Genomic DNA, 123,898 nt, shown 5'->3' with positions numbered 1-123,898 from the left:
GAATTAGTATCTCTTTATTAAATTAAAAAGAGTGAACTACAAAAATGGTCCATGGACTATGGATTTATCTCGTCCATAGTCCCTGGACTTTAAAAATATCGCCAGACATCCCTGGACTAAGAGTTTATCTCAAAAAAGGTCATTTTTCACAGTTTTTGGTTGAAAATACCCTTTTGGGGGGTTTTGGGCAATTTGGTCTTTTTACACTTTTAACATTTTAAATATGATATTATTTCAGTTATGTACTAAATCTGATATTATTTCAAAATTATCATTCCTCTTCCCTTTTGTCATCCTTCACTTTGTTTCTTTATTTCAATATTAGATTTAATTTTATAAAATGAAATTTTAAATTTTAATTTTTAAATATCAATAATTTTTTTTAATTAAAACTATTAATTCATGGACACTATAAATATTGATTAAAACTATTAATTTTTGTTATTTAATATAATATTCAGCTGAATTGAAGAAGTACATAAAAATAATATTAATCATGATGGAAAAATAAGAGCTATTCTATTTAGCCTTCGTTCGGTTGTTATAATTGTTTGTGACTGAATATTACGAAGTTGACTAAAAATTTGATCCGACTAAAACTTTTATATAAGAGTATTTTTGTTGAAATTTTCTAGTAAATTTTGATTGTTTTCAAATTAATAAACGAAAATTATATTAGTCTTACATTAGATGCATATTTATTTCATAATAAATCGTGTTATATGATCTATTTATGATTAAAGCTATTAAATATTGATTAAAACTAAGGCGTTGTCATACCTTATTGATTAAATATTAGACACTATCAAATATTGATTATGACTATTAATTTTTGTTATTTAATAATTTTTATAATTAAATTTTTTTATTAATATTTAAAATTTAAATTTAAAATTAATTTTGTAAAATTAAATCTAATACTGAAATAAAGAAACAAACTGAAGGATGACAAAAGGGAGAAGAATGATAATTTTGAAATAATATCAAATTTAAAATGTTAAAATGTTAAAAGTATAAAAAGACCAAATTGCCCAACCCCCTCCCCCTCCCACCCAAAAGAGTATTTTCGACCTAAAACAGTGAAAAAGACCATTTTCGAGATAAATCCTTGGTACATGGATGTCTAGCGATATTTTTAAAGTCTAGGGACTATGAGCGAAATAAACCCATAGTCCAAGAACCATTTTTGTAGTTCACTCAATTAAAAATAGAAATTGATAGATAGGTCAGTAGGCATGCACACGGTTCGAAAACCGCCGGTTCCGGTTCGGAATCGGCGGTTCACGGTTCAAGATTTCCTTGAACCTGAACCGGCCCGCCAAGGTCCCCGGCGGTGCCGGTTCCGGTTCAAAAAACCGGCGGTTCCGGGGTTCGGCGGTTCGTAATTTTTTTTTGTATTTTTTTATTTATTTATCTATAATATGTGTGTAAATAAAATTCAAAAAATCACGATGAAAATTACAATTTTATTGAGATTACAAGTTACAACAATTATAAATCACAAAAAACTTGAAGTCTTGAAGTCTTAAACAAAAAATTTAAATAAAACGAAGCTAATTACAAAAAAGACTTGAAGTTTTGAACAATAAATTTATAAGTATATATACTCTTAGTCGACGAAGGATATGTTTCTACATAGCTAAATTGAGGACACATTTAGCAATTCAACCTTAAATGTTGAGTTTAGTCTAACAATCAACAATTATAGTAGAATTGTCAAAAGTTTCTCGGATTTAGCCTTATAGAGAAATCTATTTCACCGACTAGAGTATATACAAATATAATTATTTAATTGTATTTGCATATTTTTAAAGTAGAAACAAATGAAAAAAAAAAGAAATAAAGGAAAAAAGACTTGAGCTCAACTTAAATTTAAAATTTAAGTTGAGGTGCCTACATATCCCCAATGCTCATTTGCATTAGGGAATCAAAGCCCACGTAGTTCTCTTACCTTACTTACCTATTTGGCTTGGCTGGCGGTTGACGGTTGGCCTACGATTCATCCCCGGTGAATTCTTCTTGTGATTCCTCCTAACGATCATCCCAATCATTTTCTTGTTTTCTTACGTTAGCTTTGGCCCAATCATCAACTAACATCACGGCTTCCATATTTTTCGCGGAGAGCTTACTTCTTGATTCATCCAACACACGTGATCCAACACAGTGGAAGCCGGAACCGAAAAAATCTCCTTGGCCATTGACGCAAGTATGGGAAAATCTTTCTCGTGTGTTCCCCACCAATCAAGGACGTCGATTTGGGCTGGAGGAGTAGGACCTTCATCACCAAAGGAAAAGAGTGAATCGAAATATAAATCTAACTCACTTACCATACCTAAGGACGACCTTCCGTCGGTGCTGTAACTGTATAGGTCGGCTAATTGAGATTGCACATCGGGGTCATCATAATCGGTTTGAAATGCGAAGCCAAAGTTATGTTATTGAGGAGGGGTAGGTCTTCTGATTTGGTGGGTATTGTTATACTTGGTTTCATATTCGGTGTAGAGAGCACGCAAGTTAAACTCGAAGGTTTGTTGAATAATTGACCGGTCCAGGAGGTTTATTTGAAATGTTTCGGTTAGGTTTACTCCCCATTGGTCATTGGTATCCGCTTGCAATGGTTGAAGTGGAACAAGATCAATAGAACTTAAATTGTTATAATAAAAATCTAAAATGCTGGAGGTACCGTCTAATTTCCCTTTTGGATCCAAGACCTTTGCAATCAGCAACATCGTTGGATTCTCACTGAAATACTTAAGCCATTTTTCAATCATATAATATAAAACACACATCAATTTAGGAGAAGAGGAAGCATTTTTCATCGCAGTTTTAAAACCAAGTAATATATACATGCAATGCTCTAAAACACGAACAACAGTGCAATAATAAACACCTGATAATTCAACAGTCACATTTTTGAAATATTTGAACAATTTAAATAAAGCCACGCTATGATCCCAACAACTATGCGACAGATATAAATCAGAAACGGGATAGGTTCTAAAAAAATCACACAAAGAATCTTTATGCGTCAAAGTAGAATTCAAACAATCATATGTCGAATTCCATCTATGAGACACATCCATGGTAAAATTTGTATATCTTACCTTGTTTTGATGACAATACTTCTTCCTAGCTTTGCCAATAGGCGGCTTTTGATAGATTAATCTAACTGCAGTTCTAATAGGACTAACATGCTTTTGCCATAATTTAAGCGCATCTTGTATACATAAATTCAAAATATGATATATGCATCTTTGATGAAAGTACTTACCACCAATAACCGGAGCACAAGCTGCAATCAAGTCATTAATACTTGCAGTGTTAGTTGTTGCATTATCAAAACCAACAGAAAATATCTTATTGCATAATTGAAATTCATTCAAAACTTGAATAATTAAAGAAACAATTTCGGGTGCAGTGTGTGGTGTCTCAAATTCTCTAAAACCAATCAAACGCTTGTTCAAAGTCCAACTATTGTCCACAAAGTGAACCGTAATGCTCATGTATGAATATCTATTAAAACAATCAGTCCATACATCTGAGCAAATGTTCACTTTGTGTCCCAAGTTGAGTAAATAACGTGATAATTCAACTTTTTTCTCCAAACATTGTCGAACGGTAGATCGTTGAACGGTCATTCGACCTACTCTTTTGACAGCTACGTTCAAGCCACTTTGCATAGTAACCTCAATTTTTTGTCATCATAAACATTAAAAGGAAAATGCTTCATTGCAGCACATCTAGTCATAACGTCAGCAAAATTTTTAGGATCATATTTAAAAAGAGGCATACTTGACGAACCTGAGCCACCGAGTTGAAAGTTTAGTTGGGTTTGGGTAGAGGCAGTGCCACATTCTACCGGATGCTTTTTCACCAAATGACGATGGAGGGTGTCATATCCCCCACCACTCGCAAATTTGTAGACTTTATCACAATAGTTACAATATGCATGAAACACCGATGTCTCTTCTTGAGAGAGCGGATCATTAGGACTTGGAATTACCACTAGGATCTTCTTGTAGTGTTTAACAAAAATACCAGATTTCAATGCTTTTTTAGTGGGTGGAGGGGGAGGGGGAGGCATGTCCTCATTTCTGCCGATGTTAGACGAAATACGAGAATGAGATCTATCATCATTGTTGTCCGAGTCCGACGATATAGACACGTCGTACTCGTTATCTTGTTGTTGGGAACTACCACCGCCCCTCCCCCACCTTGATACATTTCTGCGAGTAGCATGGTCATCCTATGATTTTCTTCTATCTATAAATATTATATAAGTTGAAGTTTTAATTAGGAACACAAAAAAAATTTAAAAACTCAATCTTATGAAATTATGAATTGTAAAAATAATTTTATTTTTTAGAACTTACTTGCATGCGTTCAGCCGCCACTCGGGAAACCTTTTCCATAACTTCTCGATGACTAGGTCGATTTGATCTTTGGGGACGAATACTTTGATCTTGGGCTATTCCTTTGGCCCGATCACCACGAGAAGAAGACATAATGCAAAATGAAAGTAGTACGGAATATGGAGTATTGAATAAATGGTCAATTACGAACACAACAACAAATATAGTAGTAAACAACTTGAGCAATTAGAGAGAATGAGGATAGAGAATAGAGAAATTGTGATTGAGAATGAAATCCTTGTTAGCACAAGAATGATGTGAGTAAAAATGATGGAGGAAGTGCGGTATTTATAGGAGTAAAATTGGAAGAAATAAAAAAAATATAAAAAATAAAAAATTTCAAATTTCGGTCGGTTTACCGCCAGAAACAGCAGTTTCGGACTGAACGTCCACGGCTTCTGACAGAAACCGGCGGTTTCTGACCGGTTTTCAGGCCTATACACTGCCACCTATACGCTGCCACCTGAAAAAGGTGCCGAACCGTCGTAAACCGCTGGTTTTCTGCACACCTAGCCTGAAAACCTACGCTCTAGCCAGAATCCTACCGTTGGAACCGCTGAACCGGCGATTTTAAACCGCCGGTTCCGATTCACATTTTTTTTAACCTGAACCGGCCCGCTTGAACCTCCGAATCGCCATCCGGTTCGAACCGCCAGCGCCGGTTCTGGTATGTGAACTGCCGGTTAACCGACGGTCCCGTTCGGTTTGTGCATGTCTAGATAGGTGGTGAGACGGATGAGACATTTTATTCGTACAAAGGAATTGGGCCGCTTAAATCCATGTATAGACAGACATCTCCAAACAAACCCCTATCTATCCTATTCTGCATTCTCACAATGGCGTCTTCTTCCTCTCTATATTCTCTCTCTTCCGTTCTGAATCAACATCACTGCATCAACCTCCCTAAACAATGCTCAATTCTTACCCTCAGACTCTTCTCTCTCAACACATCTCGTTCTCTGTCTATCTCCAACACTCCAATCTTCGCCCGCCGCCGTGCCTCTGCCCGGAGCTCCGCCTCCGCTCTATCTCACACCATTTCCAGAAGCTTCTTGCTGTCTCCGGTTTCCGGTGGCAGTAGGTTTTCTGAGATTCCAACTCTTCATCAATTCATGCCCAAAGCCACTGCGACGGTCACCGATTCTGCTGTTTCCCATCTCCAGCTCCTGTAAGTAAAATGCGATTGATATTTTGATATGGTGAATGCTAGTGATGTTCTGAATTGAGGAGAAAATATATTCTAGGTAAAAAGCCGCTGCTATTTTACCAGTGAAGTTCAGCTTGAAATTAGGTCAATTTGAAACGATTTTATCAGTGAAGTCCAGTAAGTTAAATGCGATTGAAATTTTGATATGGTAAATGCTAATGATGTTGTGAAATGAGGAGAAAATATATTCTAGGTAAATTGCACTGCTATTTTATCAGTGAAGTTCAGCTGTCAATCTGAATCGATGAACATAAATAACATGTGTAAAATGAAATAAAAATTATGAAAGAGGAAGAGACAATGTCGAGCATGGCAAAGTTAGGAACAAAAATGGAACTGAGTGTATGATCTATAGGGAGAGATAACCAGAAGGTTCAATAATTATGAGTGTAACCTCGCTACTCATTAGTTTTTTTTTCTATTTGCCTTTTGATTAACTCTGTAAGATATCTTAGGAGCTGTTCTGTTTTTTGTTGCATTATACAATTCAGGAACTTTTGTGCTTAATTTAATTGTCTTAATTTATCCAGCTCAAACACTGAGTCTGATGTTCTTCCGAAAGGACGTATATACCATGAAACTTATGGATGCCAAATGAATGTCAATGATATGGAGATTGTGCTGTCTATCATGAAGAATGCTGGATATAGTGAAGTTGCTGAAGTTCCTGAGAGTGCAGAGATTATATTCATAAATACGTGTGCGATAAGAGACAATGCAGAACAGAAGGTGTGGCAAAGACTTAATTATTTTTGGTTTCTTAAGAGGCAGTGGAAAAGTAATGTTGCCACAGGAAGATCACAGTCCCTGCATCCTCCAAAAGTTGTTGTCTTGGGATGTATGGCTGAGAGGCTCAAGGATAAAATATTGGATTCAGATAAGATGGTTGATGTTGTATGCGGGCCGGATGCTTATCGGGACTTGCCACGGCTGTTAGAAGAAGTGGACTCAGGCCAGAAAGGGATCAACACACTTCTCTCGCTTGAAGAAACTTATGCTGATATCAATCCAGTGCGTATCTCAAAGAATTCAATAAGTGCATTTGTCTCTGTTATGAGGGGTTGCAATAATATGTGCTCATTTTGCATTGTTCCCTTCACTAGGGGCCGAGAGAGATCACGCCCTGTGGAATCCATTGTTAGGGAGGTGGCTGAACTTTGGAAGGAAGGAGTCAAAGAAGTAACTCTTCTTGGGCAAAATGTGAACAGTTACAATGATACGTCTGGTGTTGAAGAAGTTGAATCCGGTGGGAACTGGAAGTACAGTGATGGTTTTTCTAGCAGGTGCAAAGTGAAGAATATGGGTTTACGCTTTGCTGATCTGCTCGACACACTTGCAACTGAATTTCCAGATATGAGATTCAGATACACTTCCCCTCACCCTAAAGATTTTCCTGATGAACTATTGTATGTCATGCGAGACAGATACAATGTCTGCAAAAGCATCCATTTGCCTGCACAATCTGGAAGCAGTACAGTACTGGAAAGCATGCGCAGGGGGTATACCCGCGAAGCATACTTGGATCTTGTTAAACACATACGCACTATAATTCCTGATATTGGGATAAGCAGCGACTTCATATGTGGTAAGTCTTTTTACCATTTAGTTCGTTTTCCTCAATTCTTAGGCTGTATTGGTGAAATTGAAAGAGATTACGAGGATACTTTAAGTCTCTACTATGTGGATTTGTTCTTGTGTAGGAATGCAATATTTTGTCGACTTGTATTAGACATTTAAACCACTTCTTTATTAACTCTTCTCGATCACACTCCTAGGATTTTGTGGGGAAACTGAGGAGGATCACGAGGATACTTTATGCCTCGTGACTGCTGTTGGCTACGACATGGCATACATGTTTGCTTACAGCATGAGGGAGAAAACACACGCCCACAGAAACTATGCTGACGATGTTCCTGATGATGTAAAGCAGAGGAGATTAACAGAGCTTATCGCAGCTTTCCGGGAGAGCACAGGTCAGTGTTTCGATGCCCAAGTTGGCTCGGTCCAACTCGTGTTAGTTGAAGGGCCCAACAAGAGAGCCCCTGACACAGAGCTCACCGGGAAGAGTGATAGAGGCCACAGGGTATCATTTGCCATTCTTCCAGTTCCAGATAGAAGTGATAATGGTGTTAAAAGGAACCCAAAAGTTGGTGACTTCGTGGAAGTTCACATACTAAAATCTACAAGGGCATCACTTCACGGACAAGCACAAGCCATCACAACGTTGAGCTCGTTTCATGCTGATACGCGTGGAGAACCTCTTGCTTGTCTCAATGGAGCCTAGGATCGCTGTCAATGAGCCTTTCTCGCACCGGTATTCCTTAATTGACGCTTTTGCCTATCATTTACTGTACGTTTCTCAATGATGAGGTTGCATCTTAAGCCACTCATGTTATAATTATGTAGATATATAGTCAGATAGATACTACATTAGGCATTTTAAATGAGTACTTGCAGTAATACTACAAAGTTTGAAACTTAGGATCTCTGTGATACTCTGTGATCAATGGTGGCAGCTAAACTTGTTTTCATTCTGGAATTTAATCAAGATTTGTTTGGAGAAATATGTATTATATAGTTGATAAACTATTTGGTTTGCACAAAAATTGGTGTTTTTCCAACAAAATTGCAAATATCATATTGAAATGTGAGTTTGGATTTGGATCTAAATTCAAATTATTAGTCCATTTGATAATGCTTTGAGCACTATGGGATATCATCTCAGTTTTGGGCTTTTCTTTTAATTACTAGGTGATCCAAAATTCTAACCCAATTTGGTCTCAACTCTCAAGGGACACGTGACAACACAAAAGCCTTAATTCCCAATTTCTCATATTATTATGAGTTTCATAAAAAATGGTAAATTCAATTTCTTTTTTGTTTTTTGTGAAGTGAATCATACTGGGATATGTAGGGTATAAAATTGCTTTAATTTTGTTATTTCGCTAATGTTTATTTATTCTAAAATTTGAGGCACTACCGATAACAGCATCGACTTTACTTTACCTTTAATTCTATAGTAGTAGTATATTAATAGTATTATCGTAAACTTAGGCTAAGCACCACTAACTATAATAATCGCTCCACTTACTATAATCATCACACATTCATCACTTTCTGCAGCAAATGGTGACTGTAATGATTTTCTTTTAATTTTTAATGTATTATACTAGCTCGCAATGTCGACTAAAAATATACTCCACTTTGTAACACAAATTTTAGTAAGAGCATCCACAATAGCGCCTAGCGCACCGCCTAGCCGAGCGCCGGCGCTAGGCGGTGCACTAGGCGATCTATTGCAGCCGCCTAGCAGATTTCGCGAAAAAAAACTGCCTAGCGCTCGGCGGTTCCGCGGCGCTAGGCGGTGCGCTAGGCACTATTGCAGCGTCCGGATCGCCTAGCGCACCGCCTAGCGCGAATTTTTAATTTTTTTTTCCGAAACACTATATATACGCGACTTGCCTGTCATTTTCATTCGCACCACTTGTATTAACGAGTACTCTCTCTATCTAAATTTCTGTACAAGATCAATAACGGTAAATGGATCTCAACAACGAGCCTACTTCAGGGAGTAGTGGATCTCAAACTCCCCCGATCCCCGTGGGAGGTGGATGGAGTCAGATGCACCCATACTACAACATGTACCCGTGGCAGCAGATGATGCCCGGGATACCAGCGGGGGAGAGTCCGCCGGGGGCGTTTCCGGCGACGTCGGGGTGGGCACCCAGTGTCCAGATGCCGGGGTGGGCACCATGCAGATGATGCACGGGGGGTACCGGCGACGCAGGGGACGCCCGCGACACAGGGGACGCCGGGGGACGTCTATCGCCCCAGTTTTGATTTTTCGACCGGTTCGAGCTAACTTGGGTAGCCCCGTCCACGACCCAAGTAGTTCCCAATGCCGGCCGCAAGAAAGGAAACAGGCGACGACCAACCGCCGTCGCGCCGCGACCCTAGCCGCACCGCGAGATCCCGCTCCCGCTCCCGCTCCCTTTGTGCCGCTTCCACCCCCCACCAACTCGTTGTGGGCCATTTTGGCATAAGCCAATATGGCCGATATGTCTCGGATGACTCCTGAGCAACTTGATTCACATTTCGCAATGATACGAGTTCTCCGACAAACATTGGGGATACCGCCATCGGGTTAGTCTTCTTTAAATTTCTACGGATGTATTTTTTAGGTTTTAATTATGTAGTAATTTTTTATTTGCAGGATTTTAATTATGTAATTTTTATTTTTTAGGATTTTAAGTATGAAATTTTATTTTTTAGGGTTTAATTATGTAATATTTAATAGTAGTTTGGGTATTTTTAATGTATTTTAATATTGTGGAAATGTTTTTAGTAATTGAAGTATTTAAATTGAAAAATAGAATGATGGGACCCCTGAGCATGCTCTTGCGGAAGAGCATGGATGTGAGTGTTGTGCTATTGCGGAAGAGCAAGGAGTAAAAAATGAATAAATTTGGGTCCGGGCCCACATCCATGCTCTTGAGCATGGATGTGGATGCTCTAACTAAACTATTTGGATTTACTGATTTAAGATTGACGACCTTAATGTGTAATCTAATTTGTGTCAGAGCAATATTTATGTAACTCGTTCTAGTTAAGCATGAACTGTGCTAGAACATCGTAATTGTGGTTTGTGTAAATCATAACTGTGAAAACATATCCCTGAAATTCCATTTGTATCTATATATTTTTCTCAAATATTCAATCTGCAACTGTTTATTGCTTTCTTTAATTATTTTTATTTACTGTTTTCTTTAGTGATCAAAACAACCATCGTGTCTCCAAATAGTAATTGAAGAATAATGTTAGATAGTAAATCTGTGATAGCATTTTTTGAGTTCGAAAACTCTATACTTAAATTATTATTAGTGAAGAATGTGAAATCACAGAGAAAATAATCTAAAATTAGAAAGTGCATACTAGTATTTCTTTAGTCTAATATGATGGTTTCATGAAAATAAAATACTCCGTATAATATTATGTATTAGAGCATCTGCAACTGACATCGAGAGGCCCGCATTGCCTGCTGCAGCTCAACAAGCGGTGATAGTGTCACGACCACATCTCCCTAGTCAAAGAAAGTGTAGCTTTCCGCGACTAAAACATACTGAAACTGTCTCAACTCGTCATAAGATACTTAGATCAAAGGAAAACATTGTCTGAAATGTGTTGAGGGTACAAATCATACTGAATCAGAGTAGTTATGGAACAATTGTCTTTGCTAAAAACAAGTTCTAAAATTTTGCGCAACGGAAGAGTACCAAGACAGATGTAGTATGTATGAAGACATACTACACCAGCTATCCTTCTGCTTATTTAGTCTTCTGTCCCAACACCTCCTCGGCTTCGACAACAATCAACCTGCACATTAAGGAAAACAAAATGCAGGGCTGAGTACTTGATGCACTCAGTGGGCTCATGCCGAAGATATTTTCTTTTAGTTGTCAGCCAAGCTGAGTGAACGCGGGGTTTTACTGAAAATCTATCCCGGTCACTAAAATCTGTTATTTCTTTCTGAAAATAGACTGCAGTCATTTAAACTTCTGATGATATGCCATATCAGCTGCGTGAATCGGGAATGTGGCCACATTCCACGACCACTGGGCCGGCCAACCTAGCGCTAGCTCACGACCCACGGACCGGCCAACCTAGCGCTAGCTCACGGTCCCTATGTGTACACTAGTCCGAGTAGGATTTACTGACCTACTGGGACCCGAATTCGATTTAACAGATAGGCAACCACAAAACAAAACATGGCATGACAACTCATTCAAATAATCATGTTTTCACATAAAACACGCTTTAAAAGAAAGAAGAGAAAGGCCCACCTCAATTGCTTAAACTCCTGCAAAACGGTGCTTTCCTGTCCTGAGATTACGCGTCGAGCGACGACGTTCCTTTACAAAATTTAATATACTTAAATTAGGCTTTAAGAAACTATTTATCTTGCATGAATGCATGCCTAAGCGTGTGCTTATTATTATAATTCCTGCCTTCTAAAATTAGAAGTCTTAAACCTTTAATTAAATCGGCGATTTAATTTATTCTGAGTCTGGCCAATCTGTCCGGGTATAATTATCTCCCGGATCATCTTAAGTATTTTAAAAAAATACTTTCTGTGACCATTACAGTCCGCTTAATTATTTATTGGCTTTTATTTCACTCACGGCTTATAAGTTCCTTTCTTCCGTGGCTTAGGAAATAAATTCTTGGGCCCAGAATATTTAATTTTCGGCCCAGCTTAATTAATTGTCCCATTTCTTTTCTCCTTCACATTAAATCTAGCCCAACTCAAAAATAATTTTAGGCTCAAGTTTCTAGAATTGGGGAGGCCCAATTTTTTTACTCCCTAATACCGTCATCTCTCTCTCTTCCCCCATTTCTTTCTCAAAAGGCTATGCCCAAATCGCAAGCCCTAGCCTCCTCTCCGCCGGCTATCACCGTTCACCGGCGTCTCTCCCTCCGCCGGTTTTCCTCACTCGGTGGAGTCCGATGGGGAGAAGGCACCGCTCTTCCATCGCTGTTGTTGAACAGCCGCTCGCCTAGAAACAGTGACGCGGCTGTCACGGAGCAATCGGCGTAGCCGACGCCGGGTCAGCCTCCTCCAGCCACCGCCGTTGCTGTCTCCAGCTCTCTCTCTCGGGATCCGCACCGACGTTGCTCCAAGCCGCTCGGCGTTGTGTGGCGTTCGGGGCAGAGCAGCTGCTCGTCGCCGCCTCACCTCGGCAGTTCAGCGCCGTCGCGGCGTCTCGCCGCTATTCTGGCTCCCACGAGGGGTCCCGCAGCAGCCTCTGGCCGTCAACAGTAGCCCGGTCCTTTGTCTAGGAGCTAAGTTCTCGTCCCTTCTTCCTTCGTAGCTCTAAAATTCTCAAGCTTTAAGTTCTTTGGGCCAAAGCTTATTTGTGAGAGCTTTGATGTCTTAACTTGTGTACAAGGCCTACTGTTCCGATCTTTGATTTCTACTTTGTCTCTACTGTTGGGTTCTAAAGCATGCTCCTATGTTCTTGAGCTTCTGTGCTCTTAAGTTCTCATGCTTTAGCTATTTGTGTGCTATATGATGCAACTGAGTTGTTGGGAGGTTACCTGCTGTGTGTTGATTTTGGCTGCTATCTGTAACTCGGCTCTTGGTCTCCCTCAATCCTCTTGCTGCCTCGGTCCCTCTCTCTCTTGGCTCACTGGAATGTGACTGCTTGTGATGATGGTGAGAGAGGAAGAGGTTGAGGGGCTATTTATAACCCATGTCTAACTGAAAGCCTGGGGAAAGGCTTGTGTACTCGTCTGAAACTGATGATTGGGCAGTGGTTGTTCCCTTTGCAGAAATGCAGGCTCGTACTCATGCATTTATTTGCATCTCAGCCTCATTTGTTGCCATATTGCAGGCCCTCTCAGTCCTTAATTGTTGCTATGTACTTACTACAGTCTGTGTGTCCTTTTTGCAGGTAGAGCTGGAGAGAGGGTGGTTAGAAATGGGATGCAAATGCTGCGATTCTCTTTGCAATTTGCTGTACCCGGTGCGCAGGCAGATGGCAGCCTGCCATCTTTCTCCTTTCAGCAAGTTTGGTCTCCAAACCTTAAAGTAGGTTTGCCTCTTAACCTTGCTTGTTTTGCCTATCAATCTTCTCATTATCTTACCCTTTTTCTTGTTCCTGTGGTGGGTGACTGGCAGGTATGAGGGCTGATCTATATTGGTTGGCAGTGTCTATAGCTAGCTGCCGAGGCGGTGTTCCTCCATGACTCGCCTCTTCGGCTTTCTGGGATCTGGGCCGAGAAGGCCTAGTGTTGAAGACCGACGTAGTTGCTAGGAATTCAACCATGTAATAATGTAGTTCGACTTAAACGCATTTCCCAGCTTGTATGAAAATTCGACAGAGATTGGTGAAAATTTCTTTCCAACATTTGAAATGCTTAGTTTGAGATTCAGGAAGTTGTATTTATAATTTTGATTCAAGAATAACAATCCTTATTCATTCTCAAATAAAATTTCTCGCATTTTATTTCATAACTCCCGAGAGTCTCAGTCTCGGCTATTACATTCTACCCCCCTTAACAAAAAATTTCGTCCCGAAATTTTGTCTCGGTTAGGCAAAAAGCTGTGGGTACTTCTCTTTCATCTGATCCTCGAGCTCCCACGTCGCCTCCTCGCGTCCGTGGTGCTCCCATAGGACTTTCATTGTTACGATATTTTTATTTCTCAACTCTTTAACTTTTCTGTCCAGAATTGCTTCTGGCTTTTCTTCGTAGCTCAAATCTGGTTCTAACACCATTCCTTCTTGGTGCACTATGTGTTTGGGGTCAAACACGTACTTTCTCAACTGTGATACATGAAACACATTGTGAACATTCCCGAAGCTTGGCGGGAGCGCTAATCTGTACGCCACAGGGCCAACTGTTTCTAGGATTTCGTAAGGTCCGATAAAACGCGGTTTCAGCTTGCCCTTGACGCCAAATCTGGTTATCCCTCTCGATGGGGACACTTTCAGAAAAACCTTGTCCCCTGCTTTGAACTGTAGATCTGTTCTGCGGGTATCTGCATAGGACTTCTGTCTATCTTGAGCTTCTTTGATTCCCCCTCGGATTTGTCGGACAATTTCTATCATCTCCTCTACCGAGTCTGGTCCGAGAATCCTTCTCTCACCAACTTTATCCCAGTAAAGTGGTGATCTACACTTTCTCCCATATAGTGCCTCATATGGGGCCATATCAATAGTTGCCTGGTGACTGTTGTTGTAGGCGAACTCTATAAGTGGAAGTACTGACTCCCAGCTTACTCCACGGTCGAGCACTACGGCTCTTAACATATCTTCTAATGTCTGAATCGTCCTTTCGGACTGTCCGTCTGTCTGTGGATGGAATGCTGTGCTGAATTTCAGCTGAGTGCCTAACTCTCGCTGTAGGCTTATCCAAAATCTAGAAGTAAATTTTGAATCTCGATCTGAGGTGATCGTTACTGGTACACCATGCAGGCGCACAATCTTTTGCACATAAATCTGTGCCAACTTGTCTGATCCGTACGTGATACGAATTGGTATGAAGTGAGCACTTTTGGTGAGGCGATCTATAATCACCCAGATGGCCGTGTTTCCTCGCTGTGATTTTGGCAATCCTGTCACAAAATCCATTGCTATATGCTCCCATTTCCATTCTGGAATCTCGAGAGGCTGTAACTTTCCATAGGGTCGTTGATAAAACGCCTTCACTTGCTGGCAAGCCAGGCATCTTTCTACAAACGATGCTATGCTTTTCTTCATGCCATGCCACCAAAATTGCTTCTTCAAGTCCTGATACATCTTTGTACTCCCAGGATGGGCAGTGTAGGGTGTCTCATGAGCTTCACTCATGACCTCGTTCCTAAGTGCCTCCTCTTTGGGTACGCATAGTCTCCCTTTGAAAGTGAGAGCATTATCCGCCTCTTCGCGGTAACAATCCCCTTTTCCGGTCCTCACTCTGAGACGAACCTTTTCTAGGGCTTCATCGTATCTCTGGGCGTCAATGATTCTAGCTCTTAAATCTGGTTCTAAGACCAAGGTGGATATTCTGCTGTCCACTGTCTCCGGGGCTCTCACTATCTCCAGTCGCATCTTGGCGAATTCCCGGATAAGCTCTTCCTCTAGGGTGAGGAAAGTAGCCACTTGAGGCGCAGTCTTTCTGCTCAAGGCATCTGCTACCACATTGGCTTTGCCTGGGTGGTAATTTATACCACAGTCGTAGTCTTTGACTAGTTCCAGCCATCTGCGCTGTCTCATATTCAGGTCCTTCTGCTCGAAGAAGTATTTGAGACTCTTATGATCTGTGAAGATCTCACATCGAACTCCATAGAGGTGATGTCCCCAAATCTTCAAAGCGTGTACCACTTCTGCTAGTTCCAGGTCGTGCGTCGGGTAGTTCAACTCGTGCGGCCTCAACTGGCGTGACGCATATGCTATCACCTTGCCTTTCTGCATCAGCACGCACCCGAGTCCGACCTTCGATGCATTTGTATACACCACATAGTTGACTCCCGCTTCTGGCACAGCTAGAACTGGCGCTGTGGTCAACTTTTCCTTTAGCAACTGGAAGCTGCTTCACATTCTGGGGTCCAATTGACTTTAACTCCTTTCTTGAGCTGTTGAGTCATCGGCCTCGCTATTTTAGAAAACCCCTCAATGAACCTTCGGTAGCATCATGCCAGTCCTAGGAAACTCCGAATTTCATTAGGCGTCGCTGGTGACTGCCAACGTTGCATGGCTTCAACTTTAGCAGGGTCTACTCGGATCCCTTCTGCTGTCACTAAGTGTCCAAGAAAGTTCACTTTGTTAAGCCAGAACTCACACTTGCTAAACTTAGCATAGAACTTCTCGGCTCTTAACGTCTCTAACGTAGTTCTCAAGCGCTCCTCGTGTTTCTTCTTGTTCTTTGAGTACATGAGCACGTCGTCTTTAAAAGCTAGGACGACCTTGTCCAAATATGGGCGGAACACGCGGTTCATTAGGTTCATGAACACGGCTGGGGCGTTTGTAAGCCCAAAAAGGCATTACAGTAAACTCGTAATGGTCATATCTGGTGCGAAGTGCAGTCTTAGGTATACCGTCTTGTCGAACTCCCAGCTAGTGATAACCCGATCTCAAGCCCATCTTCGAGAATACGCTGGCTCCTCGCAGCTGGTCGAAGAGGTCGTTGATTCTCGGTAGAGGTACTTGTTCTTGAGGGTTAACTTATTTAGCTCTCGATAGTCGATACACATTCGCAAAGTCCCATCCTTCTTCTTCATGAAGAGTACTGATGCGCCCAAAAACGATACACTGGGTCTGATGAAACCCAGGTCTACTTATTCTTGTAACTGGATCTTAAGTTCTTCTTATTTCTTGAGCGCCATTCTATATGGTGACTGAGATAATATGACTGATTCAAGTCATTCCTTTAGTAATTCATTTCGTCTGGGTGATGAAGCTATTTCTAATCTTAGATTTCATCGCCAGGTATTGAGTTCTCTAACGCTTGCATCGATCGTAAAGGTAGTCATTGAGCTGCCATAATGATCTCGTAACCTCTCGCTCAGTTGAGGTAGTCTACTTTTACCGCTTTCAAGGTGCTTTTGTGCTTACTGCGACTCTTTCGTCATGATTTAGTACAGACTTGTTCTACTCGCGTCAATCCTTGAATATTGGTTTAGTGCATGTGGAGGTGTTGGCTTCTTTCTCCCAACGCTACTGTCTCCATGCCCTTTTTGGTTCGACTGAGCGATTCATGGTGAAATAATCTAGCATGACTTTCCAAAGTGATCTAGATCTCGTGTCCAGATTAACACAAAACTCTATCGACAGCTCCTTTCTGAGCTGCTTAATTGAGACGTGGCATATCGTAGAATAATTCGTCGCATTTTATTGCCAACGTTTGCCCTTGCTCTATATTATAGGGCTCTAAATCCTATTCTCTTGCGATAACTTCTTTTAAAAGGAAAAATTCAATTTCTCCCTTCATAGTAGGGACGGTGAGGGTAGCGGTGCTATCACGCGTTCCTCTTCCCGAATGTCTCTCCAGCTTTAGCCTTTTTCCTGGCCACCTCTTAGACGAATCCCTTTTGCTGATGGGATTTGTTCCGTCAAACATAAACTACGAATACACTCGTACTTTCTCCATGGCTTTCATTACATGCCCATGATTGAGTCTTTGTTCTTGTGGCTTACTTATCTTACTCGGAGTAAGCATTTTGATCGTTCAAACTACCATATAGGCCTTTTACGTCTTCGGACATCATTTAATCCACAAATATTCCTTGATATTTCTCTACTCAAGGCTAGTTGCTTCTCTATACAACAAAATATTCGATCTTCCACCTGCTGGTCACAAGCGGTACGTAGATTCGAAGTATTTAACGCTTTGCTGTCGGTTATGCGACGCTTCTGGTTGGTGCATCATTTCCTGCACGTGTCTCCATGGGGACGTATTTATTATGCGTATCTGAAAGAAACTGAGACCATGCCTTTTTCTGCTAGCCTCGTATCAATAACTCAATGATTAATCTAATAGTCTTAACTTGGATTATTATTCACACAAGAGAGTATGACTGAAAATTTGAAGGGCTACTGAATACCCAACTGGACTAGAATAACATCTCTTGTTCAACTTATATGAATTTTCGTCGATAATCGACCTTGAAGGTAAGTATTGAGTTCATTCAAAGAACTACGTAGTTCAACTGGTTCCAGGCAAACTCATAGAAGCTGAGGCTCACCCCTGGTGGGAGCTAGAAATAATCATGAGATAGGTCATGAAAACTGGATGGAAATGAATTAACTGTAAATTCCCATAGTAAGCTGCAAAATAGGACAATACAGTTGTCCAATTAAACTGAAAGGATCTGGGCATCAAGGACAGTGGTTCAAACATGTCATCGCCTAAGATGATCAACCACGAAAATTTATAAACGTAGGCGATTGCAATGAAGGAACATTGATCATGTTTCAAAGGCATCTTGATATGGAATAACAAAATCACATCAATGATTTCATAGGTTCATTAAGGCAACGCACTGAAATGAACTATTCAGAAAAATCAGCTAGGGCAAGCTCGTTAGGGAAAGGTGCAATACGCTTGCCTTAACTTCGAGCTGCAGAAAAATTCCGAGACTAGGAATAATACATGTACTGGAATCGAGGTCGAAAAATTTCACCTTTGTAGGATTTCAAAATAGGGAGGTAAAAAGTTCCAGCACCACATGAAATTCCCTGAGGAAAATGTTTAACTGTCTTGATCACTCTGGGGATCACAACGTAAGCATCGTAAGAATGAAATTTCATTGCATAGGTCCAAGGAATCGAGATATAAATCTCCAATATTTTGGCTCAAAGGAGGCAACAACAAATAACGATGCTTGGAACATAAGAGTATCCCGATTTTGGGAACTGAAACTGGGTCACCGCTTTCGTGAAAGAATGACAGTGGCGTACTACTTGCAAAACGTGAGTCAATCAGAAGTCTCCATAGACGATGTCTGAAGAATAAGCTTATTCTGAAGGTAGTAGATAAAAGCAACTTTAGAATTTATGACTGGAGCTTACACAATCAAAAACTTTACTCTCTGTGAACGATGAGTCAAAGGACTGTAGTCTATAAACTGGAAACGAGTCAAATCTCGCATAGAAAAAGGAATACTGACATGTTACTTGCGAGTCAAGCTAAAGTCTGAATAGACGGGGTACTGTCCTTTGAAAGGACTCTTAGAAGGGACCTTATTGGGAATCCAAGTAAGTACTATTGATTATAATCATCGGTTCTAGTTATGTGACACTTCTTTGTTTGTTCTTGTGGAGCTCTGACTTGAATAACGCATTCTAGGAAACCATACATTCCAAGATGGGGTTTCTCGTGCTGTTTAACTGATAACCGCAACTGGTGGTCAATCTTTCCTATCGTTCTTGATAACTTAGAACGCTGATTCTTGTGAGACATTACATTCTCCATCGTGCTTCGTAGCACGCTATAAGTATCGCTTCTGGATCACGTAGCCACTTGGGCTTGTTACGCCACATTAGATCACTTTACTAGATCGCGGGTACGATCTCTTTCCGTGTAGGGATGCATCTCCCGAACAGGCTGGAAAGTAAACTATTTTCGTTATAACTTGGTCTTTGTAAAGACATTGGGAACTTCTTGGTTCATCGTCTAGTATACATATATATATGTATACTATCTGTGTGCTTAAAAGAAGGGACTTCCTTTAATTGCTGTCTATAAGTAGTACAATAGTACTTTTTGGCTCGTCTTTTCTTTCTCATAATTCCTTGGAATTTGAAGCTTGCCCAAACTGATGGGTTTTAGTTGGTCTCGTCGCCCTAGAAGGCGGTAACAAATTCTTATTCTGCTAGTACTTGATCCTGAAAGTCTCACCTAAGGTACTTTTCTAAAGCACTCTAGGTTCACATACATAGTCCCCATGACATCTATACATTCATGTCAAGCTCTTTAAACATAAATCACAGATACATTTAGCATATCTCATGCAAAGTATCAGCTAGCACGTTGCGTCTTGCAAACTTTTCAAATAAACATTTTCGTTCCCATTTAGGGCTATGATTTTTTTTTTTTTTTTTTCTGAAAACTTAGAAAATTTCATTTTCCTTCTCAAAATGGAAAAATATTTTCTTTTTTTAAAATTCTCTTTTCTGGACGAGCGGGCGTCGACCCCTGTTTCTGGTGCAGTTGATCGTGTCGAGCTGAGGTGTTGGGATCTTGTACTGATCATTCTGTTCACTTCCTAGCCTAGTGCTACTGTTCTGGACTGAGGCTTAGAAGGAAGGTTCTTGGGTCAGAGCGAAAGAAAAGTGCTCTGATACCACTCTGTCACGACCACATCTCCCTAGTCAAAGAAAGTGTAGCTTTTCCGCGACTAAAACATACTGAAACTGTCTCAACTCGTCATAAGATACTTAGATCAAAGGAAAACATTGTCTGAAATGTGTTGAGGGTACAAATCATACTGAATCAGAGTAGTTATGGAACAATTGTCTTTGCTAAAAACAAGTTCTAAAATTTTGCGCAACGGAAGAGTACCAAGACAGATGTAGTATGTATGAAGACATACTACACCAGCTATCCTTCTGCTTATTTAGTCTTCTGTCCCAACACCTCCTCGGCTTCGACAACAATCAACCTGCACATTAAGGAAAACAAAATGCAGGGCTGAGTACTTGATGCACTCAGTGGGCTCATGCCGAAGATATTTTCTTTTAGTTGTCAGCCAAGCTGAGTGAACGCGGGGTTTTACTGAAAATCTATCCCGGTCACTAAAATCTGTTATTTCTTTCTGAAAATAGACTGCAGTCATTTAAACTTCTGATGATATGCCATATCAGCTGCGTGAATCGGGAATGTGGCCACATTCCACGACCACTGGGCCGGCCAACCTGGCGCTAGCTCACGACCCACGGACCGGCCAACCTAGCGCTAGCTCACGGTCCCTATGTGTACACTAGTCCGAGTAGGATTTACTGACCTACTGGGACCCGAATTCGATTTAACAGATAGGCAACCACAAAACAAAACATGGCATGACAACTCATTCAAATAATCATGTTTTCACATAAAACACGCTTTAAAAGAAAGAAGAGAAAGGCCCACCTCAATTGCTTAAACTCCTGCAAAACGGTGCTTTCCTGTCCTGAGATTACGCGTCGAGCGACGACGTTCCTTTACAAAATTTAATATACTTAAATTAGGCTTTAAGAAACTATTTATCTTGCATGAATGCATGCCTAAGCGTGTGCTTATTATTATAATTCCTGCCTTCTAAAATTAGAAGTCTTAAACCTTTAATTAAATCGGCGATTTAATTTATTCTGAGTCTGGCCGATCTGTCCGGGTATAATTATCTCCCGGATCATCTTAAGTATTTTAAAAAAATACTTTCTGTGACCATTACAGTCCGCTTAATTATTTATTGGCTTTTATTTCACTCACGGCTTATAAGTTCCTTTCTTCCGTGGCTTAGGAAATAAATTCTTGGGCCCAGAATATTTAATTTTCGGCCCAGCTTAATTAATTGTCCCATTTCTTTTCTCCTTCACATTAAATCTAGCCCAACTCAAAAATAATTTTAGGCTCAAGTTTCTAGAATTGGGGAGGCCCAATTTTTTTACTCCCTAATACCGTCATCTCTCTCTCTTCCCCCATTTCTTTCTCAAAAGGCTATGCCCAAATCGCAAGCCCTAGCCTCCTCTCCGCCGGCTATCACCGTTCACCGGCGTCTCTCCCTCCGCCGGTTTTCCTCACTCGGTGGAGTCCGATGGGGAGAAGGCACCGCTCTTCCATCGCTGTTGTTGAACAGTCGCTCGCCTAGAAACAGTGACGCGGCTGTCACGGAGCAATCGGCGTAGCCGACGCCGGGTCAGCCTCCTCCAGCCACCGCCGTTGCTGTCTCCAGCTCTCTCTCTCGGGATCCGCACCGACGTTGCTCCAAGCCGCTCGGCGTTGTGTGGCGTTCGGGGCAGAGCAGCTGCTCGTCGCCGCCTCACCTCGGCAGTTCAGCGCCGTCGCGGCGTCTCGCCGCTATTCTGGCTCCCACGAGGGGTCCCGCAGCAGCCTCTGGCCGTCAACAGTAGCCCGGTCCTTCGTCTAGGAGCTAAGTTCTCGTCCCTTCTTCCTTCGTAGCTCTAAAATTCTCAAGCTTTAAGTTCTTTGGGCCAAAGCTTATTTGTGAGAGCTGTGATGTCTTAACTTGTGTACAAGGCCTACTGTTCCGATCTTTGATTTCTACTTTGTCTCTACTGTTGGGTTCTAAAGCATGCTCCTATGTTCTTGAGCTTCTGTGCTCTTAAGTTCTCATGCTTTAGCTATTTGTGTGCTATATGATGCAACTGAGTTGTTGGGAGGTTACCTGCTGTGTGTTGATTTTGGCTGCTATCTGTAACTCGGCTCTTGGTCTCCCTCAATCCTCTTGCTGCCTCGGTCCCTCTCTCTCTTGGCTCACTGGAATGTGACTGCTTGTGATGATGGTGAGAGAGGAAGAGGTTGAGGGGCTATTTATAACCCATGTCTAACTGAAAGCCTGGGGAAAGGCTTGTGTACTCGTCTGAAACTGATGATTGGGCAGTGGTTGTTCCCTTTGCAGAAATGCAGGCTCGTACTCATGCATTTATTTGCATCTCAGCCTCATTTGTTGCCATATTGCAGGCCCTCTCAGTCCTTAATTGTTGCTATGTACTTACTACAGTCTGTGTGTCCTTTTTGCAGGTAGAGCTGGAGAGAGGGTGGTTAGAAATGGGATGCAAATGCTGCGATTCTCTTTGCAATTTGCTGTACCCGGTGCGCAGGCAGATGGCAGCCTGCCATCTTTCTCCTTTCAGCAAGTTTGGTCTCCAAACCTTAAAGTAGGTTTGCCTCTTAACCTTGCTTGTTTTGCCTATCAATCTTCTCATTATCTTACCCTTTTTCTTGTTCCTGTGGTGGGTGACTGGCAGGTATGAGGGCTGATCTATATTGGTTGGCAGTGTCTATAGCTAGCTGCCGAGGCGGTGTTCCTCCATGACTCGCCTCTTCGGCTTTCTGGGATCTGGGCCGAGAAGGCCTAGTGTTGAAGACCGACGTAGTTGCTAGGAATTCAACCATGTAATAATGTAGTTCGACTTAAACGCATTTCCCAGCTTGTATGAAAATTCGACAGAGATTGGTGAAAATTTCTTTCCAACATTTGAAATGCTTAGTTTGAGATTCAGGAAGTTGTATTTATAATTTTGATTCAAGAATAACAATGCTTATTCATTCTCAAATAAAATTTCTCGCATTTTATTTCATAACTCCCGAGAGTCTCAGTCTCGGCTATTACAGATAGGCACCGCAGGGGAGGCCAGGGGCAGAGGGCGGCGCGATGCCGAGAGGGGGTTTGGGATGGTTTCAGGGGTGGGTGGAGAGTCGATTTTTAATATTTTTTTATTATAAATTCAAAATTTTATAAAACACAACCACATTTCAATTTCATTTTAAGAGAGATGGAAAAGGACATGATCGCTAAGGTCAATGAAGCAGTTTTCTGTTTTAGGATCTTCAATTTTAGTACTAGTATGATTTATAATTTTTAAACTTTAAAATGTGTAATTTGAATGTGTTTTAATGAAGTTTCTATATATTGTTTTTTGTATTTGAATTATACAATTATTTGTAGTACTACTAAATAGTGTATGACTAGAGGGATGAGGAAATGTATATGCTTTGTAAGAGCATCCGCATCGCGTCTCGATGTTGTCTCTATCTCGTCTAGGAGAGACGAGACGACATCGAGACAGCGATGCAGCCATCCATCTCGGTCTCGTCTCGGCGGGCGTCTCTGCCCGGAGGGTGGGTTGGCGAGACGTCTCGTCACGCACCAGCGCCATGTGGCGAGCGCTGGCGCTAGGCGTGACGCCCACTCGCCGGCCCGCGAGTGGGCGTCGTCATGCTGGCGCAATAAATAATTTTTTAAAAATTTATTTTTAATAAAAAATAAAATAAAATAAAAATTTAAAAACGGTAATATTACCGTTCAAAAGGTAATATTTTAATTTTTTTTCTTTTTTATTCTATAAATACTTCTATTTCATTCTCATTATACACACAAACACACATCTATTCTTCTCAATTCATCTCTCTTTTCTCTCCAATTTTCATCTCACCTCTCCAATTTTCATCTCAAAATGCCCGCGCGACAGAAACTCTGACGGCTCTGGCGGCTATGACTTGAACACGTTAAGCGACTGGGGGGCATGTACAATGTCTTGGGTGCTTCCGGTTCCGGTTCGGCGACGCCGGGCACCCAAGGCTCGGCGACGCCGGCGGCATACCAACCTCCCTATTTTGATGTGAATGCGTACTCTCGTCCCTCCGCCCTGAGGTATGAACAATCGCAGGGATTATCCCAAATTAGGGAGGATTTTCCGGATGAACCCAACTGGAAGGAGGACGAGGCGGTGGAAGCACCGGGGGTCGCGCATTCGAAGTCGTGGAGGAAGAGGAGGAGGCAGCCGAGGAGGAGGATGTAGGCCGTCATCTATACAGCCGCAACGACACGATGACTCTGTTCAACGCTTGGGTCAGCATCTCTTACGATCCTATCGTCGGGAATTAACAAACCCGCAAGTATTTTTAGAAAAAGGTCACCGACGCCTACAACGAGAGCAAGCCAAAGGGGGTGGGCCGCCGCCGCCGCACCATGAAGATGCTCCGCAATCATTTTGACCGAGTCGACAAAGATGTCAAAAACTTTTGCGGGATCTACAAGAATGAAGCGGCGAATTACCAAAGCGGAGCCAATGGAGCTGACATTCTGAGAGTGGCTATGCGAGTCTTTTTTTACGACAACAACAAAGAATTCAAACATGTTGATGTTTGGGAGGCGGTCAAAGACGTTGAAAGGTGGGCTGGCGGTGTCCAGTCCAGCACGGGCTCGAGCTCGAAACGCACGAAGCACACGGCGAGTGGCCAATACTCGTCTAGTGAGGGAGGGTCAAACAACGCCTCACAAGAGGTTGAGGGCACGACCACCGATGCAGGGGGCTCCTCCAGTGGGTACCGTCGGCCGCAAGGGACCAAGGCGGCGAAGGCGGCTAGAGGGAGGAGGGACCGAGGCGAATCAAGCCAGGCGGGCTCGGTCTCGGGCTCGAACACCCTATTGTCCATGTACTTGACCACCACGATGACTGACACTTCCCACATGACGCCTCCCCAATATCAAGCCTATCTTGCCGGAATTGAGTATATGGCAAGACAAATTGGTATTCCGCCTACAAGTGGCTTGAGTGCACCGCCACCGCCTTTGGAGGATGATTCGCTGGTGGAGTAGTTTTTAAGTGTGTAATTTTTAATTTCTAATATTTTAAATTATGTCTTTTTTTAGATTTTAATTATGTGTTTTTTCTTATTTTTTAGGATTTTAAATTGTAATTTTATTTTATTTAATGAAGTGTGTTTTTATTAATTGAATTTGTTGGAAATAAAAAAAATTGAAATTGAATGATTAGTTAAGGGATGAGATGGTTAAGACATAATTAAGAGATGGGGGGATGCATGTGTGATCTCTTAGTTAAGAAATGGGGTGAAAAGTACAATGAAACTCATAAATAGTGAAGAGATGAGACGGTTAAGATACTGATAATGGACATAGATGGCCTAAGTTGTTTTGAATCAAGGCGAATAATGATACCGGAGGGAAGATGTCTGACTAGAGAAATAACGAGACATCTAATTTATCAACGACTTTAATTCTCTGTATTTCTACATAAATTATTTACTTTTTTATTGGTTAGTCGGTTAGAGTGAATAAAGATGATTCGTTTTTTTATAAGAAAAAATATCAATACATGAAGTTGAGTAGGAATGTAGGATTGAATGGATTAGAGAGGGACAAAATTGATGAAGGCTGTAGAAATTGTTGCACCTAAAATGGGAATCTATTTATTGATGAAGAAATGAAAAAGAAAATATTGAACGAGATTCACTCCTGTACGACAATTTATATGTATTTTCAATTGATATGAATAAATAGTACTCCCTCCGTCCCGTGTTACTTGCACTTATTTCCTTTCTGGGCGTCCTAAGTTATTTGCACTCTTTCCATTTTTAGTAAAAATTATCACTTATAGCCGCAATTGTTGACTTTACTATACACTCATTCATTAATCTCCGTGTCGAAAAGAAAATGTGCGAGTAGTCCGGGAGTGTAGGTCCGGGAGGGAGTATATATTAAAGAGTAGGCTGCAAATGTAGAACTGCACGTGTGCAGAGTGTAGGTCTCAGACCCCATCATGGAACTATAGGCTCTGGGCCCCACTCTCTGCTTTCTTTTAATTTAATTTCTACTCTTATTTTTTGTTACTCCAAAATTATGCCCCTATTCACAGCTTCCAAATCGTAGAGTATAAGATTTTAATTTAATTTATGTTTATTAAATGAATTTTGCCACATTAATTTTCCGTATTTACCTTTTCTTCTCTATTTTGGCAAGTTGTAATATTGTCATTGCCAAATTCATCATAGTTTCATCTTTATAAAAAAACAATATGGAGTAATTAATTACTCCTCCTCCAATCTCATTAAAAGTAAAATAATTTCCTTTTTGGATTGTCTTATTAAAAATAAAATATTTCTTAAACAACATAATCTCTATTTTTCCACCTTCTTGTTGTACTCTCTCTTTAATAATTCTCAAAACAACACTACATATAATCTCGTACCGAAAATCAAATGTTGCATGTTTAATGAGACGGGTATGAAGTACTCCCTCTATCCCAACTAAGTTGATTCATATTCATCTTCTGGATTGAGTCATTTTCTTTTTTTCAAAAAAAAATAAAATATTCAATTTGCTCTTTTTTTCTATTTCCTATTTTATTTATCTTTTATATATTTCAATACATTATAATTTTTTTAATTTTTGTGTTAAAATTTGACTAACTTAATTGGAAAGAATGGAGTACTAATATTAATGGGATATGATTAAGCTTATGGGATCTAGTTTCACATTTGTAATAATATGATTAGGCTGTCGAATGTAATTAAAATATTACTCAAGTTATATTCCACTAGTATTTATTTTATTTAGTAAATCTTGGGTTCAACTTTCCCCATCAAGTTCCTCGGTAACCACTACCAGTGTGTGTATATATATATGCACACACAAGCTTCTCATCATATAAAGAAACAATCTTTCGAATAATTAGCACAGCCCTACAAAAATATTTTTAACTTTCTTCAAATCGTCGGAGAAAAAATGGAAACTTGGCAAACCTTTGCTGTTGCCGCGATTTCACTCTGTGTAGTGTGTGTTTGCAGAGCGTGGATGATGAAGATTAAGAGAGATGAAAAGAAGAGTGAAGAAGAAGAAGAAGAAGAAGAGAGGTTCGTGATTCCTAGAGGAAGCCGTGGTTGGCCATTCATCGGCGAAACTCTCGAGTTTATCGCTTCTGGTTACACCTCCACTCCTGTCAGCTTCATGGAATATCGCAAATCTCTGTGAGCCTCTCTCTCTCTCTCACACATCTTTCTGTGTGTTTATGTGTATATATATATACACACACACATACACTCATGTGTGTGTGCTTCATGGCTATTGAATGAAAACACACTCACACACACACACACACACAGTATCAATTTAGTATTTTATGATAGGATCAATTGGAATCAAATCTTTTACTTAATTAGTCTTCAATCAAGGATTCAATTTGTGAATAATCATAAGGTTCAATGTGACACGATAATCTTGATATAAATGAGACAAAAGAGAAAAGAAAAAAGAGCTCCCCTTTTTTGGGAAATAGGGAGAAATGAGATTTGATTATTCATGTTTGAGGTTGGAAAGTTTCTGAGCATTATCCCAAGTGAAGTGATTTGTAGAGTTGGGAAAAGGTTTCTATAGATGGTTGAATGATATCCACAATGTTTTGGAGAAGAACAAACTGTCATTTTCTATTAGTTTTGTTTGATTAAATTTAATTTGCATGACTTGACATGCCTCCGACCCCTGGCCCCTCCACCATTACCTTCATCCACGTTTTCATTCTCAATTTTGTATATTGTGTCGGCTGCAATTACTTTAAGTTTATTAAAAGTAAAATAGAAAAAAATGATAATGTGCACACTAGTTTAATTTATAGTATGTGTGTAGCTTTATGATTCAAACTAGTGGAAATTCATAAGATAATTGGTGTTGCAACCTTTGTAAAAGATGTTGATTGATACTACTATATGTAGGCAATGGCTTGTTTTCGAGCTACATTGAATTGGATTAGTGATCTCCGAAAGATTTTGATAAGTTTAGGCGATGTTGATGAGTTTGAGATACTACATGGCACAATTTCTCGTGTCGATAATCTTGTTTTCTTGCCATTTTATTCGACTTCGACTTGTTAGGTATGGGGATGTGTTTAGAACACACATTCTAGGGAAGGCCATCGTCGTGTCAACTGATCCGGATGTAAGCAAAGTGATCTTGCAAAACCATGGGAATGCCTTCATGCCTTGCTATCCGAAATCCATCACTGAACTTCTAGGGAAATCCTCGATTCTCCAAATCAACGGTGCTTTGCACAAGAGGTTGCACACCCTTATCGGAGTTTTCCTGAAATCGGCCCAACTCAAGGATAGGATCACTAGAGACATCGAGCGGATTGTTGTCCTCACACTCTCTTCTTGGATGGGCAAAACTTGTCAACTTTACGTCCAAGATGAAACGAAAAAGGTTTGTCTTTTTGTCGTCTTTTGTGTATTATCTATCTGAAATTGGATGAACGGAAATTTGAAACGGAGACTCTTTTCCCTGAATAATTTGGCAGATTACATTTGAAATTCTTGTGAGAGTGCTAATGAGCATTGGTCCAGGTGATGAGATGGAGTGTATAAAGAGAGAATTCGAAGAATTCATCAAAGGCCTAATTTGCTTACCCGTTAATCTCCCAGGAACAAGACTCTATAAGTCTTTGAAGGTATAATCGTTTTGCTTACATTTGAGAAAAGATAACATGTTGAATGATGTTATTTATCGAACAGGCGAAGAAGAGACTGTTGAAAGTGGTTGACAAAATTGTAGAGGCGCGAAAAACGGCTATGGAGACTAATGGGGAGAAAGTGCCTCCAAATGATGCAATTGACGTGCTACTGCGCGACAGTGGGGACTCGCATGGGATCCCTCTTGATTTCATCAGTGGTAATATTATAGAAATGATGATTCCCGGAGAAGAGACGGTGCCAACAGCTATGACACTAGCAGTTAAATTCCTCGTTGACAACCCTGTTGCCTTAGCTCATATGGTGGTACGTGTATATACTCTTATCCGATATCAAGATTTGACATAAGCTAATAAATTTAAGCATATCTAGGGAAGAAAATTTATTTTATGTTTGAGATTTCGAAACGTGCAAATGGTGCCCATGATCTTTATTTTTACCGCTACACTACTTTCGTGCAACTTATGCGGGCCTCGCTCTTTTCTTGCAAGTTCGGCTTAGAAAAGCTTTCATCTATCCATATACTATTATGCTTATAGAGCTATGTCACGCAATAATTTATAGCTATAATTAGCATTTGGAATGTGGTGTATGTTTTTTAGCTGAGAATAGTCAAATTGAAGCAATCATACATACACACATTATTGTTTAGGTTACAACATTTAGCGACAGGTACATCTTGATTTTTCATGCATTATACGTTTTTTATTCATGGTTTTTGGTGTCGTCTTTGCACGAAACAAACTGTTGGGATCCCTTGCGCGGAGTGGGTCAACAAGGTCAACCCGCATGTATGATTGTGAGAATCATGGCTTCTCAAGTTGTTGCATTATTTCTTGGTGAAGTATGTGTTCACGTGGGCGATACAACGTGTGTTGCCCACATGTTTTATGAATTATGACGAAAGTTTTTCTGAACTGACGTAAGTTTGAGAAATTAAGCTCGATAGTGAGTTTATTGTTCTCGTATATTGAATGGTAATTAGCGTTGTTAAAATACGGTACTTATGTGATAATGCAGGAGGAAAACATGGAACTTAAAAAGAGGAAAAAGGATTCATGTGAAGACTACTCTTGGGCTGATTACATGTCATTGCTATTCACTCAAAATGTAAGCCTTCCTTAGCTAAAAGTTCTTTAAAATGCTACAATTAATCAATTATTAGTAGATTATTTCCATGATTTTTGCCAACTTGAATCCATTTGTTTTTGTTGCTAGGTTATCAATGAAACACTTAGGCTGTCAAATATCATCAATGCAGTGTGGAGAAAGGCTCTCAAGGAAGTCAAAATAAAAGGTTAACTCGATTAACACCTCGTGCTCGTCTCGTCTCGTCTCGTCTCTAATCCACGTTTTTTCTATTCACAGGTTACTTAATACCAAAAGGATGGTGCGTTTTGGCATCCTTCAGCTCCGTTCACATGGATGAGACGAACTACGAGAACCCTTACGAATTTGATCCGTGGAGATGGAAGGTGATACAAATTAAAGTTCTATTTTCTCATATAAATAAAAATGACTTAATTTAGAAGCACAATTTTTTTCTATATGTCCATTTTGACGGCTCTATTTGTGCAGAAAATGGGAAGTGCTGCAAACAGCAGCATTTTTACGCCATTCGGTGGAGGCCAAAGGCTATGTCCCGGTCTGGAGCTTTCGCGCCTCGAGATCTCGATTTTCCTCCATCATCTCGTCACGACTTACAGGTAAACACATTTTCAACGTACGTGTCAAAATATGCACGCATACCTACTACGGTAGGTAAAAGTGAGCTATCGCGGTCTGTCGTCGTGCAGATTGTCTGCTGAGAGGGACGAGATAATCTACTTTCCAACGGTGAAAATGAAGAGGAAGCTTCCTATCACGGTCACGCCCCTCGAGCAGTGAATAAATACCCGCCCAACAAAATGTCGGTACGAGCTAGCCCCATTACTTTCGCCCCCCAAACACCTTAAGCTCGTTTAGGTCACACACTACACGAACTGCATAATCGCGTCGTTGTCTTGGATGGAGACAGGGCATCGACAAAATCGTGCAAGTGGAGATCTTACTCTCTCCATTGCTGCTCTAACCTAATCTCTTTTTTTTTTCTTCTTATTTGTTTATGCAGAAGTGTTGGAATTGGATAAGAACATTTGCAGATAATTGCTAACCACAACAACTAGAGAGAGAAGAAGGTGGTCCAGTCCCATGCTGTACGCTTTTATCGTTACTCAATCAATAATTGTCTGCTGAATTTCTCGTTGAATTGGACAGGGTATCTATAATTCAATTTTTTTTGTTTGTATGCACAATTTTTATCACCTCATTATGTATTAGCATCTTCTTTTTGTTACTTAAAGAAAAATTTTAAAAAAAATCCTTTAGCAAATATGGGTTCCTTGACAATTGACACGCTCTCTTGGAGTACTTATACGATTGCTATTTTTAAGTGAATATGGTTAAAATTGGTAAATGATTTTTTCATTACAATTATCACCGGTAAAAGTAATATTGATTGCAAAATCTCGCAGGAATTATTGAAACGTCTGCACCTAAAACAAATGATGCTAAAACCGTTGAAATTTTAAATTTTCATAGTATTCCAAAAGAGAATGGTGCTTTCATATGATACAGACAGAGAGCCATCAACTCATAGCTGCTTGATGCTTCTTCTCCTCTTCGATCCGTTTGAGTTCGACTAGTCTTTCTTCCCAGGCTCTCTCTCTTGCAACTGCAGCCATCTTATGCTCCACCCTTAGGGTAAGCTTCTTCCTCTTGGCCTCCTGCACCTGACCTCTGCGTATCTTTCTTTCCGACTACACCAGGAAATGATAAAACACATTCAACCGTAGCCAATGTAAGACGAAAAAATTGTCCCTCCAATTACACAACAAGAATGTGCACCAAAACAAAAAACTCAAGATCAGTAGCAGGTCGAATGACAATCTGAAATAACATGAACTCTATTGAACACTACAACGAGAAATAGAATTGCTTTGATCCTCAAATCAGTTACGCGATGTCAACAAGAGTCTCTGTTTCAAGCTGGAAACAAATTTTGAAGATGTACACCCTTCCTCTCGAAGAGACTGAGAAGCAATTCGAAGTAGCTCCACAAATAAGAAACCATAATCAAAATACAAACTAGTGCATCTCCTATACTTATCCTGCGATGAAGTGACTAAAGCGAGCACTGTAAAATCAAGAGCACTTGCCTTGTTAAACCCCTTACTCCCGTAAGCTTAAGTTCGTATTACACAACAAAATCTTAAACTTCTAAGCTAAAAGTTTGTTTCCTAATCAGCACAAAGTACAAAATTCTTAACAAAAGTTTGTATTCAATCCTGATGAACTCAAGTCAAGTTTGAGTTCTCAGCTAACCAAAACTTACTCTGCCATGACTCATGCAATTACTCCAACTGAACACAACATAACAGAATCACTCAATCATGAGGTGCATAGCTAAACTATTGTAGAAAAAATCAACTAGAACCACACCTCTACCAAAAAATGCATTTGATAACATAATTCTCGGTTCTACACCAACAGGTTCGATTCCCAAGCCTCCTACTGGACTACAAACAATTCATATCTGCAAGTCTCAGTTAGCAACGGTCAAGCTAAATGTGAACCAAAACACAACAAAATTCTGCAATAAAAATGCATTTGATAACATGGTTTTCATTTCCATAGCTACGAGTCCGATATCTAAACCTCAACCATAAACATTCATCTCTGCAAGTCTCGGACTATAAGTTAATGCGAACCAAAAATCAATCCAAGAAACCATTGAACTAATCAACAATTAGATCTAACACGATCGAGCTCGAAATAAATCAAAATGGGAAAACAAAACATGGCAAGGAGTGTGAATCAAGTCTAAAGGCAGTTTAACATTTAAAAAATCCACCTTTATGAATGCACGATGCTGTTTCATCCTCTTCTTCTCATTCCTTCTCTTCACACTCCCCTGATTCGGCTGATTGGGGAGTATAGTTTCCCCAGGAACACATTTCACCCACGCATACGGACCTAAAAAGCACATATCCCATGAATTATTCAATTATCAATTCGATCCACACAAATGTAGTATGCCAAAACCCTAAACCCTAAATTCCGCCGAACCTGGGGGTTTCAAGCTTGCTCTCTTGCGGCGCGGCTTGTCTACGGGCCTACGCTTTGGGTACCTACCGAAAGATTTCGGTAAGGTAACTGTTTGAATTTTCATATACCGTTGCATACCGATATTCGGTATATACCGTAAATTAAGGTGTATACAGTAAAATATAAATATAAATATATATAATATATGTTTTATATATTTTTAAATTATTAAATTATTAAAATCTATTGTGAAATATAGTTATAATTATGAATAAAATATATTTAACATATTTTTAAAATTATAAAATATACATAATATTTTAAAAACTCAAATATTCTATTTTCATTGATGTTGAAAATAAGGTATGCCGAACTTCGGTATGGTATACCGAGAATGAGGTATGGTATCGGTATGGAAATTTGCTATACCGAAAATAAGGTATACCGAAGTACAGTATACCGAAAATTTTGATAAGGTAAAGGTATGATTTTTTCATATACCAAATTTACGGTAAGGTATACGGTATGGTGGTTTTGGTAAGGTATACCGTACCTACCCACCCCTAGTTCTAGCTGCTGGAGAGAAGTGAGAGACGGGTGAGAGGGTTCTGGATACGGGTCGGATCATGGATCTTAGGGCTCCAAAACCCATAGCTATGGCGGATTGGTGCTTAGAGAGAGAAAATGGTGTTTAGACACCTTCAGAAGAGAGGATTTTCGCTTTTATTCTGTTTAATTTAATTAGGCCTACAAAGTTAATTCGAAATTGCATAATAAAATTAAATTTCAAAAAAATACTAAATGCTAGGTTTCTAAATTTCATGTTTTCTGGAACTCCTCAAAACTATGGAATGATTATGAATGCTCTGTCTAATTCAATCATCAACAAAGAAAAAGAGAGAAAATTTCTTCCTCAGGAACCAGCAAATGCTAGTATGCTACAACAAACCATCATCAAAATCTAATTCAGCAATACTGCAGCTATCAGATCCCTTGGCTTGATCACGAAAATAGATCCCGTCGTCATTAAACAGAGACAACAGATGCAGAAGATCGTTGTGAGACAGTTTAGCTGGCCTCTTATCCACAAAACCACCTGACTCCAAAACCCCCGCGACTCTCGCCCTAAACGAGCTGATCCTGTCTCCCACCTCCAGTCCTGGCTGAGAGCCACTTTCACACTCATCAAGATCATTACTATCTTGACAAAACCCTTCAACTCTGCTCAATTTCATCAGCTCCGTCAGTTTCCTCTTCTGCTTGAACGTTGCACCAAGCGTTTTGTTCTTGTTGTTGAAGCAAGTTCTTGTGAACGCCCACCATTCTTCAAGATTCACATCTGGGATCTCTGTTTTGGGATAGAGTTTCACGACGGAGGAATCCACCTTTGGGCATGGCACAAAGTCCCTCTTGCTCACGTCCATCACAAACTCCACATCTGCCATGAGATTCATGTTTATGGCCAGCCTGTTGTACTCGGAATCGCCTGGCTTTGCTAGTAGCCTCCGCGCAAACTCTTTTTGTAGCAGTAGAGTTGCGCTTCTGAACGGATTCGCAGCTGCCCCGTATACCAGCTTGGCCAGCAGAGGTGAGGATATGTTGTAAGGTATGTTGGCCACAACAAGATTGAATTGGGGAAATTCAGTCTTCAATGCATCGCCATTGATGATCTGTAAATTAAGTTGCATACAGATTTCACTTTTATAAAGGAAAAAACACAAAATTGTGTATGATCCAATCTTCCTACAACGATCCAGAATTTAAAATGAGTTTCTGTGCATCTTTCAAATACCACAATCACCATTTAGGCATTTATCCAAACAGTTTAAGCGCATTACTACTAAAATCTCTGATTTCTCTGAATATTAATTCAGCTATTTCTAATCATACAAACACATTAACTGCATAAAATCGAACTCACAAAACCCTATCTTCAAGCACATTACACGCACAAAACAGAAATCACGAAAAACTTTCTTCAAACCGATTACGTTCACAAATTAGAAAAGTTCACGAAACCTCACGTTCAGGCGTTCCTGGACCCCTGCGGCGGCAACGCGTTTCCGCAAACTATCGACCATCCGATTATCGATCTCGATCGCGAAGACATTGTTGGAAGCTTCGAGCAGCTTGAGCGTGAGATTCCCGGTGCCTGGCCCGATTTCAAGCACGGTGTCGTCGGATTTAATGTCGGAAACTCGGACGATCGAGTCCAGCACTCGAGGATTGGTCAGAAGATGCTGGCCTCTGCTCTTATACAGCCGTATTTTTACTTCTTCTCCGCTGTCTCCGATATTTTCCGGCTTATTTTTCCGACCTGAATTCGTATGGATGCAGCGATCGATAAAATGCCGGAGAAATCGAGAGTGAAGCAGATTGGTGGCGATATTTTCCCGCCTACGGATCATTTCAGAATAATTTTCTTCCCACTGAATTTTGAAGGAAATGAATTGAAAAATCAGTTAGGCAAAATATTCAACCGAGTTTATACTTTGTCATGGTTCAATCACAAATAATTTACATTATTCATTATTTTAACAAATAATTAGAAAATAAAAATAAGAAATTACTCAATTAAAAACATTTAAAATTATTACATCCTAAAAATTCTAAAAATAAAAATATTACAAATTTAATGTCCTAAACATAGAAAATTATTTATTCGACCTTAAGCTGGTGTGAAGTGCGGCGACCTTAAGCTAGTTGGCGTGTATAGCGATGTTCATTTTGTCTATACATTCAACAACTCTATCTAGAGTCAAGTTGGGTAGGGGTTTGAGTATGGTTGATAATTTTTGACACAACACGAACTCGCATGAAATTAATAAGTTTTGATTAAGTCTTATTAGGTTCATGTTATTATCCTGTTGACCTGTTAAGTATCCGATAATTTCGAGTTGAATACGGATAATCCATTAAGAAATAATATTATTATTGTCATTATTTTTATTTTTTCTAAAATAATTATGATTTACTTTAATTCTTAATTTCTTGTAAATCTTAATTGTGTAATATCATGTTTTAATCGTGTCGTATCATGTTCAAGCCATTATCGCGTCAACCCATATTATATCATGTCGTTAACGGGTTTGTATCGGGTGCAAGTCGTGTTTGGGTTTGAAGGTAGCAAGTCGGTTTCGTGTTCGGATTGATAGTTTTCTTAATAGGTTTGGTTTGGGTTAGGTCTTATTGGGTTGGTTGTTATCAGGGTCAACCAAATAACGACCCAACCCGACCGGACATTTCGGCAAAACAGGGAACAGAGTCCAGAGAGTTCGGCAGGGTCGGGCATTGTCCAAATGTAGAAACCCCGACCTTGCGTTCAGAGCAGCGACGTGAGGTAGAAGAAATGCCCGGGTTGAGCAACTCTCACTTTTGAGATTGCCTTACCGGGCGATTGGTTCTGATACTTCATTTCCACTCCAAGTATAAATACCAAACCTTGGGCTCTAAGATATTAATTCTCACACGCTCCAAAACTCATTTCACACACTTTGGAGGATGAATTGAAGTACTAAGGAATCCCAATCATTTACATTCTTAAAAAAGAAGACTCTTCAGCATCCAATTTATCATTGGGAGATTTTTGTTTAGTTTTATCACGTTTTTTTTCACAATTTCCATGGATTTGTCCTTCTTTGTTGATTGGATAATATGTAGCTGTCCCTTCGGGGACATCCGATAAAAATGGAACGATACAGAGAAGATTAGCATGACCCCTGCGCAAGGATGACGCGCATAAATAGAGAAATGGATAATATGTAGCTAAATACTACTTCATGTAGGATTGTAGTGATGATTACAATGAGTTCATGAATTAATTCCATGTTTTGATGTTTGCCTACCGCTATGTCTTAATTTGTTGGTTCAATTGTGCTATTTCAACTAATTGTCTAACTAACATTTGAGTTTCTTTGCTTATTTGTTGTAATCGAGAGATACATATTTAAGTGAGATGAATTGATCAACAACATGTGTTAATTCACATTTGAGAGAAGGGATGGTTATGAGAGATATGAACCTTAGGAGTTTTGGAGTTAGCTTAGATGTATTAGGAGGAGACTCCAGTAATCGAAGCTAATCCACAGATTGGGTGCACTCAAGAGGGGGTCTAGGCTAATTAAGTGATTCCCTAGTAATCTTAGAGGTGATCATAAGTAAACACATACGTTGAGTGAGTCACATCTTCTGATGTAATTGGATCTAAAATCATATGTCTTTCTATCTTGTTAAATAACTGTTGAAAGAGATAACAAAGTTGGTCACCGCTGCATGCCAAGTTGATCAAGCTATTGGTTAAGCCGTTGCATGCCAAGTTGATCAAGTTGAAAGAGATAACAAAGTTGGTCAAACCGCTGCTAACCAAGTTGATCAAGCCGCCACCTGCCGAGTTGATCAACAAGCCGCGATCCGTGATCTTAAGTCACTGGACCGTCAAGCTGATCAAGCTGCAGTGCGTTGTGCGCAAGCCAGAACAACCACGAACTCCATGAGAGCTGAAGCTGAGAATGAGACAAAGAAGAGTAAGGAGTGTGCGGCAGAAAAGGAACCAATGATCAACCTCGCACGTGTTGAAACCGCGGACAAGCCAGCTAAGATGGAGGACCACATGTGTACTTGGCGCGATGTGGTGTTGCGCGGTTTAAAGAGGAAACATGTCTTGCAGAGTTTGTTAAAGTAGATTAGTACAATGTTTTAGGTCTTTTGAATGTAGTATATATGTATTGCATCTGGTTACATTTGAAGAAATGAAAAATGCTGATTTGAGAGAACTCTCCAAATATATCTCTAGTGTGTGTGTTCATGGCTTCCGCCGCTTTCTTTCAATAACCAATACTTGCTTATTTGCTTTAGTTACTCGCTTTCATTAGTTGATCAGTTAAAACCAAGAACATCTTTTCATCGTCTTAATAGTAATCGAAATCAAATTGCGGTACTTGAGCCGACAATTTGTCTTTTGGGGCTGATAATTTAACTTGCCACTAACTGCTTATCCCCGTACACCTGCGGGAGATACATTGGGCTAAAAGTAGTTCGAGTCAACATCAATATTGATTTTGCTCAAATTTAAAATTATGGGATAACTGTGATTTTTTCGAACTTAGTAATTCATTGTTTCATTTTTGAAAAGTATGAGACTGACTATATATAATTTGACCAAACATCGTGATTTATTTTGCAATTTTCCCTTATAAGGGATATTGACGTCTAATATCACGAAACTTTTCAACAATTTGTTTTTCCACAAACATCGAACTTGATATATATAACATCAGGAACTTAAATAGTTGCTGAATTTTTATCACCGAGAACAAAATCCAACTATATTAAAATCAGATGAATAATCATATCTGATTTTTAAGGACTTTATAATCGCATCACAATCATTTTTCAGTGCTAACCATAACTTATGAGATGTAATAACAAATGAAATGTAACCAGTGTTTGTCATTGGTGAAAAAATTCAACAACTATTTAAGTTTGTAATATTATATGTCACAGAAAAATAATTTTTTTGAAAAAAATCGTAATATTAGACTTCAGTATCTCTAAATTTAATTCAAAGTGCACTGATATATATATTTGCACTAATCATACGTTAACGGTCTGCCCTACGCATGGCGCATGCGCAATTGACGGACGATCAACGGCTATAAATGCGATCGCGTCAATCATTAAATTGGGACATTCATAGTATTTGGGCCATTAAATTTTATCCCATTAATGAATAAATAAATTATCATCAATCACTTTAAATTATCATCTTTTCAAGCTGTTTTTTCTACAATCTGTCGTTTTACCTGTTTTCAAGCAGGTCATCTGTCTTATAAGAATATACTACTGCATTTTTAGGTGAACTCAAATTTTAATACATAATTGATAAAATACGAGAAAAGTAGAAAGAAAAAATAATTAAAATATTATTATTAGAGAATGGATCTCACCTTATCAGAGAGAAAATAGTTTCTAAGTTTAGAAAATACGTATTCTCATGAATAGATTAAAAAGGAAATAGTGCATAATCTTGTGGGACGAATGGAGTACTAGTGCTAGTACAATTCCTTTATTTGTAAGTTATGAAATTTCACTAATACATTTGCCTGGCTTTTATTTTCAAAAATATTACTCTATTCGTCCCAAAAAAGATGATCAATTCCTTAAGTAGCACGAAATTTTATGTAATTTAATTTTGTGGGTTTAGTGGAAAGAATAAATTACGAGAGAGGAAGTAAAGTATAAATAAAAATATTTCTATTTTTAATAATGAGTCATCTTAATTGGGACAAATAAAAAAAAATTGGGTCATCCTCTACTGAGGGAGTATGTTTCATGAGCGCGAAGAGTTGCAATTCCATGATTAAAATACGTATATTCACTCATTTTATTGACAATAGTGTAAGTTGTTTAGGACCTTAGGACTAGGAGTACTACTTTTTTTCATATTATTATCAACTTTTTATTATTTACACCCTTAACTACTTCAACCACTATATTATCTATCATTCAAGGGTTCAAGCTGCATGTTTAAATGGTTGAATCGTATTATTTCATGTTTATTTCAATAGTATATATTAACTTTTAAGTGTACTACCGTTAATTAGGTAGCTATAATATTTAATTATCAATTAAAATGGGATTGAATGAGTTTTAATAGTGTACTTTTTTCTTTTAAAATTGAGAAAATGACCTTTCTGCATGTATTCATCCTTTTGTCTGATTCAACCTATATAAGCTTGAGCAAAATGACCTATCTATAACGATTATCCCATAATTTAAGCATACACTAATTTTACAACAACCTAGTAATTTAGGTGCTTAGGAGTAGATAAAATACAAACATTATTAAGGATCATTGTGTTTGACAAAAGTTTATTTCGAATCGATTGGAAACAAATGTAGCCATATAATCAACATGACAAGCAAATTGCCAATTTTTATTCAATTCCAACGGATTGTTAATAGTAAAAGTGCATAAAAAGGATGATTTCAACTTTCTTTTCTTGTCATTTTTCTTATCATAAAAGACCACTTTTTATCGATAATGGAGTCGATATTTTAATATTTCGATATATTTTTTCTTTGTATAATATTTCATGTAGTAGTGTTAAAAAAACCAAATCCTAATACATAACTAAATACAGTAACAAACACAGAGATAATTTTAGATATCAATAACAGGTAGTGTCAACAAAAAATAATCCAAATTGTAATGCATAACCACATAACTAAATGTAGAAGCCAAATGGACAATCCAGAGAGTTGAGACAACCTCAAACAACACAAATAAAGTACTACTAAGAAGTTCAACCTCTCCTCATTTCTCAGCCTATATTCCTCATCAAATTACCATAATTAATCAGAATACTCAACCTCCATATAGCTTCTGTAGTAACACAGCTACCCTCGCCTTTGTCTATCCGAAGGTGAGCAAGCTGTTGCACAGGAACGGGATTGGCGGGATGAACTATGCCTGCAAACGCTGCAGCAGAGTTGAAGCCATCCCGGTCCATCACTCGCCCATGTCGCTGCTCGAACACCTCCTCCTTCAATAAGGGAAAACAGTGTACACTTGGATCAAATCATGCAAAAGGAGGGATCAAGATTTAGGACAAAAAAAAGTTGTTTTTTTTCTAAGAGAATTAATAATAAAATGGGTTGAGATATCAATTTAGTACCAAGTTGAGACATATATGTCTTTGAATATCTTCCAAATTTCTCACCTGCAAAATTTGCCTAGAAACTAATGTTTGAAAGCAAGAAATAAGGGCTAATTAATGAGAATCATCATGATTCAAGAAATGTGATATTTTCACTAACCTTTTTCCTGTAAGCATCAATACGACTGTGCATCAGTCAACAAATTACATAAAAATAAAAATAATGCAAAATGGACTAAATCAAATTTTACAAGATATTATGTAATAACATCAATGTCTAACTTGCATACATGTTGAAGCATTTTGTTTCATATCAAAAGAAAGTACAAGGCAAAGGGAAAGTGAGACAAGCTAATTCATAAACAACATAACCAAACAATTAAGACAGCTTAATTCAGTTCAAATAATCCATAACTACAAAGAAATTAACAACAATTCTACACACAACAAGAATGAAAGCAATAAAGAGAAAAAATTTGGATTGGATGCAAATGAAACCTTTCTGGTTTGTATGATTTTGGCAGCATTAAGCATTTCCTCCTCAAGATTGCATAGTTCCTTTATATCCATACAATCAACTTCTTCACCACGTCTCAGCCTTCAGAGATAAATAGTGTAATAATATAATCAATCTACAAAATTGATGTCCTAATCAAAGATGGAAAAAATGATGTAAGAACTACATACATGATTTCTCTTTTAAGTGCAGTGTTCTCAGCTTTCAATCTTCCCAACTCATCCTGCATTTTCTGCACCCAAAACAAAAAGATAGCTTTTTTATGATTATTCCCCAAAACCCTTCTCAGAAAAAGGCAAAATCATAAAATTAAAAATGTGATCTTTAAACCTCATAATGACTGCTCCATAGATTAACACCCACTGTGCTCTGGTACTGATCAATGATTTTCTTCATCCTACCAATTAAAAACAGGTGAAAGTGAAAGAAATCATGTCAAAATCAAATCTTTCCTCTAAAAATGCAAAAAATCCAAGATGGGCCAACATAGATCAAACAAAAAACATATAATTTTGAACGTACGAGGAAGTGGGGCTGGTGTATAGATAGAAATTGTGAGTGGTGAGCAAGATGATTGAGACCTCAGCATCACAGAGACGAGTGATTTTTTTGGCTTCCTTCAAAATCTCGTCTTTTTTCATGGAGAAAGAATCCATTTTTCTTCTTCTTCAAGAATTGGTCTTGGATGCAAAATTATTCCACAACATATGTTTGACTGTTGCAGAGGAAAGAGAAAAGCTTGCCATTTGCAGTAAAGGGAGAAAGTGAGATGGAAAGTTTGCTGGTAGCTTAGCAATTTCAAGGCTTTTTGCTATAAATATGGGAGTTTGGGTATGTGGTTTTGCTGCTTGTGGATTATTAGTTCATTTCAAGTTTGAGTATTTCAAGTTTGAGTCTAAAGACAGCTCATGAAATTTTATTATTGCTCTAACTTTATTACTTAGATAAATATATAAACCAAAATAAATAAATAAAATACTCCTATTAGCTTCAGTGTTTTTTTTTAGTTCTAACGTTTGCAGTTTGTAGTATTTCTTTCCTTATCATTTGTAACGTAATTTTTTTTTTCTTTTAATTTTTGTTCGTACATCAAAATTTGGCAATTTACTATGAATTCTTTCAATATACTGCTTGATTTTTGTATGGCAGATTGGAGAAATCAGAAGATCACGCTTTGGTTGAATCCCTATATTTAGTTTAGTCATTGATTTATCATATCATATGTTTAAATATTTGTTTCTTACTCATTAAGTTAGTATTAATTGAGTAAGTTAGTATTAATATTAATTATTGTTATCTTTGAGAATCAATTAACTTTATTTACTTTTCCGTCTCCTAAAACTATCAGTTGTCGACAGAGCAACGTTTCTCTACGACTTTCTTCATTTTTTCGAACTTGATAAGGTTCTTCTCTTATCAACTGGTGTTTTCATCGCAATCTCATCCTCCATCCATGAATTCCAATGAGAAAATCATTTTGTCTTTCCTATGTGACCGGATAATGGTTGTCTGCAACAGATTAAACAAGAGGTTGGACGTGATTGACGAAAAACAACACTTGTTCACCTACACGGATTCATGTGTTGCTACAATATCTGGCGTCGGCCTATGTCATACCGTGGCAAACAACGACACCTCTTGTTTAATCTGTTGTAAACAGCCATTATCCGGTCACATAGGAAAGACATAATGATTTCTTCATTGAAATTCATGAATGAAGGATGAGATCGTGATGAAAGCACCTCTTGATAAGAGAACCCTTATAAGTCGGAGAAGATGAAGAAAGTCAGAGAAACGTCAACAATTGATAGTTTTAGAATAAAGATAAAAGACAAATATATTATTTCATTGATTGATTAATTCCGCAAATAACAATCGCCCTATCTAGAATAGTAACTTATCAAGAAAACTAGTATATGGAAAAGATATACAAAACTCTAATTTATCTCACTAAAAAATACAACTAAACAATAATAAAATACAGAAGCGTATCAGCTTGGGATTTTTGTGGAGAATGATGGTAATTTGTTGTTAAGACGAAGGCATTGCTACTCCTCTCGTGTTTCATGAATAAAGATTTGATTTTTAAGATTATGAAGAAGCTTATACGATTGAAGTCTTGAGCCAGCGCTAGAAATTGATGAATAAAATCACCTACAAGAGCATCCGCAATGGCGTGAAATTCGTCCGGACGAGGCGATCGTCCGACCACTGCACGTCGATGGATCTAGTTTAAGCTTCTGAACTACACCTATCTATGCTTGTACTAACCTCAAATATATGTAATCAATATACACGTTGATGTACAATATACATGGCGCGCATTGATGATAATGAAAAACACGAGGTTGAAACACAATATGGAACCAATAGTCAATATACACGCGACATGCATTGATGATAACGAAAACATGAGTCGACAAAAAGAATTTACGCAACAAACCCCAAACATAACAATCACTGTAAAACCATCTTAAAAAGGTCTAAAACAAACTAAACCTAAACCAAATCAACCAAACTGTTCACATAAGCAAGATGCTTATTTGCAGAAGCAGATTCATACTCAACCCCAATCTTCCCTTGAAGACTCCCATCACTTATCCCATAACAATAGATCCAATCCTCCCCCACAATCATCACCGTCTCCCCATCGAACCCCGGGAGAATCCTAAACCGGCAACAATCAACCTCCCCAATGCTGATCTCCACAGCTCGCTGCAAGCTCAACGCCATCCCCCCGTGGATCATGATCTCGTACCTATCCCCCGACAAGTGGCGCAACCCGATGTAGCGCAGCTCCCCTCCCATCTCTGTCAAGACGCCCTCTGAGACACGAACGCTAGGAGGCGTGTCTAAATGTATGACCTCGTGCAGCTCCCTCTCGACATCAAACGCTACAACCATCCCCGCGTTTGTCAGCCAGTAGGCCACCCCCTTCATGTAGAAGCCGGGGCCAACCATGGCGAGATCCTCCACCAATTCGACTAACGTATTGTCCAACACCCTCCATAAACGCGTTCTCGAGTTGTAAAGCTCGAAGCTAAGCTCACTGCCATTCCCACAGCCGAGGATAGGCACAGCGCATATCAAATTGTACCTTTGCTCGATGTTTCTGGCAGAAGGGTCGAAGGCGAGGACGGTTCCAGCCCCGGCCCCATGGTAAAGCAGGGGAGGGGGCAGGGTAGTCCACTCCATAATGGCCGGGTTGCATACATAGAGCGGCTCGTTGGCCTCGCGGCCTTGGCAGACGAGGAGGCCGCTGCAGGAGGCGAGGAGGTCGACGGACTCGGGGAGGAAGTCGAGGCTAGGCTTTGGGACACCACAGGAGGTGGAGTCTAAGGTGATGAATGTGGGGTCTTGGTGTTGTTTTTGGGCGAAGAAGCCGGAGAGTTTCGTGAAGTGGGTGCTTTGCTGGAAGGCGAGGAGAGGGGATTTGATCCATTGGTTCCATTCCTTGGAGACACACATGAATTTGATGAGGGATTTTGCAGGGAGGAAAGGGAGGAGGTTTTCTTTTATTACATCACTCAGATCCATTACCTCTCTCCTTGTGTGAAATGGAGGTAAGCTCACATACATTTTCTGTCACACAACACAAAATCATGAGTTTTATTGATTTACAACAGAAACAACAACATAGCCATCACATATATAATTAGGCAGATCAAAATCATCAAATTGAGAAAAGCAAGTTTACTAAGTCAATCACCCTTTTCAAACAACACAGAGACTGATTTAGACTAGAAACCACAACATAATCATCACTTATTTAGGCAGATCAAAATCAACAAATTGAGAAAAACAAATTTGAATTACAAGATAAACATTGTAACACTATCATCAATTCATCAATAAAATCACTAAGGAAAAACAAACGTATGCCAACTCTTACTATATTTGACTAATTCTCACGAAATCATAGGTCAAGCATTTCATATTACAAAAAATGCACGTAAAAGCAAAATTATTGGTTTAAAAAAGTAGGAAAAACTAACCGTCGTCAACACTAGCGTAGTATTCTCTGAAATGAATCATTAATTATAAACAAAAGAGGGAGAGAGAGTTACTTGGAAAAGTCGTGCAGCCCAAGTTTCACTCCTTTGGGTGGTGGAGACTTGGGTATTGACTTGGAAAAATAGGGTTTTTACAAATTTCTCAACCTAAAAATAAAATCTTAGGTAAGAAATAGCCGAATGCTGATTATAAAAGTACAGAATCTCGAATCATAAATTTATTGATTACACATAATTAAACTTTAATTAATCAATAAATTGATTAAAATTGAAATTGAGGAAGTTTTTAATTACTATGATATTTTGTGTATATATATCTAATTATCCTATATGTACACCCAAACCGTGTATTTACATGTATCATACGCTAAATAATTAAATAAATATTACTAATTCCAGCAAAAAGATTTGATCTGTCGATAACGCCATATTCTTGAGTGGGATAATGGTTGATTGTCAAGTTCTATAATCTGCAAAAGTTTGACCATCTAAATACATACACAAATATGTAAAATTGGAGGAAATTGACACAGAGAGAGAGAGAAGAAAGTGACCTTGAATTTCCAATTTCCGCTCTTATCAGCTGCTAATGATATTGGTTGGATTCATAAATCACATATCAAACATTCACCGTTTTTGGTTTCCTATGAGTTAACACAAAATTAAGATTTTATTATGAGACAAAGAATGATAAATTTGAGATTTGAAAGACTCGGTTGAGATATGCGTGTTATTCGGCCGAGAAGGAAATGCTACGTACTCTAATCTCAATACGAACGATTCAATTGAAAAAACAAAGAAATCATTTTTACTATGAATGCGGAATGATTTAATTTTGGCATAACTTTTTTTTTTAAAACTTGTTTTATAATTGTACTATGTATCAAATTAAAAAGTAAGGATACTAACAAAATCTTAGTTTAATATGTTTAGATGAATGTTTTATATAAAAAATATGAAAAAATAAAATCTATAATTATATATTAATATACAATTAACTAATTAAGTACGGTCTCCCTTCCAATTAAGATGACCTTTTTTTACAGGTGCTTTAGAAAAATAGTTAAAGTTGAAAAAAAAAAATAATAAAAGTGAGAATAGTAGTATAGATGAGAGTCTCTTCTACATTATTTTCTTTTGCTTTAATTTCTATCGACTTTATCTATTTATTGTTATTTTTTCAAAACAAGTGTGAAAAAGAAGGGATCATCTTAACTGGGATAGAGGGAGTATGGATCAATATAGTACATTTGAGTATGGATCAATATAGTACATTTGAGTATTGATCTATAATTCTATATACATATTTAATATACATTTGAGTATTGATCTATATGAGTAATGATCTGCTAAGCGCTCATTGAGAGCGCCTACTTTTTTTATAATATTTTTTCTCTCACTCTGTGTTCTTCTTCAAAGTCTCTCCCCTAAAATTCCGTTGAACAACTCTCTCTGCAAAAATTAAAAGATCTCGCTGCCCGATTCTTTTAACAATTAATTTCTTTATAATTTATTCACCTATTTCAAGCAATACTAGACGAATTTGCTAAAATGTTGAGTTGAGGAAAATTATTGGGTCGTGAAATTCAAAATGAAAGCTCGTAAACTCAAAATTTGAAGGAAAAAAATGGGTATGAAGTGTGGTGGAGGCCAACGAAATTCCAGATTTGGGTATAGTCAAAGAAAAATTCAGAGCAGTGTTTGTATTTTGTAGAAAGAATGAGGAATTGTTGTTTCAGCAGAAATAATGGCGGAGAAAGATGAAGAAGATGAGTTCCTGAATTTAAAAAGAAATCAAAAGGAACTGGAGCGTGTTCTCAATCGATTCTTAGTTTCTCAACAAACAAGGCAAATAATCAAATTTAGGGAGATTACAGAAAGGATCGCTCAAACTTATGCTCAGAAGAGAGGAGCAACGTCATTGTTGTGTGAATTTGGAACTGGGAGAATGTGGTAGAGACAGGAATTGAGGACACAGAATTGCATAGGGAGAGGGAAAAAATATGCAAGAGAAATTGAAAGGGAAAAAAAAATACCCTGTCGCTCATCTGTCAGCTCATAATTAGCGCTCACAAGATCAATTCTCTCATCTATATACATATTTAATATGAAATCAGTATAAAATTTATTAGAGCATCTCCAATGCCGGCGTCAAAATCGCGACGCCGATTTTGACTGACGCCGAACCATTGGAACCGGCGTCGGCGAAATCGGCGTCAAAATCGGCGTGGCCATGCCGATTCGCGCGATGACGCCGGTTCCGACGCCGATCCTCACGGCGCCATTGTGAGTCCCGGATCGGCGTCAAACCGGCGTCAGATTCTATTTTTTATTTTTTTTTTCTTTTGAAAACACTATATATACGGGCTTTGAACGTCATTTTCATTCGCACCACTTGTTTTAACGAGTACTCTCTCTACCTTACTTTCTGTTCAAGATCAATAACGAGCAATGGAGAACAACTACGAAGGTACTCCAGTGACTCCCGGGGGATGGTCTCAGACTCCCCCCGCCTCCCGGTGTAGGGTCTCAGACGCCCCCGACTCCCGGGGTAGGGTCCCATACTTCCCCGGCTCCTGGGGGAGGTGGTTGGCCTCCGATGACCGGGTACTACAACATGTACCCGTGGCAGCAGATGATGCCGGGGTGGGCACCCGGCATGCAGCCCCCTATGCAGATGATGTTGGGGTGGGCACCCGGGATGCAGCCACCGGCGCAGCAGATGATTCCCTCGGCGCAGGGGACGCACGGGGGGGACAACGCCTATCGGCCGACTTTTAATTTTTCCACCGGTTCTTCACACACATCGACCCCAACGGATGCACAGTATACGGAGACCTTCTCCTTAGCGGACTTGGGTTTTGATATGAACGAGGTTCCGGAAACTCTCATTCAAAGCCAGGCAGTAGGGCGGGGTAAGAAGAAGGGCAAGGCCAAGAAGGTCGGCGAGTCGTCGCAGCAGGAGGCCGAAATCCGGGGCCGGAGGAAGTGGACGGACGCGGAGAACGTTGCGGTTGCCAAGGCGTGGGTGAGTGTCTGCGACGATCCTCTCGTTTCGAACAACCAGAGGATCGTCAACTTGTGGGCCAAGATAGCCGCAGCCCATAGGGCATTTTGCCCTGAAGGGAGACCGTGCACCGGGGAGGAGGTCCGGAAGTGCTGGGACCGAATCAGGTCTGGCGTCTCTCGATTTTCGGGTTTGTACGCCAACGACCCGTCTTACTGGAGATGCTCTTAGTATGGATTAAATAAAGATTTAGTATATATATATGGGTCAGTATAATTCTGTGCGTATTATCACACAGTTCATTGTGGATCATTAGACAGATTCAAGATTGTATGATTTAGTGTGACTAAATTCAATAATTTTGTATACTGATTTTAGGGACTAAGAGCATCCACAACGGTGGACGGCGGCCCCGCGTCCGTCCGTGCCAGCGGCGAGGACGCATACCGCCGCCGCTGCGCTCGCGCCGTGCCAGCAAGCAGGCGACGTGGCGGCTTACGATTAGGCAACGGCATAGCAGTTGCCTTTGAATTATTTTTTTTATTTTAAAATTCAATTTTTAATTATATAAAATGATAAAAAAAAAATCCAAATCCCAAAAATATGGCCGTTTTTTCCCTTTTTTCTGAATTTTTTTGAATTTTTTTTATATTTCCCCCAAAACCATCTATAAATACACACATTCATCATCCATTTATCACATCAAATCATCTCTCATTCATCTCTCATTCATAATTCTCATACAAACTATCAACACTTTCATCCCTCACTCAAAACCTCAAATGGATTTCACCCATATTATGAAGGAAGCGGAGTGCGAAGAACAAGAATACTACGAACAACATCGTGCCGCTTACGAAGCATACGTCGCGGCGAATACCCCCGCTCCTCCTCCTCAACGAACCGGATCAAATCGCCGCTACATCCATTGTGACCGGGAGGGAGCCCACGAAAGGCTCGTTGCCGACTACTTTGCCGACCAGCCGCGGTTTCCGGCAGATTACTTCAGGCGCCGTTTTCGCATGTCAAGGCGCTTGTTCATGCGAATTGTCAACACATTGTCCGCACGTGTTGAATTCTTCCAAACAGGTCCAGATGCAGCCGGCCGGCAAAGTATCACGCCGTTGCAGAAGTGTACGTGTGCCATCCGACAACTCGCTACTGGGCAAACGGCCGACATCTTCGACGAGTATTTGCATATCGGTGAGTCCACTGGAATCCTTTGTCTAAAGAATTTTTGCGAGGGCGTTCGTTCAGCTTTTGGAGATGAATTCCTTCGGGCACCCACCACCGATGATTGCCAACGGTTGCTTCGTCTTCACGAATCAGTCCATGGCTTTCCCGGAATGCTTGGCAGCATTGACTGCATGCATTGGAGGTGGAAGAATTGCCCGACTTCTTGAAGGGGGCAACACTTGAGCGGTCACAAAGGCGGCGGCCCAACGCTTATCCTTGAGGCGGTCGCCGACTACCGCCAATGGATTTGGCATGCATATTTCGGCGTTGCTAGATCCAACAACGACTTGAATGTGCTATATTCTTCACCACTCTTCAATGATGTGATGAATGGTGTAGCACCGGCGATCGACTTCACCATCAACGGAAATAGATACCACATGGGTTACTATCTCGCCGATGGTATCTACCCACGGTGGTCGACTTTCGTGAAGATGTTCAACAACCCGCACGACCCGAGACGGGTTCTTTTTGCGCAGCGTCAAGAGTCTGCACGGAAAGACGTCGAAAGAGCTTTCGGGGTCCTTCAAGCCCGATTCAACATTGTTAAGTCCCCGGCTCGGCTATGGTACGTGAATAATATCGCCGACATCATGTTCACGTGTATTATCTTACACAACATGATTATAGCCGACGAAGGGCCGAGGGCGGCTAGCTTCTACGACGAGGACGAAGCCGGAAGCTCAACAGCGAGGTCTCCCCCACGCCGAGGCGAGCATACGACGGTTGGCCAGAGAATCGAGACAAGGCACACAATGCGCGATACCCGAATCCACAATCAACTACAAGAAGACCTAATCAAACACATGTGGGCGAAATTCGGCAACGCTTAGTGGTTTTTTTAATTTTTAGTATTTTAATTATGTAATTTTTAATTTTTAGGATTTTAATTATGTCGTTTTTATTTTATTTGTCATTTGTAATATTATTTAGGTTTTTTTAATGAATTTTAGTATTATTGAAATGTTTTTGTTTAATTGAATTTTAAATTAATTGTGCTCGTCCTTGCGGAAGAGCACAGCTGTGGGTGTTGTGCTCTTGCCAGAGAGTAGGCAGAAAAAGTGGGGCCGGGCCCATAACCGTGCCGCTGGCAAGAGCACGGTTGTGGATGCTCTAAGACGCAGAAACCTGGGCCACCTGTCATATCAATCCAACGGCTACTATTAAATTTATATATGTAAATATGATAAGGTAGGGTAATGTTAAAAGATAACAAAATCCTAATGCATAATCAAATAAGAGTAAACTACATAAAATGATAATCAAATAAGAGTAAGCTACATAAAATGTCTCTGACGTTTCCATTTGTTTCACTTCAGACCTCTGACTAAAAAAAATATCGTCACAAGTCTCTGGTCTTTAACATAATCACATATTGTATATTTGTAGTCATTTTTCGGATCAAAATGCCCAAATGCCTTGAAGGGCATTTCAGACATATTCTACTCTGCATACACCTGCACTTTTGGTCAGTTTACGTGGTGTCTCGGTATACAGACCGCCGCTGACTCACAGCCGTCAAATTGCGTCAGCAGCATGCATGCCGCCACTGCAGAAGTCCGTGTGATATGCCCATAATGCCCTTTTAGGCTATCCACAATGGCGCCTAGCGCACCGCCTAGCGCATCGCCTAGCCGAGCGGCGGCGCTAGGCGGTCGCTAGGCGAACCATTGCAGCTTCCGAAAACCGCCGAGCGGTTTTTCGGAATTAAAAATCGCCTAGCGCTAGGCGGTCGACGGGCGCTGGGCGATCTGCTCGGCGCCATTGCAGCGTCGGGATCGCCCAGCGCATCGCCCATCGGTTTTTTTGTTTTTTTTTTAAATTTTTGAGACACTATATATACGCGATTTGCACTTGGTGTCCGCGCGCAAGGACGTGGAGCGCGCATTTGGTGTGCTCCAGGCTCGATGGGCGGCGGTTAGGGGTCCAACGCGTTTGTGGCACGTCGACTGCATTGCTGATATAATGTACGCCTGTATTATCATGCACAACATGATTGTCGAAGATGAAGGTGTACAACTGACGGATTGGGCCAACGACGATAATGAAGCCGGTCCAAGCCACGGCGTGGCCGTCCCCAACGCACGGAGTGGGGTACCTCACGATGAAGCCGGCCTCCTCCAAGCACATGCCGACATGCGCCAAACGGAAGCTCATATTCGACTCCAAAAGGATTTAATTGAAGAGTTATGGGCGCGGAGGACTGCTCAGAGTTAGTTTTTTTTATTTATGTAATTTTGTAAAATGTACTTTTTTTAATGTAATTTTTATTATTAATGTACTTTTTAAAATTTTAGTACTTTTTTAATTTTATTGTACTTTTTTAATTTATTGTACTTTTTTTTAAATTAAAATAGTATTATTAATGTTTCCCGTATATATCTCGTAAATTAAATTCCGTATATTGTGTTATTAGTGATGTGGCTATTGATGTGGCTGAGCTATTTATGATATGGCTAGGCTATGGCTGGGCTATTTCTGATGTGGCAGGAGGATTTTTAGTATTGATGATGTGGCAGGAGGAGTTTGTGGCTGGGCTATTGCTGGGCTATCACCACTGTGGATACCCTTAGGGCTGAAGGGCCTTTTATTCCGAAAAAACATGATATGTGGTTATGTTAAATGCTAGAGACTTGTGGCAATATTTTTTTTAGTTGTGGTCTGGAGTGAAACAAATGGAAACGTGAGAGACATTTTATGTACTTCACTCGTCAAATAAATAAACATGAATTTCAATTTTAGATATCAATTAAGTTATTTTTAGAATGATTTAGCTCACAGAAGATCAGTTTTAGAATTTTTCAGCTCATACGAGTCATACCTTCTTACAATAATATTTTATTATATTAGATAGATATGTGATTATAGATAAGAATATAGTAGGGTTTATTAATCAAAATATAAATATAAAAATGATAGTGGAGTAGTAAAGATATATACTATTTTTCTTATTAAAGGAATTTGAAATCAAATTTTAGTAAACTTAGTTTTCATTCTTAAACAAGGTGGCTAAATTACTTATCTATCCCTGAAAGGGACAAACCCACCCTAGTCAAGATTTCGTGGAAAGGGTCCCAAATCGCAATCTTGTCCTAGAATTGAAGCTTCGAAAATTTCCAAGAATATCGCAAATATTTGCAAGGTAATGAACGCTTCGTCAAAGCCCCTTCAGCTGGTCCACTTACCTTCTTCAACGCGGCTCTCTACACGCTCCAATTTCTACAGAGGTGAATTTCTCAGAATCTTCGCTAGATTTATTCAAATTCTTGAATTTCCCTTTTCTATTCCACCCTAATTTCGATGATCTTTCCGTAACCAAACTGTGGTTTTGCGAAGGTGTGAATTTTCTTCCGAGGAGGGTTAATCTGCAATTGAGCTGTAGCTGCGAACGCCAGCTGAAAAGGGAGAGTGGAAACGACGCCGTTGCGGGAGAGTTGATGATGTTTGGAGCTAGTTTGCAGCGGCGATCAGCTCTGATTGCCGCGGTGGCTTGTATTTTGGTGATCGGCAATGCGCCGCATAAAACCCTAGCTTCCAATTCGCCGTCGGCTTTTGTCGAAAATGTCATTTATTCCAATAAAATTGCCATTTTCTCCAAATCATATTGCCCGTAAGTTCTTACCAATTTGAGGTATCTATGTTAGATTGGTAATATGAGTTTTTTTTTGTGTTTGTGTTTTCAATTTTAGTGTTTATTGATGTATGATCTTGAAATTATGGAACTAATTGGGATTTTCATGTCAAGGAGTTTGTAGTGTTGTATGTATAATGTTCTATGGAGTCAACATTCGTTTCGAAATAACGAGCTCGCGGGGGAGTGAAATGTGTAGATATGAAGTTAGTTGTTGAAGAACTATGCAAAGAACTTATCTTTTTATTGTTAGATTTGAATATTTATGCTGAATTTAGGGTCTGTTGCTGTGTTTTAAGAACCTTATCGGCAAAATCAATGCCGCTTGTCTTTAGTTCAAGTTTAAGGTTTGAGAGAGAAAGTTCGAATATATAGGCTTTGTGCAAGAATTTCGGAGGGTTCAGTTAAGATGTAACGAAATTGTAATCAAACAAATTACGATCCTCGTTACGCATTGGTTAACCTTTTCAGTTCAATATTGTATCTCTGATTTGAACAGCTTTTAAGCTCATGTGTTTGCATCTTCTCGGATCAGATATTCCTTGCGAGCCAAGCACGTATTTAGTGAACTCGAGGAGCAGCCGTATGTCGTGGAGCTTGATCTTCGGGGTAATCATTATTTTCATTAAGCTATTTGTACTTTTTTGTCCTTGATGTATTTGTCTTCTTTTTCTGTTGCAAAATCTTCTATGTTGGGTGATTGATGTATATCTGGTGCATGGTTGATTACTTGAAGATGATGGATATAAGATTCAGGACGTTCTCCTGGAATTGGTTGGGCGACGAACTGTCCCACAAGTGTTTGTAAATGGGAAGCATATTGGCGGTTCTGATGGTAGGCCTTGGCCTCTCTCTCTCTCTCTCTCTCGATAGCAACGTCTCTCGCACAACATAACACAGTATCTGTTGTCTTATTTCGTTGGATTTCAGATCTGCAAGCTGCTGTCAAAAGTGGTAAACTGCAGAGCCTACTCAGTAAAGATTGACGCAATTCGTATAGTAAGAGACGTCTACAGCTACTGTTGACATGGTCGTCGTAGCCATTCAGGTCAATTTGGCCATCATCATCTCCATCGTCACATTCATGACTCTATTAGAAGGATTTATTTGTGTGTTGTCAAAGCTTTCACCACATCTTTAGCGGACTTGTTGGTATTGGCGTCTTAATTCCTTCAACTATTTAGTAATTGCGGATTCGTGTTGAAAACAAAACCGGACTTTCTCCCTTCCTGGATAGGTGAATTGAGTTGTCCTTTTTTCGGCTATGCATCTACGAACGAGGCCTCCTTGTTTATCGACATGTTTTTCTTGGAAAATCTTGTCTCCGTATGTTGGAACTCTACTCGGGGACGTCCCCGCTCCGGCCTTGATCAAGTTGAGCACGATGCACTGGCACCTCCTCGAGTTTGATCTCATCGTGATTTCTTCAATAAATACTAAGAATTTCTCGAGCATCGGATTTTGATATTATTGGGCTTCAATATGTTTAATTTTCGAATGTTTGGGCTTTATAGATTCCCCAATAAGCTCCTAAACACTTACTTTTTGCGGGCCTGGCCTAACAGAAGGCCCATAAATCAGCCGAGGGATAATTTTATTGCCAAAACGAGAAGTCTATACATATATCAAGGGCTGGGGAAAAATACCGAAATACCGAAATATCGGCCTTATCGTACCGAAAAAATATCGAAAATACCGAATTTTTGGTATACCGTGACTTTCGGTACGGTATGATACCTTACCGAAAAATTTCGGTAAGGTAACGGTATGGATTTTCAAATACCGCGGTATACCGCTGCATACCGAAATTCGGTATATACCGTAAATTAAGGTATATACCGTAAACTAAGGTATATACCACAAAAATATAAACACAATTATATATAAAATATATTTTATATATTTTTAAATTATAAAATCTATTGTGAAATATAAATATAATTATGAATAAATTATATTAAATTTATTTTTAAAATTATAAAATATAAATAATATTCTAAAAACTCTAATTTTCTATTTTAATTGATGTTGAAAGTCAGGTATACCGAACTTCGGTATGGTATACCGAAAATAAGGTACGGTATCGGTATGGAAATTCGTCATACCGAAAATAAGGTATACCGAAGTTCGGTATACCGAAAACTTTGGTAAGGTAAAGGTATGATTTTTTCGCATACCGTATTTATGGTAAGGTATACGGTATGGTGGTTTCGGTAAGGTATACCGTACCTACCCACCCCTAGATCTAACAATAATCTGTATATAGTTCGTGCGTCATCCAATTTACCAATTATACTTAAATTCAGTCACCAAATTAATCTGTTTACATTTGGCAAATTAAAGGCTGAAATTATTAAAAATAAGGGGAAAACCTACCTATGTATTCTGAAAGATATACGTATTAATACAATTAACAGGATGTTTCTAGATAGTCTGGCCTCGTACAATTTAGGTACCACTAATTAATTATCATACCCATTTTTTGGATAAATAGTCTTTAAGTTAGGTTGCTGACTGTACTTAAATGTTAAAATTTTCATTTAATCAGTATTGCCTAATTCAAAAGACTAAACTAATGTTAAAATTAGTAATGGTATTACTAATTTTATTTATTTCTTTAAGAAACTCCACTTTTATTCCAGAGCTATCACCTAAGTACCTACTACATGCATATATCATATTTTTGAAATGAAAAATATGCTACTAGTACTTGAACTTAATTTACTATCTTATGGTATATTTTTGGAAAAACACACTCTTTAGCCCAAATTTCAATTAATACATTATTCGAATCTCATAAATTTTGTAGGTTGGAAAGTCTAGTTGCGAGTCGATTTTTTAGTAAAAATCAACCCATATAGAAAATTGAGATAGTACTATATACTACTCCCTTCATTCCTTCATAGCTGAATCGTATATTTTTTTTCACTCATTTTGAAAAAAATCATAATAAATAGTTAAAGAGGAGAAATAGGAAAATAAGACTTACTTTACTCTTTCTCCACTTTAACTATTTATTATGATTTTTTTAAAAACGAGGGCAAAAATCAAGTGACTTATATTATTATTAAATAATATCATTTTATGGGTTTATTTTTACATATTGTCACTTATATTATTATTAAATAAAATTGCGATTGATTTAACGATAAAAGTTGGGCTATAACTGTTGCTAAATCAATTTTCGCCGAATGAATTTGCAACTAACTAGAGATTAATTAGGATCAAATAAAAGATGATAATTATAGTTGCTAGCTGTTTAACTATTGGGTGTTTATAAATAAATATACGCACAATAAATTTGGGAGCATCGTATAGTTTAATTAATTTAGACGATAACGCTGTAAAGTAATTAAACAATGGAATTAATGATGAACAAGTGACTCATGCAATTATTCATTGTATCTAATTATCGCAGTTGAATAGTGTATTTTATTTGACATCAGTTTAATTTCAGCAGTTGATTTTGTTCCCACTCTAAATATTAGTGTAGACTCTATATTATTAGTATCATTAATACAATCCAACTTTGTGCCTGATTTACTCTGACTAAAATGTTACATGCAATGTCATGCATGACCAACCTTTTAATTAATTTATTAATTAATAATTTTTTATTCTAAATTTCTAATTAAGTGCCCTTATATGGTTTAAAATTTAAATCGTATTACAAATTTATTACTAGTATTTTAACTATAGTCGTATTGTGCTTCAAATTTCAATTTCATATTATATTTACAAAGTACACGTTGTTAAAATTTGAACAAAGTACAGATAATTTAATTATAATAGATATAGAAAGCAAGAGTAATTCGATTGCTATATAATATTGATAAAAAAATTTCATGTACTCAATTTTGGAATACTGTGAAAACAAATTAATATCCTCCCTTCACCGATATGTAGGTTAAGCAATTTGAACTGGCCACCAACAATCAGTCTTAAATTCGATGAATAATTACCTCATATATAACTGATAAGTAATACGGAGTATTTAACAATTAGAAGCTGATTAACTAATTATGGTTAATTACTTAATGAACAGTAAATCGAAAGGTTCATTCTAAAACAAAAGAACCCTAGTTCAAAAAATTGCACCCCAGTCTAAGTAAGTTTTGCTAGGGAGACAATACCTATAAAAAGGAGAAAATCTAAAGAATAATAAATTTAATTCTTATAATAAAGGTAAGTGAAACCCTAATAGAACTATAAGATCCAAATATATATATGATTGTTAAATAATTTAACTTAGGCATGGAGGTGTTGAAATCAGACTTATTACTATATGATTTAGTTCAAATCCTAATACTCAGTACAAAGTAAAGGTAAATTTAAGAGCTCCTACGCTGCTCCAGTTTTGTTGGAATAAGGTTAAAAACCTACGTATATAGTCATTTAATATATTCAATTAACATTCAATCAAACTATACAAGTAAATAACTGCATTTTAGTAATTATTAACTATAAAATATATTATAAACAGAAACAATTAGTTCCATAATGGAAAAAAATCACAATATTTGAGCTTAATTAGGTAGTTCGGGTTAGCAAAGATTTTGAATGAATTTTTCAAACTTCAATTTATATAATTCATCATGAATGGTTTAAATACATATAACTTCTACACCAATAGAGATTATAGGCTGGGTAGGTGGTATTTAATCAGAGCATAGTGTTAGTCATATTGTGACAAAGAAATCAATAGCTTTAATTAAGCTATGTAACATAATCAACAAAAATTTGTACAATATAGGGTTAGGAAATATTGATTTTTGACATAATTCATGGACCAAGTGGGATTAATTGTATGGTCTACTCTATATGTTCTACATCTTATAGATTCTATAATATGTGAATAATGTCAAGGAAATTGATTAGTTTTTTTCTTAAGCAGTGAATCCCAATAATTCAAAGCCTTTTATTTTATCAGCATAATTGTTGTGTGTTGTGTGTATGCACGTGTATTATGAATATATGACTTGAATCTAAACTTTTATGCATGTGGTTAAAAAGTAACTATTTTGGCTGTCTTTTTTACACTAATTATTTTGGTTGCTAACGGTTGCATTAATCTGGAAAATTATACAGGGGTTCAGCTCTTCAACTTTACAATGAGTTATCAAATAAGTGTTGGCCTAGTGGTAAAGTGACTAATATCTGTTCATTTTCGAGTAAACTGTGACACAATATTTATATTTGTATTCATTCATCAATAAATAAATAAATAAATAAATAAAATCGGGTGGTTATTACTGTATATTATCCAAAAATGCACTCATTATCTAGAAGAGTTCATCATAATTATATGTTTATTTAGTAGGGAGTAAATATATAGTGCACTTTTTTAGAACGAGATATTGACAAAGAATATAATATTACTCCCTATTGTAACTTCTTAAATACCCAATATTGTTGTGATCTCAAGCATCATGAATTTCAGTAGCTATTCCTATTCCTATTCCTATTCCTAGTTTTGTAGCATTTTGTGTCTATCGAAATTCCAAGTGATTCTCGCGTTTCCAGTTATGGAGCACTCAGAAATTAAACATTTCACGCATATTTAGTGACTCCTCATAATAATTTCTACTAGTTTTGTGAACTTTATTTTTCAAAAATGAATGAACGTAATTCGATTTGGTTGCAAATGTGATTGTCTTCTCCTTTCCATCTCTAGCTTATTAACAAATAATATTCCTTTTGTCTCATTACAAATGCCATGATTCAATCCATAGTTTTTTTACACACAAAAAGGGTTATCAATTTTACTAGACCATATTGCGTTACCTACAAGAGTAATTTTTTTAATCCACGAGCTAGTATATAATTTTAATAGAACGGATGGTAAAAATTTAGGAGTTGATTCGCTAATATGGTATATGATGTATGCTGTAATAGATGCTAATTTACGTTATCAGATAGGTAGAAACAGGCCATTGAATCGTATTAGTATGAAATCTCAACAAATTCATTGAACAACCAACTGATAAGAATATAGACAGGATCATACTCCCTCTGTCATGTTACTCGCACTTTTCTATTTCGCCTCGTCTCAAACTGCTTACACTATTTATACTTTAAGTAAAGAATTATGGTTATTAATAGTATATTTACTACTCCCCCGTCCCAAAGAATATGCACTTTGGGTTCGACACGGGTTTTAATCCAAGATTGGTAAAGTAAGAGAGGTAGAGAGAAAAAGTAATTAAAGTATTATTAGTGGGGAATGAGTCTCACCTCATTAGGGAGAAAAGAGTTTCCAGATTTAGAAAGTGTATATTCTTGTGGGACGGGAAGAGTATTATTTTTTTAAAATGAGAGAAGAAAATGAAACATCTCTATTAATATGGAACGGAGGAAATAGTTAATTAAGTGTTTCCTTATTAACTGATCTCTCATTACAATTAAAATACTAATTTTAATTACACTAAAAAATCAATCTCAAACTATGACATAAAAACAAAAGTGCGAGTACCATGACGGAAATTACACAATAGTCAATCAAAATAAGCCAAATCTATCCCTTAAATACATGTGAAATTTGTGTTTATAAACAGTTAACAAATTTTAATTTATTTTGAAAGAGAAATTCAAAAGGTGGCACTCAGATAAAAATAGAGAATGAGACCAAAATGTGATTCTGGCTTAACTAGTGGATGGGGAAAGAAGAGTACTAACTCTTTCAATACTATTCGTGTTGTCAATCCAAAATGACAAGTTTATTACAAAGATGGGAGCATGGGAAGGGGAAAATTGGAGATAACACTGGCTATCTACCTTGGAAACCTTTACATTTTTATAGATTGAACTATCGTTGAGAAAAAATATGAGTGATGAAAGAGTGTGGTTGTTTCATATCATTGAATTTCTCTATTTCTAACTTTGTTTTGATGGTTATTCTGAACTTGCAGAATTACGATTCAGGAGTAACCCAAGTACGTTTCGTTTAGATAAATTTCGTGCCACCCCGATATATATAACTACATATCTAGTTTGTCTTGCAAGGACAATTATATTCCAATGATAGATTGATCAGACATGGCGTATCCGGAATCAAGGATGATCTAGACATGTTTTGCAAGGAGGGACATATAAGCATTGGAGAATATAGTTTTCATTTACAGAATCTCAAGTTTGTGTTACTTCTGGTGCGATCGATACATGGAACATATGCACGTATCTCTTCAAGGACCCGATGTCGTGCTTCGTTTCTCAGTTGAGTATCTCTCTCCACAAATTTGATTGAAATGTGTGAATCTTTATGTTTATATCATATTTTGGTCGATATAGAAAAATTACAATAACATGATATCCTAAAGATTTGAATCAAACTAAGAGACTGAAAATGAGTAATATTAATTAATTAATTACATGGAGTATAATAACAATATTCATTATTACACTTGTATATAGTAATAAAAATTATAATAATAATTTTCGTTATTACACTTGTATTTAATAATAAAATTATATTAGATACTTAAATATGTAAGAATATTAAAATTGAAGAATAAATACCTAAAAAGATAAACACTATTTTCTTTGTTTTTTGGATTCTTATTACTTTCAAAATCAAATGGACAAAAACACCAAAATTTAAAAACCAATACATTATAATGAATTTAGTTTTAAATTAATTTCCCCAAAACCCTAAAAAAGGCGTAATGAATTTGTAAACTAGTAGTATAAATTTTAAAAAATACCATGGTACCTCGATTAAAATTTGGTTAAGTAATGGTAATAATTTAAAAAGTTAAAATAATTAAGCTGTGTACAGATAAATATCCCTATCAATAGGGTACATACGCAGGCCGGCGGGAATCCGTATACAGTAATAAATTAGTCTTTGTTAATAGTCTTAAATACGTACACTTTGCCTACTGAAATGACCATTACGCCCCTACATTTGGTTCCTATAGTCAACCAACCCCCCAATAATCAAACCCTTAATTAATTAAACCTTAATTAGATGCCTTGCTTTCAATGGTCCCCTCCAAATTCACCAAAAGAAACCCTAATTATGAATAATTGACACAGTTTTAACCACTTTGGGGGGTCACTTTCCTCCCTTCGAATAATGAGTAAAAAAAATACAATTATTTTGAATAATTGAGAGGTGGGTGATTAATCTTTTTAATCTGGTCAATTACCGCAAATTATGTTGTTGGGCTTTGAATTTTCTTTACGCTTATTGGTTTTAGTTAATTATGTATGTGGCATTTTTATGTTTTGATTATAAATTAAAGAGCCGGCTTTAAATGCTTATTGTCATTTGATCGGAATAATTGTTTGGTTTTAATTAATACGAGTAATAGTAGTAACTTAAATGAAAGAAACAAAGAAGTTTCAGTTTACCACGAAAATTTCCCGCGAAAGTATACTTTGAAAATTTCCTAGCCTTATCCTATTTTTAATACATAATGTTCCATTCCGTATTTCGGGATTTGTTTTATTTTATTTTAGTTTTTTCTTCAAATTTATTTTGTTAGTTATATTAGGCTTCATCAATTCAATTAAGATATACGTTTTCTTTTACATTTAAATGCCATTTCTTTGGTTTATAATTGATTTGTAGGTTATTTACAGCTAGGGTATACTATAGTTTGTAAGCTTCATATATTAGTAATAAATTCTAATCAAAGTTCATTAATAATAGTAACAAAATTTTAAATTATAGTAAATTATTATTACGGAGCCGTCATATCGGAATGTCAACAATTACTACTACATAGACCTGATGTGGTTGTTGTTTGGGTTCGTCGTTCAAACAATATATTAGAACATAGTATTATTAGCTTGTAACTCCTTTATGTATCCTCCTTTTAGCTTTGGTCTTTTATTCCGGATTGTAACGTTGAATACTTTTAATCAATACCCCATAGTTCCTTAAAAAAAATAGTGGAACACGATGGGATATAAAAAAAATATAGACTAGACGATTCGACCAGGCATAATAGTGTTACAATTGATTTGTATTTTATTTTCAAATTATGGCCACTAAATTTGGTTGCCATTTTATATTTACAAAATTCCATCCCATAGCACGTAGTAAATTTAATTTGGACTATTGATCTTTATATGATGCATGTATACAAGAATTCCACTGGATGCCGACCGAATTTGTCCGCCGGTATGTATTTTTAAAAATTTCCGATGACAATGGTGGGGGCAATGATATCTTTGTGATTGTGGTCGAAAGATTTCGCATGATTCTGTTGATGATTCTATCGGTAATAACTTGTAGAATAGTGTTCGTCGATAAATCTCACATTGTCCGATCAATGCAATTTCTTGTGGTGTACAAATGTTAATATGAGTTAAGGCACAAGAGAAGATGGTATTGTTAGTAGTACTATAGTTTGAAACCTAAGAAGATAATATGATATTCTAGTTATGGTTTTGTAATTATACAGGTGTGTATAGAGTTGTTTGTAGCAAGACAGAGAAAAAAAAAAGTAAATTAATAAAATTTGTGTCTAGATATAAGGCAATTCTGAAAACCTATATACTCTAACCTTAAATATTTTTTACTTTTTACAGAAACTATGCTTGACAAATAGTTTTAGCAATTAGCACCATATGATTAGAATTTCATTTTCTTGTATAGGTGTATATACACAAAGACAGCTTCCGTTTAATCATGTAGATTATCTAACTATACTACTAGTACTATTATTGCAGACATTGAAGTAAAAGTAAAAAGTAAAGTAATTTAAATTCTGATGATGAAACTAAAAGCCCTATCTGTTTTACTCCAGATCATACACATATAGTATGAAATGCAAAAAGAATTTTCCACACCAATACTAACAGAGGAATATTTTAGACACATTTTAATACTTGATGCATTTTGCTTATCTTCATACTAGCTTCAATTTAATTTTTCTTTAAATTATATTGTAATCAACACATATTAAGGGTTTATTCACTTTATTTAATTATTATTAAAAATGCCGAGAATTATAAGACATAAAGCAGCGTATTTTCCGGTGGAAAGGAGCAAAAGTTGGCCGGCATACACGTGGCAGCATAGCAGCCGCTTGATCCTCATGCAACTGGCTTTCCACCTTTAGATCACTTCCTTTTTCAAGTTTGATCATCAGCATTCAGCACAGACAGATGAGTGAAATAGTTGTTCAAAATTGAAGAAGATGATGGATGTTGTTGTGTGTAGAATTACTACTCAATTACACATATAAGTAAGTAATAATCACAATCTTGATTAGAGAAAGAAAAAGGAGAGAGAAAGTGAAGAATTAGGGAGAGGCCATGGCGGCGTGGCAGACCTGTAATTCTGCGTCTTTAATGCAAACAACACAACCTCAGCCTTGAAAGAGAGCCAATTCTCTCTCTCTCTCTCTCTTAAAAAAAAGTCATCGCCCCCCACCCACTCAATCTCTCTCTCTCTCTCCTCACCTCAAAATAAAGCTGCCACTCTCTTTCTCTCTCTCTCTCTCTCTACAAAATAAAAAAGCAAATTACACCCTAATTCATTCCCGTTGTTTGGGCTATCTTTGTTATTACTACAACTTTCCCACCTCAGAAATTGTCTGCCTCAAAACCCACAATCCAAGAATCCCAAAAACGGCCGCTCCCACCAGTCATTTTCACCATGACAACATGGCCGGCTTCTTCTCACTAGGCGGCGGCGGAGGCGGCGGTGGAGGCACCTCCGCCGCCGACCGAGACCAAGACGGCCAGAGCAGCAACAACAACCCGGACATCAACCCGGAGAGCTGGTTCCTCTACCGAAACGACGAGATCCCATCCTACCGCGGCTTCGAGCTCTGGCAGCCGCATCAGCCGCAGTTGCAGGATCTGTACGCCTCAGCGGGTGGGCTCGCGGTCGGGCCCAGCCGCGGCGGGTTCAGCATCACCGAAGAGTCAGGCCGCCCCGGGTTTCTCATGATGAGAAGCGGCGGAGGAGGATCAGGCGGAGGAATCAGCTGCCAAGACTGCGGCAATCAGGCGAAGAAGGACTGCTCGCATATGAGGTGCAGAACGTGCTGCAAGAGCAGGGGATTCCAGTGCCAGACCCACGTCAAGAGCACGTGGGTCCCCGCTGCCAAGCGCCGCGAGAAGCAGCAGCAACTCTCCGCGCTCCAGCAGGAAGGGAAGGAGAGGGATCACTCCTCCAAGAGGCAAAGGGAGAACAATAATAATAATAATAATAATCCCAGCAGCTCCAACTCCCTCGTCTGCACGAGAATACCTACTTCCGCTACTGGTAATGCCAATATATACAGATACATAAAAACAAAACTTTTTTTTTTGCGAAACTGTTTTGAAGTCGCCAACTACAATAATGTTACTTTACTTTACTTACTATGATTATTATGATTTTTTTTCTCTTTTCTCTTTTTAATAAACCACTGTTTGTGAGTATTCTCGCCAGTGTTTGCCATATTCCCTAATATTGCATATTGATTAATTAGGGTTAGAGTTGGGGAATTTTCCGTCGGAAGTGAACGCGGAGGCGGTGTTCCGGTGCGTGAGGGTATCAGCAATCGACGACGCGGAAGATCAATACGCGTACCAAACCGCCGTCAACATCTCCGGCCACGTCTTCAAAGGAATTCTCTACGATCAAGGCACCGAAACGCAGTACATGGCCGCCGGAGAGACCTCCTCCGGCGGCGGAAGCGTCCAGCAGCTCAATTTAATCGCCGCCGCCACCTCCACCGCCGCAGCTTCGCCTTCCCCTTATTTGGACCCCTCTTTATACCCAGCTCCCCTTAATAGCTTCATGGCCGGTACGCAATTCTTCCCACCACCAAGATCTTGAATTAGTTACATCAAAAATAAAATTACAAATTCATAAATTCCACATTTTCCCCTTAACTTAAACTTAATCCTATATAATATCCTCTTATCCAGAAGGTGAAACACAGATTAATTAGAGCTTAATTTGAGGTTTTTGTAAGAAAACATAGTAGGATTATTTGTGGTGGTCTTTGTTGTAAAAATCCCATTATTAATATTGGATTGGAAATTCAGGGGATTTATGTCTGGATTTTTTAGTTTGTAATTCCTATGCTTCTCTTTTTTAATTTATATACCAATCTTTGATGATTGAATTGTTTGTCTCAATGAAATACTTTGGTTGAATAAAATGTTAATATTCCTATGCATGATTTTGGGGTTTTTGATTAATTTTCTACACATTCACCAATATCTTTTTCTCTATATTTATTTATGTCAATTGTGTTCCATCAATTACCCACAGTGTTTCGAATGAGTATGCACATTTTTAGGGAGCTGCTTCATTGCAATTGCAGTTGCAGTTGCAGTTGCAGTTGCAGGTGCATTTTTTAATATATGGGAATTAATTAAGTTGCCTAATAGGGAAAATACAAATCGAGACACTAATGTAAAAATGGCAGCTTAGTGAAACAGAAGCATTTGGGCATTTTTCTTGATTCAGAAATGCATATATTGTTTTCAATTATGAAGTACTAGTAATTAATTGGTACGGTTATACATTTATTTTTTCCTATATATGAAAGCATATTTCTTGAAAATGTTCATTTTTAGTACTCAGCATTTTCTTTATTTTGCGCGTGGGATATATATGAGAGGAATTGTTCTCTGTAGCTAGGTAAAATGAAGCAGATCTACTGTGATTTCATTCTTTTATTGTTGGCTAGTTTACTTATTATATGGAGTATTTAACAGCTATACACATTTTATAAGATTATTTATTTGTTCGCGTGCATTACTTAAATAGTATCAATAATTAATTCACAATGCATACAAATTTACACGATTTTATACAGGCAAAACATAAATTTCTAGGTTTTATTTCCCTTTGATATGTAAGATTTCATTGAATAGAGGAAAGACAATAGAAAGTGGAGTAACATTCTTCATTTTGCATTACCTAAGTTTTCTTGATATTTGTTTTGGTTTTGAACAAGAAAGTGAATTTCATAACTGATTCTATATACATTTTCATTCATGAAAGTAAATTCCGTTCTTTTATTTTTTATTTTTAAAGAGCATAAAATACTTATAGAGTTTCAAAGCATATGCTAAGAGAAGTTAGAGTACATAATTTTTAAAAAATTAAGATAGGTGAGATTGATTTAAAATACTCCTATATATGAGTGACAGCAAGTTTTTGTATTTCAATTAATAAGATTAGTGAGATAGATTTGTCACTCCACCAACCATAAATAATCATCGATCATTTCTAGCTAATTAAGTTTCTACAACATTTCGTATAGTAGTATTAATCAATTACTCCCTCCGTCCCTTTGTAGTAGAGGCATTTCTTTTTGGCACGAAATTAAAAAAAAATGTTTTAAATAAATTAAGTAAAAGGAGAATAAAGTAAAAAGGAAAAAGGTAGAGAGATGAAGAGAGAGTAAAGTATTTTAGCCAAAAAAAGAAATGACTCAGCTACCATGGGACAACCCAAAAAGAAATACGACTCAGCTACAGAGGAACGGAGGGAGTACTTATAAATTGATTTTGTTATTGATGGCACAATCAATTACTACTATAATTGTACTAACATATTATTAATAATTGCATTAGCACAATATACTGAGCACGAATCGAAAACTATAATAGAGAATATTGCATTAAATCAAATGGCAAGCTTCTTTTATTGGCATCATTTTAAGTAGTACTACTCCTTAGACAAGAACATAAGTACATAGTATTGAAAAGAGTTCAAATGATAAGTTTTAATTAAATTGAGAATCAATCCAAAAGATGTAACGTGGAGTACATCATATTGGTGCAAATTTCTTGAGAGCCTGAAATTCAATTTATTTTAGACTCCATTTGGTACACCGAAATTAGGGTATAGAATTGAAATTAGAATTTTCAATTCCAAATTCAATGTTGGTTATCATAAAAATTGTATGGATTTGATATTAAATTACAATTGCACAACTCGAATCTCATATTAAGAGTTAGTAATTGAAATTCTAAATAGTTATAAAATTAGATATCTTTAACATAGTGTGCAAATTCAAAACACACAAATACACTACCCACCATACACAACAAGCGCGCGCGCACACACACACATTTCACACGCAAACACACATACATTCACACACGTAGTGCACACCCACACATGCACACTGCATGTAGTGTGTGTATATAGCGTGTTATGTATGTGTGTGCACTTTGTGTGTGTTTGTTTGCAACGGCGGACCCATGTATAAAATGGATAGGCCTAACGCCCTTAATAAAATTATATTTTATGTTTTTTATATAAATTTTTATAATCTATCCAAATTTAAGGCAAATTACTATGTAAAAGTCCTTATAAATAATCTAAAACACTCAAAAATATACTTTAAAATAAAATTTAGAAATCACAGCCCTTATCGTTATTTATTTCTGCGTCTGTCCCTGTTTGTTTGCGTGGGTAGTGTGTGTATGAAGTGTGCGAGTGTGTCTCCGTAATATGTGTATTTAGTGAGTATGTGCATTATGTGTATTGACAGTATTGTGCGTGAGCATAATTTTTTAAATCCAATTCCACATCAATTATTGCTTCTATCAAACAAAGGATTTCGAATTGAATAATTCCAATTTAATGCTATAAAATTCCAATTCTATTCAAGTTTCGGTTCTTACATATTACCAGATTTTCATTTCTAATTATACTCAGGGGCGGACCCATGTATAAAATGGGTAGGGCTAAAGCCCTTAATAAAATTGTATTTTAAGTTTTTTTTTCATAAATTTTTATAATTTATCCAAATTTAAAGCAAATTATTATGTAAAAGCCCTTATAAATAATCTAAAACACTAAAAAAATATACTTTAAAATAAAATTTAGAAATCACACACCTTATCCTTATTTATTCCTGCGTCTGCCCTGATTATACTTAAATATATTTTCAGATAAAAGATAGAATTCGATGTATTCGAATGTACGAAGATTTGAAAGATTTTGTGTGAAGCATATAAAAAGGAGACATTGCATGAATGTTAGTCCCCCTTTGGAGGTAACATGCAGCCGAAAGAAGATTAAACATATCATGTCAACCAAAAATAAAATAATAAAAATATAAGAGCATCTCCAGTGGGCGGACATCCCACTCGGACATCCACTAGGACATCCCAAAAACACCTCCTGCCACGTCACTAGGACATCCCACCCCACTGCCACATCACTAGGACATCCCCTGCATATCCGCCCTTCCCATCGCCCTTCCCACTAGGACATCCCGCAATTAAAAAATCACAATAATTTAATTTTAACATAAACAAAAAGTACGGGAAAGCAAAATACGGAAAAATTACGGGAAATACTTGAAAAGGGCAAACATACAAAGTCATAAAACATAAAAAAAAAACAAATTTAGGAAAAAAAGAAAAAATACTTAATCATGAAAAAAAAATACATAGTCCAACATCCCCGGCTCACTCCGCACTGTCCTCGTCGCCCGTGCCGTCGCCGCTACCAGTGCCGCCCCCGTCGCCCGTGCCTGGCCCGTCGTCCCCTCCGCTTATCTCGGCGCCATCATCTCCAATGGGTGGCATCCCCAAATCGCGCCGACATCCATCGATGATTTCCTTCAGCATCCTCTTGTACGTCGCATCGGTCGCGCCATGCCACCTATGCATGGTCCGGATATAATTTTGGGTTATTTGTGCGCGGGCGAGGCGGTTGAAATCTTCCGATTCAGCAGGGGCCCCCGATTCGACCTCGAACGACCCGCTTCCACTGCTGCTTCCCCGACCCCTCCGCTGCGCTGCTTTTTGCCCAACCGGGCGACGACGACGGCGAGCGTCTGATTGAGGTAGCGGGGAAACCTCATCGGCTTCTGGGAGCTCGTGCGAACCAGCACTGCTGCTGTATTCACCGGAAGCGTTGATCTTCGTCCGCTTCCAGCCCGATTCGACACCCCCACAGAACTTTGGGGAATCCTTCACCACGAGAAAGGCCTCCCACTGGTCGAATTGTTTGAACTTCAAGGCTCTGTCGGGGTACTGAGAAAAGGAACGGCTCCGGACATCCTCCTCGGACATACCGCTGCTTGCCTGGCGGAGGTTGTTTTGGTAGATACCAGCGAATCGACTAAGCTTAGGCCTCAACCGCTCCCACTGTTTCCGGCACTGTTCCGAAACGCGACGCTTCGCCCCAGCCGGTTTGTGTGTGTGGTAGGCTTCAGCGATACGATGCCACAGTCTGTCAATATGCTGGTTGGCACCGACATAGGGATCCTCGACTATTGCCACCCAAGCCTTTGCAAGCGCAACGTTTTCCCACGGGCTCCAGACCGTCCTCTTTCCCATCTCTTCCTCATCCTCCTCCTCTGCCACCGTTCGAGAGGAAGAGTCCGGGGCTTTCCCCTTGTCCTTGCCACGTCCCATCCCCCTGCCCCTGCCCCTGCCCCTTGCTGCTGCCCCCACATCATCGGGAGTCTCCCTGATTGGAGATAGCCCCAACTCCTCAAAAGAGAAAGTTTCCAAGCCGGTGAACTGAGTCTCCGGAACATAAGTGGAGGGGGTATCCGTAGACAGCGTAGCCATCACCGGGCGATACACATCGTCCGCTACTGGTTCATGACCCCTGCCACCCCCTCCCCCAGGCATCATCCCGGGCATCATCCCCGGCATCATCCCCTGCATCATCCCGGGCATCATCCCCGGCATCATCCCCGGCATCATCCCACCCATACCCATCATATTTGGGGTCATGCCCCCCATCCTCATACCCGGCATCATCATATTTGGGGTCATACCCCCCATACCACCCATCCAATTGTACATATAAGGGGACATCATCCCACCCATTCCACCCATTCCACCCATTCCACCCATCCCACCCATCCCCGACATTCCCGGAACCGTTGACGCACTTCCGCTAACGTTTCCCTCCAGATCTATGGGAAACGCCGGAGTCTGCGACTCGCTCGTGGCCGGGGAGTTCCTATCGTTCTCCATTAAGTAGAAATGAAATTTGTAGTAAAAGAAGAGAGAAACTTGTTAACACAAGTGGTGCAAATGAAAAGAAGTTCAACGAGCCGTATATATAGAATTTAAAAAAAAAAAAAAAAAAAAATCAAATATCGGACGTCCGACCGGGACGTCCGACCTTCGCCACAGTGGCGCCCGTCCACCCGCCCTTCCCGGGGACGTCCGAGGACACCCGACGTCCTCACGGGACGTCCGTATCCGACCTCCGACCTCCCAACGGCGGACGTCCCGTCGCCCTTCCCGGTGTCCGACCGGACGTCCTACCGGAGGGGCGCCATAGGAGATGCTCTAAGATTGGCTTTCCCAATGTACAGGAAAAAGCCTTTCGTACAAAGCTACTTTCCCATCAATTCTAAATATACTAAATTTAATGAAAATTTTATGTTGCAAGAAAAAACATGACTATGAATGTTTTTCAGCTTTTCTCGTATCCCAAACATTTCCTCGAGCAACAAAACCCAAAAAGGCCACCTCGTATTCTTGTTCTTGAAATCCAAAACATTCACTCTGGTCAATATTACTATACAACAATTATTATTATTATTATTATTATTATTATTATTATTATTATTATTATTATTATTATTAGAGTAAACTACGCAAATGGTCCCTGAACTACGCCTTTTGCACACCAATGGTCCCTGAACTTTAAAAATATCGTGGGTAGTCCCTGAACTAAGGTGTAATCACATTTATGGTACTTTTTCACTATTCATCACAATTTTATACCCAAAATGCCCCCAAGGCATGAAGGGCATTTTGGGACTTTCATATCTAGGTATTGAATTTGATATTTTCTTTACCTAGTACTAAATATGATATTTTCTTATAGTTTGAGTACCTAAAATGATATTATTCACTTCAAGTACCTAAAATGATATTATTCACTTCACATTTTCAACATTTCTTCTTTCTCTCTTTCTCTAAAAATAAAAATAAAAATAGTACTATGAAATTATTAATTATATTAATTATAAAAATTAAAATTATAAATTTAATTATAAAATAATTTTCGCAAAATTTAATTTTGATTGTGATTTGATTATTTTTTTAATATTAAAAATTAATTTTTTTAATTAAAACTAAGCATTAATTTTCGAAAAATTTTTAATTTTTGCAAAAATTCTTAATTTTTGATGATATATTCTCTTGATCTATTATTGTTCACTCACATGAAGATTGATTGTTTTCTTTTACCATGTATGTAGGGATGGCTACAACGACTTCAACACATTTTACATGCAAGTAAGCTTATTAATTTTTTACTTCCTAAAAATTAATTTTGCAAAAATTCTTAATTTTTTCGAAAATTAATGCTTAGTTTTAATTAAAAAAATTAATTAAGAGAATATATCATCAAAACTTAAAATAGATCAAGAGAATATATCATCAAAAATTAAGAACTTTCGCAAAAATTCTTAATTTTTTCGAAAATTAATGCTTAGTTTTAATTAAACAAATTAATTTTTAATATTAAAAAAATAATCAAATCACAATCAAAATTAAATTTTGCAAAAATTATTTTATAATTAAATTTATAATTTTGATTTTTATAATTAATATATTTAATAATTTCATAGTACTATTTTTTATTTTTATTTTTAGAGAAAGAGAGAAAGAAGAAATGTTGAAAAAGTGAAGTGAATAATATCATTTTAGGTACTTGAAGTGAATAATATCATTTTAGGTACTCAAACTATAAGAAAATATCATATTTAGTACTAGATAAAGAAAATATCAAATTCAATACCTAGATATGAAAGTCCCAAAATGCCCTTCATGCCTTGGGATCATTTTGGGTGTAAAATTGTGATGAATAGTGAAAAAGTACCATAAATGTGATTACACTTTAGTTCAGGGACTACCCACGATATTTTTAAAGTTCATGGACCATTGGTGTGCAAAAGGCATAGTTCAGAGACCATTTGTGTAGTTCACTCTTATTATTATTATTATTATTATTATTATTATTATTATTATTATTATTATTATTATTATATTAATAGTAGTACATGTTTTTGTGTGTATATTCTTATCCACTTCAATCTTAATATCAGATATAGTAATATAGGAGTAGTAGTATTTAGTAGTAATTTTTTTATCATTACCTTCGGTGCAAAAAAAAGAATGAAATTTTTTATTTTCTTGCTACAAAATCACTATTCATTTACTAATAATAATTAATAATAATGTATACAATATGGATTTATGAATAATCACTCAAGAGTTGTGATTGCTTAATTAATTAATTGCTGATAAGGGCTACAGATTTCTTGTCGTTTATTAATTAATTTAATAGTAAATTTTTTTTAATAAAAATGTATGAGAAAATATACCGAATTCCGTGTGTCGTTAAAATGGGTATCAAATGATATGCGTGTTTTTGCTTTTGTCCTACTTGTCCAACATTACTCTAATTGGTAATTAATTAAGCTAAGTATTGCTTTACAATATTAAAACAGTAAAATCATTGATTAGCAACCCTAAATCTTATGTTGATTCTTCACTCACGCATTTGATTGGTGGGATTCGAATTTAATCGATTGTAGGGTTCCCTTTGGCATAGTTTTGCTCAGCCCTAATTGGATCTATTCCCATTCTTATCCTTTCTATTTTTTTATGTATTTATGATTCTCTCAACTATTCTTTTTTATTTTGGTGAAAAGCAAATTCCAGTTATTAATCAATTCCACAAAGATAGGATTTAGTATTCATATTAAATTCAATGTGAGTTGAGTGTGGAGAGAGATATAGTACTTGCATTTTATATTAGGTTAATTGCACCATTGTTTACTGTTTTATATTTACAACACGACATTTTAGTCCTGACACAAAAAGAAGACATTTTCTCTGCAATCTGTGTGGTCGCAACATATATTCAAAATTAAAATTGGGGACTTAATTGGATGCTAGAAAATGTACTATTTGTGTGATTATACAAATTTTTAACAACGCTGTTAATTTTGTCCAATTTTTAATTATAGGAGTACTATAAATCCCACAACGTAAACCTTTTCAAGCTGTCACGGTCCCAACTTTAATTTAGTATTATTTCAATATAAATTGAAATCACAAATAGTAGAGATCATATCTTTTTTTGTTAATTAGTAGTACTATTACTAGCTAGCTACATAAATGTCGAGCTGTAAATTAAGAAATAAGTAAACAGGGGTGTTTTCATATGCAATTAACCTAATTAAAAAATGTATCTCTCTCTCTCTCTCTCACACACACACACAAAACAATATTAGTGTAATATTTATAAATTAGTGATCGTACTCTCTCTCTCTCACACACACACACACACAAAACAATATTAGTGTAATATTTATAAATTAGTGAGTCGTATTTGATTTCACCAACATAAACAAGAATAGTCTCACAAATTGTAAAATTTATAAAATTTGGGTCATTAGTTAGTGGTCATTGAGTGATTGTAAAGATATGTAACTAGGGATGTCAATCGGGCCAACCCGTTCGGGTTCGGGCCAACCCGTTCGGGTTGTCGGGCCATTCGAGTACGGGCTATTCGGGTTATGATTTTTTCGGGTTATAAAAGTTCGACCCTAACCCTAACCCTTCGGGTTTCGGGCTAACCCACCGGGTTATTCGGGCCAATGCGTATTTTTAATTCTTTTAATATTTTCAAAAAATAATACGTATTTTAAATTTTCTTTATTTATATACATATTTTTAATTAATCATTCAACAATGAAATACATATTTTTAATTTTCTTTAATATTTTTAAAAAAGATTAAGTTATTTAAATTTAAATAACTTATTCATTACATAATTATTTACAAAATATCTATCAATAGTATGTTTATGTTTATATATTTAAAACATAAATCAACACTTTGTTTCAAAATTCAAACATAAATCAATTCGTAGAAAATTAAACAAAATTTTCATAACGTGAGAGGTGCATCGTAGATGTAACAAAAATATTTTGAATTGTTAAAGAGTGAATTATCAAGATGCTAGCTAACTGGAGTAACTCTAAGTTTTCTTGAATTATGATTGGTCAAATTTAATTTATTGCAGCTGTAAATAAGTCAAATAATAATTTATCTTTGTTTTAAGAATCATCAAAGTACGCATAATTCAATGACGAATACACAAAATATGTGGATGTGCAGCAGCCTTGTTTGAGTCAATGTTTCTCGCGATTTTGAAGTCTGATAAACCTCTAATACATATCATTCTCTTCGTCTTCGAAAGAGCTTCGCGTGGATATATTGCACGCCTCAATCGGAGCTTTGTAGAGAAAGTTATGACCGTTACAAAAACTGCTCGATGTGCAGAAGCCTTCAACCCGACGGGCCGACCCGTAACCCGAACGGGTCAGCCCGCCTAACCCGACAACCCGAACGGGTCAGCCCGAATGGCCCGATTTTAAATTCGGGCTGCGAAATTACAACCCTAACCCTGTATTTTTATCGGGTTATTCGGGCAGGCCCGCGGGTTCGGGTTACATTGACATCCCTATATGTAACTAGTGTTATTATCCACAATTAATTCCTATTTATAAAGATTGGATCCCAACATGCAATCTCCTCTAGGCTAGCTCTAGCTAATTTTGTAGTGAGTGGAGCTATAAGTAACATGTCAAATTACACTATCCAGACTGATAGTCTTGATTCTTAGATAGATGAACATGGATCTGTCTGCTATTAATAATAAATGTAGCATCATACATTCATAGTATTTAATTTGTGCAACTCTCCCATTCCAGAGAGCCAAGTACAATTAGAGTTTGTATTTATTAATGTAGTTATTGCAGACATTTGGAAACAGACATTTAAACCATGTCGGTATCAACTAAGATTGCGTGGCAAACATAATAATTCGTGGTAGATTATGGTGCACTTATCGCATATTGGGTTCAATTTGAGGTCTAGTTTAATGTTTCACTATTAACTTCTTTAATTAATGTAAATATATACTATATAGGATGTAATTAAATGCAAAACTCAAAATATTATACAAACTCCGATCTATAATCTGGAATATTAGAAAATATTAACAAATGACAAAATAACAATAACGAAAAATGTCAACACAGTATTAACGGTTGAGGCTGTGTTGACATTTTTTGTTGTTGTTATTTTGTCATTTATTGACATTTCCAACGGTCGACGAGATCATAGTTTGGAGTTTGTACAGTGTATAAAGTTTGCATTTTTTTATTACCCACTATACTGTATACTATTGATATTCTTAGTTTTCTGTGTAACTTGTTTCTCTGTAAAATACTCCGTCCGATTAAGTGTTTCATTTACTTTGTACTCCTACTATTTTTGGTAAGAACCTCACGTTACACTAATCCATTCTACTCATATTTTATAAAGTAGGATTCACACTCCACCAATTTTTTTACACACTTTCCATTATATTTCTAAAAATCCATGTCAAAGTCAACTTATGATACATAATCATGGACGGATGGAGTAAAATGTTTCATTTGGTTGTACGAGTATTATTATATCACTAAACTATAATTAGCTGTAAATTAAAACAGCAGATTATGAAATACAGTCATTAAGAATACCATTTTGCAGTAAAGAACCAAAGAGGAGGGTTAATTATTTGGTTACTAAATAATTTAATGATTTTGAGGTAGGCTAGATATAGCTTGATTATTGTGCCCAACACAAAACAATTATCAAAGCCAATAAAACAGTAATAATGTTGTCTAGCTCACTGGACGCTATTGCTATTTGCTGTTAGTGTACTGATAAAAACGTGGAGTAATGTATTTATCCGGAAAATGATAGTACATTTCAAGTTTGGATAAATAACACACACACACACACACACACACACACACACACACACACACTAGTGTATGTGGCAGTCTTAATGCATGATGAGAATGTGTTAGAGATGTTGGAGTTTTATCAGAGTGATGATGAAAAGCCCTACCAATCAAAGTGGCCAGGCCACCCCAATGATCCCATATTGAAAGATCATTTTCATTAACTACAAATGTATTTTCCCCACAAAACAAATACATCAGGCCAGATAACATTGATTGCATGTGAGACCCAAACAGCAGCAGTGACTGGTCCATTATCACACCTCAAAAACTCATCTCTAATCATTACAATCTAAATTATATTATTATAAACTAAATGCAAGAGCATAACAATATAGATTGATGATTAAAGTAGTATCATTAATTAGTCAGTAATCCCCTCAAAATGTGATTCTCACTGTTGCACACGCATCTATACTCACAAAACAGATTTATACATAGATATTGATGTTTTCTATCGTTCATGGCTAGCTATGTAAAAGCTCACCAGGCGACGGATGATGTATCTGAACTCCTGGCATCTCGTTCCTTCCTTCGCCTATAGCGGTGCTTCTTCTTTCTGCGCTATTGCTTCCATCTTTGTGCCTAGTGGGAGGGGGAGTTGGAAAATGCATCTTTTGTCTTGTTAGTGAGGTTTGCTAGATTTGCTGTGACGACAGACGGGGCTTTCCCTTTCCGGAATTTAGGTATTGGGAGACGAAGAGCACCCCCATCACGATGATGAGGCAGCCCACGAGCGTGCTGAAGAATAAAGCGCCTGGCTGTCTCGTCTGGACAAAACCGTACACCCCACTAGAGGTCACGAGAATGAGATCTGTCAGCCCATCATTTGAGAAATCATCGCAAACCAAAGAGTGTGTCGGAGGTGCAGGGAGATTCACACTCGTCACCAATGCTCCTCCAGGAGATAGCACGACGGCTTCTTGATCCCCTGCTGCAAGAATTAAATCCTGGCTGTCGTGTTGGCGCAGTGGAAATGGCTTTAGTGTGGGGATGACAGTAGATTCACTCATCCCAGATGGAGATGGAAGGTTCGACCATGTAGCGCCTGTCAGGAGTTGCCAATTCCAGATGGCATCATGTCCATGCAAGCCTGGAGAGTATGATGTAACCTGAAACATATGTAATAATACATCTTCAATCCAGATTACACTCCAAAATTTCTAACGTATTTGGTAGAAATAGAACGCATGAATTTGAGATTTCAAACTTCAACGACCATAGAATAGTTGAGGAGATGAACAGTAACTTCACTCGTGGGGGCATGTAAGTCAAAAGGAGAAATTAAGTACATAAGGAGAGCACAGCATACCTCGCCTCGATTTGTTAGGAAGATGACATCACCGTGGCTTCCCTTACGATGCTTGTGGCCATCATTTGTTGGGATCAGAATGGGTGCTGCAACCTCCAAAGAACTCAAATCTGCATGTCGACCAAAACCTCTGGAGAACTCCCCATGTTGGAATAGATTAAAAGGAGCGTGATGACATATAGAGGCATTGAAAAGTTGTTCCCGAACTGGAACGCCTGATGTAGCAACAGCCCAACAGGGGCGCAGCACTTCAATAGATCCACTCACAACAGTCTGCTCAGCACCATTTGCCCCAACCACCTAAGGATGACACAAAGCACAGAAAGTTTCTTAAATAACATGATGAATCACCTCAACTAGTCCAAATGCACTAGTAATCACAAAATCCCTGTTAGTTTGGAGCAAAAGATCACCTGAACATGATCTAGGACACCGTCTCCATTAATATCAGCATGAAGTCCACCTTCTTGAAGATGCAGCTGGTTTCAAAATCAATTCAATACATGAAGTCATAAGGTACAAAGAAAGCAAAGGCACACAAAACAAACTCGAGCTAAGTCATGTCTATCCAGGAAATGAATAAAAATATAGCTGTGATGCTACAATCGAATCACAGGCTCACAGCAAAATCACTCGCTAATTGGCCAATGATATTGTTTCTATTATAGATGTTAAACATCAACATATAACCCAATTTAATGATGATACCCAACCATAGGTAAAAAGCTTTCAATAGAATACCTAGCACACAATAGCCAAATTTCCATAATTCTGTACTCTTCTTGTACGTGTGTGTATTATGAGGTGTTATAGAAACCTGAGAATAAATCTTTCTCTGTATCTAATTTTCACCTTACATAGTGTGCGCCCAGATGCCAGATGAACAGCTTCAATCCCTTCCTTCTCATGAGCAACAACAACATTAGGTACCCACCACAACTGAGTGTAATTTGTTATAGTAGGTATATAAGGCATATTCTGCAGAGTCAAATCAAGGAAGTGATCAGAAAATACGAAAATGAGTACTGCCAAAAGGCCAAGATAACATGAATATGATTATCAGCAGGTGCACAGCACATTCATGGGATTGCATAGTATTCCATTTCAAACCCATTAAAACCTACAAACTCTTTGCTAGCTACTAAATTACTTTGAAATATCTTCCTTAAAATCTAATATAATTTGGAATCTGAAATGTTTAAGATGCATTAGTTACAAGAAAAAGCATCTCAACAATGTACACTACATCCTACAAGCCTCAAACTGTTATCAGTGGGTAAATGAGAAGAAAAAGGAAACTATATACTGAAAGAACTATAGAAAACTCACTTTCTTTGTTTTTGCTGATTTAGCCATGTTAACTGTCTTTTCAATGGCATTGGAGATCTTTTTCGTCACATCCTTTCCAGGAGATTGCTTTTCTTCAGGCTTGTGCAAAGGGTAGTTAGTTGACTTGCCGGGTAATTTCTTCAGTGTTTTCCTCTTGTGACGCCTGAAATGTGCCAACTTTAGTACAGTGTCTTCCCGGCGTTCCTGATAACATGCACCTCACAATTGTCAAAATCATGAATCAACTTTATATCAAATCAAAGATGCTGTATTGGGGATGAGAGCGAACAAAAAATCCCAACTTACCCAGTGATGTGGCATGACCCCTAGAATGGATTCTCTAAACTCCCTGCATTCAAACTACAGCAGAGAACAACTATATAACTTCTTCATCATTATGCCAATAGAGTTGAAAAAATATCGAACAGAAAATAACACATTTCTATTATACAGGCCAAGCATAATACAAGGTAGGAGGATAATTGAACCAAACACTTGAAATGAGCATTACAGGAATGTGAATGTGGAGTGAGACTTTGCCTGCATTTCTCATATGTCACGATTACAAACAATAACACCGAGTAACTAGAATTGTATAAGTAGAGAAACTTGGGCCGAACTTTAATGCCTTCCATGTTGATAATTATTAATAATATCCAACAAACATTTGAAATTGCTTATCATTTCAAGTCCAAATGTAGACCCTGCATTCAGTCATAAAATTACCGAAACTTGATGAATGAAATTTCATCTCCTATGATTACAAATGCACATGATACGTGCTCTTTGAAAATAATGTCTATTTTACTGAAAAGAACACCGAAAAGCAGATTCACTAGAGCTAGCCCTTCTCATCTTTCTATATCTCCTAAGTCCTAACAATTCAATTTCAAACCATAACTCCGTACAACACATACATGAAAGAGTATATAAGGTTGGTGCACTCCACTACTATAGAGACAAAACATGCACTAGAGTATATTTGTCAAGAAATGGTTTTTCGAGAGTCAAGAGTACATTATTTTCCATAGCAACTTATCAAGAGACATTTTTATCCATCCTCCAGACAATTGTTTTTTAAGTCAGCGCAGCAATTAATGAGCTCACCAAAAACAATATCAATCATCAGCCTCTTAGCCAAATTTTACTTAGTAGATTACCTCTCCAGGATGACGGGTATTTAATGCATGGACGTCGAGCTTGTAGTTGTGCTGTGGAATCAATTGTGCTGCATCAGATGTTTGAGCATCAATGTTCTGCTGGATAGGAAATTTGAAATCAGCTTGAGGGCACATTACAAATAGTTCGTGGGAGGGGAAAAAAGATAGCACATTTTAGTAGTTGATTTTGTTACACATGTACGGAAATAATATGATCTAGTAACTGTTAGTCTAAACAAATCACAAAAAAATGTATTTGGAATTGGAATTGATCCATCAAAAGAATGAAAATTGGTGAAAATAAATGATTGCCTCTTTTTTCCTGGTCCACCGCAGTTCACCACTCCGGCCAGAAAAAGCATAAATAGCAAAGTGTCGTAAATCTACTGATCCTGCATTTTCAGACTCCTGAAAACACAATGAATTAGTGTACAGTAAACATAATCCATTGGAACTTTGAAAGTAATAATCTGATTAGAAATAAAATATGCATATTGAGTCATTGACAGCCAACTAATTTTGGGTAACTAGAGTGAACATATAAAACAATTTTATACCCTGCTTAAATCAATTTTTTGGAATTTTCATCCATTCAACAAAATAAAAATGAAAAATTCATCAGTATCAACATCATGGCAGTTCTTACATCCTTTTCAGCGGCACTTCTTCTGTGATCCTCTGCTTTTTTCTCAGCCATCTCAATCTCCTCAAAAGGATCAATATGCACCTGGATTTAAAAAATAATCAAATAGAGATAAAAGCAACAAGAAATTTAGAGTAAAGCATCATACAAAGAGATGGCAGTGTCCTAAAACCAAACATTCATAAAACATCCTAAAGGAAATTGCATGTTTAGAAAAGTCAGAAGTCCATTTAAAGAGGAATAGCATAATTTTCCAAGACTGATGAGAAGACCAACTAAGTCATATTAAAATCACTTCACCAATTGGAATCATTAACAAATGATAATTATTATTAAGAATCCAAGACCAGAAAACCTTTCAAAAAATAAGGAGCATAATGTAATTTCAGGACTATCTATGTAATTTCGATAGTCTGAACATCCTCACACATAACTTCGAAAATTCCAGGACTATCTATGTAATTTCTACAACTGTATGCATACAAATTACGCATAATGTAAGGAAACTACATATGCTGAAAAACATTCTAAAGATTTCCTTCCAAATTCTGGTAGGGCAAAAAGAATTTCAATAGAACTATATGCATAAACCATTTAAATATACTCTAAGGATAAGCAACATACATGAGGCTGCATCTCCATTCTCCCACCAACAATCACCAAGCCAGCATCTCCATGCCTCAAAGTATAATTACTAACCGAGATAGCAACCTCCCTGTGATGAGCATTATGCGGAAAATCCTTCTGTCAATGAAAAAAAAGGAATCAGTACATAAGGAGGCAGAACTTCATAAGAGCAATATGAATCTTCTAATGCACCTGCAGATTTTCTTCCCATAACTTCTTGAGGTTGTGGTCGAAGCACATGACGGACCACCCTGATGTCACAACAACTAAGACCTGCTTCCGAGCTTCCCTTTTATTGTAAGTTTTTTCAATAACTCCAGTAGCCATTGCCACAGCACGCCTCCCAGTAGCTATGCGGGTTTTGTCAGGCAAAAGAGAAACCTCTGCCAGCACTCGTGCTTCACTAAATCCTTCGTCCACACGTCTTGAATGAGGTTCCAAAACCTAAATACATAAATCGATTTACAGTTAATTCACAAAAGACACGTCAATTAGCTTTTTAGGAGCAAAAATTAGGGTTGCGTTCTTATGACTTTGCAATTCTCTTTTGATGTTAACTAAAGCTGGTTTGTTTAGCAATGCATCATGGTAGATAGCTGTTTCTAGCAAATTTCGCAACACATTTAAGTCTAGCAGCTGTTCATTCTTTTTAATAAGAAACGATCTCATATTCTGATCTTATACGAAAATCAATAGTACTAATATACCTGAATTTTTGCATCGTGCGTGGCTATGAGAACCTCCTTCTTCCCATCGCCGTTCAGATCGGCGACAATCGGCGGCGGGAGGCGGTCACCCTCGTACTTTATCGGATACTCATCGGAAAGATGGAACCACGCCTCTTTGAACGAGAAATCACCCCCGTGCTACATTCATCAATCAAAAATGAATTGGCCTTGGAAATTGAGTACAACAAGCATGCTGCTAGGGTTTAACTAACGATTTGCACAATTAACTGTAAGCATACCTGGAGAGAGAAGAAAATCGCGAAAGCTGAGAGCATCAGAATTGCTAAATCTCGCTTCCTCATTTTTTCAATTCAATTTCCTCTTGTTTCAGAAATTGTTCCAGCTATCCTGCCTATTGGTGAATAATCTCTGCTAAGTATGAATATTTAATTGATCAATTGCTAAGCAGGGAGATTTCCATCGTCTTCGTCGGCATCTATCTGCTTCAATCTAGAGAGAGAAGGAAACGGGTCACGCTTTAATATTCGGAGTCGAATTCGATTCGTACCCGGTTCCGGTGGTACATACCTTAATCCGGCCCGATTAGATAAATTGATAATGAAATGCTTTCCAAAATTATCCGCTAGAACTACAAACCTCCTATTATTATTGTGGTGATGGTTAAAGACACTAATATCTATAAGGGTAGTGATAAACGTATATAATTGTACGTACATAATCGAACTTTTTTAACATTTTATATTGAAAATCGTGTTATAAACATTTATTATAAATGATCTACACTCTTGATCAAGAAACGAACTAGAGTTTTTTAGGGTTTGTATGAGGAAGAACACACACGAAAACTACCGAGGGTAAAGAGAGAGTTTATTGATGATATGAAGCTTATTACAAATCTAACTGACTCTACAATGAGCTTCAAAACTATCCTTTTATACTTCATCTAAACAAGTGAATGGTGATTCACTTCATTAGTAACAACTAACAACCAAGAAGAAACCGCCGCCAACTGCTAGTTTCCTAACAAACTTCCAAACTCTCCTTGATCCGCTGCACGCTTCCTCACCTTACGTTTGCATGCTCCGCATTCGTTGCTATCCTCAGCCATGCATCTCAACAATCCCACCTTGGCTGACATAGTAATGATCAAAAGTCTATCGCATGTAAACTCACAAGTCTGCAGCAGTATTCAAACTTTTCCTTGCTCAACGGTTTGGTGAGCATATCAGCAAGGTTATGCGCAGTGTCAATCTTCACCACCTTGACCCTGCCACTCTCCACTTCGTCCCTAATAAAATGCAGTCTTACATCAATATGTTTACTGCGCTCATGAAACATTTGATGCCTGGCTAAGCATAATGCTCCACTATTGTCACAATGGATAGTTGCTGCACATTCCTCAATCCAAAATCAAGGATCAAACCCATCAGCCACTTACTCTCTTTCACAGCCGATGTAAGAGCAATATACTTCGTTTCTGTTGTAGATAAAGCTACTACATCTTGCAAATTTGACTTCCAACACACAGCTGATCCAAACAAAGTGAACACATATTTACTTTGAGACCTTCTTATGTCTAAATTTGCCGCATAAACCTATCAACGGTTCCTGCTCTGCTCCACCTTCATCAGTGAACAAAATAGCCATTTTATCATCCTCTTTCAAATATCTCAAAGTCCATTTCAAGGCATTCCAGTGCTGCCTTTCGAATTCAGACATATATCTGCTCGTAGTACTTATAGCACGTGCTATATTAGGCCTAGTACATATCATCAGGTACATTATACTCCCAACTATGTTAGAGTAAGGAATCAATTCCATTTCCTTTCTTCCTGCTTCACAAACGGCCTTCAGTTCTTTTGACAGCTTAAAGTGCATTGCCAATGGAGTTGTAGTGCTTCTCATGTTCTCAACCTTAAATTTCTTCAAGATCGCTTCTATCTCTGACTATATCCATCCCAAGTATCCTCTTTGCAACTCCAAGATTCTTCATTTCAAAATCTGCCATTAACTGAGCCTTCACCTTTCTGATACCATTAGCATCAGGCCCTGCTATGAGCATATCATCTAAATACAATAGTAGATACACGGGAGCTTTGTTCTTTTGCTTCTTTATGAACACACAACTGTCATAGAGTGATCTGCAGAATCTCAACTTAGCTAGGCTCTCACCAAATTTCAAGTACCATTGTCTGCTACTTTGTTTGAGGCCATAGATGCTCTTCTTGTGCATACAAACTTTCTGCTATGACCCTGGGATCTCAAAGCCTTGGGGCTGAGCCATATATATAGTTTCCTCCAAGTCTCCATTCAAAAAGGATGTCTTTACATCCAATTGCTCTAGCTCCCAATCTTTCTTTGCTGCTACTGCCAACAATGGAATTGTGTTTAACTACTGGAGAGAATACTTCATTAAAGTCTATTCCCTCTTGTTGATTAAAGCCCTTTGCAACGAGTTTAGCCTTGAACCTTACATTCTGAGCATGTGTTGATTCAATCTTCTTCTTGAAAACCCATTTGCAACCAATAATCTTTCTGTGCTCAGTTTTTTCAACTAGAATCTACGTTTTGTCCACGTTTTGTTTCTGATCAGAGAATCCAACTCTTCTTTCATTGCTTGGATCCATTGTTCCCTTTCTGGACTTCTCATAGCTTCTTCATAAGACATAGGCTCATAGAACTCCTACTGCTCAGCTATGTGCAAAGCATAAGAGAGCATATCATAGTCAGAGAACCTAGCTGGAACTTTCACATTCTACCTTCTTGGCCTATCTCTGCCCAACTGGTAATCAAGAAGTGTGGACTGGCCTTGCCGATTCTCAACTTCAGCTTGCTAATCTTCTTCAACTTCAGTGGGATCCACTTCAGTCTCCACCTCAAACCGAGCTTTATCTTTCTACAAAACTGCTCCCAGCTCCAAATCTTTTCTGAAGAAGAAGCATTTCAGCCTCCATGAAAATTACATCTCTACTCACAATAGTCTTCCCATTACCAGGCTCTATACACCAAAGTCTGTAACCTTTAACACCTCTGGAGTAGCCGAGCATAATGCACTTGACTGCTCTTACATTAAGTTTTCCTTGCTTTTTGTGTGCATATGTCTTGCACCCAAAAGGCTTCAAATTCACATACTCTGACTTCCCTCCATACCATCTCTCATCTGGAACATCACCACCTATCCCAGAGGCCGGACATTTATTTATCAAATAAGCTGCAGTGGTCACTCCCTCAACCCAGAAATGCTTCTCCACCCCAGATGAAGATAGCAAACATCTGACTCGCTCCATAAGCGTTCTATTCATTCTTTCTGCCACTCCATTATGTTGTGGATTAGCAGGGACAGTTTATTCCTTCTAATCCCTTTCTCATGGCAGAAAGTATCTAACTTCTTTGACAAATATTCAAGGCCATTGTCAGTTCTCAAGATCTTGGGAGAAATTCCCTTTTCTGCTTCCATGTCTTTGCACCAAATCTTGAAAGTATTAAATGCATCAGACTTTTCTTTCAGTACATAAACCCATACTTTTCTAGAATAGTCATCTATAATCGACATATAATAAATCCCTTCTCCCATACTCTTCACTGGTGCAGGCCCCCAAAGATCTGAGTGTATGTAATCAAGAGGTGAGTTTGAGGTGTGTTTACCTGTAGGAAATGTGAGTTTCTTGGCTTTGCCTTGCAAGCAATCCTCACACTACTGGAGTTTTTCTGCTGAGCTAGCATCAATGGCTCCCTTCTGTATGAGTGCCTTCAATGTCCCCTCAGTTGGATGTCCTAATCTCAGATGTCAGCTTCTAAGATCAGACATCACTGCTACATTTGATTCTCTAGTTATCACGGTTGCTTGGAGATAGTAGAGGTTTCCCATTCTGTGAGCGAGCATCTTCACCACCGAGCCCTTACTAACTTTCATTTTCCCATTTTCTGAAGTAAACTGATAACCCTTTCTTTCAAGAGTTCCAAGTGAGATCAAATTCCTCTTTACATCTGGGATAAATCTCACTTCTGACAAGATTCTCACTGAACCATCATGCATTCTCATTTTGATGCTACCAATTCCTCTGATGCTACAAGAGATGTTGTTGCCAAGAAGAACTGATCCATCGCATTGCCTCAAATCTTGAAACCATTCAGCATTTGGGCACATATGAAATGAGCAACCCGAATCCATAATCCAAGAAACTCCTTCGCTTTTATCCATAACGTTCATAACCTCACAAGGTTCATCACCATCGCTGCTAATCACATTACTGTGAGGCTGGTTTTCTGCAGCCTGCTTCTTCTTCCAAGCGAAGCAATCCCTCTTCAAGTATCCCGGCTTTTTACACCAGTGACATAAGCGAGTTTCTTTAGCTCCGGTTACATCAGGCTTTGACTCATCGAACTTCTTCTTATTGAATTTCTTGATGTTGAGAGACTCGACCTGTGAATCTGGACGCCTAACAGCTCCCTTCTACAATTCCTTAGCCATAAGCGCAGCATGAACTTCGGCTAGTGTGATAGATTTGTCTCGGCCATAGAGGATTGCATCCCTCATATGATCGTATGAGCTCGGTAGAGCATTGAGGATCAAGATTGCCTTGTCCTCATCGCTGATCTTGACATCAATCGCTTCAAGATCATCAATGGACTTGCTAAAATCCTCCATCTGCTCAATGATGGACTTATCTTCTGCAACGCAATAGGAATAAAGTCTCCTTTTCATGTAGAGACGATTGGCTAGGGATTTTGCCATATAAACTTCATCAAGCTTCTTCAAGATTGCAGCCGCCGTAGTCTCAGCTTGAACTTCACGTAACACCTTATCTCCAAGGCATAGTATCACAACACTATGAACTGCATCTCATCGAGCTTCGCCTGCGCTTTCTCATCAAGCGCAGCCGCCTTCCCCTTACCATCTGCTTCTGACGTAGACAATACCGCAGTCAAACCTTGCTGCACAAGCACATCTCTCATCTTCATTTTCCACAAACTGTAGTCATTTTTCCCCGTGAATTTTTTTGCCTCAAGAAGTACCGCCATCGCAGCAATGATGATCAATTTTTCTTTCCCATCGGACGGCGCCAATTGTTGTAAATGATCTACACACTTGATCAAGAAACGAACTAGGATTTTTTAGGGTTTGTATGAGGAAGAACACACACGAAAACTACCGAGGGTAAAGAGAGAGTTTATTGGTGATATGAAGCTTGTTACCAATCTAACTGACTCTACAATGAGCTTCAAAGCTATCCTTTTATACTTCTAAACAAGTGAATGGTGATTCACTTCATTAGTAACAACCAAGAAGAAACCACCACCAACGGCTAGTTTCCTAACAAACTTCCATACTCTCCTTGATCCGGCGCACGCTTCCTCACCTTAAGTTTGCATGCTCCTCATTCGTTGCTATCCTCAGCCATGCCTCTCAATAACATTAATTGATTTAAAATAAATTTCATACTAATTAGCCAAAAAGAAAGATAATTATTTCTTGTAAAGACTTAAGCAAATACATATGACTATGACTCGAATACTAACTAGCTAAATGAGAATAAGAATTCTTTAGAGCTCTAAAAAAATTAAAAAACCATTTACTAGTCAATATGTTTGTTGGATATGTGAGAATAGTGGATAATAAATTTTACAGACAAAATTATTAAAGGATGGAAGATTATAACATCCATAATCCAAAACATGCCTCATTTTACATATTAGCATAATTTATCATCATTACTTATTATATTGACATTTGCATGATAGAGAAATAGATTGAATGACATTTATATCTCTTCAAGTCATAATCAGTCATTTTTAAGTTCATGACTAATTAGTTTTGACTTTTGAGTAACTTACTGGGCTTTTTCAGAAATCTGCTCTACAATATAACTAATTTAGCCACAGGTTATTGCCAATAATCACAAGTATATTCAGGTCATATAATTTATGTAACTTGATTCAAAGACTAACTACGGAATAAGGAGTATACAATAAGGCGGATTATATATTTCTCGAAAAGGTTAATCATAATATAAAATCCACATATTAGCTTGCTTCAAAGAGACTATCACGTAAAACCAACCGTTGACAGATCAAGATTCGGGTAACGGATAATTTATCTAAATTCAGTCGCATATTCAACACCAAATTTATAATTTCACATTTTCATGAGAGTGTGTGTGTGTGTGTGTTAATCGATTGGCTAATCAAATGTAATATAGTACTTTACTAACGTTAGCAAAGGAACCCATAATCAGAGCTAGCTAATGATACATGAAGTCCAAAGTTGAGTAGAGATGCTATCTTATGTTTCCATTCTCTGAATTCTCAAATAAGAGGAAACTCTAGCACATTTGTTTCTTGTTTCCTCCAACTCCTTCTCTAGTTCTTCTATCTATTTAGGTCCAGGCAATTCATAATATTAGAAATTCTTGGAACTGACAAAACAGTACAAACTTGATTTCTGTATAGAATAATGCCTTCTGTGAGCTACTTGAAATAAAATTAACATAAAATCAGTGTGAATCTTTACCGTTCGAGTCATTTCAGCTTGCTTCTTCCTGTACTCGTCACACCTAGATGGCATGCGTGTTTGGTTAGTGATATTAATATACATGCACAAAACATGGCTTCGTTTGTGCGTGTGCGTGAAGCCAGATAAACCCTACTTAATATTGAGTGAAGTCTACAATTTCTATTCAAGCTATAACAACACATGTAAAATAATAAAATATCTAGTTACGTTGTGCATATGGTATACCTCCTGAATAGCTGGTCGTTCTCCTCGGCCATGGCCTCGAGTGCTGCAGGATTTAGAGGGTTTGGTTGAGCACACTGCAGACAAAGCCATGAAATAGAGATAAATAAAACAATGTTGTATTCTTTTCTTGAAGGCCTAAAGTTAATTGAGACTCTTCAGGGACGAACTGCATTATATCATTGGTGCGTTCTCATTTTCCATCTCCGTTTATACATGTATGCTCTATTCAGAAAAAACTACACAGGTTTGTAAGTTCATATGTATGTAAATATGTGCATAGATGCAACATTTTACTACACTGTCTTTATCATTAAAATATCAGATTAACCAGAAATTGCAAATCATTAGTTCATATGTACTATGTAAATATGCACATATATGCAACATTTTACTACACTTAATCTTTATCATTAAAATATCAGATTAACCAGAAATTGCAATTCATTAGTCGCCACAAAGAAAATTCATACCCATTCAGCAACACACTTTTTTATACCAAGTATGTAAATATTCTCACCATTTCTTTACCAAAATAAAACACCAGATATGCTAAAAAAAAGGCTCCCCAGATGTCTTGTTCATTAGTAAAATGTTCTTAACTAGATAATCTTTAAAAGGATCAAATCAAAGCGATCGGTGGACTTACCGCCTCACTCCCAGCAGTTGCCGTTGTGTGATTGAAACTAGTTCTGTAGGTGTTTCCACTAGCTGAACCAGTCAAAAGAATTAAGCAGGAAGTCCAGTTGCAAATTAAAAGGGTAATCTAAACATGCTGATTTTTCAGTTATGCAGTACCATCATTACTCTTCCTCATGCCGTCTGGTTGGTGTCCTAGAAAGTGACAGTGGCCTTTCCTGGGTAGTTATGGAAAAGATGGATTAAAATTTACAGTAATGAGATTTTTGTCATAACAAAACACAACAAAACATGATGCAGCAAACCCCATCCAAAAACACCAAGAAAATTAAAATCAATTACCAGAAACAAAGCTGACCTTAAATCACTAATCACTCTTAACAGAATTGTTTAAAAAAATCAATCGTGTTGACACAACACCCAACACCAGGGAATCTGCAAGTCCGACCCCAGGAAAGGGCTTTTAATTTCTGACTCACTATAATGATAATAGCATTCTTATCCAGGGAACATAGTTGATGATAGTCTTGAACATATCTCTATAAATGATTCATGAAAAAGTATAGCATATATTAGTTGAGTCCAAAAGCATTTTTTCCTGACGCACAAAGAAAATATTTTGTTGTGAATGAACAAGATAATGAGGAATTGTCAATATGTAAAATCAAAATCATTGATACAGGCAATCAAATGGAATTTTGTGTTCAAAGTTGAGTGAAGGGTTATGTCTTTACTCCGAATAAGACACGTAAGAACATAGCTATATGATGGGGAGTAGAATCGCGATGCAGTAGCACTTATCCAATTATAATGGTCAAATCTTTTTCATGGTTCTAAGCTGTGAGAGGTATAAGCACAACATGGCTAGCAAGGAAAAGATTTTATTTGATATAAAATATGTCATACAAAAGAATCATCGGATTGAATGACGATGTTTATAGTGCTAGAGAGAGGGAGAGAAGGCATCTGCACCTACATATGGGGGGTAGGGGTGGAAGGAAGGAAGATATGAAAGTGGTGAAAGCAACTACCTTAAAACATGAGGAATCAAGACTTGACTTTCAAGTAAGCTATATGTCATGTAGGACATCACAATCACTTATCAAGAAGAGAAATAAGAGTACAGAATGATACCAGTAGTCGCTAACCATCTGTTTCAACCTTGCCTCCAGCTTAATGAACAGAGTTGATCTCTCGAAATCCTGCTTATCATGAGCTGGTTCTATGAAGTTTGCCTCAAGAACTCCTGTAACCAAAAGTTAGAAGCATAGGATATGAAGAAAAAGAAAAAAGAAGCACAATACCAAAACTTTCCATCACTAATCGTACCAACAACACCATGTCCTCTGGAACTGCCATCTGGGGTGACTTTCCAGTAAGACTGTTATGATGTAGAATTTTCATTAAAAAATTAGCTTGTGTAGCATTCATACCAAAAATATATTTAGTTCACGCTGCTGAAGATCTCTTTACAAGACATACAGAATTACAGAAACATTAACACAATTTATTGTTTAGAAATATATATGTACACAAACTAAAGCAGGAAGAACTGGATTTCCTGTCTGGTAAAACAATGTACCCTGATTAGACGGTTTTTGTGGTATATATTGAATCCACAAACTCCAAGTGCCGGAGCTTCTTTAGTGAAGCCAATGACAGTCTTCACAGTCACCTACACCATGAATGAATAATAATTTATTGAAGTTTATAAATCTCAAACAGTCAAACAAGAAAATATGTAAGAAAGAGAAAAAAAAAGGGAATAGTTGAAGAGAAAAAACTACTTTTATCATGGAAGATTTCCTACATAATTTATGAGATTCGCAAGAAGGGGAGGATCAAAAAGAGGCCAGCCTTGGATGGTAGAATAGAAATTAAAATCCCCCACATAAAAAACTTAGTGCCCCTTACCAATCAGTGCAGTAATAAGGTATATCCCAGTTTACAGAAATTCCAAGAATGGCTACCATGTGCTTCAACAAAATCAACAAAAGCTGGGAAATGTTTAACAACCTCATCTTTTTACGAGTCTTGCTATAAATTCGTCATGACATTAGCAAGAACACTTCAAATTTTCAAGATCAAATTATATTACAATCACAAAGATGGCATCACACTTCTGTTACCTACTTCACGGTAAAATGATGACATCGTACCTCTTTCAGTCCCTGACAACTTGTGGATTGTATACAACTGTCATAGCGTGTTTCAAGTCATCAGCAATGCTGAACTGCTCAACAGGTTTCCCTCTTAAAATTATTCTGAAGTTTGTAAACTTTTTGAGGTACAATATTGATGCATATGCCTGAGAAGAGGCAGGTTATTGTAATTCACATCGACAAGAAAATAAAACTGATCAAACAAATAGCATGCATTTATGGTTCAATTCCTCGTCCTATGCACAAGTTAGAAAGATCTGCAGCTCCATAGTGTGTGTCAAATAACACCAACAAATCCATGGAAACTCTTATAGTTCCTGAGAATATTTGGAGTTGGAAAAAGTTCTCATCCCAAACAAAAAAAATTTACATGTCGTTTAGCAGTACAATCAAACAGATTCATCCTCGAAAATAAATGTTCTAGAAAAAAGGAATCTAGTTATAAAGTACATTTTTATTGCAATATAACTACATTTATCTTACAATTAAAAATAAAGCTAAAAGATAAGGTAAAAATTTAAATTTTAGTTGTTTCACCTCCATTTACGATTTTCAAGTAAATTTTAAGGTGCTAGGTAAAAGTTTGTTGCAATTACATATACAACCTCCTCATCATGCAAAATAAGATATGATCCATGCATCTTGTTCTACCAAGTATAAATGCAAAACCATGGCATTCCAGGCTTTTGCTTGCAGAAAAAACAATTCCTTAGACTGGATCGGTGGATCCTTGTGGTTTTCTGTTCTTCTGAAAAGAATAATTGGAAGAAGAGTCAAATACCTACCCTTAGCAAGAAGCGAATGCAGTATGATATATGAGATTGCAGTTCAAGAACTCTCTTGGATGTTTTGGTTGTGTTTCCAGTGCCCCCTTGCTTAGCTTCATCTCTCAATGTTATATCCTGAAAAGTGAGAAGTGAGAACACATAATTATTAGATGAAAATATAATGCGTCCTCAATGTATCAATGAAAATGAACATGACCACATTCAAACCACTGCACATAAAAGAAGGGGAGTGGAGGAAGGCTGGCAGAAAAGTAATTCATAGATTCACAGAAATCATCACACAAGAAATCTACTATAATTAGATCCTGAGGCAAATCTACATAATATTGACATGCTTCGTGACAATGTTTTATTCATTGAGATCTCTAAGAGATTAAATCCAAGTCAAACTCTTAGCTATATTAGGAAAAAACTCATCCTAGACTCTGCTCATATCAGGAAAGTGAAACTTACTGACTACAGTACCTCGTGATCATCATCAAAATTCAATTCATAAATGCCTTCATCATTCATCCAAAGGTTGCATATTATAACCTTTGTCCCATGTGAACCCAAATTCTCAAACTGGTAAGAAAGAAGGTTGAGAAATTACATTAGTACCTAGCAGGCAAGAAGATTAGAATACATCCACCAGAAGCAAAACTAAAACTAATTCAATACTCCTAACTAGTAAGAATAACTTTGAAATGCAGAAGGTCGCACATACATAAATTATGTACTATAAGATGGGATTGGGAACTGGAAGTTTGTATCATAAAGTGGAGTAGTGCCTACACATGAATCTTGAGTAAGAAAACTGGAAGAACTATATCACAAGAAATCTAGTAACTAACAGCAGTTGAACTTGCAGGATATAATTAGTGTCAGCAGGTAATTTCATCCTCTGCCTATTTCTGCAAAAGGCTTCAGAGTGATAATTGAACCGAAAATGGTCACAGACACAAAAACCGGGTACTTTTCCACAAAATATAAACTAGATAAATAGATGATGATGCCCTTTAGATTCTACATTCTTCTCATGCTACATAGACCTATAGGTGTCCACAGTCTGGCAGGTACAATTATCATCTGAATCTGTGAAATCCAACCTTAGCCAGCAATCAGAAAAAGTTCTTTATTAATTATCTCTAGTTTAGACTCTGAAAACAGATGTATAGAAATGATGCATACTATGTGGATAGAAATGGACACACAGACCATAATCTTTAGTTACAATATATTTGGTTTAGGTAGGCATGAGTTCATAAGTTATCCAACCAAAGATTTAGAAAGTGCATGATTCCATCAATTGAACCTGTTGCATAAGATCATCCTTTGAAGCAAATGGAGACCATTCGAGGATCGTTTTCAAGTTACTGGACCAATCATCCATAGAGCTATAGATTATAGGTTCAGCCCAGTTGTCGGAAATATCAAAGTCAATCTGCAAATCATCCAATGTACATGAATGATGAAAGATATTCAGAGAATTTGGAAATGCTATTGACCTTTGCTACGATGTACATATCATCGCTAAAGGAACAGCACTGAAATTGAAAGTTTACCATTGGAACAATCACATCATCTTGTCCTGTTCTCCGCAAAAATGTATAGGATAAAAGACCAATACTTTGAGTTGCTCGACTGAAGGATAAAACAGCAAGCTCGAGTCAAAAACAGATTAGTTCTATAGCAGAAAGGTTGGAAGACACTGGACTAATAGGCCACAGACTGTTGAAGGAAGGGGCGCAATAGAGAGCTACTGCAGAAAATTGATCCCTCTTATAAGAGCACATGGAGTCTATGGTGAGAGTGGAAGAAGATTAACTCCATAGTGGGCCAAACTCGATTATTATTTACTTTTTATGCTCTAAACATCAATTCAGACATTATAGAAACTAGAAAGATGAATAGCAGGTCTGCACTAAATGAACGATCTCCATAGAGGTATAAGAGCATAATAGATGCATGAGAAATCATCAAGTGTCAGATTTACAGTTTCTAGCCTTAACAGCAGCTAAAGCAAAAACCAAGATCAGTAGGGAGAAAAACTAATGCCCAGATCGATTTGAACGACTAAAAACAATCACATCGGCTCCTAAGCGCATGGTACTTGTTTTGAATCCTTTACCGTCTGACACAGAATATATGTTTCAGAAATCAGATAGCATGCCTAGATCCAAAGTTAATTGTTGTAAATAACTAACCAAAGCATAGTTAGGAAAAATATAATTCACAGATATTCATCCTGGGGATGGGGGAATTAAATTGTAATTTGTTAGGAAAAGCTTTGCTCAGACCATTCTTCCCCTCATTGGAAGAAAGACAGAAGACAACTCCCAGACTTGAAGGTAACTCCTATACTCGTGTGTGTGTGTGTGTGTGTGTGTGAGAGAGAGAGAGAGAGAGAGATAGAGGGAGCGAGGGAGATAAGCTACCAAAGAAAATTTGATCCTTCATGTTCTTTGAAGGGGGCAAAGACGAAAAATGAAGGTAATGGCACAAAATTGAAATATGCAACTAACCCAAAATAGTTAGAACCCTAACATCATCCACTATGACATGATACAGGCAAGGCACCAAATTAGTTAGAATCCTAACATCATCCACTATGACATGATACAGACAAAGGCACCAAGAATCAAATAGAAAAAACTGGTGGGAGATTTAGTCACTTACATTGCCCAATAGTTGTATTAGATGTCTTTGATGAGTAACCCAAGCTCATGTACTTCCGCATTCCTTCTGGATCCATTCCACCCCCATCATCTGCAGATAGAGGGTTTTCACCCCAAGATCTATTAGCATTAGGATAACATACAGTAAATTTTTAAGAGGATATGAGATTCGAAACTAACTGAACCTTGGAAGAGCAAGGCGGGACTATTGTCCTTTGAATTATAAATCTGGTCTACATTTACAAAAGTGGCACCACTTTCTATCTGGCTCAAAATACATTATGAGGATCGCAAGTCAGAAATCTGGACATCAAAATAAAGCAATCGGGTACCGTACCACAACAAAATCCTAGCAATCTTAGTCGCTAAAGCATATTTGTCTCAAGGTACACACAGTTTGACAGCAATCAATTGAAGTCGAGACAATTAAATGATTGTGTGCACTTCTTCAACTTAGCAAAGCTCCAGAAGCTCAAACAAAGACCATGATACACTACTTTGATAATAGAATAAAACATGCCACATAACACAGAATCACTATAGCAAGAGGGAGAAACTATTCAACGGATTTCTCAAGCCTCCTCGACTACACAGTAAAAACTATTGATGATATTTGAACAGAAACCGTAAGAATGATTACCTCATCCACGGCATTGTCCAATAGCTCAGCAATAGCTGCAAATAAGATGTGCAGGTTAGAAGGTTGCAGGCTTGCAGCAAAAGCATCATCTCTTCATTTCTCGTAATAAGCCGATGTAGTGATACATGAAGCAACAAACACCAATGTGCATTGATAATCAACACTATACTTTGACTTGGCATAGTAAAATCTACTGATGATTTTTCACTTTATAGATGAAATTAGGTCTAAGCAAGTATTCAATTAAACCACAACACAAAGTATTACCTCCGAATGCCCATTTATGAGAGGTGGCGTTAGAGTGTAGAAACTTGGGATGAACACGCGTGATGGGGTACGAACTAAACAACTAAACCCTAGTTGCGAGCCCAATAACAGTGACGGCCCATCAGCCCAAAACCCAAGAAAGAGTATCAGTTCGGCATGACCAAAGAGTTCGGTTCGGCACAACCAAAGAGTTCGGTCGCAGCCTACAGCTCGGTAAAAGCCAACCAATCAAGCTCTACTCTCAAAACCCAAGAAAGAGTATCAGTTCGGCATGACCAAAGAGTTCGGTTCGGCACAACCAAAGAGTTCGGTCGCAGCCTACAGCTCGGTAAAAGCCAACCAATCAAGCTCTACTCTCAGATCGGCAAAAGCTAATCGGCAAAGTTCAGCAGTTCGGTCTCAGTGTTCGACCGAACAAGGAGATAGTGGACCCATGCAGGATCTCCACGACCTCCATTACACCCACGATCTATTTAGTGGTGTTAAGCAGTTATCAACCATCCACGATCTAGTGAGTGGTGCTGCAAACCACGATCTTAGTTCAATGTATAAATAGAACCTAGATCAGATAGACAGGGGTTAAGCTCTCTAGATCCTGAATCTTATAGCAAATCAGTATTGTAATCTGTAAGCGAGACCAAGCAATACAAATTTGCCCTCTTTTCTTCCCGTGGACGTAGATTTACCTCAGTAAATCGAACCACGTAATTTTCAGTGTTGTGATCATTTACTATTTGCATTTACTCCCATCAAAAATTCGCCACATCATCACTGGCGCCGTCTGTGGGAAACAGAGAACCAAAACTGTGATAAAAGCGAGTTTTTGATCCTTTTCCACCAAAAAAAAAAATGCATACCAGATCACATAATACCCGTATTTCCGTCCGTGATGAAGGTGAGGAAGCTAGTCCAGTCCATAGGTCTGGAAAACAGCCTCGGGAGAAATCTGCCTCCAGTTCTCACGGTGGAGGAACAAACCACTCAAAAAGTCATCGCACCGAGCCTCCCCAGCAGCTCGCTTTGAATGAGGCTGTCAAGTCGTTCTTGGCTGAGAAGCAGGATGAGTTCTTAACATTCCTGCAAAAGAGCCAGAAGCCGGAGAAGAAAACGGCGGATTCTCCCTCCCCCTCCAGACATGAAAGTCACTACCGCAGTAGTGTCGCACCTTCCAGGAGAAAGAATCCTCACCACCGACATGTTCCTTCTCCTCCTTGTTACCGAAATCACAGGAGAACTCCATCTCCACCATACCGGAGAGATGTCGGATTCGCTATGTATGGAGCGCTGAAGACTCCATTCTCGGATGATATCACCAGAACTCCATTGCCACAGAATTACCGAACTCCGTCAATGACTTATGACGGGTTAGTGGATCCTCATGATTTCCTGGGACGCTATCAGTATAATATGGCGAACCAAGGTCTCAATGAGGTTCACATGTGTAAGCTGTTTCCCGAGCTGCTTATCGGGAACGCAAGAAGGTGGTTTGACAGCCTCCCTCAAGGGAGCATTAGATCTTACAGAGATCTAATGGATGCTTTTCACAGGAGATTCTTCCAGAAAGCGGAAGCCCGAATCACTTCGGCTCAGCTGCTTTCTATACGTCAAGGTCGCGATGAAAAAATTGGCGACTTCATGACGAGATTCCACAAGGAATGCCTACAAGTAGATGATCTCAATGATCTACTTGTCATTTCGGCATTCCAAAATGGAATTCTGCCCGGAGCTCTCTACAGAAAGCTCGTTGAGTGCAGTCCGCAAACAGCTCAAGAGATGTGGGACATTGCAGACCAGTTTTCTCGTGCCGATGAGGCAGACCGTCGAAAACGGTCTTTAGACAGCTCATCCAGAGGAGACAAAAAGAAGCCCGATCATAGCGATCAGGGGCTTCCTCGCCGAACTCCTTTTGAAAGAATTCAAAGGGCACCGGTACAAGGCAGATTGGGACCACGTCTCGATCTTGAGAAACCGCCCGCTCAGTTCGTACCATTGAACAAGTCGAGAGCGGAAATTTTCGAACTGCATTCTGATATGTTCGAAAAACCAAAGCGGATGACGAAATCAGCCACGCGCCGAAGTCAGGATACGTACTGCTCCTACCATCAAGACCAAGGACGAGTCCGGTCACAGAAGAGTTTACTTCATAAGACCAAGGACGAGTCCGGTCAAAGAAGAATTTACTTCATAAGACCGAAGACGAGTCCGGTCAAAGAAGAGTTTTCTTCATAAGACCGAAGACGAGTCCGGTCAAAGAAGAGTTTTCTTCATAAGACCGCGGACGAGTACAATAAATGAAATAAAAAATCGCTGAACTGTAAATACGCAGTGATAGAAGCGAAATGAAAAAATTTCATTTATTAAGTCTTGTTCGGCATACAATTTCGCTGCCCTACGAGAAGGCGTTACACCATTACAAAGGACTATTCTACTGTCCACGGTTGCTAAAGTTGAGCCACCTATCCAAAAAATCCTCATGATGCTGAGTTCGGGTGTTCCGAACAGTTGAAGAATAAGTAGGTCGACGAGATGCTCTGATCGACCTACCGCCCCTTCCCTGAGTCCGGGAAGTTCTAGCACCTCGGCGGCGAAGAGTCTCTTCACGAAGCATCCGCTGATCTTGCTCACTCATAATCACAACTCCTCTACGAACTTCAGGGCGTTCTCGTCTTGACATTTCCGGTTGCTCCGGAGTCCGTTGCTGACTTGGAGTACGTTCTCGTCTTGACGTTTTCGGTTCATCCTGAGTCCGTTGTTGGTTTGGAGTAGAATCTTGAGCAAGTGGATTAGAGGTTTGAGTTGGAGTGTGAGCATCTGTTGGCGGGAAACGCCTAAGGAATCTCTCGATTGAGGGACGCCGGGAAAGAATGATGTCGTACCGAGAAGCCAAGCGCCGCAATGACTTCACAACTTGTTGGCAAGCCGAGCTCTCCAGCGCATTGTTCTTCCGGAGTACATGAAGCTCCTCCCACAGTTCATCAACTTGATTCTGAACTTCAGATATGGTCATTCCCCCGCGCCCGCAGATGAAATCCTCATATGCAGTCCTCTCAGCGATGACAGTGTTCAGCTCGGCCTCCAGATCTTTCTTTATGGACTTTAAGTCCTTGTTGTTGGACTCCAGCTCCACTAACCGAGCCAAGAGTTCGTCATACTTCACCTGGTCATCTATGGCTTTTTTCTCAGCTTCGTTTAAAGCCGAAGAGTATAGCCGCTTCCAGTGAAGTACCTCCAGCTCCTTAGAGTTAAGAATACAAAGCAGCTATGTCAGTTCGGCATTTCAGTTTACCGAGCAGGCAGTAAACCACAACAGGAGTAAAAGAGATTACGAAAAGCTATAAAGAAGACACGAGTGTAGAAAGAAGAATCTTTTCATTCACAAGAAAAATTTTTTACACAAGGAGGGCTTCAAGGCCATTTTACAAGGAGAGAGAAACTAAACTAAGAGAAGGGAGACGAAATCATACTCCGCCAGTTTCGTCTCCGGCTCCTCTGTGGGTTTCAGCCTCCTTCTCCTTGTCTACTTCGGCTTCAGCCTCGGCCTCCCTACTCCCTCCAGCCTGCTCGGTGCCCACATCGCCGATCTGCTGCACCTCCTGCTCGGCATACCCGTCGCCGGCCTGCTGATCCGTCTGCTCGGTCTCCTTGCCGGCCTCGTTTTCCTGCCCACCCTCTTCGTTAAAGATTGGAGCGGGTGAAACAGGTCCCAAGGAGGCAAAGATGACCTCCATGTTCTCGTCCCGGTCAGCGCGGCAGTTACGGACTCTTTCAGCAGAGAGCAGGACCGAGGAAGAAGCAAGCTCCTCAAGGAGCGGCAGACTCTGGAGACGAGCTGAAATCTCTCGGCCATACAGCGGCAGGACGACTTCGGGTCCCTGCTCAGCGTTATCGGTCATCAATTTCAGCAGATCACCGATAAAGGCCGAAAATTGATTGCTCAAAAAGAGTTTCTCCGCGAAAACACGGAGAGCCTCCCCCTGAGCAACCACGGCGGCAGCCTCCCTCTGTTTAGATTGCTCTCTCTGGATGATGAGCTGGTTTTTGGCACGTTGAGCTTCATCCTGAGCCGAGATCCTAGCGGCCCTTGCCTTCTCAAAGTCTGTCCGAGCCTGTTCGGCGTGGTGACGAGCAGCATTCAACTTCCTCTGCATCTCAGCATAATCGTTGGACGCTTTGGAGAGTTCAACGGCGACGAGCTTGGAGAGCATATTGTTCCTCTGAAAATGGAAAAAGGAAAAAGTCAACAGAGGGGCCACAAAAAATATAGGAAAAAAGCAAGGCCAGAAAATCAAGAAGAGAATTCACCTCTACAAAGTCCGTTGGCCATGCAAAAGGCTCACAGACATGTTCCGAAGGGGCCGCCAAGACAATGTCTTTCTCCGGCGCTCTTGGGGGTTTCTGAATCTTCCCCTTCCCCTTTGCCGAAGTCGACTCCGGCTTTTTTGGATCCGAAGAAGAGGTCTTCTGCCTTTTCGGATTCTTCTCGGCATCAGACGCCGAGCCGGTGGCTTTCTGTCTCTCCGGCTCATTAGATTCGGAGGATTTGCGACCGAGCTTGTTTAGCATGTTCACTGCCAAAAAGCAAGAAAACAAGGTTAGTCTTCGTCGTTAAAGCAGTAAAGCATAAAAAAGAAATCCTCACCCTCAGTCTCTTCGTCCGAAGACGAGATATCGAACACGAAGTCACCCTTGACGAGCTCGGATTCCGAGTACTGTTTCCTAATCATGGGAATCTTATTGAGCTCGCCCTCGAGCTCGTTCAACGGTTCTAACCGAGGATGAGGAATTACGGACTTCGGCCCTCTCCAGGGAAAGCCCGGAGCCGCTGTCCTATTGTAAAAAAAAGAAACGATTTTGCCATTTCTGCCATTTGGTTTTACAAAAGGCTCTAAAGGGCTGTAAAGGGATCAAGTAAAACCAGGATCCCCTTCCTCTTAAACTGAAAGAAATTAAGGATTGCCCTCAGAGACAGATCCTTTCCTAATCTACGCAGTTCGGCAGCAAAGGCCGATAAGTGCCTCCAAGAATTCGGAGTCACTTGACCTAAAGGGAGTTGAAAAAAATCAAGAAGCTCTACAAAGGCAGGGGGAAGAGGGAAACGAAGCCCGCATTCCAAGCAGGCTTCGTAAACGGTGGCGTAACCCTCCGGCGGCGAATCAGCCCTATGAAGGTCGTCGGGAATCACCACTAACCCCCCAGGAAGAAAATATTTTCCGTGTAAGGATATCACAGTATCCTTACTCAAAATGCTGTGAAAATATTCTACCGTCTTCTCCCCGGACCTTTTCCGGCCAGAAGACCCCTCACCCCCCTTCCTACCACTACCTGATTCAGAAACAGATTCAGAAGAAGAAGACATGATTCTTACTCTTTGATGGTCGAAAGTCTCTGAAGAAATTCTTGAAGAAGCGGAAGAGAATTTTACGAAAAAGAGAGAGAATGCAGAAGAAATAATCGCAAAAGTGTTCCAATGATGAAGAAAGGAAATATTTATCAGATTCGCAGAGGCTTTTTCAAATTCGTCGCACCGTTTCAAATCCCACTTTTTCTGGATTCTCTGGCCGGATTTGCTGTCGCATTTAATGCGGACACGTGCAGAGCACGTCCCCTGACGTTAGCCTCCCCCTTACACTTATCTAAAATGCCGAAGTGATTCACTTCGCTTTTCGGGGGGGGTGGTGATGGGGTACGAACTAAACAACTAAACCCTAGTTGCGAGCCCAATAACAGTGACGGCCCATCAGCCCAAAACCCAAGAAAGAGTATCAGTTCGGCATGACCAAAGAGTTCGGTTCAGCACAACCAAAGAGTTCGGTCGCAGCTTACAGCTCGGTAAAAGCCAACCAATCAAGCTCTACTCTCAAAACCCAAGAAAGAGTATCAGTTCGGCATGACCAAAGAGTTCGGTTCGGCACAACCAAAGAGTTCGGTCGCAGCCTACAGCTCGGTAAAAGCCAACCAATCAAGCTCTACTCTCAGATCGGCAAAAGCTAATCGGCAAAGTTCAGCAGTTCGGTCTCAGTGTTCGACCGAACAAGGAGATAGTGGACCCATGCAGGATCTCCACGACCTCCATTACACCCACGATCTATTTAGTGGTGTTAAGCAGTTATCAACCATCCACGATCTAGTGAGTGGTGCTGCAAACCACGATCTTAGTTCAATGTATAAATAGAACCTAGATCAGATAGACAGGGGTTAAGCTCTCTAGATCCTGAATCTTATAGCAAATCAGTATTGTAATCTGTAAGCGAGACCAAGCAATACAAATTTGCCCTCTTTTCTTCCCGTGGACGTAGATTTACCTCAGTAAATCGAACCACGTAATTTTCAGTGTTGTGATCATTTACTATTTGCATTTACTCCCATCAAAAATTCGCCACATCATCAACGCGCATGCTCCAGATCACCTACAATTACACGCCCAAAACCAAACATATGCTTCAGAATACAAAAGCAGAGTATTACTATCAAAATTGAAACACACCTTGCAATAGAGAGGATTTGGTGGTGCCAATTTCATAAGCTCCGGCTCTCCAGAAACTTCGATCTTCAATTGACTGATTATTCACCACCGACGCCAGCTGAGCTGCGCCCTTACTAGGTGCCTTCGCTTGCAATTTATCGCTATATGCAGGTTTGCGGTTCGCCGTAGTAGCTGCCACTCCTTCATCGTCGCTACTGTCGAGGTCGACGACTTCGACTGACGCCGGAATTTGCTTTGGTGGCATATTTTTCCCGGCGATTGAAAATATAAATTTGAGAACAAAATCCTCTTCTTTTATTGCTCTTTTTTTGGTAATGCCTTTTATGCTTCAGCATGATGATATCATTAAAAGTTGAATTTTAATAGTAACCCTATGATTTTCGATATAGTAGTAATTAATTTATAATAACATAGCGTGTAGTAATTCTTGGTATTTGTTTATTTTATTTTTTAGTTTGTCACTTTTTGTGTTTTTCAAATAAATTTTACAATAAATATAATGTTTTAAAAGTATAGTAGTAATATAGTTATTGGAAAAATAATATGAAAAGATATTGGAGTATAATAGAATGGTTTGGTGGTCATGTAAATTATATAATTAGGTTAGATGTATATTGATAAATGTGGAAAACAGAAAAATTAATTGAATATTGAAAAAGATGACTAGTAAGAATTGGCGGACCTACATTGTTGTCTGGGGTCCCATGTAGGGGTGCTTAAACGCTTCTCCGGTTCTTGGTTAACTGGAATCGGCCAGTTAATTGAGGAAACGGAACCGGAAAAATTGGTTCCGGTTCTGGTATCGGTTCCAACTTTTTAAATAAAATTGGTTCTGATTCGGAATCGAAACTGACCGGTTCCTAAACTGGAATCGGATTATAATTCAATTTTATTTTTTTTTATAATTAAATATACTAATAAATCTAATTTAATTGAATTAATTTTGAATTAAGTAAAATAATTTAAAATATTGAGTGATTTTTAGATTTAAACAGTGTTAGATTTGCGAGCTCTATTTTCTGAAGTATTTAAAATGTTTAAACCGTGATACGTTAAATCTACAATTATTTCCCCAATTTATTTTTTATGAACTAACTACAACGAGCAGGACATCATAAGTTTGTTTTAAATTTCCAAAAGAACTTTTACAAATACAATATCATTTCATATGATAGAAATTTAACTTTATAACAAATTTATGTAACAATTCATTTAACATGCGATTTTAACTTGTTTGTAAATAATTTATTAACTGTTCCGTTATAAACCAAAAAGTCATAACGAGATCACTTAGTATTGGAAATTCCATTGAATATTTGTTTAGCCAAAAAAAGAGAAAATGGAATTCAATTTTAAAACTCATTTTTAAAAAAAATTGCTAATGTTTAGAACTCCTATTTTTGCATTAAAAAATTACTAAAATAAACTAGTCCGACCTACTACACTTGCATCACTCTTATCAATATATGAATATTATTGTATTGTTGGTTTGTATTTTTTTGTATTTATTTGAATTTATAGGTATTATTTGTTATATTTCTAGATGTTGGATTATTATTTTTTTTAGTATTGGACTATTTAAAATTATAAATAAATTCAGATTAAAATTACACATCGGTTACGGTTCGGAACCGGAATCGACCGGTTCTTAACCGGCCGATTCCAAACCGGAACCGATCGGTTCCGGTTCTGGTTCTAGAATTTATGAAAATTTAAAACCGGTTAACTGGTCAATCGGTCCGGTTAGAACCTGAACCGACCAAATAAGCAGGCCTAGTCCCATGATACCCACAACATTCGGAGAACCGGCCGATTTCAAACCGGAACCGATCGGTTCCGGTTCTGGTTCTAGAATTTATGAAAATTTAAAACCGGTTAACTGGTCAATCTGTCCGGTTAGAACTAGAACCGACCAAATAAGCAGATCTAGTCCCATGATACCCACAACATTCGGAACTATATAGTATTAGTTTCACAATTTGAATAAATTCATTCGTAAGTGCAAGCGGCTAATGCTCTAGCCTCCTTTATCAGCGCAATTCGAGTTTAATCTGGGTAAGTACAAAGTTATATGCTTCATCCACACAGCAATTTATATTGTTTAATATTTACCATTTTTTCAAATACATACTTTTAATATGAACTTATACGCACTTCATTGTTTTTACTTCACACTTTAAAATAAAAAAATTCTCCTTCTTTATTATACTGCTTCCTATTAAAATTAAATCACATTAACTATATTTTTCTTTCTCTTACTTTATTATTTACTTAAATTATAAAATAACACTAAATAAAATTTCTTATCGAAAAACAAATGCTTTGACCTTATTTATTACTCTCCATTAAAATGAAAACAACATCATTTCTATATTTTTTTTCTTTTACTTTATAATTGAGTAAAGGCCTAAGTTGGTTCTTAACATATGAGCATTTTACGATGTTAGTACCAGACATGGTGATCCATTAACACAGATTATTGCTTTCATAATGTGTAAACAGAGTGATTAAAATGATTAATTAGGTCAAAATCCGACACATTGACTGTTAATATTTGACGGTTCCGTCAGTTTTTGACTGATTGTGATCCGAGTTGAAATGTTTGGGATGCAAAAATTCAAAACATAATGTCTGAAACCAAAATCGTAAAATTGTCATATGTTCAGGACCAATTTTGGCTTTTACTCTTTATAATTTTTGTACTTAACTTATAAAATAACACCAAATAAAATCTGTCGCAAAACAAATGCTTTATATTTAGTTGGACACCATCCCTTGTTAATTGTTATTACTCATTATTTATTTATATATCTCGTAACTTACTACCACCAATGCTACAACTATAAGCAAATATCAAAAAATATTGTACTGTTAATTGTAAATTGAACCCCATAGTCAAAATTATGCCTCTGCAATTGCTAGTAAGTATATGCATGGTTGGTTATTGATAAATATATTTAAATAATTTGATCCCCCAATTTTATCATTTTGTACCGGCCATTAGTCAATAGTGAAATTATTTTATGGACAAAAATATAAAGTTTATGCTTTAAATTTCGATAGTGGTCATTTAATTTGTTTAAAATTATCAAACTAAGGAAAGTTAGATAAGATTTGAAAATTAAATACTTAAATTAGAAAAAAAATATTAAAAAATGCCGATAACATTCCGCCTTTGAAGGTTTGCTCTCTACTCCATCTCGCTTTCTGTTCATGGTTTTGTAGCCATTCGTAACACCCATTCCATATGAAAGTGTGGAATGACATAATTAGACCGAATACATGATTATTAGAATAAAATAGTAATTATAGAACAATTTTGATAAATTTGACAAGAATTTAATATACATTTATTTCAAGATAAATGAAATTGTCGCGTATGGAAAAAAATAGGAGAATTTAAATGCATTTTTATTTTTATCATCTCCCTTTATAAGGGAAGGTAAAAGAGAGATTTTTTTTTTAGTTCCCTAAAATCTAGAAGTGCCGAGAATTATGAAGAGTTGGCATAGAGATATTTCATCTCAAAACAAATATGTAGTGTGTAGAATAATCTAGAAATAAATTTTACATCTGTATTATTGATTGGGTGCCATTTGGCTCAATTATTAGCCATGTATTAATATTAAATTAGTGGGATTAAGAGATATATATACATATTCGGGGGAGTTCCTCTCAATTTTTTTTGGAGAGAAGAACCGTCAGGCCATTTCTATTACTCATACAAGAAAATTTCATATTTACATAAAGGGCACGTTTGATAGCATGATTAGGATATAGTAAGATATGTAACTCGTGATAAGAAATATGGGCCGGCAATATAAAGATTTTATAGTATTGTTTGATAGATAAAATAGTAAGTCAAGATTATGGCATAAATACAAGTAAAAAGACATTGTTGCCCTTTTTCTCAATATACGTTTGATAGCACGGGTAGGATATAGTAAGATATGTAACTCGTGATAAGAAATATGGGCCGAAGTCAAGATTACGGCAATATAAAGATTTTATAGTATTGTTTGATAGATAAAATAGTAAGTCAAGATTATGGCGTAAATACAAGTAAAAAGACATTATTGCCCTTTTTATACTTTTCTATGTTTTAATCAATTCAACTTCCTTTGCTATGTAAGGTATTAACAATTTGCTGAAATTGGTCATTATCATTGCCTGATTAGCAATAATCTATTATTAATTAAAAATGTGAAGATTGTTTAAATCTGTATCAAGAATGCAACATGATGCCAATTCATTAAGCAAAATCCAGAAATCAAATGCCTTAGAATTTCGGTGAACATATAGCATATCCACACTTCAACATAGGCGAAGAACATGGAGCATATAAATTATTTTTATAGAGGAGTAAAGGCCCAGATCTGAATTTGTATATCTCACACGAAATTGAGCCACAACAATTGATAAATTGTTGTTTGCTTCAAGAACTCATATGCAAAAACAAAACAAAAAGGCTCAGATCGAGAATTGTAATCATCACTGCCTCAAGAACTCGACGACGGAAATGGATGGTTTGACAGCGTTCGCTGAGAGAAATCCTTACTATCGCCGGAGACAGCCAATTCCAGTCACACACATCAAAGGATACAAAAGAAGTTGCAGGGACAGAGAGCGATGCACCGTCGGAATGCCATCCACCTTCAGCTAGAGAATCGCCATGGGTGATTGAGTGAGGGATGGTGGAAGAAACCGGATGCGAATGGGAGTGTGTAAGTGAATGAAGGAGGGGTATTGTGGAAAACTAGGTTGAACAGACGACGAAATTCCATGAAAGTACCTCATGGGAGCTCTTATCCGCCATTTGTACCCGCAAAAAAAAATCCAATGAAGGGAAAGACGCGAGCGCCTATCGCGTGTTTAAATGAAACACGCGTCTCTCTCTCGCGTGTATAAACAAAGACGCATCACCGTCTCGCGTCTTTTAAGAAACACGCATGAGTCTCATGCGTGTTTGCCTTTGATACAGATCCGGTCGACACTGCTTCTGTCTTACTCCCACCTCGCGAACCACTCTCTCTCCCACCGCGATTGGAGATGTTGGATTCAAGTCGATTTTCGCTGGTTGGAGATGTTGTGAGCAAGGGCAGTCGCGGTGGGAGTGAGAGTGGTTCGCGAGGTGGGAGTAAGACAAAAGCAGTGTCGACCGGATCTGTATCAAATAGGGCTGGCAAGTCGTGCGGATTGGGTCGTTATCGGGTTAACCTGATAATGACCCAACCCAATAAGGCCTAATCTGAACCCGACCTGTTAAAGAAACTGTAAATCCGAACACGAACCTGACCTGCTACCTTCAAATCCGAACACGACCCGCACCCGACACGAACCCGTTATCGACACGATATAATATGGGTTTGACACGACACGATAACAACCCGAACCTGATATTACACGATTAAAACCTAATATTACACGATTAAACCTTAATTTTTAACCTAATTTACACAATTAAAATTCATTTTATACTATTTAAACCTAATTTATAAGAAATTAAAATATTAAAGTAATATATATTTTTTTAAATAATAATAAAAATAATAATATTATTTCTTAATGGGTTACCCGTATCCGACCCGCATCCGACCCGAACCCAACCCGAAATTATCGGGTTCTTAATGGGTCAACCCGATAAGGACACGGATCCAATAAGACTTGACCCCAACCCAATAATTTCGTGCGGATTCGTGTCGGATTATCGTGTCGTGTCTAAAATTGCCAGCCCTAGTATCAAAGGCAAACACGCATGAGACTCATGCGTGTTTCTTAAAAGACGCGAGACGGTGATGCGTCTTTGTTTATACACGCGATAGAGAGACGCGTGTTTCATTTAAACACGCGAGAGGCGCTCGCGTCTTTCCCTTCATTGGAAATTTTTTTTTTGCGGGTACAAATGACGGATAAGAGCTCCTATGAGGTACTTTCATGGAATTTCGCCTTGAACACGAAGAGTGAAATAGAGAATTTTCGTCGGGTCTAATGCCGGCCATGAGATAGAAGTACCTTCGTTACCAAACAAATGGAAATACAATACAAATTCTTATCTTGGCATTAGTATTTTTATCAAGGGGAATTCAACGGGAGATTGCATATTTAGGCGTAATTCAAGGTACTACTCTTATCTATAATTTTCTTATGATTAGAAAACTGTTAAAATGTTAACCTATATGTGTTAGAACTTTAGAAATAATACAATGAATTATAGATGTTACTTCAAGATTATATGGAAATCAGAATATTGCTCATGAAGTCATATTGGTACTTGTTTATTATGGTTTATAAGTATAATATGTACAGAAATAGAAGATGAAATAAAAATGCAATATATATATATAGGGATGTATTTATTTCTTTTTTTGTATATTTTGTTCTTTGTTCTTTTTAATCTCAGCCCCACGATTTTGTCATCCGACGGTTAGATTGGTGTCACGTGTCATTTAATAATGCAGATTTTCAGTTGAATAATGCACATCGACTAATAATGCACCATTATAGTGTAATAATGCAGATTTTCAGTTGAATAATGCACACCGACTAATAATGCACCATTATATTGTAATAATGCATATCATCTGGACCGTTGATGAATGAGATCTAACGGCCCATATTAAGAAGAATAAAGGATCTAATGGATGAATAGGAGATATATATATATATATATAGGGGGGGCCTTATTCTCCTTTTCCCATCTTACATCTTTTTTCCTTCTTAATAATTCGCGTTAGATCTAAGGTATCAACGGATCAGATTGATTCTACAAATCCTTTTCCGTGTTGCATTATAGAAGCATGGTATATGCATTATAGGGGTAATCTAGACATTTTGGCCGCATATGAACCGCCATATTTTTGGAATGAGCGACTTTCGGGGGATTTGAAACGATCCCACTATTCTTCTTTCTTCATTCATTATTCTTCCAACCCATGAAACTCCTTCCACTCTCTCCACAATCGAAACCCTAGAAAGCTCCCTCCAAGCGCCGCGTCTGAAGATTGGGGATTTTGTCGACCAAATTTCGGAGGGAATAGCTATCACCGATAACATCTACTGAGAACACCGATTCGTTTTGACTAGGTATGTTTCCACAGTGATTTAGGCGTTTCTACTAGGTATGTTTCCACATCTACTCAGAACATCGATTAGCGATTTTGCAGACCCATGTTTGTAAAATTGAATCTGTGAATGCGCCGAGGCGCAGAAATCTCTGAAAGTAGTTGTTCGACTAGGGTTGTCACTGATTAGCTTGACGTAGAAATTGTGTTATGTTAACTAGGGCTGGATTTAGGTCTCTTATGTTTCTGTTGTTTGCCAGGTTAAAAATGCCGAAAAGAGGTCGTCCGCGCTCCCAAGCATCACATGATGCAGGTATATTGCCGTTGCATCTTGTGCTTTTCAGTAAAGGATTAGTTTATTGTGTATAATGGTATTCCCATGTTTGTGTGTTGTTTGTAGTAACTGTGCTAGAGAATAAAATATTTAAGGTGACGTGGTGCATTTTTTAGGGCATAAAGTGCATTATGTATCATTATCTATGCATTATATTGTTGTTAACATGGAGTGTTGGTTGTATCATTATCTATGCATTATATTGCTGTTAACATTCCAGGTTTTGTTGCAGTTTAGAGGTGTAAGTAGTGTCTTCTGTGATGTGCTGCATTATGTTTACAAGAAATTGAATGTGCATTATTGAACAAACACTGTGCATTATTTAACATGATTTATGCATTGTAGTCAGTATTTTAAGCATTATTGTCAGTCTTAGCTGTCGTGGTTAAGTTGAAGCCATTCTTTTTTATGACTTTAGCATCATATATTGTGCTATACATATGAAGCACTAATCAAATTCAGTTAATGAAGTGTTTTTCGGTCCATTTCAGATAACCAGCTTAGAGTTGACATAGACAGTGTTGTCGACGACATTATTCCCGTGGCACTAGCAAAAAGATTTAGGGAGAGGTTAGCCGAGATAGGCCCTAGGACCTCTGGTAGTCAAGGTCAGCCTAAACCACCTACGGGTCGAAAGCAGGATCGACTCTACTGCCGCATAACCCCTTCTGAGTTCATTGAATGCTTGAAACAGCTGAATCCTCGACAGAAAAAAGGCTGTTACAGAAATTGGATTTGGGGCGGTCCTTAATTTCGGCATTACGAAAATCCCTCCGTATCTGGCATATTGGGTACTGAGCGCCTTAAATCTTGCACGCTGCCAAATTCAACTTAGAGGCGGTGAATACCTTACGCTTGACGAGGATGATGTACACCTCACATTGGGGTTCCCTCGGGGTCCATTAGTCATATCAAGGCCCGTCGACAAGCAGTCAAACTTCACATTTAATGACCTGGTGGCAGCGAGGTGCAATAAGGGGCGATTTAAGATGAGCCCAAAAGATATTGCACAGCTGATGATGGCCGATGTGGATGGTGGGGATGACTTCAAGAAGCTATTCATGTTCCTACTTGAAAATGCTTTGGTAGAAACTCCTAGTGACGGCCACTGCAAGCCGAAGATTCTACATTTTATCGACAATGTAGCCGAAATCAGAAATCTTAATTGGTGTGGCTACGTGTTGTCGGTCCTTGAGGCAACCTACACAAGCTGGAGTAGCGGACAATCTCCGTTGTTCTCCGGCCCAATACACTTCCTGGTGGTAGGTGTATAATACAAAACAGATGCTATATATTTATCATCCAAAAGCTGCATTATAATGTCTTACATAATGCATTATTTTTAATGTAATTTGCATTATTGATCCATTACCATTTTTTGCATAATATGTCCAGTGCTGCTATGTGGACCGCGTGGTCCACATCCGGCGACGAGTAATACGAACCTGGCCGACGATGAAAGGGTGGACATCCGATTCACTAAAGCAACGTGAGGATGTAGAACGCGACAAGTTTGGTACAGGGAGATTAGAGCCTCGTCTAGACAAGGACAGATTGGGAGCGGTGGAGGAGATGCAAAGGCGAGAAACGCTGGCTGCAGGAGAAGGGTCCTCTACAGGACTCCACAAAGCGAGGCAGATTAGAGAAAAGTTTGTTGGTTCCAGCGCTTTGATGGCCCACGCTATCTACATGTGGGTTGATGATTTCATGAGTATCCCTCTGGAGATACTCGACGATGGGTGCATCCGCGTTGGAAGTCAAATTGGCAGAAAATTGTTGGGGATTCCTGAGGAAGAGGAGGTTGGAGATGATGAAATAACAACCACCTTGACCCAAGCAAGGGAGGACGAGGAGGAGTACAGTCCGGAATGGATTGCTGAGATGGAGAAAATGATGGCAGCATACGACAAAAAAAAGTCCATTACAAAAAGCTTTACACGACCATCTTTTGTTTTAGATGGATTTGAATGCCCCGACCCGTTTGCCACACAGCCAACCCCGGAGGCATGCGTTAGCGCTGGAGGAGTACTACCTCCCAAACCTGATGGCCGAGCAAGTGTTGCACCGGATGTGGATCGGCCGGAATATGAAGATTATCAGGGAGGCGCAGCCATGTCTGATCCATTAAGTGATGTTGCTGGAGTTGGAGTCCCAGCAGATGTGCACACATCAGTTGCAGCAACACACATGGAGGTGGTTGGTGGCGTGAGTATCCCAATTAGTTTGACGCGCACATATTTTTTGTTGTTGTGACTACATTTAATTGATTGTTGAATTGTGCAGAACATTGGTGGAGTAGCAGAGACGGTACACGAGCGAACGGAGATTACGGAAGGTGGAAATGCTAACGTGGGTTCGTCGGGTGAGGAAAGCAGAGGAGTGAGAGAAGGTGGTAACGAGGTGGTGACAACAACAAAACCCAAGAGTGTTAAGGTAATCAAAGATATGTCATGTTCAGATGGGAGAGTGAAGGTTTGAAGTAATTTAAAATCAACTGCATTATATCATGTTTATGTTAACTTGAAAAATCACATATCGGACTGACTTGAAAACATAGGGAAAGGCAGAGAACATAGCAGGCCTGACAAAGGAAATGGCTTTGAAGCGTGGCCATGGGAAACAACCTGCCGTGACAAAGGTTGTTACTAATCTAAACTTGGTATGTCAGTTGTAATGTGCATAACACATTATATTATGTGCATTGTTTATTGTGTGTGATGCATTATATGGCGTATCTTATGCATTATGTTAAATTATCTATTGCTTGTGTTGGTTTGGTTAATCACATATTTGATATGCATGCATTACTTGTTTGATGGAATGTTAAACTGACTATAGTTTTAGCAATTTAATTTGTGTGCATTATTTGGTTGGTTCTATGCATTATTAAGAAGACATGAAGCATTATTTATTGGGACCTTTGCATTATTTGTTGTGTATTGAGCAAATTTGTTATGACTACTGGATAATTTGTTTGGACATATTAACTAAATGTTGTAGTTTATGTATTATATTGAATTGTATTCTAACCTTGCGTTTACAGAGACCTCCCCTGACCAAGAAGAAGGGGATAGTGATTGCCGAGGCTGGGACGGGTGGTATTAGTGCCGACTTGCATTTGAAAACTGCGGCTGGTCTTGTAAAAGGAAAGGAGAAGGTGAACAAGGCTAAGGAGGCTGTCCGATCGGTAACAAAATATTAGATAACATCTTGTATGGATTTTGCCTTATTATTGAATGAATATTGTATGTTTGCAGGAGGCTTCAAACGTTGAAACGGCACGTGTAAGGAAAGCTAGTCCGGCTATGCGGTCTCCTTTCAACGAGCGTGCTGTAAGGCTTACAGCCAAGGCTAACGACAACGACAAGGAGCTATATTTCTGGGTCTTAAGCACAGCGGAGACGCATGAATCTATATGGTGTGTATTATTTGTTTTGCATTTCGTTGTGAAGAGGGTGATTCTCTTTAATGGTTGTTTCTGTATTGCAAGTATTAAGTTCTAAAGTCTACATACAGTGCATATGTGCATTTTTGTATGTAGTTACTGCATTATGAATTTTTCATTGTGCATTATGTAATCATATAGTACTAGGATTTTATTACCAATTCGGTTTGCTATTCTGTGAAGACCGTAATAAACCTACTGGGTAGTACATAGATTCATTAATTGGATGGAATAGTGCATTATGTAGCCAATTGGTAACATTACACTGAAATTGATATGCGGGGATGCAATTGTGTATGAAGACTCTTACAAACAAACAGTGCAGTCCGAGTTCCTTTCGCTGGCACCATTTAAACCTGTCAGCCCGGTCATTGTGGACACTTGGTGCTCATACTTGAACAATATGGAGAAGCTCAAGGCACCAGACACAGCGTCCAGACTCTTCTTTTCCACAAGGCCATGCGTGAGTCAAACTTTTTGTTATCTATTTACCAAATGAATATTACTCTGCAACATTAATACCTGAAGTACCAACACCGATTGTAGGCACAATCATTGGTACACAGCCCTGAAGAGTGGGATGAGGAAAGGCGATTTGCGTCTTTTTGGACCATTCTTTTTGAGGAGGCACTTGCAGCCAGGTACACCAAATGGGAGAAACACGATCTGGTTAGTCTGATTATAAACTTGTATGTATGAGAAGCAATGGTTTAGGACAGCCTACAAGACCATTTATTGTTATCTTCACCGTGTAGTTATTCTTCCCAATTTGGGGGAAGACACATCAATATGTGGTCTGCTTCGATGTGCCAGATGGCAAGATGAACATTATTGACCACACCCTCACAGAGTCGCACGCGTCGTTCGGCGAAAAATATGGGGACACGCCATCTATGTTGGTATGTAATGGGACCACTCTTTTTTTCGCATTTTAAGCATACAAACATATTTTGTTGATGCGGTGCAATTATGTCTTTATGTTTTAGCGGAAATTCATGGCTGACGCAATAGATAAGTGCCACGACTCTAGGCTGGCTGATGTGATCCGAAAATGCACTACACATGTAGTTGCAATGCCATGGCGGAACAACCTGTCCATAACAGAGAATGGTGTGTATGTCATGCGCCACTTGGAAACATATTTTGGAGAGAAGGAGAAAGATTGGGAATGTGGGCTGAGCGCGAAGGGAAGCAAAAGTCTACAAATGTTTCGAATCAAGTTCACAAGGGCGCTACTGACTTGTCCTCACAATGTCCGCGCTGCCGCAAACCAAAAAAAGGCAACGAAGTTCTGAAGAGATAAACATGCACATTTCAATTTCGAACATTGGGTAGATAATTATGGGTTGTAGTGCTTGATGGTTTATGGTTTTTGTTGTAAGACTTAGCACGTTGTACATTTTAACAACCTTGAATACACTGAACAATGTTTTTGCGAAGACGCTTTCTGGTTTTGATCATGTGAACATTCAGTCGAACCGTAACTGCGTTCTTTTTAATCAGACGAATGCAAATACTTTTTGTGTAATTGGTGTACTATGTTATTTGTCTTGTTTGTAATTTTTTTTTGGAATGTAAAGGTGGCCAATTAACTCTCGTAATGCTTAACACATGCCACATAATGCACTAATCCTAGTGCGCAATGCAATGGCAACACTAAATAATAAATTTTAATTATACACCTAATAAATTAAGCCCCGTATGCCGGACGCCTTTATTTTATGTGTATCATATGTGCTTATAAGTATTCGTATTAGATTATGCATTACAAAACTTTGTTTGTTTATATTACACAAATAAAGCAACAATCGTTGTGCGTAATGCTATCGCCTCCACTAAATAATGCATTCGTTTATTGCACACCTACTAATTTATAACGTATATATAGTACGCCTCAATTGTATGTGCATCATATATGCATATAATGTAACTATTCGTGTTCGATTATGCATTACAATAGTTGTTTGTGTATTTTATAAAAATAATGCAACAATCGTGGTGTGTAATGCAATGGCACTTCTAAATAATGCATGCGTAAATTGCACACCTACTAATTTAAAACGTACATTTACAACGGATCAAATGTATATATAGGTTCAGTAAAATTTTGTAATGGTTAATGGAAACCGCCAAATGTATGAGACATTTAACGCTTGTGTTAAAGTAATGCTCATTAATAGTGTTAGGAACAGATGTTTAATCCTCTAAAAACCGCGAAATTATTCCCACAAACCAATTACACCAAGGGATTCTATGACAACCATTCTACTAAAAATAAAGAATTGACCAAAAGAACGACCAATGCAGCATATTTTTATAAGATATGATTCAAGCTGGATTTTTCCCCTTGCGGGCAACTTTCTCCGTCCTCATCTCTTTAAGCACAGGACAGTTCCTGGAGTCGTGATGACCCACCTCATCGCAACCCTTACACCGTCTAGGAGGCCTAGTCGTATCCTTTATAGCCTTCTCTCTCTTTGAAATCAGACAGCTAGCCGAGCTGCTGGCGTAACCTTTCGTCTTCACGACATCGGGAGGATGCACTGCAACAGTTTCAGGCCTTACCATGCCGTAAAACTCTTCAACCATACGCCTCTTCTCAGCGACTGAGGTTACCGAAGTACCAGTTTGAATAGAGTTGCCAAGGTCTTCGACGCCAGCAACAAATGCACGTAAGGCATCGACGTCGGTCTCAAACTGTCTAAGAAAACCATAAAACATCGAAATCGCTTGCTTTGACACAGTTTGCCTATTGTCAGAGGATGAGTAGGTCAGCAAGCGATCCTGAAACTCCCCGTGTACAGCCTTGGCTAAGGGAGTCTTCATCCATCGGCTTTCACAGTATTTATCCGGGATTTTTTTCACCACATTGTTCCGAAACAAGAAAAAAATATGACTACACAAATAACCATGCCGACCAAAAAGCTTGCATTCACACGAGTAAGAATCATCCGTCTTGTCATGACGAACAGAATATGCATTGCGCTTGCTATCGCCAAGATTGTATGTGTCAACAGTTTCTCCTGACATAAAACTCAGCACACGACATCTGTCATTACCTTCCACAATTTCTTCTTGTATTTTCCTGAACATACTGTCGGTAAACAAAGTGGAACCATGTTTCTCGAACGGCAGAGTAGTTGCGAGTATGGGTATGGAAGTGGCATCGTGGTAGTCCAAAGCTGTTCTACTGTTCCGCTGGAATTCAATGGCGTGGTTGAAATTCAGGTAGAATTCGGCTATGTTTGCTCGGGGCTTCAGAAAATTTTTGTAGAAACTGTTCTCTGATTCAGATATGGACGTAGTCCGAATCATGGAACCCATAGGAAAATCCCTAAAGTACGCCGGTATCCAGTACTTCCTATATGCGTACAGTGTGTTGAACCAGTCGATGTCCTCAAGCTGATGATGTTTGACCAATCTATTCCACTCCTCCTCGAATTCGTCCGGCTCTAACAGGTCCGACCACACACAAGCGTTAAACTCCTTTTTGAAATCGTCATCCCGCAATAATCTGTTTGGTACCTTGACTGCCAATTTATGCATTATATGCCACATACACCAACGGTGACGTGTGCCGACTAGGACCTCTTCAATAGCTGATCGCATACCCAAATCTTGATCTGTCACAATCATCCTGGGTGCTACACCCATACAATGTATAAAATGTCTGAACAGCCAAGCAAATGCCCCTGTTTTCTCGCTACACACCAACCCGGCCGCAAATGTCACAGGACTACCATGATTATCCTTTCTAGTGAAAGGCGTGAAGATCATACAGTACCTGCGAACATGACAAAAATCGGTCGGCATAGGCGTAATCGCATCATAATGCAACTTACGTTAGTGCGTAATGCAGTAACATTCAGGAATAATGCACACAGTATAAAAAAGATTAATAGAATATAACTTAAACAACACAGTATGTAGTTGGTACCTATTTGTGTTGTACGTGGAGTCGAAGGACACAATGTCACCAAACATGTGGTAATTTCTCTTCATCACACCATCGCACCAAAACAGAGCAACCAACTGGTCAGATTCGTTAACTTCGTAGTGATAGGTGAAAGCCTCGGACATCTCCTTCTTCCTAGCCATGTCATCCAACACCATTTGTACATCAAATCCTTGTGCATATGCTTTGATGTCCCGTGAGGCATTCCTGATGTCCCCAACAGTGCAACCAGCCAGGTCAAACCCACCGAGAATCTCCTTCAATACCTTAAATGTAAGCGTGGGTCCTATATTCGCCCTTGAACAGTCTAGAATAAATTTGTGATGTACATCATCCAACTTGCGATTACTTGACATGAATCTCTGATGTTCCGTCTCAACCATAGGATGGTTCATTGAACTCCTGAATTATGTATCATGACGAGCAATCTTCCGAGAAAAACCTGAAGGATATACTAGCTGTACAACCACACCGCTTAGATAACTTCCTACGCTTGATTGTGAAACCAGAACGGGCATTCAACTGGTCATCCGCTTCGCCCTTCTTCCTTCCTTCCCTATTGCATACAACTTGATACCAGATGGTGACATCTTCAACCTTCCTCATAGCTTGTTTCCGCGTATCAAAGCCAACTGCGCGGGCATACACGTCGTAGAAAGCGAAAGCAAAATCCAATGATTGGAATTTCTGACCTACTACAGGCTTCACCTCAGGAGGACATTCAGGTACAACAACCACTGTACACAATTGGAAAAAAAGGGGTCAGCATAAAATAACAACTTCGCAATATAATATGCTGACAAGTAATGCACGATTTTGCACGTATTCAGTATGTCAAATTATTCAGTTGGACAAACACGTGAGTTATGCATACGTATAACACACGCTATTAAACACGTCGTTTTTTATTTGAACATACTATACCCTACCCCCTACCATTATTAAACCCTTTGGGGAAAACAAGAAACGTATGCTATAATTAAAAGCTAACAACCGATATTTACGCACTGGGAAACGAGACATAAAATCATACCTATCTTGATTCGTACAACATACACATTGCAAATAAAATATTATGCATTATACATACAGTACAGAGCATTACGTATATACACATTATGCATTACTTGTACGGACTTACGTAATATGGGTATGCATTATACATACAGAATAGAGCATTAAGTATAATCACTTTAAGCATTACTTTTACAAACTTACGTAATATCATTAAAGGTAAAATATTATGCATCATAGATACGGAATAGAGCATTACGTATATTCCGTTTATGCATTACTTTTAAGAGCTTACGTAAAATAGTTGTACGTCAAACACAAAGATTTGTTAAACATTGTTATTAATGGTTACATACTACACCCTAGCCCCTAGGTTTATCAAACCCTTAGGGGAAACAAGCTACGTGCGCCACAAATCGCAAACCCGACAAAATCATTTTACCGGCAACATTGCCGCTCACGAATGATGCATTATATAGGTAACTAAGTTCATTACATTTCGTCAATATGTGCATTACATGCTTCGTTTCAACATAATACTGTACATATGACGCAAGCGAATCCATGGACAAAGTTTTGACAGCAAGCAGTAATGTTATACCATGGCAACACAAAAGACGCTTTAATTGGTGATTAAAAATCAGATAATCAAACTGCTACAACTTGTACTGAAGCATCCGAAGCATAAACAAAGTCAGGCTGATTCGTAATTTACCTTCTTCCATTGATTAAGACCAACCTCTGACTGCCGAGGACTGATTAACGATAGAATTGAGATGTGTGATAATTGAAACCTTGCAAAAAACTAGCGATGCATAATCATATACGCCTGCGCCGTGTCGTCCTTCTTCGAGGGGAGAGAAGTAAAAAAACCGTAATATTTGCCAATGAGAGAATCATGGAATTTCCATAACTAACAAGTAAATCTCTACCAAATCTACCCTTAATCGATTTTCACTTAATTAAATTTAAATGGAATCAGTAATTTTTTCAACCATCCGATTAACGTATTTAAGGGTTGAGATTAAAAAGGAAAAATGAGGAAATATAGGAAAAGGAAATGAATACATCCCTATATATATATATATATATATATTGAGTACTAGAAATAACTGAAAATTATGTGGGTTATAAATAATGGTTATAAGTTTTATTTCAATAATCTAATGAAAAATATGTAATCTTCGGTTATCTTGTAATATGTTATGATTTTATTAATGTTTATTATATTGGTTCGGCATATTTTGGAAACTCGTCAGATTTACTAAAGGTGGAATGATATCATGAATAAAAAATGGTTACGGTAATGATTAATGGATAGTTATAAATTATGTGATAGTAATTGCCTCAGTTGAAATATGCATGGTTGATAATAATATAGAAATAATATGTCATAATTTGGAGTGTTGTTTAAAGATATGGTTATCGGCACCCTATATGGGTTATCGTTAGTAGATTGTCTGTGTATTTATGATTTGAGATCGAGTAATATGTGATAGTACATGCAGGGGCGGAGGGAGGGTGGGGCCAGGGGGGCCCATGGTCCCCCCACTAATTCTTAAAAAACTTAGGGGTATTTTAGTAATTTCACAATAATTATAATTTATAATAAATATAATATTAGAGATAGGTTTCAGCAAAATATATATGAATCGTGCCTCTTAATTTAGCGTATTCATTCTGCCGTTCCAATCCAAGTCTGAATTTAGCGTATTCATTCTGTCGTTCCAAGTCTGAAATCTGGTAAACTAGAACTAGGTATATTCAAAACTCAAATATAATTCAATTAATTTTTCTACATAGGTTGTTTTTTTGTTTGGCTGCAATAATAATTCAAAGGGGGAGAAAGAAGATAGCTTATGTAATTCAAAGGCTACGGACCACGGTGGTTCTGTAGTTGGAATTTTATAACTCCAATTCTTTATTTGATGTGTGTGTTAATAGTTTTGCATACAGAAAATATCAAATATTTTGAACTTAATCAGTGTTGACTATTTTTGTAGGTATATGGATTGTTATTTCAAGAAACTTTCTTCCGTTGATTCTTCATCAGTTGAACCTTCACTTCTTCAACCTCAAGAATTATCGAATGAAGATAAAAGTAAGGTTGATTTAGAGAATCTTCCAAGTGATCCAGGAGAACGACCTGATATAATGAGTTATCCACCAAATTTAATAGAACAAGTTCGCAGAGCTTACTTACTTAAAGGTCCGTGTCAACCACGTAATCATGATTTTTGTCCTACAGTAGATGGAAATCGAAAACGTAAATTTGTCTCACATTGGTTTGATGAATTTAAGGATTGGTTGGAATATAGTGTTACAAAGGAAGCAGCTTTTTGTTTATATTGCTATCTTTTTTCAAGACTCCACGGAAATGGACAAGATGCTTTTGTATCAGGGGGATTTACGGTCTGGCGCAAGAAAGAAAGATTAAGAGATCATGTTGGAAACCATAAAAGTGCTCATAACAGGTGCAGATTAGCATGTGAGGATTTGATGAATCAAGCCCAACACATTGAGGTCTCTTTGGCAAAACAGTCAACACAGTCTAAGCTTGACTACCGCCTGCAATTAAATGCAACGATTATTTCTCTTCGTTATCTTATAATGCAAGGATTGCCTTTCCGCGGTCATGATGAGTCAGAAGAATCATTAAATCAAGGTAATTTTCTTGAGTTCTTGAAAGTTATTTCTTCTTGCAATGAAGAGATAGCTAGTGTTGTGCTAAAAAATGCTCCAGACAATCTCAAACTTACATCACCAGATATTCAGAGAGATATTATAAATGCATTTGTTGTTGAGACAACGAAAGCTATTGTACATGATATGAGAAGTGAATTTTTCTCCATATTAGTTGATGAGTGTCGAGATGTATCTGTCAAAGAGCAAATGGGTGTTGTGGTGCGATATGTGGACAAGAATGGATGTGTTATAGAACGTTTTCTTGGTGTTGTTCATGTTAGTGATACAACTGCAACTCACTTGAGAAAGCTTGATTATTTGTTATCTACTTATAATTTAATTTATGTAATTTTTTTTGAAGTTTAATTTTGGACCCCCCATTATGAAATCTCTGGCTCCACCACTGAGTACATGATAGTATTATTGAGGTTAATAAGGTTATTTTATGATTTGAGATCGAGTAATATGGTTACTTATGGTAAATGTGATAGTACATGATAGTATTATTGAGGTTAATAAGGTTTTTGTTGATGATAGTAAGGTAAATGTGGTAGTGCAAATGGAGTATGATGTTTTGATGTTTTTTTTAAATAAACTCATATATAAGGGAGGAAATTACAAATAAACTCATATACTATAGATGAGGAAATTACAAATAAACTCCTATACTATAAGAAGAAATTACAACTGATGTCAAGAGAGCTCGAACTCGGCACCTCATGCAATAATATCTAAGCTCCTTGCCGCTAGGACAAAGGCTCTGGACCAAATGGAGTATGATGTTGTTGATGTTATTGATGCTAGAAACTACTTTGATGTTGATGAGAATATTTGACATTTATTACATGAAAATAATTGAGGCTCTATGTTGTGTGACATCCAAATCTAACTTAAAGATAATTATGGATCGAATTGTAAATATGAAATGTTTTTGAAATGGTCTTGATTAATATATCTCGTTATCGTATTAGAATTGTGAAATTTTAAAATTTGATCGGTCACTAATATCGTATGGGGTGTTACATTTTGCATTTGGTTATTAATTGGAGAGAAAAAGTTATAAAAAATAGAAATATGTCATCTTAATTGGAAAAACGTAAAAAGAAAGTGTGTCATTTTAATTAGAACGAAAGGAGTAGTAAAAAAACTGATACTATATGATAGAGATTAAAAAAAAGTACATAAATAAAATGAAGCCCTAAAAAGATACATTTCACAAATGAAAAATAATAGCGAAATTAAGCCAAATGCCACAAGCGTACTTATTTTATTAACAAAGCCAATGCCCACGTTGCTGCCGTTAATTTTCGATTGGAGTAAGTAGGCATGCACACGGGTCGGAAACCGGCGGTTCCGGTTCATGAACCGGCGGTTCACGGTTCATCATTCCCATGAACCGGAACCGGCCCGCCAAGGGTCCCGACGATTCCGGTTTCGGTTCAAAAAAACTGCCGGTTTATGGGGCGGTTCAAAACCGCCGGTTTTTAGCCTGAACCGCCGGTTCTGGGCCGGTTCGGCGGTTCGCCAATTTTTATTTATTTTTTGTATTTTTTTATTTGTTTATCTATGAAATGTGCGTAAATAAAATTCAAAAAAACAAGATGAAAGTTGCAATTTTATTGAGATTACAAGTTACAACAATTACAAATCACAAAAACCTTGAGGTCTTGAAGTCTTAAACAAAAATTTAAATACAACGTGACTTCTAGTCAACAACGAAGCTAATTACAAATTACAAAAAAGACTTAGAAGTTCTGAACAATAAATTTATAAGTATATATACTCTTAGTCGGTGAAGGAGATCTTTCTACATAACTAAATTGAGGACACCTTTAGCAATTCAACTTTAAATGTTGAGTTTTGTCTAACAATCAACAATTATAGTAGAATTGTCAAAAGTTTTCCTCATTTAGACTTATAGAGAAATCTATTTCATCGACTAGAGTATATACAAATACAATTATTTAATTGTATTTGCATATTTTTAAAGTAGAAACAAATGGGGAAAAAAAATAAAGGAAAAAGGACTTGAGCTAAACTTAAATTTAAAATCTAAGTTGAGGTGCCTACGTATCCCCAATGCTCATTTGCATTAGGGAATCAAAGCCCACATAGTTCTCTTACCTTACTTACCTATTTGGCTTGGCCGGCGGTTGACGGTTGGCCTACGATTCATCCCCGGTGAATTCTTATTGTGATCCCTCCTGACGATCATCTCAATCATTTTCTTGTTCTCTGACGTCAGCTTTGGCCCAATCATCAAGTAACGTCACGACTTCCATATTTTTCGCGGAGAGCTTACTTCTTGATTCATCCAACACACGCGAGCCAACACTAAAAGCGGACTCGACGGCGACAGTGGAAGCCGGAACAGAAAAAATCTCCTTGGCCATTGACGCAAGTATGTGAAAATCTTTCTCGTGTGTTCCCCACCAATCGAGGACCTCGATTTGGGCGGGAAGAGTATGACCTTCATCACCAAAGGAAAAGAGTGAATCGAAATATAAATCTAACTCACTTACCATACCCGAGGACCTTCCGCCGGTGCTGTAGCTGTATAGGTCGGCTAATTGGGATTGCGCGTTGGGGTCATCATAATCGGCTTGAAATGCGAAGCCAAAGTTATGTTGTTGAGGAGGGGGAGGTCTTCTGACTTGGTAGGTACTGTTATACTTGGTTTCATATTCGGTGTAGAGAGCACGCAAGTTAAACTAGAAGGTTTGTTGGATAATTGACCGGTTCGGGAGGTTAATTTTAATGTATCTGAGAGGTCTACTCTGAATTCGTCACTGGTATCCGATTGCAATGCTTTAAGTGGACCAAGATCAATAGAACTCAAATTGTTATAATAAAAATCTAAAATCTTGGAGGTACCGACTAATTTCCATTTTGGATCCAAGACCTTTGCAATCAAAAACACCGTTGGAATCTCACTGAAATACTTAAGCCATTTCTCAATCATATAATATAAAACACACATCAATTCAGGTGAAGAGTAAGCATTTTTCATTGCAGTTTTAAAACCAAGTGATATATACATGCAATGCTCTAAAACACGAACAACAGTGCAATAATAAACACCCGATAATTCAATAGTTGCATTTTTGAAATATTTGAACAATTTAAATAAAGCCACGCTATGATCCCAACAACTATGCGAAAGATATAAATCATGAACGAGATAGGTTCTAAAAAAATCACACAAAGAATCTTTATGCATCAAAGTAGAATTCAGACAATCATATGTCGAATTCCATCTATGAGACACATCCATGGTAAAATTCGTATATCCTACATTCTTTTGATGGCAATACTTCTTCCAAGCTTTGCAAATAGGTGGTTTTTGATGGATTAATGTAACTGTAGTTCTAATAGGACTAACATGCTTTTACCATAATTCAAGCGCATCTTGTACACATAAATTCAAATTATGACATGTGCATCTTTGATGAAAATACTTACCTCCAATAACTGGAGCACAAGCCGCCATCAAGTCATTAATACTTGCAGTGTTAGCAGTTGCATTATCAAAACCAACAGAAAATATCTTATTGCATAATTGAAATTCATTCAAAATTTGAATAATTAAAGAATCAATTTCGGGTGCAGTGTGTGGTGTCTCAAATTCTCTAAAACCAATTAAACGTTTGTTCAAAGTCCAACTATTGTCCACAAAGTGAACCGCAATGCCCATGTATGAATGCCGGTTAAAACAATCAGTTCATACATCTGAACAAATGTTCACTTTGTGTCCCAAGTTTAGTAAATAACGTGAT

At 38.2% G+C, this 123,898-nt stretch overlaps 12 protein-coding genes, 1 long non-coding RNA gene and 1 other non-coding gene across 14 annotated transcripts; 5 read left to right on the top strand and 9 right to left on the bottom strand.

Moving 5' to 3' along the window:
* Window positions 1–5,205: 5,205 nt before the first annotated feature.
* Window positions 5,206–8,183, top strand: LOC121768775 (CDK5RAP1-like protein). Its single transcript, XM_042165319.1, has 3 exons — window positions 5,206–5,580; window positions 6,150–7,204; window positions 7,395–8,183. Exons 1-3 carry the CDS (start codon window positions 5,249–5,251, stop codon window positions 7,901–7,903), a joined length of 1,896 nt encoding a protein of 631 aa, XP_042021253.1. The 5' UTR covers window positions 5,206–5,248; the 3' UTR covers window positions 7,904–8,183.
* Window positions 8,184–26,696: 18,513 nt separating this feature from the next.
* LOC121768407 (3-epi-6-deoxocathasterone 23-monooxygenase CYP90C1-like) lies at window positions 26,697–30,868 on the top strand. Its single transcript, XM_042164907.1, has 10 exons — window positions 26,697–27,087; window positions 27,988–28,315; window positions 28,410–28,559; window positions 28,624–28,887; window positions 29,602–29,691; window positions 29,800–29,878; window positions 29,950–30,056; window positions 30,160–30,287; window positions 30,378–30,494; window positions 30,692–30,868. Exons 1-9 carry the CDS (start codon window positions 26,846–26,848, stop codon window positions 30,466–30,468), a joined length of 1,479 nt encoding a protein of 492 aa, XP_042020841.1. The 5' UTR covers window positions 26,697–26,845; the 3' UTR covers window positions 30,469–30,494; window positions 30,692–30,868.
* Window positions 30,869–31,022: 154 nt separating this feature from the next.
* LOC121766792 lies at window positions 31,023–33,407 on the bottom strand. Its single transcript, XM_042163038.1, has 4 exons — window positions 33,225–33,407; window positions 32,689–32,795; window positions 32,474–32,595; window positions 31,023–31,379 (listed from the first exon to the last, which is right to left on the bottom strand). The coding sequence occupies exons 1-4, from the start codon at window positions 33,317–33,319 to the stop codon at window positions 31,209–31,211; spliced, it is 495 nt and encodes a 164-aa protein (XP_042018972.1). The 5' UTR covers window positions 33,320–33,407; the 3' UTR covers window positions 31,023–31,208.
* Window positions 33,408–33,472: 65 nt separating this feature from the next.
* Window positions 33,473–35,158, bottom strand: LOC121768408 (ribosomal RNA small subunit methyltransferase, mitochondrial-like). The gene is made up of 2 exons (XM_042164908.1): window positions 34,692–35,158; window positions 33,473–34,337 (listed from the first exon to the last, which is right to left on the bottom strand). Exons 1-2 carry the CDS (start codon window positions 35,073–35,075, stop codon window positions 33,606–33,608), a joined length of 1,116 nt encoding a protein of 371 aa, XP_042020842.1. The 5' UTR covers window positions 35,076–35,158; the 3' UTR covers window positions 33,473–33,605.
* Window positions 35,159–36,329: 1,171 nt separating this feature from the next.
* On the top strand, window positions 36,330–36,432 carry LOC121769618. Its single transcript, XR_006043638.1, has one exon. It is a non-coding gene; the product is annotated as a U6 spliceosomal RNA (small nuclear RNA).
* Window positions 36,433–39,804: 3,372 nt separating this feature from the next.
* On the bottom strand, window positions 39,805–41,712 carry LOC121767348 (agamous-like MADS-box protein TM6). The gene is made up of 5 exons (XM_042163602.1): window positions 41,365–41,712; window positions 41,173–41,239; window positions 41,013–41,074; window positions 40,824–40,923; window positions 39,805–40,211 (listed from the first exon to the last, which is right to left on the bottom strand). Exons 1-5 carry the CDS (start codon window positions 41,496–41,498, stop codon window positions 39,990–39,992), a joined length of 585 nt encoding a protein of 194 aa, XP_042019536.1. The 5' UTR covers window positions 41,499–41,712; the 3' UTR covers window positions 39,805–39,989.
* A 1,472-nt stretch (window positions 41,713–43,184) lies between these two features.
* On the bottom strand, window positions 43,185–44,973 carry LOC121767472 (F-box protein At5g49610-like). The gene is made up of 2 exons (XM_042163742.1): window positions 44,910–44,973; window positions 43,185–44,424 (listed from the first exon to the last, which is right to left on the bottom strand). Exon 2 carries the CDS (start codon window positions 44,419–44,421, stop codon window positions 43,342–43,344), a length of 1,080 nt encoding a protein of 359 aa, XP_042019676.1. The 5' UTR covers window positions 44,422–44,424; window positions 44,910–44,973; the 3' UTR covers window positions 43,185–43,341.
* Window positions 44,974–52,171: 7,198 nt separating this feature from the next.
* Window positions 52,172–53,896, top strand: LOC121767169 (glutaredoxin-C3-like). Its single transcript, XM_042163375.1, has 5 exons — window positions 52,172–52,325; window positions 52,435–52,708; window positions 53,265–53,338; window positions 53,466–53,564; window positions 53,660–53,896. Exons 1-5 carry the CDS (start codon window positions 52,244–52,246, stop codon window positions 53,713–53,715), a joined length of 585 nt encoding a protein of 194 aa, XP_042019309.1. The 5' UTR covers window positions 52,172–52,243; the 3' UTR covers window positions 53,716–53,896.
* Window positions 53,897–62,938: 9,042 nt separating this feature from the next.
* Window positions 62,939–64,857, top strand: LOC121766596 (protein EXPRESSION OF TERPENOIDS 1-like). The gene is made up of 2 exons (XM_042162878.1): window positions 62,939–63,953; window positions 64,162–64,857. The coding sequence occupies exons 1-2, from the start codon at window positions 63,347–63,349 to the stop codon at window positions 64,509–64,511; spliced, it is 957 nt and encodes a 318-aa protein (XP_042018812.1). The 5' UTR covers window positions 62,939–63,346; the 3' UTR covers window positions 64,512–64,857.
* Window positions 64,858–75,834: 10,977 nt separating this feature from the next.
* LOC121766391 lies at window positions 75,835–81,766 on the bottom strand. The gene is made up of 13 exons (XM_042162682.1): window positions 81,534–81,766; window positions 81,274–81,432; window positions 80,759–81,010; window positions 80,564–80,683; window positions 79,943–80,023; window positions 79,609–79,704; window positions 79,297–79,392; window positions 78,443–78,496; window positions 78,137–78,340; window positions 77,660–77,785; window positions 77,221–77,286; window positions 76,808–77,107; window positions 75,835–76,607 (listed from the first exon to the last, which is right to left on the bottom strand). The coding sequence occupies exons 1-13, from the start codon at window positions 81,594–81,596 to the stop codon at window positions 76,134–76,136; spliced, it is 2,091 nt and encodes a 696-aa protein (XP_042018616.1). The 5' UTR covers window positions 81,597–81,766; the 3' UTR covers window positions 75,835–76,133.
* Window positions 81,767–82,604: 838 nt separating this feature from the next.
* LOC121766791 (secreted RxLR effector protein 161-like) lies at window positions 82,605–83,160 on the bottom strand. The gene is made up of 2 exons (XM_042163037.1): window positions 82,851–83,160; window positions 82,605–82,783 (listed from the first exon to the last, which is right to left on the bottom strand). Exons 1-2 carry the CDS (start codon window positions 83,158–83,160, stop codon window positions 82,605–82,607), a joined length of 489 nt encoding a protein of 162 aa, XP_042018971.1.
* Window positions 83,161–87,332: 4,172 nt separating this feature from the next.
* LOC121766790 (protein MICRORCHIDIA 2-like) lies at window positions 87,333–95,910 on the bottom strand. Its single transcript, XM_042163035.1, has 19 exons — window positions 95,876–95,910; window positions 95,145–95,218; window positions 94,878–94,912; window positions 94,423–94,501; window positions 94,239–94,328; window positions 93,618–93,693; window positions 93,125–93,203; window positions 92,875–93,003; window positions 92,046–92,144; window positions 91,578–91,694; window positions 90,798–90,938; window positions 90,213–90,305; window positions 89,960–90,011; window positions 89,765–89,876; window positions 88,790–88,848; window positions 88,641–88,702; window positions 87,995–88,068; window positions 87,767–87,809; window positions 87,333–87,628 (listed from the first exon to the last, which is right to left on the bottom strand). Exons 1-19 carry the CDS (start codon window positions 95,908–95,910, stop codon window positions 87,539–87,541), a joined length of 1,539 nt encoding a protein of 512 aa, XP_042018969.1. The 3' UTR covers window positions 87,333–87,538.
* A 3,756-nt stretch (window positions 95,911–99,666) lies between these two features.
* On the bottom strand, window positions 99,667–101,969 carry LOC121766392. Its single transcript, XR_006042978.1, has 3 exons — window positions 101,629–101,969; window positions 101,447–101,551; window positions 99,667–99,712 (listed from the first exon to the last, which is right to left on the bottom strand). It is a non-coding gene; the product is annotated as an uncharacterized LOC121766392 (long non-coding RNA).
* A 12,827-nt stretch (window positions 101,970–114,796) lies between these two features.
* On the bottom strand, window positions 114,797–123,612 carry LOC121766789 (protein FAR1-RELATED SEQUENCE 5-like). Its single transcript, XM_042163034.1, has 4 exons — window positions 123,585–123,612; window positions 116,896–117,160; window positions 116,406–116,825; window positions 114,797–116,252 (listed from the first exon to the last, which is right to left on the bottom strand). Exons 1-4 carry the CDS (start codon window positions 123,610–123,612, stop codon window positions 114,797–114,799), a joined length of 2,169 nt encoding a protein of 722 aa, XP_042018968.1.
* Window positions 123,613–123,898: the final 286 nt, after the last annotated feature.

Source organism: Salvia splendens, chromosome 15, assembly GCF_004379255.2.
Source record: "Salvia splendens isolate huo1 chromosome 15, SspV2, whole genome shotgun sequence".
In the NCBI taxonomy this organism is placed as follows: domain Eukaryota; kingdom Viridiplantae; phylum Streptophyta; class Magnoliopsida; order Lamiales; family Lamiaceae; genus Salvia; species Salvia splendens.
Note: the sequence above shows the minus strand (reverse complement) of the source record. Positions and strands in the feature narration are given on the sequence as shown.

What these genes read in the sequence shown, in the direction of transcription:
- LOC121768775 (XM_042165319.1), top strand. Translation starts at nt 5,249, where the DNA reads ATGGCGTCTTCTTCCTCTCTATATTCTCTCTCTTCCGTTCTGAATCAA. An exon ending in GTTTCCCATCTCCAGCTCCT is followed by an intron (nt 5,581 to 6,149) that starts GTAAGTAAAATG and finishes TAATTTATCCAG; the next exon opens with CTCAAACACTGAGTCTGATG. An exon ending in AAGCAGCGACTTCATATGTG is followed by an intron (nt 7,205 to 7,394) that starts GTAAGTCTTTTT and finishes TCACACTCCTAG; the next exon opens with GATTTTGTGGGGAAACTGAG.
- LOC121768407 (XM_042164907.1), top strand. Translation starts at nt 26,846, where the DNA reads ATGGAAACTTGGCAAACCTTTGCTGTTGCCGCGATTTCACTCTGTGTA. An exon ending in CATTGCTATTCACTCAAAAT is followed by an intron (nt 29,692 to 29,799) that starts GTAAGCCTTCCT and finishes TTTTGTTGCTAG; the next exon opens with GTTATCAATGAAACACTTAG. An exon ending in CAAGGAAGTCAAAATAAAAG is followed by an intron (nt 29,879 to 29,949) that starts GTTAACTCGATT and finishes TTCTATTCACAG; the next exon opens with GTTACTTAATACCAAAAGGA.
- LOC121766792 (XM_042163038.1), bottom strand. Translation starts at nt 33,319, where the DNA reads ATGGGTTTTGGAGCCCTAAGATCCATGATCCGACCCGTATCCAGAACC. An exon ending in GCAGCTAGAACTAGGGGTGG is followed by an intron (nt 32,796 to 33,224) that starts GTAGGTACGGTA and finishes CGGTATGCAACG; the next exon opens with GTATATGAAAATTCAAACAG. An exon ending in AGCATCGTGCATTCATAAAG is followed by an intron (nt 31,380 to 32,473) that starts GTGGATTTTTTA and finishes TTCCTGGTGTAG; the next exon opens with TCGGAAAGAAAGATACGCAG.
- LOC121768408 (XM_042164908.1), bottom strand. Translation starts at nt 35,075, where the DNA reads ATGATCCGTAGGCGGGAAAATATCGCCACCAATCTGCTTCACTCTCGA. An exon ending in GGGTCCAGGAACGCCTGAAC is followed by an intron (nt 34,338 to 34,691) that starts GTGAGGTTTCGT and finishes CTTAATTTACAG; the next exon opens with ATCATCAATGGCGATGCATT.
- LOC121767348 (XM_042163602.1), bottom strand. Translation starts at nt 41,498, where the DNA reads ATGGATTCTTTCTCCATGAAAAAAGACGAGATTTTGAAGGAAGCCAAA. An exon ending in TACACCAGCCCCACTTCCTC is followed by an intron (nt 41,240 to 41,364) that starts GTACGTTCAAAA and finishes TTTAATTGGTAG; the next exon opens with GATGAAGAAAATCATTGATC. An exon ending in GCACTTAAAAGAGAAATCAT is followed by an intron (nt 40,924 to 41,012) that starts GTATGTAGTTCT and finishes TTATCTCTGAAG; the next exon opens with GCTGAGACGTGGTGAAGAAG.
- LOC121767472 (XM_042163742.1), bottom strand. Translation starts at nt 44,421, where the DNA reads ATGTATGTGAGCTTACCTCCATTTCACACAAGGAGAGAGGTAATGGAT.
- LOC121767169 (XM_042163375.1), top strand. Translation starts at nt 52,244, where the DNA reads ATGAACGCTTCGTCAAAGCCCCTTCAGCTGGTCCACTTACCTTCTTCA. An exon ending in ACGCTCCAATTTCTACAGAG is followed by an intron (nt 52,326 to 52,434) that starts GTGAATTTCTCA and finishes GGTTTTGCGAAG; the next exon opens with GTGTGAATTTTCTTCCGAGG. An exon ending in CGTGGAGCTTGATCTTCGGG is followed by an intron (nt 53,339 to 53,465) that starts GTAATCATTATT and finishes GATTACTTGAAG; the next exon opens with ATGATGGATATAAGATTCAG.
- LOC121766596 (XM_042162878.1), top strand. Translation starts at nt 63,347, where the DNA reads ATGGCCGGCTTCTTCTCACTAGGCGGCGGCGGAGGCGGCGGTGGAGGC. An exon ending in AATACCTACTTCCGCTACTG is followed by an intron (nt 63,954 to 64,161) that starts GTAATGCCAATA and finishes TTGATTAATTAG; the next exon opens with GGTTAGAGTTGGGGAATTTT.
- LOC121766391 (XM_042162682.1), bottom strand. Translation starts at nt 81,596, where the DNA reads ATGAGGAAGCGAGATTTAGCAATTCTGATGCTCTCAGCTTTCGCGATT. An exon ending in GAAGTGCCGCTGAAAAGGAT is followed by an intron (nt 79,705 to 79,942) that starts GTAAGAACTGCC and finishes TTGTGTTTTCAG; the next exon opens with GAGTCTGAAAATGCAGGATC. An exon ending in GTGTCCTAGATCATGTTCAG is followed by an intron (nt 77,108 to 77,220) that starts GTGATCTTTTGC and finishes TGTCATCCTTAG; the next exon opens with GTGGTTGGGGCAAATGGTGC.
- LOC121766791 (XM_042163037.1), bottom strand. Translation starts at nt 83,160, where the DNA reads ATGAGAAGCACTACAACTCCATTGGCAATGCACTTTAAGCTGTCAAAA. An exon ending in AGAGCAGGAACCGTTGATAG is followed by an intron (nt 82,784 to 82,850) that starts GTTTATGCGGCA and finishes TGTTTGGATCAG; the next exon opens with CTGTGTGTTGGAAGTCAAAT.
- LOC121766790 (XM_042163035.1), bottom strand. Translation starts at nt 95,910, where the DNA reads ATGTGGCGAATTTTTGATGGGAGTAAATGCAAATA. An exon ending in TCATAAATGGGCATTCGGAG is followed by an intron (nt 94,913 to 95,144) that starts GTAATACTTTGT and finishes TCTTATTTGCAG; the next exon opens with CTATTGCTGAGCTATTGGAC. An exon ending in CAGAGGACATGGTGTTGTTG is followed by an intron (nt 89,877 to 89,959) that starts GTACGATTAGTG and finishes TTTTGGTTACAG; the next exon opens with GAGTTCTTGAGGCAAACTTC.
- LOC121766789 (XM_042163034.1), bottom strand. Translation starts at nt 123,612, where the DNA reads ATGGCGGCTTGTGCTCCAGTTATTGGAG. An exon ending in TTGTGCTCCAGTTATTGGAG is followed by an intron (nt 117,161 to 123,584) that starts GTAAGTATTTTC and finishes AATTGTGTACAG; the next exon opens with TGGTTGTTGTACCTGAATGT. An exon ending in TCCACGTACAACACAAATAG is followed by an intron (nt 116,253 to 116,405) that starts GTACCAACTACA and finishes TCATGTTCGCAG; the next exon opens with GTACTGTATGATCTTCACGC.